This window comes from Xenopus tropicalis, chromosome 2, assembly GCF_000004195.4.
Source record: "Xenopus tropicalis strain Nigerian chromosome 2, UCB_Xtro_10.0, whole genome shotgun sequence".
NCBI classification, from domain to species: Eukaryota; Metazoa; Chordata; class Amphibia; order Anura; family Pipidae; genus Xenopus; species Xenopus tropicalis.
In genome coordinates, this window is record NC_030678.2 from 13,861,434 (window position 1) to 14,005,612 (window position 144,179).

The 144,179-nt window shown below is 43.9% G+C and overlaps 2 protein-coding genes across 4 annotated transcripts in view; one reads left to right on the top strand and one right to left on the bottom strand.

The window, feature by feature from the left end:
• Window positions 1-38,275: 38,275 nt before the first annotated feature.
• runx1 (RUNX family transcription factor 1) lies at window positions 38,276-110,405 on the top strand. Of its 2 annotated transcripts, XM_012957998.3 has the most exons (7): window positions 38,276-39,432; window positions 46,547-46,703; window positions 65,621-65,725; window positions 66,776-66,895; window positions 82,724-82,915; window positions 103,125-103,286; window positions 109,014-110,405. In XM_012957998.3, exons 1-7 carry the CDS (start codon window positions 39,163-39,165, stop codon window positions 109,508-109,510), a joined length of 1,503 nt encoding a protein of 500 aa, XP_012813452.1. In that variant the 5' UTR covers window positions 38,276-39,162; the 3' UTR covers window positions 109,511-110,405. The 2 variants fall into 2 exon arrangements, with proteins under 2 accessions (XP_012813452.1, XP_017946888.1); XM_018091399.2 differs by lacking the exon at window positions 66,776-66,895 and having other exon boundaries at window positions 38,278-39,432.
• Window positions 110,406-127,393: 16,988 nt separating this feature from the next.
• Window positions 127,394-144,179, bottom strand: part of gart (phosphoribosylglycinamide formyltransferase, phosphoribosylglycinamide synthetase, phosphoribosylaminoimidazole synthetase) — a 23,197-nt gene continuing 6,411 nt past the window's right edge. For both annotated transcript variants that reach the window (XM_031896562.1, XM_012958000.3), the window contains exons 3-23: window positions 141,513-141,608; window positions 141,255-141,429; window positions 140,740-140,851; window positions 139,790-139,858; window positions 139,295-139,420; window positions 138,964-139,051; window positions 138,505-138,590; window positions 138,102-138,270; window positions 136,964-137,195; window positions 134,791-134,885; window positions 133,684-133,793; window positions 132,432-132,630; window positions 131,585-131,836; window positions 131,177-131,329; window positions 130,779-130,982; window positions 130,259-130,408; window positions 129,845-129,975; window positions 129,585-129,726; window positions 129,249-129,364; window positions 128,946-129,142; window positions 127,394-128,613 (exon numbers count right to left, since the gene is read on the bottom strand). In XM_031896562.1, the coding sequence (XP_031752422.1) occupies window position 128,613; window positions 128,946-129,142; window positions 129,249-129,364; window positions 129,585-129,726; window positions 129,845-129,975; window positions 130,259-130,408; window positions 130,779-130,982; window positions 131,177-131,329; window positions 131,585-131,836; window positions 132,432-132,630; window positions 133,684-133,793; window positions 134,791-134,885; window positions 136,964-137,195; window positions 138,102-138,270; window positions 138,505-138,590; window positions 138,964-139,051; window positions 139,295-139,420; window positions 139,790-139,858; window positions 140,740-140,851; window positions 141,255-141,429; window positions 141,513-141,608 (2,903 nt within the window). In that variant the 3' untranslated portion in view covers window positions 127,394-128,612. The remainder of the gene's footprint in view (window positions 128,614-128,945; window positions 129,143-129,248; window positions 129,365-129,584; window positions 129,727-129,844; window positions 129,976-130,258; window positions 130,409-130,778; window positions 130,983-131,176; window positions 131,330-131,584; window positions 131,837-132,431; window positions 132,631-133,683; window positions 133,794-134,790; window positions 134,886-136,963; window positions 137,196-138,101; window positions 138,271-138,504; window positions 138,591-138,963; window positions 139,052-139,294; window positions 139,421-139,789; window positions 139,859-140,739; window positions 140,852-141,254; window positions 141,430-141,512; window positions 141,609-144,179) is intronic.

The window sequence follows — 144,179 nt, forward strand, 5'->3', positions numbered from 1 at the left end:
CTATCTATCATCATCTATCCCTTATCATCTATCTATCATCTATCTATCTTGCTATATGTCTATCTGTCTATCTATCTATCTATCTATCTATCTATCTATCATCTATCTATCTTGCTATATGTCTATCTGTCTATCTATCTATCTATCTATCTATCTATCTATCTATCATCATTTATCTATCCATCTCTCTATTATATTTATCTATCTATTTATTTATCTATCTACCTACTATTTATCTATCTATCTATTATGTAGCATCTATCTATCTAATGTAGCATCTGTAATTTGTGACTTTTTTTTTATTTCTAAAAACTTGTATTACAGCAACACCATTTCCCACAGAGCCCTGTATAAACAAAGAATTCCTTATTTGTGCCTGTAATAGCGACCCCCCCTTTGTAAGTAACTATAACTCAATCAGCTATAACAAACACATTAGTTTTACTAAAGGTGCACTGTTAGTTTCATTCTAATTGCCCCACAGTTGCCCCCAACCCAGCCGTACTTACCCCATCCCGACACTGTGATCCTGACATTGACTGGAGTGCGGGGAGGGAAGACTTTACAACTGTAGAGGAAGCAGACTCTGCGGTTCGGGGTCCTCCCATGCAACCAAGACTATGGGGTCTGCTTTCTCTATAGTTACACCACTGCTGTTCATAATTGCACCCCAGACTATCCCATCCCCAGCCCAGCATGAACACAGGAGGTCCTTCTTTCTCCATAGAACTGCCACATTGGGAGGGGGGGTAAGTGCAACTGGGTTGTGGGATCGCTGCCTGATGGTTGGCCAAATCTAGTGTCGGACTCTTGGGTCCATGGGAGGACCTGACCTCAAGGGCCTCCCTTGTTACCGACTGCTGCCTCCGGCAATAACATCCCGTGCCTCCACCTTGACAACATATCCCCTTTCCTCTGCAAACCCTGCCCAACAGACAAACGCCCGCCAACCATGTTCATTAGATCTGGGGCAGCATGCCAACCTGTATCCTGGTGAGACAGTCTTACCCAGGCCCTGTCAGTCTGATTCCATGGTTTGGGGCCACTGATTAGAATCATAGCAGGAGCCCATGCAGACCCTTCAGACACAAGCAATATATTGAATAGATATTAGATAGTGGCTTGGCCAATCCAGATTCAGAAGCTTATTGGCCTTCCCAACTAGTATTTGAAGATGGTTTGAAAATCATGTTTGGCCAGGACCACTTTGGGCCATTAAGGTGGTCTTCTCCTGAGGGTGTTTTTAGCGCCCTTCCATATAATATAGATGTCATCAATATATTGCTTAAATAGGGCATGTTTCACATCCCAGTTAAGCAAACTTATCTCACTACGTTCATCTACAGAAACATGTAATTAATCTCAATTCTTATGGGAGGGATTCACAACATATTGTGAAGATCTTGAATGATTAAATGGAAAAATGATTGTTGGCAGGCAGCTGTAGATGCCCAATCATTGTATACTAATATTCCCATGATCTAGGCCTCATGCTGCCTTTTCTTGATCAAAATCCCTATGTGCCACTTGAACAAAACTAATTTGTTATTGATTCAATTAATTTTATACTATGTACAATTATTTTGAATTTATGGGTATTATCTACCTTAGGGTTTGTGGTACAGCTATGGGGATGAGGTTCGCACCCAGTTACGCAAATTTATTTCTAGGATACTGGGAACATCAATTCATTTGGAATTTGTGTAACTGAGATGTGAACCATGTCCTATTTAAACTCCATATATATATTTAGAATGGCTCTAAAAGCTCCTTCAGGAGAAGACCACATTAATAGCCCAAAGTGGTCCCAGCCCAACATGAGTTTCAAACCTGCCTTCCAGACTAGTTGGGAAGGCCCCATACACCAACCAATAAGCTTCTGAATCTGGATTGGCCAGGCCACTATCTAATATCTACTTAATAGATTGCGTCTCGTTAAGCAGAAGGGCTAAGCCTTGTGGGTCAAGTTCAGTGCCCATAATGACGGTATCTTCCCTGCTCCATCTGCTAATGGAGATTCCTTTTATGATTTTTTGTCCCAATAAAAGCAAAGGAGCAGCAGTATGCGCTGGTTCCATGGCTAATAACGCCCGAGCCTTCCCTCTAACGCTCTCCTGTTCTTCTCCTTGTAGTAGGTCTGATCAGATTTGTCTTCCCCGGCGCTCACCAACAGCCGTACATCTTGAGCCATATTCTTGGGCAGACTCGTTTGATTAATTCAGCTATTTCTTTCCCCATATGCTCAGCTCCTTGGCTTGCAGCGGCCTTGCTGAGAGATATCATATGTTCCGCTGGCACGAGTACAAAGTGGCGCTCGCTGTTTGATCTGCTGTCTTAAAGTCATACACAAAATCTGATAATTGGGGCCGGAAGAAGAAGAGAGTTATTAGAGAAGCAATTTTCATTTCCTTTTCCTATTTGTCCCTTTTTGTTTGTTTCATCTTCTCTCTGTCGTTTGGTTCCGTTTCTCTTTGGGCTGTGATGTCACAGGGAGTGAGGGAAGCGCCGTCTGACATTGGCAGGTCAGGGGATCTGCCCATTGCTCGTATGTTTGGATTGGTTGTTATGGATTATACCTAGAGCAAGGTGGTTCTACATAACCCTCAAATCCAAGCAAGCAGTTTGCATACATAGTGCCTCATATCTGGGTGGGCTTTGACTTTTTTGATGTGCCAGGACCCCAGCAGCAACAATGGCACTGACTCTGAGCCTATCAGCAGTCAGCTTACTGACGTAGGAGCATTTCAGTGTTTTAGAATGCAGTTGGTGCACACAGGGGGGTCAGTCAGTAACCCATGGGGGTCAGTCAGTAACACAGGTGGGTCAGTCAGTAACACAATTACACAGTTCAAACATCAGAAGGGACTAAAAATGGTGAATCAGTCACTAACGCAAGTGAGACAGTCAGTACCACAAGCGGGACAATCCATAGCACAGATGGATCAGTTACTAAAACAAGGGATAGGGAAGCTCAGGTTTAGGTGGGGTAGTCAGTAACCCAGGGGGATCAGTCAGAAACACAGGCAATCTATTGGTAACCCACGACTGACATTCTAGCATCACAGGTGGAACAGTCAGTAGACCAGGTGGAATAGTCAGTAGAACAGGTGGAATAGTCAGTATCACAGATAAAACAGTCAGTATCACAGGTGGAATAGTCAGTATCAGAGGTGGAACAGTCAGTGGAACAGGTGGAACAGTCAGTAGCACAGGTGGAACAGTCAGTGGAACAGGTGGAACAGTCAGTAGCACAGGTGGAACAGTCAGTGGAACAGGTGGAACAGTCAGTAGCACAGGTGGAACAGTCACTAGCCCAGGTGGAACAGTCACTAGCCCAGGTGGAACAGTCAGTAGGACAGGGAATTTTTCTGTAAGACAAGAGTTCATCTAGTTACACAAGTAGCTCAGTGAGTAACACAAGTGCGTCAGTTAGATCAGTTAGTAACACAGGGGGGCAGTTAGTAGCACAGATGGATCAGTTAGTAACACAGGGGGGCAGTTAGTAACACAGGGGGGCAGTTAGTAACACAGGGGGGCAGTTAGTAACACAGGGGGGCAGTCAGTAACACAGGGAATCCCTGAGTGACACAAGGCATCAGTAGTAGCAGGAGCAGGGCCAGGGGTGGGCAGAATAAGAATTCCTGTTGCTGTAATACTGTGTATAACCCATAATCCCTTCCGTGCATTAGTGGGGGTAAAAAGGCAAGTGCGTCTCTAAGGAACAGAATAAAATACTTTATTGCGTGTACAAGTTTGAAAAGTTTAATGCGCCTTAAAAAATCAATCAGAAGAACATGTTAAAAAATGTGTTTTTAAAGGGGGCTTAATGAATAAAAACTTCTAGGTAATTAAAAGTTAAAAAAGAGCCTTCCATAGAGTTCCTTAATGCAATTACTTGGTAGAAGTCATCTCATTTAGCCACCGCTACACGGTTAAGCAATATAAATGTCAATAATTATCCTCCCAGGCCCGGGCTCTGCTGGTCAAAGTCTGACCACATTGTAGCTTGGCCATTAATGCATTTCTATCATAACTTTAATCTGCGCCATGAAGCGCATCCTAGCGGCCCCCGGGGACTCCTTCGCCGCAACAGGGACTTCCAGCGACTCTGTAGCTTGGGAGTTTAGAGATAAACCGACTGTTATGGGGATGTCAGTGCTCAGGCCTCCATTTAACTCACGTTGCGTTGCTCTGAGACTAGAGATGTTCCTAGTAGGCACCTGTAGGGTCTCCAGAATCAGGCCATTCTGTTAATTCAATTAAATACCTTCATTCAATATGAATAGATATTCCCGCAGCTTAGTAAACACCGCGTCAATCTGGGGCGCCTAACACTCAATATTAACTAAGTTTGTCTGCTAGTGTCGAGGGATTATCTCTGGCCAGGCAACTGAACTGAATGATCTAGAGACCTGTTACCCCAATGTTTCTATATATCTGTAACCTTGTTATGGGCTAAGGGGGCCCAGCCTGAAGGCCAGTTAGGGGGGGATTTGGGGTGAGTGCTTATTTGTGCCCTGGGTACCCCTGGAACTATAGCAGGGTGACTGTTACCCCAATGTTTCTATATATCTGTAACCTTGTTATGGGCTAAGGGGGCCCAGCCTGAAGGCCAGTTAGGGGGGGATTTGGGGTGAGTGCTTATTTGTGCCCTGGGTACCCTTGGAACTATAGCAGGGTGACTGTTACCCCAATGTTTCTATATATCTGTAACCTTGTTATGGGCTAAGGGGGCCCAGCCTGAAGGCCAGTTAGGGGGGGATTTGGGGTGAGTGCTTATTTGTGCCCTGGGTACCCCTGGAACTATAGTAGGGTGACTGTTAGTCCAATGTTTCTATATATCTGTAACCTTGTTATGAGCTAAGGGGGCCCAGCCTGAAGGCCAGTTAGGGGGGATTTGGGGTGAGTGCTTATTTGTGCCCTGGGGACCCCTGGAACTATAGCGGGGTGACTGTTACCCCAATGTTTCTATATATCTGTAACCTTGTTATGAGCTAAGGGGGCCCAGTCTGAAGGCCAGTTATGGGGAGATTTGGGGTGAGTGCTTATTTGTGCCCTGGGTACCCCTGGAACTATAGCAGGGTGACTGTTACCCCAATGTTTCTATATATCTGTAACCTTGTTATGAGCTAAGGGGGCCCAGCCTGAAGGCCAGTTAGGGGGGGATTTGGGGTGAGTGCTTATTTGTGCCCTGGGTACCCCTGGAACTATAGCAGGGTGACTGTTACCCCAATGTTTCTATATATCTGTAACCTTGTTATGAGCTAAGGGGGCCCAGTCTGAAGGCCAGTTATGGGGAGATTTGGGGTGAGTGCTTATTTGTGCCCTGGGTACCCCTGGAACTATAGCGGGGTGACTGTTACCCCAATGTTTCTATATATCTGTAACCTTGTTATGAGCTAAGGGGGCCCAGCCTGAAGGCCAGTTAGGGGGGGATTTGGGGTGAGTGCTTATTTGTGCCCTGGGTACCCCTGGAACTATAGCAGGGTGACTGTTACCCCAATGTTTCTATATATCTGTAACCTTGTTATGAGCTAAGGGGGTCCCTGACCAAATATTAAACCTGTTGAATGAGGACTTAAGGAAACAATCTGAAGACTAACAGCCTATAGTAATCAATTTTTATATCATTATTTTAAACTTGATTTTTTTCCTTAAGTACACATATATAAAAATCATGTTGAAAAATATCAGAAAATATATATGATATGTTTTGTAAAGACTTCAGCCTTGATAGCATCACACAGAAACAGAGGTGTCCTTTATATTTATTCCCCATGTTGCGACTAAATGAGCATTTAATGAAATACCAACACTTGCCTGATGTTACTATAAATAGGGAAGACAAAAAGCCCATTTTTAGAAAAAAAAAACTATATATATATTTGGGTCACCGTTGAAAGAGACTGGATGAAAAAACAAACCAAGAGGCTGACATGAAGGAATCTAATTGGCTGACGAGGCTGGAGCTTTGATGTGCGCTGAAGGAGATTAAATATCCACATAAAGCCCAAGATTGGGGTGGTCTGGGCTGTTTCCTTTAGCCGGCACTGCTGTGTGACGACTGCTTTTCAAACAGAAAGAAATTCGCCACATATTTAATGCAGTGATCTAAACAGGCGCACATCAAAGGGGCCGCGCTGGGAAGGGCCCCGCTCCCTCCTACAGTAATGTATGGGAGCCTGTTTCTGCTTCGTCATACTGTCGCAAGAATTCTCTATAATGAAAAATACTGGGGCAGAAATACGTTCAAAGCATTCTATAGGGAAATGTGCAATTAATTCACTTCTGGGGGGGCACAATGATTTCTTAGGGACTCCCCAGTGACTCCAATCCAGTTGTTACCAAACTGTAGGGCTGCCCTCCTAATGGGGCCTAAAGCATTATCAAGGGGGGCTCAGCCCAGAGGTCAGTTAAGGTGAGACATGGGGAGAATGCCTGTTTGCTCTCCTAGGCATCCGTAAAAGCCTATGGAAATGAGATTTGGGGCACACATTTGTTGACATTGAGCTAAGGGGCCCCAACCTGAAGGCCAGTTAGGGGGAGATTTGGGGTGAGTGCTTATTTGTGCCCTGGGTACCCCTGGAACTATAGCAGGGTGACTGTTACCCCAATGTTTCTATATATCTGTAACCTTGTTATGAGCTAAGGGGGCCCAGCCTGAAGGCCAGTTAGGGGGAGATTTGGGGTGAGTGCTTATTTGTGCCCTGGGTACCCCTGGAACTATAGCAGGGTGACTGTTACCCCAATGTTTCTATATATCTGTAACCTTGTTATGGGCTAAGGGGGCCCAGCCTGAAGGCCAGTTAGGGGGGGGATTTGGGGTGAGTGCTTATTTGTGCCCTGGGTACCCCTGGAACTATAGCAGGGTGACTGTTACCCCAATGTTTCTATATATCTGTAACCTTGTTATGGGCTAAAGGGGCCCAGCCTGAAGGCCAGTTAGGGGATGATTTGGGGTGAGTGCTTATTTGTGCCCTGGGTACCCCTGGAACTATAGCGGGGTGACTGTTACCCCAATGTTTCTATATATCTGTAACCTTGTTATGGGCTAAGGGGGCCCAGCCTGAAGGCCAGTTAGGGGATGATTTGGGGTGAGTGCTTATTTGTGCCCTGGGTACCCCTGGAACTATAGCGGGGTGACTGTTACCCCAATGTTTCTATATATCTGTAACCTTGTTATGAGCTAAGGGGGCCCAGCCTGAAGGCCAGTTAGGGGGGGATTTGGGGTGAGTGCTTATTTGTGCCCTGGGTACCCCTGGAACTATAGCAGGGTGACTGTTACCCCAATGTTTCTATATATCTGTAACCTTTTTATGGGCTAAGGGGGCCCAGCCTGAAGGCCAGTTAGGGGGAGATTTGGGGTGAGTGCTTATTTGTGCCCTGGGTACCCCTGGAACTATAGCAGGATGACTGTTACCCCAATGTTTCTATATATCTGTAACCTTGTTATGAGCTAAGGGGGCCCAGCCTGAAGGCCAGTTAGGGGGAGATTTGGGGTGAGTGCTTATTTGTGCCCTGGGTACCCCTGGAAATATAGCAGGGTGACTGTTACCCCAATGTTTCTATATATCTGTAACCTTGTTATGGGCTAAGGGGGCCCAGCCTGAAGGCCAGTTAGGGGGGGATTTGGGGTGAGTGCTTATTGGTGCCCTGGGTACCCCTGGAACTATAGCAGGGTGACTGTTACCCCAATGTTTCTATATATCTGTAACCTTATAAGATGGTCTCTAAATGAACCTGGTCTTCCAAGGGGAAGACCAGGTTCATGAACGAAAAAAAAAACCTGTGACCCTGGGCTGGCTATTCTCTCTCTGAAAGACACAGAGTACTTTCCTAATAGAGCACCATGCTGCCATGATATTGCCAGGAATCCCTTGTGCCACCCTTGGCTGGGGCACTTTCCATATAGTGATCCTTCCAACCTTACTATACTGTTCCCCTAATTTTCCTGCCTTATCAGGGGGCCCGCCGGCCTCTGATGCCTGAGCTGTTAGGAAACCCACAAGGAGACTGTGTCAGGTTCCGCCAGTTGCTAGGGAAGAATACCGGGGCTTCTGCAAATAAAGTGATTATTTGGGTTACATACATGGGCGTCCACAGAAGGGGGCAAGAGGGGGCACTTGCCCCCCCCTGGAAAAGTAGCAAAAAAAACAAAAACCTTACTCCGTTTCTGCACTTTCCCCTCAAGCCCGTTTTTGCTGTGCTCCGATTGGATCTTTCTTCTTGTGGATTCACCAATCAGAGCACAGCTTCCTTGACAGACAGTAAAATTGACCAATCAGAGCACAGATGCACACAGGGATCGGGAGATTTTGCAAACTGGAAACAGAAATAAAGACTGAAAAGATGAATCTGCAGCTGTAACTTTACCTGAGAACCAACTCTCAACTTTTGCTGCAGTTTTCATCCCACAGGTACTATACAGTTCTAAAGAATCACTAGCTGACATTAAATTGTTTAATTTATAATCTATCCCCTACCCTAACACATGGAGGGTAAGTTAACTCTTTCCCTCTGAAAAAGCTCATTGCGAGTTTATATATGTGTTGTTGTTTTTTTTTTTGTCATTGTTTTGTTCATTTATAGTAAGTTACAGTGGGGCCAATGTTGTGTATCAGTGCCAGTGTTATAGTGCCAGGGCCTGAATATCTGCCATCAGTACCCACTGCTCCTCATGGCATATAATGTGCTGGGTTTGTAAATACGGACTGCATCTCACTGTATATAATGGGGAGTCAGTACCCACTGCCTTTCTTGCTATAAAACTAACATAAACACATCTAAAGGGGTGGTTCACTTCCTTTAGTACAGGGGTCTCAAACTCGCGGCCCGCGGGCCATTTGCGGCCCTCAGTACAATATTTTGTGGCCCGCACCAACGCCTTCGCAAAAGCAATGAATGGATCACGATTTTTATTGCGATTCAAGGGATAATGCAAGGCACGGCGGGCGGGAGCTGCTGATTGCGGAAATGATGTTATGTTATGGGAAGACGTTCTGTGTGCACAATTAGCTCCTTAGTTAGCAGCTAATTGTGCACACAGAACGTCTTCCCATAATAACTGTTATGATGGCATAACGTCATTTCCGCAATCAGCAGCTCCCGCCCGCCGTGCCTTGCATTATCCGATAATGCAAGCCTTCATGGACTTTTTTTTGTGAAATCCCTTATGCGGCCCAGCCTCATCCTGACTTTGCCTCCTGCGGCCCCCAGGTAAATTGAGTTTGAGCCCCCTGCTTTAGTATGTTATAAAATGGCCTATTCCTAGCAACTTTGCAATTGGTCTTCCTAATTAATTTTTTTGAATAATTTGCCTTTCTCTTCTGCCTCTATACAGATTTCAAATGGGGGCCAAAAAATATTGCTCTGCGAGGCTACAATTTTATTATTATTATAATTTTGTATTACTTATTTTTCCAAGTAGGCCCCTTAACTATTCATATTCCCATCTCTTGTTTAAATCACTACCTGGTTGCTAGGGTAAATAAGACCCTAGCAACCAGATAGCTGCTGAAATACCAAATGGAGAGCTGCTGAACAAAAAGCTAAATAACTGAAAAACCATTAAAAATAAAAGTGAATTCGAATGCGAACTACCCCTTTAAGCTAACTGATCCCAAACACAAATGTTTGCAGATCCCCTAACAGAAGTGCGCGTATGAATACTTTTACTACTAATACTAAACATTTTAGGGTAAAAAAAAAAAGCACCCCCACCCGCACTTTTGTACAGTATCCCTGGGAGTCAGTGGGAACGGCAAGAGGTAGTTGGGAGGTTAACTTTTTACGTCAGCAGTGAATCCACTAAGTGTCACATTAGCTGTAGGTCAGTCTGTGTATGGGCCATATTTAGCCTCCCCTAGTATCATCCTGCAAAAAAAAAAAAAAAATATATATATATTTATCTGTTGCAGGATGATGCTAGCTTACTTGCCCCCCCTTGGAAAATTTTCTGCGGACGCCCATGGTTACATAACATCGGGAATATGGTTGTTGTTTAAAAAGTGTGTTCTCCATATTGGCCCTACATTAATGTTAATCTCCCCTTCCCAAATAGCCTGGCAATGTGAGCCTCATTGTGTACTTTTATGTCTTCTGCTTTCAATGGAAATCACAACCATCTGCCGGTTTGCTGGCTACCAAAGCACTACCGTTAGATTTCGCGCCAGCGCCATCCATCCCATCATGTGTTTTTGTTTACTCCTTTAAACTATTAATTAGGGGGCGTTTTTTTTAATCTCCTTCCCCCATAAAGTTAAATTTAGCTGAGTTCCCTCCCGAGTGTGAAACATTTCATGAGAACACTATGAATTTCTTATTAATTAAAAGGTAAATGCTTCATAAATATGTGCAAACTGTAACACGAGGGGGTCTGATTCACATGCCCACCCGGGGGGCTTTGTTCTGTTATACTCTATATATAGACTTAAAGGGACAATATACTGGCCAATAATCAGGGCTGGAGCTAGGGGTTAGCAGAAGAGGCACGTGCCTATGGCACAATGGTGGCGGGGGGGGGGCATTAGGCAGGTTCCAAGGGTCAGACTGGGTAACTGCCTAACCGTTCCTCCCCTGACGCATTCAATTTAGGCATGCTTAGGGGAGGACGCCAGGTGGGGGCCCCTGCGGGGGGGTTATGGGATGCGGCCGGTGGGGGCACCTGCATGGCCCCTGGGTACCTTCAGGTCCTACTCCATGCCCTTGTACCCTCGCCACCCACACACGTACCTGCAGGGGCCACGTGACCCCGACCAGTTTGCCTAAGGTGCCTGGCAGGCTCGACCCGGCACTGCCAATAAGGGGGTCAGCCCCCCCCCCATTTTTACATACCTCACCTCTGTAAGAATGCTTGAGATGAAATAATTTTTCCCTTTCTTACAGTACAAAGATATAGTCAGAATAGGGTTGCCACCTGTCCAGTTTTGACCCAGACTACCCAATTTTTGGAAGGGCTGCCCAGGTCAAAACCTCCTGCCCAGTTTTCCAAATTAGTATAACCGGGCAGGACTCACTCGCAATCGCCGCTCGGTGTTCGCCTCTTCCCTGCAACACTGTACTGCCTGTGCTCTCAGACAAGGTGGGGTGCATATGTGATTTGGGGGTGGGTAACAGATGAGGCCTTGGGCCCCCTTTGCTTTTGGCCCTATTTTTATTTCATACACGATGGAAGGCTGCAGGGGATCCACTTTAGCTGGCTGGGGCGGGGGTCAGTAGAGCAGATTATTTGGGCTCCATGGTGGTGCAATTGTTAGCATTGCTGTCTTGCAGCTCTTGAGTCCTAGGTTTGATCCCAGCCAGGGCTGTGTATGTCCCCTGGGGAAGGGACTGATGGAAATTTAAAATCACTGTAAATACAGAGGAATAAGTGGGTGCTATATAGTTAATTGATGATAATTGTCACCTAACTGGCTTAATACTAGCAGCCATGAGGGGCAGTAATTTAACATCTATGTAGAGAGCTGCACAGCAGACTCCCTTGGCCTGCGCACAACTGAGGGAAGAGAAGGCACTGAGTTCCCCTTTAACAATCAAACTGCCGAGGTTGGACGTGAATCAAAGTTACAGCTCTGTGTAATCAGACAAGAGACTTCAGAGACCGGTTCCGCTGATGTTCTGAGCAAACCCTGATATGCTTCCCTTATATTTATGGCTTTGATGTCCTGATAAAAACCTTTCTCAGCTACTCCCCGGCCCACTGGCTTCATGGTTAAGCCAAGCAATTTAGGGCCACTGACACAGGGAATACTGGGTAAGCAGAACAACAAAAGGGACAAAGGGTAAAAACATTTTTTTTAATACACAGCAAAGGTGGCCATACAAGAGTCAATATAAACTGCCCCTCCAGACCAAGTCAGCTGCTTATTGCCTGACCAATATCTGACCAAAGACTTGCTCTATAGTCACTGCCACAACCTGCTGTTCACCCCCTTGACCTACTGTACCTGCAATTGCCCTGTTACCCTAGCAGAACGGCTGCTGTGCGGGGCCCCGGGGCCATTAGCCCCTATTAGCAGCTCTGTGCGGCACACTTCTGTCATTATAAAAGGAAATCCCAGTTCCTATGCTTTAGGTTGGCCTCCCATTGCTAATTTTACAACCTGCCTGCACTGTTAACCCTGACTCGGCGACTTATTTACATGCAATCATTTCCTTATGGCCAGTGTCACAGCCAGGGGTGAGCTGACAGGTTTTTGGCTGGGAGGCAAATGAATGGGAAGATCAGTGGCCCTGGCACTTTCACTGCAGGTTGGGACACTTGTCCCCAGGACACCTTGCGCTCAGCTCGGATCGGTGGCCCTTATACCTAATGATTACATTACAGCCAGGGGAGATTAAAGTCATTATCTAAATCACTGATTTAGAGCAAAGCGAGATAAAGAAAGGTAAAGATCACTGGTGTCCAAATGGCGGCCCGCCAGTTAAAGTTTGCTTGTGTGACTGCTTAGGGCACTGCCACGTGGGGCAGATTCTCAGCTGCACCTGTAGAAATTGCCATTCATAAATGCCAGACAACAACCATATGAATGTTATGTCCTAAAAACACATGTGCTGATTGTATTGTTATCCGTCCAAAATTTTCAATCTGTCCAATCGACTAAATAACTAGAGGTCCCCATACACGGGCCGATTGTAGCTGCTGATATTGGTCCCTTGGACCGATTCTGCAGCTAATCAGCCCGTGTATGGGCAGGAACGAGGGGCCTGCCCGACTGATATCAGGCCTGAAATTGGCCAAATATTGATCGCCAGGTTAGAAAATTCAGTCGGATCGGGGACTGCATCGGCTCGTTGATGCGGTCCCCGAACCGACTGCCCCATTGCCACCAATATAATTCGATCGTTTGGCTAATTGAATTAGCCTACACGTTCCCCCATATCATCTACCCATAGGTGGGGATATCGGGTGAAGATCTGCTCGCCAAGCGAGCGAATCTTAACGTGTATTGGGACCTTAAACATCAAAATTTAGTTTTGTATGATTATATCGGTGTGTTTATACTCAGCTTTACTGAGCCCTATTTACTCCTGGCCCCCTGCCTGTGTGTGCCATACTCTGCCTGCCCTCGGCCCAGGGTCGGACTGGGCCGCCGGGACACCGGGAAAAATCCTGGTGGGCCCCGGAGGCCCAGTCCGACCTTTGCCGGCGCTCCCCCTACTGACTGTTCCTCCCCTGACGCGTTCAATTTATACGCGCTCGGGGAGGACGTCGGGGGGGCCCTACGGGGAGTTAGGGGGGCCCCTGGGGGGGTAGGGGACACGACTGGCGGGGGCACCTGCAGGGCGGGCCCTGCACCCCCAGTCCGACCCTGCCTCGGCCTATGGAGGCTTCTTAGCAAGTCAGGGAATACAGGGTTATGGGAGATAGCTCTTAGTACAAGTTGATCCAGGGACTGGTCCGATTGCCATCTTGGAGTCAGGAAGGAATTTTTTCCCCTCTGCGGCAAATTAGAGAGGCTTTAGATGGGGTTTTTGCCTTCTACTAGCAGTTAGGCAGGTTATATATAGGCATTAAGGTTGCACTTGATGGACGTGTGTCTTTTTTCAACCTAACTTACTATGTTACCACCATTAATATGCATATAGCTTAAAGGAACAGTAACACCAAAAAAATGAAAGAATATAAATATAATAAGTATATTGTATTATTTATAATTTATATTATATTAATATATTATGTTCTAATGCCCTGCACAGGTAAAAGTTGTGTGTTTGCTTCAAATCCCAACTATAGTTTATATAAATAGGCTGCTATGTAGGGGCAGTTTAGAAACAGAGAGTGGCCCACAATGGTTTCCATTATCGGCCCTCCATCACGTAGGCCCTGGTATAAATTTACTATAATCTCTCATATTCTGCACCGTTCTTATGTCAGCGAATCATCAGGCTGCAGGGCTGTGATACAAGGCAAAGGTGGCCATACAAGAGCCAAGTCAGCAGCCTGACCAATATCTGACCAAAGACTTGCTCTATAGTCACAGTCACAACCTGCTCTTCACCCCCTTGACCTACTGTACCTGCAATTGCCCTGTTACCCTAGCGCAGTGATCCCCAACCAGTGGCTCGTGAGCAACATGTTGCTTCCCAACCCCTTGGGTGTTGCTCCCAGTGGCCTCAAAGCAGGTGCTCATTTTTTGATAACTTGGCTTGGAGGCAAGTTTTGGTGGCATAAAACCAAGTGAAAAGACAAACAGAGCCTTCTTTAGGCTGCCATTCCACATAGGGGCTTCCAAATAGACAATCATAGCCCTTATTTGGCACCTTCAGGTACCTTTTTCATGCTTGTGTTGCTCCCCAACTCTTTTTACATTTGAATGTTGCTCACGAGTAAAAAAGGTTGGGGATCCCTGCCCTAGCGGAACGGCTGCTGTGCGGGGCCCTGGGGCCATTAGCCCCTATTAGCAGCTCTGTGCGGCACACTTCTGTCATTATAAAAGGAAATCCCAGTTCCTATGCTTTAGGTTGGCCTCCCATTGCTAATTTTACAACCTGCCTGCACTGTTAACCCTGACTCCGCGACTTATTTACATGCAATCATTTCCTTATGGCCAGTGTCACAGCCAGGGGTGAGCTGACAGGTTTTTGGCTGGGAGGCAAATGAATGGGAAGATCAGTGGCCCTGGCACTTTCACTGCAGGTTGGGACACTTGTCCCCAGGACACCTTGTGCTCAGCCCTGCTGCTTCTTCATATGGACCCTCTGCCAGCCAATGGCTTGTTATAGGGGCACCAAACCAGATGTAATTGGTGCCAGGGTGGTGTTTATTGGTGACACAGAGCAAAATAAATTAATGTATGTATGAAAAGATAAAGGGCATATTATTTCATTGTGAAAATGCTGTTTAATATTCTTGGTACTCATGTTAGGGGTGACTAACCTGCAGCCCCCCAGCGGCCGTTACTGAACTACAAATCTATGCATCCCCACAATAGCCCAAGGCGCCAGGTAGCAGTTACCTCAGGCGACAGCAACCCCAGATACAGTACAAAGTCCATAAATGTGCATGTCCTATAGAGTCAGATTATGTATCTGCTTGGCCGATGTAGTGACATAACTAGGAGTTATTGGGGACCCAAAATTTCAGGAAATCATGAACCCGCTGGCCCTCTGTATTCTTGGGACCTAATAACTGCATGGTTACTACTACCCCTATTGTTATACTCCTGTTGGTATGAAAGATATGACCAGGGCTGCCTCAGTAATTATGGGGCTCATACTGTTATGCTTGCAGGGCCTTCATTATTAGCCCATTGCTTACCTGGACCCCAGTAGAATGGATATGCTGCTGCATTTGTCCATTCTCCCCTATTGGAGTCTTGTAGGGTGATTATAAAGTCATGGGAATGCTGTGGGAAGATAAGGAAGACTCTGGTCAGCCTGCCTGAGAATAGTGGGGAATTGTGTAAGACTCACCCTGGAAGGTAGATCAGTATGGCAAATGCCAAACAGGGCTGATTCTCAGCCTGCGGATAAACACTGGGCAAGAATCAGCCCCTACGCTGGCATCAGCCCCCCCTCATGTGTCTGCACCCAGAGTCTGCGTTGGACCAGGTGCAGACACAGAGGGGATTTTGTCACCGATAATCATGATATGATTTAGGGGCCGAAATCTGCTCCATGCGCCCAGTGTGGCATTAGCCTAACCCCCTAACAGAAACTAGGGATAAATAACACAAAAATACATTCACTTCCTGATGGATCTGATGTTTCCATTAGACAATAGCAATGGATCAAATCAGTCAAATCAGCACTCAGTTGCCCTTAGAACCCTAAAAAGGATCAGTGACAACCAGAACAGGCTAATAACTGGCTATTGGGACGGGAATCCCTTCACCAATAATATTAACTGTATTCCCTCACTGTAAGGTGTAACCTGCCACCAACGACAAAGAAATCCCTTTAACTCCTTTAATGCCAGGGGGCTCAAAAGAGTGAAAACCAACCCAGCTATAAAACAGTGGGTTAACCTGGGAATTCTGGGAAATGACTTTATTGGCCAGTAAAATTGCCATATAACTGCGGTGTGTGAGTTTCTGCCCTGCTTGGGTTTCATGGCGAGCCATAATAAAGGTTCTGGGACTCTGGGCTTGCTGTGCCGAAGCTGTAATGCTCCCCGATCAGAATTACAAAAGGGGTTCCTGGAACTAATTTAATTGCATCTGTTCCAGAGACCACCCAGTTTAACTGCTAATATAGTCAGACTCCTATTCCGCTCTTTCCTCCAGTTGATATTTATATATACAAATAGTCCTATAAGAATTTGGATAATATATATATATATACATATAGTATCTGGTGATGGTCTTTCCCATTAGCCTAGACAGACACGCTGCATTCTGATTGGATCCTTCTGTCATTGTGCTGTTTCTGCAGAAAAATCAATGCGCCCAGCAGAGTGGTGGAAGGGTGCCACCGGCACACCTGGTAATGAAAAGGTTAATAAATTTGGGGGACCACATGAGGTAAACTTGTTTGTTTTTAAATTGGGACCCCATTCTACTTGTTTGAAGGGCCCTCCACCCAGGGGGCACACGTTACCAATGAGCTAATAATTTGTTTTAATACGTAGTATTGCAGTATCCTGTATATTTGCCTTGGTGCCCCTATAATAAGCCACTGGATGGCAGAGGGTCCATAGGAAGAAGCAGCAGGGCTGAGCGCAAGGTGTCCTGGGGACAAGTGTCCCAACCTGCAGTGAAAGTGCCAGGGCCACTGATCTTCCCATTCATTTGCCTCCCAGCCAAAAACCTGTCAGCTCACCCCTGGCTGTGACACTGGCCATAAGGAAATGATTGCATGTAAATAAGTCGCGGAGTCAGGGTTAACAGTGCAGGCAGGTTGTAAAATTAGCAATGGGAGGCCAACCTAAAGCATAGGAACTGGGATTTCCTTTTATAATGACAGAAGTGTGCCGCACAGAGCTGCTAATAGGGGCTAATGGCCCCAGGGCCCCGCACAGCAGCCGTTCTGCTAGGGTAACAGGGCAATTGCAGGTACAGTAGGTCAAGGAGGTGAACAGCAGGTTGTGACTGTGACTGTAAGCCAAGGTGGCATTTTAACCCTTTGCATTAGAGTTGCCCAACCCGCAGCCCTTTAGCTGTTTATGAAGTAAAACTATTGGTGGGTACTAGGTAATGTCATTCAGCAGAAGGGCCACAGGTGGAACAGCTTGAGTTTATGAAAATGAGGGGGCCCTACCCCCAAAATCTCCTCCGTTAGATGCCCCTGATGGGGCAAAAAAGTCAGACAACACCCATGTGTAACATTGTATGCATAAGGGGAGCTATATGTTCCTAGCCAATAAGGCAGGCTTTTCAGCAAAGGGATTGCATGACCTTGACTGTAAATACAGCAGCCAATCACATCAGCCTCTTTGTGGCATCATAAGAAATAGTAGTAGAACCAGTGCCTTACAGGCTTCAGTGCAGAATTGGTACTGGGCAGCCTCTTTCAATGGTGGTGGCCCAAACCTCTGCCTGGGTGGCCAAATCAGGGTAAGATCAGTACATTTATTATTCTTTAGGGCCAGCGCTAGAGAAGGAGGGTCCCCTGGCAGCAATGCAGGAAAGCAAGGGCCATTTCTTTCATAGACCAGGGATGTCTAACCTTTGGCCCTCCAGCTACATATTGTGGCTCTATAGACATATTTGGGCAAGTGACTGTGTTCCTAGATATCCAGAAATGGTCCCTGGTTCTTCATTGGGTGCATTTGGCGCTGGGAGGAGTGTTTCTTGCCATTTCTAACAACCCGCCGGGGCCCCCGGGGGCAGCGCAGTAGTGCGCAGTTCCATTTGGCAGCAGATCGTATGACACCCCGGTCCCCATCGCTGCCTTTCCCTCTTTTCAGTTGTTGTGTCAGAAAATCAATCAGTGAATTGAGCCAAATCTGGATCCTTTTCCCCATCTATCAAGCGCTGTTAATTATTCAGCAGCCGTCGTGCTTTTTATTTAAAGGCACACTTCTCTCGGCATATGCCACCCGGGGGCCACCTTTTGGCATGTAAAGTGGCCCCTTTTCTCTCAATTTGACATGCACACAAAAATCTGCATAATGTGAATTAATGGTGATTTCTGAACTTCTGTTGGCTGAAATGGGCCCCAAGCCATACACTAAGGCTGGGCACTCACCCTGAGGTACAACGTAGATCCCCAGTGTAGTTGGACTACAACTCTCAGGGGCTAGCAGTCTGCTATAGTGTCAGGTTGGGGCCCCAGCTGAGGCTGCTAAGGACTTTCCTGCCTTGTGGTGGAGGGAACTAGGGGGGCATGGGCGTCCACAGAAGGGGGCAAGAGGGGGCACTTGCCCCCCCCTGGAAAAGTAGCAAAAAAAACAAAAACCTTACTCCGTTTCTGCACTTTCCCCTCAAGCCCGTTTTTGCTGTGCTCCGATTGGATCTTTCTTCTTGTGGATTCACCAATCAGAGCACAGCTTCCTTGACAGACAGTAAAATTGACCAATCAGAGCACAGATGCACACAGGGATCGGGAGATTTTGCAAACTGGAAACAGAAATAAAGACTGAAAAGATGAATCTGCAGCTGTAACTTTACCTGAGAACCAACTCTCAACTTTTGCTGCAGTTTTCATCCCACAGGTACTATACAGTTCTAAAGAATCACTAGCTGACATTAAATTGTTTAATTTATAATCTATCCCCTACCCTAACACATGGAGGGTAAGTTAACTCTTTCCCTCTGAAAAAGCTCATTGCGAGTTTATATATGTGTTGTTGTTTTTTTTTTTGTCATTGTTTTGTTCATTTATAGTAAGTTACAGTGGGGCCAATGTTGTGTATCAGTGCCAGTGTTATAGTGCCAGGGCCTGAATATCTGCCATCTGTACCCACTGCTCCTCATGGCATATAATGTGCTGGGTTTGTAAATACGGACTGCATCTCACTGTATATAATGGGGAGTCAGTACCCACTGCCTTTCTTGCTATAAAACTAACATAAACACATCTAAAGGGGTGGTTCACTTCCTTTAGTACAGGGGTCTCAAACTCGCGGCCCGCGGGCCATTTGCGGCCCTCAGTACAATATTTTGTGGCCCGCACCAACGCCTTCGCAAAAGCAATGAATGGATCACGATTTTTATTGCGATTCAAGGGATAATGCAAGGCACGGCGGGCGGGAGCTGCTGATTGCGGAAATGATGTTATGTTATGGGAAGACGTTCTGTGTGCACAATTAGCTCCTTAGTTAGCAGCTAATTGTGCACACAGAACGTCTTCCCATAATAACTGTTATGATGGCATAACGTCATTTCCGCAATCAGCAGCTCCCGCCCGCCGTGCCTTGCATTATCCGATAATGCAAGCCTTCATGGACTTTTTTTTGTGAAATCCCTTATGCGGCCCAGCCTCATCCTGACTTTGCCTCCTGCGGCCCCCAGGTAAATTGAGTTTGAGCCCCCTGCTTTAGTATGTTATAAAATGGCCTATTCCTAGCAACTTTGCAATTGGTCTTCCTAATTAATTTTTTTGAATAATTTGCCTTTCTCTTCTGCCTCTATACAGATTTCAAATGGGGGCCAAAAAATATTGCTCTGCGAGGCTACAATTTTATTATTATTATAATTTTGTATTACTTATTTTTCCAAGTAGGCCCCTTAACTATTCATATTCCCATCTCTTGTTTAAATCACTACCTGGTTGCTAGGGTAAATAAGACCCTAGCAACCAGATAGCTGCTGAAATACCAAATGGAGAGCTGCTGAACAAAAAGCTAAATAACTGAAAAACCATTAAAAATAAAAGTGAATTCGAATGCGAACTACCCCTTTAAGCTAACTGATCCCAAACACAAATGTTTGCAGATCCCCTAACAGAAGTGCGCGTATGAATACTTTTACTACTAATACTAAACATTTTAGGGTAAAAAAAAAAAGCACCCCCACCCGCACTTTTGTACAGTATCCCTGGGAGTCAGTGGGAACGGCAAGAGGTAGTTGGGAGGTTAACTTTTTACGTCAGCAGTGAATCCACTAAGTGTCACATTAGCTGTAGGTCAGTCTGTGTATGGGCCATATTTAGCCTCCCCTAGTATCATCCTGCAAAAAAAAAAAAAAAATATATATATATTTATCTGTTGCAGGATGATGCTAGCTTACTTGCCCCCCCTTGGAAAATTTTCTGCGGACGCCCATGTAGGGGGGATCACCCTGTTTGCCCCCCATTAATAATGCAAATCAGGGCTATTATGTCCAAGTGTTGGAGACCTTTCCTGCAATACCAACTTGCCTTTCTATGCACGCTGTGCCAAGTTTCAGCCCCTTCTCCTGCAACAAACATTTCCAGTGGAAGGCTGGGCAATATGGCAGCTTCACAAATGATTTCTACTATGATAGTTTATTCCTATAGAGCCGGGGGTTATAATCATTACATTCCAGAGATTATTTATCAGTCACATTTATCTGTTCCTGTTGCCCATGAACTTGGGCAGTGAGAGTGGTGGGAGGCCTGATAACTATTATGAATAGGATGAAAGATCAATCCAAGCGTTGCTAGCGGTGCTGATAGCAATAGAGACAGCAGACCTAGGTTGTTGGGGGGCCCATGCAGTGCCGGGTTTCTTTTCTGGGCGCTTATTCGCCCCTCCCCCCCAGATCCATGATTGATAGATAGATAGATAGATAGTTCAGATAGATAGATAGATAGATAGATAGATATTTAGTAGATCAGTAGATAGATAGATTGACAGATAGATGATAGTTAATACAGATAGATAGACAGACAGACAAACAGATATATGATAGATAGTAGATAAATAGATAGATGGATAGATAGATAGATAGATAGATAGATAGATGATAGTTAAGACAGATAGATAGATAGATAGACAGACAGATATTTGATAGATTGTAGATAATTAGATAGATAGATAAATAGATAGATAGATAGATAGATAGATAGATAGATAGATAGACAGACATATATATGATATATAGTAGATCAGTAGATAGATAGATGATAGTTAAGACAGATAGATAGACAGACAGACAGACAGATATATGATAGATAGTAGGTAAACAGATAGATGGATATATAGATGATAGATAGATAGATAGATGATAGATAGATAGATAGATAGATAGATAGATAGATGATAGATAGATAGATAGATAGATGATAGATAGCTAGATAGATAGATGATAGATAGATAGATAGATAGATAGATAGATGATAGATAGATAGATAGATAGATAGATAGATAGATGATAGATAGATAGATAGATAGATAGATAGATAGATCGATAGATAGATCGATAGATAGATAGATAAATAGACAGACAGACAGATATTTGATAGATAGTAGATAAATAGATTGTTAGATAGACAGACAGATAGATGATAGATAAATAGATAGGTATAAATAGAAATAGATAGTGATGTAATATTATTGGATATTAGCTACATTCCTGACCACAAATTCATTAAATTCAGCACCAAAAGGGGACATTGACTACAATTCCCATAATCATTTTATATATAATATGTATCCCAGCAACCTCTGGGGAGCCAAGGTTACAATACGAGACAAGGTCCCTTCTGTATATCCTGAGGGACACTGTCACTATCGGAAATTATGGGGTGCCATGGTACTAATTCAGCAGGACCCTCCCCAACAGTTACTGGTATAGGGAAACCATTTCTGACAACTGGCCCACCCCCTGCCTGGGCCCTTGGGCAGTTATCCCTGCCGACTAAGTACAATGGGAACCAAATAACAGGCAACGAAATCCCCCCAAATTGGCCGACAATCCGCCCAAGCCTGGCACACTCCCACAAGCCTTTGCGTCCTGTCCCTGTTCCCCTTATGATAGCACAATGCCTATCTGCCACAGCTATATGAGCTATATGACACTGAAGTCTGTGAAGCAAACAACATGGCAACTCCCACAACTGTGTATAACTATAAATATGCAGAATCTGTGAGTGCTATTGCCATTACCCTCATACCTCCCTCTCTGCTTACCTATTATTTACTTTCTCTAAGCAGTGAAACCTCCAGTACCCCCCACTGAACTTATATTATTTTGAAGCCCTGGGATACTCAGTAGTGCTATATAAAGATGATAGCTTCTCTGCAGCCCTCTTATAAACCCCATTCAGTAGATAATGACTTCATGCCTCATATTTTTCCCCTGCAAAACAGCAGTAATTCAATAGCAGTGACTGTTTTTGGCAGGGTTTAACCCACGCATTGCCGTGCCCTACTGTTACTGTACAGAGCAGCCCATTCCCTCTCTGAGCCCAAACTCCTAGACTGCATCTTGTTGTCCAACCCAATCAGCGGCAGAATCACAACTTCATGTCACCGGGATACATCGTTAACTGATATGTCAGAAAATCAATTAATTACTTTTAAGCAGCAGTTAAGAGGATCTACACAATTCTTCCATCTGAATTATTAAAGAAAGCGAGGCTGCCTTGCTCCTGCTCCCCAAACTCAGGCCCCGTCTGAGAAAGTGCAAAATGCTGCTTCTGCCCTCGAGCCCAATTAACAATATCGAATGGGCTTTAGGGGCAAAAAAGAAAAAATGCACATTAAAAAAAAAAAAGAAACAAAGAGCTTAAGACGTCCAAGCAATTAGCGGCTTCCAAGGGCAAGTTGGCTCTCTTGGCGTACGAGACTCAAGGTGCAATCTAAGGCTGCTTTTTTTCAGTGTACAGGTATGGGATCCCTTATCCAGAAACCCGATATCCAGAAAGCTCCGAATTACAGAAAGCCTGTCTCCCATAGATTCCATTTTAATCAAATAATTCAGATTTTTTTAATTGATTTCCTTTTTCTCTGTAATAATAAAACAGTACCTGTACTTGATCCCAACTAAGATATAATTACCCCTTATTGGGGCAGAACAGCCCTATTGGGTTTATTTAATGGTTAAATGATTCCCTTTTCTCTGTAATAATAAAACAGTACCTGTACTTGATCCCAACTAAGATATAATTACCCCTTATTGGGGGCAGAACAGCCCTATTGGGTTTATTTAATGGTTAAATGATTCCCTTCTCTCTGTAATAATAAAACAGTACCTGTACTTGATCCCAACTAAGATATAATGAATCCTTACTGGATGCAACATAATCCGATTGGGTTTAATTAATGTTTTATTAATTTTTTAGTAAACTTAAGGTGTGAAGATCCAAATTACAGAAAGACCCCTTATCCAGAATACTCTTGGTCCCGAGCATTCTGGATAACGGGTCCTATACCTGTATTTGGTGCCGCTGGAGTACTAACAATACTAGCACAACTGGCTTTAAAGGAGAACTAAGCCCATGTTGGAGGTAGTGTTTTGTATTAGTGAATCCCAGAAATGTCAGTTAAAGGGGTAGTTTACCTTTAAGTTTTTGAATTATTTGCCTTCTTCTGCTCTGTGAGGCTACATGTTTATTGTTATTGATACTTTTATTACTTACCTTTGCATTCAGACACCCTCCTATTCATATATCAGTCTCTCATTCAAACTACTATACCCCGGTTGCTTAGGTATTCTGGGCCCTAGCAACCATATATATATATATGCACACAATTCCCATTCTGTTTAACCCCACAGGTAGGCTAGCCCACAGTTTGGAAACCATTGACTTACTTAAATTTTAAGCTCACAAGGCAATAGTTTTTGGCTGCTAGGGACAGGGACCCCCATTCAAAAGCTAGAAAGTGTCAAAAGTGGAAGGCAAATAGCCAGGGTCGGACTTGGGGGGTGCAGGGCCCACCAAGGCTGCTGCCCCAGGGGCCCTGCAAGTGCCTCTGCCGGCCGTGTCCCCCGCACCCCCTAACCCCCTTCCCCTGCAGGGGCCCCCCACTGAGCCTCCCTAACCCCCCCAGGGACCCCCCACTTGATCAGCTGGGGGAGCTCCGGCAAGGGCCGGGGACCACCGGATTTTTTCCCGGTGTCTCAGTGGTCCGGTCCGACCCTGCATATAACTTGAAAACTATAAAAAAAATAATGACGACCAATTGCAAAGTTGCTAGAAATAGGCTATTCTATAATATACTAAACGTTAACATAAAGGTGAACTTCCCCTTTAAACCCAATAAGTTGTGCTGCTTTCAACATTATTTTATGGAACTGGGGAGTCAAATCTCCAAAAACATAAAGTGAGGGAGGATCGCAGCTATTCTGATAAGATGAAAAGTGGAAATGTCACAGAGCCGAGCTTTCTTGTGTCCCAATAACGTGATATAAGCACGGGCGGGCCCTTACAGATCCAAGCGTTCGTTATCTGCCCCCCAGCAGAAGGGTGATTGCATCTGCCCCGCAATAGCGTCTGTGCAGCCAGGAAGCACCTTGCCCAAATCTTGCTGAAATAAGGCCTCTCCAGGGCTTTCATGTGTCGCTAGGCAGGAGATTGTGAAATGGTTAAAGCTTCTTGGGTCATATCAGGCACCATCTACACTTGCTCAACTCCAGGCAGAGACGGTTACAAGGAAGGATATGCTAGGGGCCTGTCACCCTGTCACCAGAGTGTATATTTATAAAAACTGCCAGGGGTGCAGAACCGAAAACAGCAACTGGGGATATTATGTTATAAGTTGCACCCACCCAATGCTTTACATTAATACTGGCAGTTTGCATCCCACTGTATATCAAGCACAATGTGCACTGGCATTAATGTGGGGCTGGCATGCTGTGGGCTGGAGCTGCCACACTGTTTGCCATAAAAAAGCATAACCCTATGAAATGTAATATATCACCACTCCCCATGATCATACCTAGATGGTGCTGGCATCTGGTCTCTGGAGAAGAGGTTGTGCCACAGCGTTGCAGGTATTAATAGTAGGGCAGTTATGCACAGCAACAGTGTAGCCTTCTGTTTTACTCTCTATGGGAAATGAGAAAATACACATTGTACTTTTATTTGCTGAAGCACCACTTTGCGGATCAGAGGAGTAGGATGTTGCTAGTTCCCTGTGTGGTGTGGAAAGGCAGAAGAGGAAAAAGAAAGTGCAGATTAAGTTCAATTTTAGGAACTATTTGTGCAGCTGCCAAACATCCTTACAGTATATATATCCTTAGCAGATGCACTGGCAGCCAAAGTGTGTATTGCACTGGCACAGCTGCCACCCTGCCCCTGCCTAGCAGTATTCCAAATGGAGAACCTTTGGCAGAGCTCAGGTAGATGCATGCATGATGGGACCAGTAAGATGTTAACAGTAGATCAACATGGTGAGAGTAGAGCGATATGTTGAGAGTAAATATACATAGGTCAAGATGGTGAGAATAGCTGAACGTGGTAAGAGAAGTACAAGATGGTGACAGTAGGCCAATATGGTGAAGGTAGGACAAAATGGTCACAGTAGGCCAACATGGTAAGAGTAGGGGCCAAGATGGTGACAGTAGGTCAGGATGGTGACAGTAGGTCAGGATGGTGACAGTAGGCCAAGATGGTGAGAGTAGATAAAGATAGTGACAGAAGGCCAACGTGGTGAGAGTAGTTGAACGTGGAGAGAGTAGGGTAAGATGGTGACAGTAGGTTGAGATGGTGATAGGCTAGTTAAAAATGGTGAAAGTAGGCAACATGGTGAGTGTAGAGTGAGATGTTGACAGTAGATCACGATGGTGAGAGTAGGGCAAAATGTTGAGTAAATGAACATGGGTCAAGATGGTGAGAATAGTTGAACATGGTAAGAGTAGAAGAAGATAGAGACAGTAGGTTGAGATGGTGAGATGCTAGATACAAATGGTGAAAGTAGGCAACATGGTGACAGCAGGTCAATATGATAACGGTAGAGCAAAAGTAGCAGTGCAGGAATAGTTTATTCAAGCCCAAAAACAATGCCCCCAAAGTCTTTATTCCCCAGACCCCCAAAGACCAAATTTAGCCCTGCCTCTAACACAAGCAGTATACTGTATGTTCATTGGGTAGATGCCACGCCACCTAATATAAAGCTTCTCAATCCCCAATCTATATGACACCTCCCATGTACCCCCCTCCCCAGGCACCAAACACCTAACTGTTCTCCTGTGCCAGATGCAGAGGCCTCAGTGTACCCGCTGGGTTAGAGAAATATTTGTCTGAAGTGCCACAGGTTCAAGGGCTGTTGCTTTGTATAGGATTCAACTGTTTCAAACAAGGAGAGGTTACAGGGAGTTTATGGTGGGGGGGCGGCTGTATGGGGAGCATTAAAGGCTAATTAAAACTGCCCATACACAGGGAGATGCGCTCGCTTGGGGACATCGCCCCAAAACCTGTGTTTTGGCTGAACCACTTACGTGCAACTTTTCCAATATGATCTATAGAAATAAAGGATAATGATTTTAAAAATGGAACCAAAAACTACAACAATTCTATATAATCCTCTAATAAATCCATAAAGGCAATTTTTTTTAAAAAAAAGATGATTTCCTTTCAAATGTAGAATTCAGAAGCCGACATTTTCATAAAAAAAAAATCATTTAAAAGCTAAGGGGAAGTTTCTGGCCCAAAGATGCCCGAGGCGATATTGAAGTGGAATCTCCAGTGAGTTTGGTTTGTGCAAGAAGGAAATATATTCAGCCCGGCTGCCTCCATCTCTCAATTTGCTGTGATCGGCAGTCACCTCAGGGGCAGATAGAGAGAGGAGTGCGAGGAGAAGCCTGCGAGCCGTGGCAGCTGGGAACATGGAACATTTCGGGATGGCATCGCCACTATCCTGGGCCATGTACCTAATGAGGAAGAATGGAACCCCCATTGGTTTCTTTGGTAATGTTTGCTTTTCTTATTCTGTGCCTGCAAGCACCCTAGGGTGCACCAGTTGGAGCCGGGAGGTGACAGGGGGGCAATTTCAGCATCTTGCTAAATCATCTGAAATTTGCCCCAGTTTCTTGGCAACCTGCAGACTGTTGTTGGCTGTGCTGTTATTTTACTATGCAGATAAGTTTTGTGTAGGATTTCATATACAGGGTGGATCTATGCCTCCATAATGAATTCAGGGGTCACCTGTTAGCAAATAATAACTAGAATGATAGAATGAGGGGTTGTAGCAATATGCAGACTTAATAATAGAGAACAATATTTAATATTGTCCCAATGCTTTCCTCTGTTCCTCCTTTGCTGTAAAGTCATTTCTCACTTATGTATTTCTGTTTATTCTTTATTTGTATAGAGGCCACATATTCCGCAGCGCTTGATGTGCTCTTTTTGTGCATTAATTTTAAATTATATTTGCCAACTTTACTTTCCAGCAAGACAAAGAGTATCTAACCATAGGTTACCCAGCACTACATGTATCAGTTGGCTGATGTTAAGGGGGACAAATACAGGCCTGTTAACCCTCCTGGTCTGTCACCCAAATTTATACCCCTGGTAGAGGGATGTAGCAAGGGCCGTGGTCGGGGGTAACAGGGATTTAGATCCTGGTAGCAGAAATGGACTGGCAATCTGTGGGTTCTGGCAAATGCCAGAGGGGCTGCTGTAAGATGCCATAGACAGTCACTATTTATTGGGATGGTGGGGGGGCCTCTGTGGACTTGAAATGCTGGGGCCTATTTTGAATCCTGGTTGGAAGGTTGATGTTTTTAATGCCAGCCAACAGCTGCTGATTTGCCCATGTATGGGCCATGGGGTGCCCCCCAGCACACTAAAAGCCTCATTTACAACCAGAAGTTGAAGGGCAGAGAGCTAAAATGGATGCAAAATAGCGCAATGCTGTTCATTAAAGGTAGTTGCACCCAATGGAACTCCTAAACTAACTCCTAAACTAACTCCTAAATAAATAGTGTGCAAGTTCCACTATGGTTGTCTTAATATCTTCTCTGGGCTCAGTCAGGCGTTAGTGGGGAAGGCTGGAAAATCCTGTTGGATGTGAAGTCATAGATATGTTTCTCTTCCAATGGTCCAGTGCAAGACCCCGGGTGATCCAACAGGATCATCTTAGTTTGGCCAAATCTGGCAAAAAAATGCTTGTTTGGTGACCTTACCCACCAAACAGATCTACCATAGTTCGCACCTTAGACCTAGAGGTAATACATACGTACTTGGAATGCCAGGGCCTATTTTGACTCCCAGTCCGGGCCTGCAGATTAGGGTGCCCCCAAACACTGGAACTCACTTTATATTTAAATCAGAAAGCTTAAATGTATTTGCAAGGAAGGCTGCAAGCTATGGAGTCACACATGCAAGGACACGAGCTGTCTGTGCAGCACATGCTGCCATCTTCCCAGGGGCACCAATTGGGGTTTGTGGGGTGTCAAAGCTTGAGGGATACACTAGGCCCCCATAAACTGATATAGCTCCTCTTCCAGGAATAAGCCTGTGTCCCTCCTGCCCTCGGCACAGAAATAAAAGATGAAAAACTATGATTTAATTTCTGAACAGAGAAAACAAAAGTCATTGTCCGTATAAATGTCTTTAAATGCATCCAGATGTGCTTTCATCATTTATTGGAAATGGAAATTTGTAATATATTATAATGCAGAAAAAGCTATTGGGAGGAAAGTACCTAGTGTTGTGATTTTAAGGGGGGGGGGACAGAAAATATAGTCACTTTTGTGTATGCAAAGGGAATGGAATAACATTGTTAGCAAAGCAGCAGTCCTGCCGTGCTTTATGGCTGATTCTAGCTATCTGTATAACAGAGCATTCTGTCACAGTGGCACAGATCCTATCTGATCCCCCCATTGTAAGCAGCAGTCCTGCCCTGCTTTATGGCTGAGATTCTAGCTATCTGTATAACAGAGCATTCTGTCACAGTGGCACAGATCCTATCTGATCCCCCCCATTGTAAGCAGCAGTCCTGCCCTGCTTTATGGCTGAGATTCTAGCTATCTGTATAACAGAGCATTCTGTCACAGTGGCACAGATCCTATCTGATCCCCCCATTGTAAGCAGCAGTCCTGCCCTGCTTTATGGCTGAGATTCTAGCTATCTGTATAACAGAGCATTCTGTCACAGTGGCACAGATCCTATCTGATCCCCCCCATTGTAAGCAGCAGTCCTGCCCTGCTTTATGGCTGAGATTCTAGCTATCTGTATAACAGAGCATTCTGTCACAGTGGCACAGATCCTATCTGATCCCCCCATTGTAAGCAGCAGCAGCCCTGCTTTATGGCTGAGATTCTAGCTATCTGTATAACAGAGCATTCTCCCTGTGCGTCTTGCATGAGGAAAAGGGCGATTTCTTACCCTTACATCTTTCTCGCTAATTAGATAAACATTAATGCATCCTGGAGGCCTTCCGTTTGTCCTGGTTTCCAATAAAGCACTTTCAGCACTTATTAGAAACATGTTGCCCCTGTTAAGACTACAAATATGAATTCCCAAGTCCTCCATCTGACGGAAGTGCTGTGTGTGTGGGAGTGGAGGAATGAATAGCAGGGGTTCATAGGCGACTTGAATCAGGGATAATAGAAAGAAGCTGCGGGCTGATATTTTGGCTCCTAGACATTTCTTTCTGAAAACAATTAGCTGCGCCGAGCCAGACCTACAGTGCAGAGAAAGCACGGGGCTAGGGCGGTGCCAGCGGAGCTAGGAATGATACCCCTCTGGGCCGGTGTCACTGGGGTGATATTGGTATTTCATGCAATATGGTTCTAGATGGTTCTATAGAGGGAAAGCTCAGGAATAGTTTAAACATGGTCAGTTTATACATTGATCCAAGGCATAGGGGGCACATAAAACTAATACTGGCCCTGGGCCCGCAAATAGTATTTTTACTGTGGACACACCAGTGCCCTAAAGCAGCCCTGAATAAATGGACCTGGATCTAGGTTTGATTTAATATCAAGGAAGACAGTTTGGTGCAAAACAGCTTCATTCCAAGAGCTCATTCCACAACAGTGGCACAACTATAGCGGAAGCAGACCCTGTGGTTGCTGGGGGGGGGGGGGCTGGGGTACAGGGGGCCTGTTTCTTCAATAGCTTTAGCAAACCCCCCTCCCCACCACTCACCTACCTGAGAGCTAGAAGATTGGGAGGGTAATGTGAGGGAGTTGGGAAGTGAGGGGTGGGTGGGTGCATTGCACACCAGGCCCCTTTGGAAATTTTTTGGGGGCGGGGGCCTGGCATGGTCTAGGAACGCCACTATTTTGGAGTTGGTCTGTTTTAGCCAGGCCCCAACTAGGATTTAACATGGGCCCTGGAATTCCAAACAGCCCCCCCACAGGCTCAATAAATAGTGACTGTCTATGGCACCTTACAGCAGCCCCTCTGGCATTTGCCCGAACCCACCGATTGCCAGTCCGGGCCTGCATTCAGCACAGACCCATAGCAGCCATCGCTCCCTAAGAAACATTAAGCAATTACTTATGAAACATCTTTTTATCACTTTATAAGCCCAGCAGGGTCTGATCTGGCAGCGGGCGGCAATTTTTGGCCCAACTGCAAACATAAACAATCAGGGAAACGTCATTAGCTTGGTAAATGGATCCCCAGATCTATTATTCTGTGTAATTAGATTATTCCCTAATGAGAAGCAATACGTTCCTGTAGACTCCATGCTCTTCTCTGTATTCATTGGGGATGTGATCAATTTCCATTGCATAATGCATGACTATATAGAGCCGAGCTTGGCACAAACAGCACCCTGGGAAGGTGCAAAAGAAAAGGGACCTCTCAGCAGCAACCTGCCCCAAATTCCCTATCCGCAGGTTGGATTTATGGCTTCCTTGGTTATATGAACCAACTGCAGTGCAAGTCTAATGACAGCAGGGTCAGACTGGCCCAGTGGGACACTGGGAAAAAAAACAGTGGGCCCCTTCGACCCAGACCCGATCCCTGCCTGCCTTCCCCCATTAGTCCCCCGACTGCAGCAAAAGGGGCTGCTGATGGGTGAGCGGACAGGTGTTGGGGGTCCCAGAGGGGGTGTGGGAGCCCCTGTGATAGCAACCTTAGTGGGTCCCACACACCCCAGTGGCAGCACCAGATGGGAAATGCTGTTGGCCAGGGTTGGCCCTGTGACATACTACATGAAACTAAATATTTCGTTATAAGGCCCCAGAATTAACAGCGTCCCCTACTGCTGTACCCACTGTACCCCCAATACCTGCCATTCCTGCAGCTGTGGTTCCGCACAGGTTCCCACATGAACTGCATATCTGCTTATTTGATGCCTTATATTCACCAGCAGAGAAATACCCATAATTTCCACTATTGGCTTCCATTGGTTTCAATGAGACGCACAGAAGTTCAGTGGTGAGGGCAGGGTTGGAATGGGCTGCCGGAACATCAGGAGAAATCACAGTGAGCCCCAGTCCTCATTGGCTGTCACCTCAGCCACACTGTCTGCCCAGGCCCACTGGTGGGGGGTCAGTTTGTAGCAAAAGGAGGCAAGTGGGGTGGTGGGCTTGGGGGTAGGTTTTGCAATGGAGGTGACAAGGCTGTCTTGGTAATGGCACCTTATGGGCCCCAAACACTGGGTGAGAGAAACATAACTTGAACAGTGGGCTTGTGGTCTAAAGCTGCCCATACACACACCGATATAATATATATAGATATACTATAAAAACAGTTTTGTGCAATATCCGGACCGTGTGTGCTCTGAATTATCGTCCTGATAATTTTCATATCATGTTGTTTATTGGATCGGACAGGTTAGAAAATTTCAGTCGGATAATGATAAAATCTGCGCATGTATTGTGTATCTGACGATATCCTTGGGGGCCCCACAATGCATTTCTGAGACGTCACTTTCATACGATTGGTGTCTGCCAATTATTTTATTCGTTGTTTTCAGGATTTTATCCTACAATTCCAGGCTGAATGTTAAGGTGGCCATACACGCACCGATAATATCGTACGAAACCTCGTTTTGTACAATATTCGGTGTATGGCAAGTCGGCGAGGCGACTGATATCGCAGGAAGCGCCATTGAAGCCGCCCAAGCAAAATCTATGTTCAGGGCTGAATCGCCAGAAGGAGGTAGAAATCCTATTGTTTCCACCTCCATATCTGACGATTCAGCCCTGAACGTTAGTGGAGGGTTGGAAGCCAGTGGAGGGTTGGAAGATTAAAAATCGCCATGTGTGTGGCCAGCTTTAGTTTTAAATCGTTGCATTTAAATGTACGACCGATACCCGAACATTTTTCAGACTAAAATCTGAACGTGTATGGCCAGCTAAAAGCTTTCTGCAGCCCCCTGGCACCTAAATCCACCACTTAACATGTAATCAAACTGCACTTTTCTGCCTTTTTGACAATAAACTGCTAGTTAGGGGGGAGTCCCTTGTCTGTTTGCACTGAATCCCCCAAACCTACAGCATAATTGTAGCTAAATGTCATTACCCAGCAATCCTAGCACAGATTCCTTTTTATTTTCCTTTGGTCTTAATGTTTTTTTTATCCTTTATACTTATTTGCAGCGGATACATCTCCTGTACTTGCTGGAATAAAATTGAAGGAAAATGCTATTTACAGTATTTCTGAGCATAATCTGCCCAGAATCAGTGGTTAGAAAGGTTGGAATTTGCTAAGTGAAAAGACAGAACAGAACTTATAAGGGGTGGCCAAACTGGATTCAAGCCATACATGTCTACATTTGTTCCAACAGTTTGGCCAGCATTGACCATATTGCCCAGCAATCAGGGGGATGTATGTATAGTCAATGGGTCACTTTTGACACCAATCACCCATGATTCGTCCAGAGCCCTCACTCATAATAACCAACTGTGAATGACCCCCACCTTGCAAAAACCTTCTGTATCAGTCAATATTTATATTAATAGTAAAGCACTGTGGAATATGCTGCAGCTTTATAAATAATATAAAAAATTACTGTTGTTATTATTATTATTGCTGACAGGAGTCTGATGAGCATAGAAAAAAATTCAGATATACATCATTTACCCACTAGATATATATAATTTGCCCAATATATAGTTTGTACATGAATTTGCCAATGACACCAGCAGGTCGTTCTTACAGAGCATGTTATAAATGTAGTCTCCCTATCAGGTAATTTAACACATAAGCTATAATACATAGGCTGTGTCTGAGGGAAATATATGTTTATGGGGAGAGGCATAGCGCAATGTATGTGTATGCGCAAATAGTGCGTATAATTTCATTCTTTAATATACAATTGGATTTCGCACCGTGCTAGGAATTTATTTTATGCGTTGATCTTGTATTTAGTCCGAATATAAATACGAATGCAGTACGAATGCCAGCTCGGACTTAAATTCGCAAACGAATTCGCTTCCCTCCTAATAGGAATAATGTTATCAGCCTGAAATATGTCCCACTTTTACATTGTATCACCCAATTCCTTTCCATTGCTACAAACCCGATCCCGACCCGCAGTTACAATGTATCTCGCAGACCCACCGAAACACAACTGCCGGCTACGCAAATAATTCAGACATATAAACACCCAAACCGGCCGTTTTTTGTTATTCTGGGCAAGACTGGGGCAATTGTTCGTTCTGCTTAAATTATATGGGGAAGATGAACTACAAACACGTTTCTTCCAACGTTATTTCTAAGTATGATATAAAAATGAAATATTACATTCTCTAAAATCGAATACAAATGAGCCAGTATTTGGTTTATCTAGCCTACCAACATTTTGAGAATCCAAAATAATCTGTTATCTTGTATATTTATTTAAAGGACTGGTAAACGGATAGTAAAAGAAAATCATATCTAGTATAAATGAATTGAAATTATTTTTGTTATATATAAATCTATATACGTGTATTTGTTATATATTTTGTAATTTTTTTATATATATATATTACACAGAATATGAAAAATCTAGTTGCAGAAACGATATGAAAAAGATCCACACGTTTTTCCAACAAAGAAAAAAAATACATTTTATTATCTTATTCGTTTAAAATCAGCAGAACACAACGATATTATTTTGTATCCTTGCTGTAAATAGAAAGATACGGGAATATTAAATATAAATCGGTTTGTTCCCTCTAATCATTGGGAATATCTGGACTACAGAAGGCAGTCGCAAATTGCTTTTAAAACGCACAAGACAAGGAGAGAATTAATTACACTAAACCTAATTTTCCCAGCCCTGGTAGAAATGGTTTTGGAACGCAGAGAAATCGTTTAGCGCAGGGAACCAGTAGAGAGTAATTATACCCCGTCTATATATAAATATTGTTAGTTCCGTTAAATGCGCAAACATTTAGCGCAATATGTAAAGGTTGCGGACCCGTGGGTTTAATCATATCTCGCTAAGAAAAATAAATACAGTCCCTAAAAACATCAGCAGATGAGACTGATTTAGCCACTGTGAAACGCAGTCGCAGATTAGCTCGTCGACTTTCGCGTCCGATGAAACGATAGCAGCTACTGCAAAGGAGACGATTAATCTCCTGCGTTTTTATCTGTTTGCGATCCTGATTACTAGTGAAGCAGCGCATATAAACGCAGACTGTGCTGGAGTCGCTAATGAACCCAGGGGACTGCGATTATCTGATCTAAAAGAGTTAACAGATTAGTGTTAGTAAATATGCCCGCTGGGTCTCTCCTGCTGCGTCTGTCCCAAGTGTCAACGACACAGACAGCAGTAAGTACAGGAGCAATGTCTGAGTCTGGCTGTCTGGCAGCAAACTAGTCTGTTGGCGCCCTCTAGTGGCCACAATCGTTCCATGCAACAATTTATTGGGGGATGGGGGAGGCTCAGGCTAATGATTTCAGTGGAGGATTTGTATATATTTTTGTTTTATTTATGTTTTACGGTAGAGCTTTGCTATATGTAACAGGAACAAAGCTTTTCTGCTCCCCCCCCCCCCCAGTATCAGTGTACTGAAAAGGCATTGCAGAACTATATACTGCCAAAGGATGCTGGGAGTTGTAGGGTGACAACAAGAGAGATACTGGGAGTTGTAGTACAACAACAGCAAGATGGTTGCACAAATTAAACGTCGCTGAGAGTTAAGGCAGTCACTGGCCAATACCCCTTAGTATCCAAGCAACTGGCCTGCAGGCTGAGTGTAGAAGGGGCCATAGTGTATTGCTCCACTGGGTCAGGGCAACAGGCTGGTTTTATTGGCCAATGATTTCTTCCATATCCAGTGATAATAAATGTCAGGTACTTGCAGGGCAGTGTGGGGTGAATCCTGTAAAATTAATGTAGTTAAAAGGGGCTTATACTGTCATACATGTATTTATATACAGAGAGAGAGAGTGGGAGAGGGAGAGAGAGAGAGTGGGAGTGGGAGAGAGAGAGAGTGGGAGTGGGAGAGGGAGAGAGAGAGAGAGAGGAAGAGAAATGAATGACAGTAGATTGATAGAAAGATAATCAATACATTTACAGAGAGATAAAGAGAGAGAGAGAAAGAGAGAGCTAATGGGTTAGACAGATGATAATGATAGATAGATGATAGATAGATATATATATTAGCGATATAGTCAGAAAGATGGATAGATAGATAGATAGATAGATAGATAGATAGATAGATAGATGATAGAGAGATAGATAGATAGATAGATAGATGATAGATAGATAGATAGATAGATAGATTATACATAGATAGATAGATAGATGATAGATAGATAGATGATAGATAGAGAGATAGATATAGATAGATAGATAGATAGATAGATAGATAGATAGATAGATAGATAGATTAGCGATATAGTCAGAAAGATGGATAGATAGATAGATGATAGAGAGATAGATGATAGATCGATAGATAGATAGATTATACATAGATAGATAGATAGATAGATAGATGATAGATAGATGATAGATAGAGAGATAGATATAGATGATAGATAGATAGATAGATAGATAGATAGATAGATAGATGATAGATAGATAGACAGAAGGAGACGGACAGACAGACAGATAGATAGATAGAAAGAGACAGAAAGATAGATGATAGATAATGTATAATATGCTCTTACTCAGTCTCCTAGAAGCCCTGATTCAGCAGTGCCCATATAGGTACCATCTGGCTCCACAGTAGAACCCGGGCCCTGGTTCCCTCTCCTGCTCTGACTGAATGAGCCCATATCCCCCCCCACTCACACACACACACTCACACACACTCACACAGTCACACACACACTGCCCCGGGGGCCTGGCACCCTCCCCTCGGCGCTTGCTGTGAGTGAATGGGAGTTGGATACGGTGGCAGGATTCCTGCTGTAACATTTACTGGAAGTTTATTCACCGTATCCTCCAGCTGCTGGGGCTCCAACTGGCCCCTCTCTGTGTGTGTGTGGCTACTGGGGGAATAAGGGCACCTAGCCCCCCCATCACAGGCAGGCGTGGGGGTCATGCTGCATATTGTAAATCTAACGTAGGTTTTTAATGCTCCACTCAGTGTGACTGACCCACACTGGGATTAGGGGCCAGGCCTCGAATGAGAACTATTGTTATAAACAGATTGTCAGCTCTTCTGTAACTGTATGTAGAAAGGCTTGTGAGTAACAGTGCCCCACCCAGTAGTAAGAAGCAAGGCTCAGTTTAACCAGGCACTGAGGAATGAACTATTTATCAGACATAGGAGAACTGACACCCAGCTGGTCTCCCTACCTAGGTGTGCTTTGCCTTTAATAACTTTTATACCATGTGACACAGTTGCATCAAATTGGGCGGAGCCTGACACAAGCAAGGGGTAAAGTTATAAAAGGCTTAACATATGCTACAGGTCTAGTAACCCATAGCAACCAATTAGCAGATGACATTTACTGATCAGCTTTAAGAAAAGAAATGTGGAAAGGTTTGCTGGGTTCACTAGGGTCTCATTGATCCAGTATGAGTGGGCGGGGCCTATAACAGGTAGGTGGTGCCCCTCGTACCTAGATGCTTTACTTTTAGCGATTCAGTTATACCATGTGTCTCATTGATCCAGTATGAGTGGGCGGGGCCTATAACAGGTAGGTGGTGCCCATGGTACCTAGATGCTTTACTTTTAGTGATTCAGTTATACCATGTGATACACTGAGACAGAATGATGCCCCACCCAGGGGTAAGTGGCCAGCTGGTCACACTAATGGCCTGGCACCCTAGGTGGCTCTGTGTCCTGCCCTCAAACTGACCTGCCCTTCTATCACTTTGCAATTCTGTGCCTGGGGGACGAATGTAACATAGGGAACCTGTTTGCATTACAACTGCTCCCATAGTCCCCTGTATAAACTGTGGCCCCTATTGCGGGGCAAGATACACAATCTATTGGGGACCATAGATAAATAGGTGCTTTAGGGGCACTGTATAGAGGCTGGGGTGATGGACAGGCACAATGTACCCCAATACCCCAGAGTGGAGCATAATACCCAAACTATAGGGATAGAGGCTGGGGTGATGGACAGGCACAATGTACCCCAATACCCCAGAGTGGAGCATAATACCCAAACTATAGGGATAGAGGCTGGGGTGATGGACAGGCACAATGTACCCCAATACCCCAGAGTGGAGCATAATACCCAAACTATAGGGATAGAGGCTGGGGTGACAGACAGACACTATATACCCCAATACCCCAGAGTGGAGCATAATACCCAAACTATAGGGATAGAGGCTGGGGTGATGGACAGGCACTATATACCCCAATACCCCGGAGTGGAGCATAATACCCAAACCATGGGGATAGAGGCTGGGGTGATGGACGGGCACTATATACCCCAATACCCCGGAGTGGAGCATAATACCCAAACCATGGGGATAGAGGCTGGGGTGATGGACGGGCACTATATACCCCAATACCCCGGAGTGGAGCATAATACCCAAACCATGGGGTTAGAGGCTGGGGTGATGGACGGGCACTATATACCCCAATACCCCGGAGTGGAGCATAATACCCAGACCACAGTCTGGGGTAATAGAGGCGCACTACAGGGGGCCCTGTGGGGCAATAGAGAGGATGTGCATGGGGGTATAATGGTGCCAGCACTGCCCTGTCCCTTGGCCAAATGATAAACCCATTATAGGCTGCTGCTGCTTTTCCCTCAGTCCCATCACCTGTGGCTGTGGGGATACGGTGGCCGGGCAGGACATTAGTAGCACATAGTATCCCCCCCTCAGACTCCTGCTGATTTGGGGTTAGGGAAAAGCGGACCGGCACTGAGCCTCCCCACGGTACGGACTGTAGTTCACCTGCCATGGGAGAGTGACAGGCAGCTCCCATACACACAGCGCCCCCCCAGTCCCACTCCCCAGGCCGGTAGCTTGAGGCGACCTATTAGCCGGCAGCTCCCATACACACACAGCGCCCCCCCGAGTCCCACTCCCCAGGCCGGTAGCTTGAGGCGACCTATTAGCCGGCAGCTCCCATGACCCGGGCCGCGCCCTGCCTCAGTCCCACGGAGCCGCCTGATTGGCCGGCCGCTTCCCCATATGCAGATGAGCAGGGGATGCCATTCCTCCGCACTGTTACAGTAAAAGGCAATAGATTTGAGGCAGAAGCTCATTCCCACAGCCCGAGAGGGAAGGAGAGAGCGCTCACACGCCGCTTCCCATCCCCACAGCAACTCACCAGCGGGGATACATTACCCTTACTAGCCGAGTCAGGAGTCACAACTCGCACTTCCCACTCTCCGTGACTCTGAGCAACTCTCTGAGCACCATGCGTGGGACCCGGCAGCCTGCAGCAGCTCTAATCTGTCCCTGGGAGGGCAAGAAGCTCCTGTAGGGGCACAAAGGGTTAATCTGAGCACATACCTACCTATGTGAGTCACCCTGCCTGATGCGACTGCCGCTGCTGTGTGTGCCCACAATACAAAGCCACAGGAAGAGAGTGCGGCTAACCGGCCCATGTGACATGCCAAGGAGAGGGGCCCTCAGCTGCCTGGCACCCAGTCCTGCACCCACTAATTCTCACTATTCCTAGGGCACTGGAGGAACCAATGTCTGATTATTGGAGCTAAAATCCACCCCAGCATCTACTATCTGCCCCCTTTACTGCAAAGGAGTTGGGGCAAAGTTCCCTTCAGCCCAGAATCCCCCATAAATACACTCGGACTTAGGATATTAGTTGCTGGGCTGCCCGGTATTGGCTAGACTACCCCTTTGCTCCCAGAAGGCTTGGGCCAAATCGCTGAAACTTTGGAGAACTTCACTTGGCATATATTGAATTATGTTAGTGACCACTGACTCCTGAGTATGATCGCTGTCTCTTTAGCCTGATCGCTGTCTCCTGTGCCATTGACTCCTGAGTGTGCCCACTGACTCCTAGGAGCGATCGCTGCCCCCAGGGAGCGATTACTGGCTGCCAGCGCTGTTGCGACTCTCCATTTAGAAGGTATTTACTCACCAGGCTTGTTGTGATGCGTATCCCCGTAGATACCAGCACCAGCCGCCGCTTCACGCCGCCCTCCACCACTCTGAGTCCGGGGAAGATGAGCGAACCCATCCCGCTAAATGTCACGGACAGCAGCGCCGCCCTGGTGGGCAAGCTGAGAAGCACAGACCGGAATATGGTAGAAGTACTGTCCGATCATCCCGGGGAGCTGGTCCGCACAGACAGCCCAAACTTTCTCTGCTCGGTGCTGCCCACACACTGGAGGTGCAACAAGACCTTGCCCATCGCTTTCAAGGTAAGACCCTGGCACTGTGACTTTATTATCACTCTCCTTGTTCCTAAGAGCTTGCAATCTACTAGCAGGGAGGCAAGAGGAGCTCTAGGAAGCGTGGGTTGGGCGCAGAGTACGTGTGGCACTGTATCATTAAATTATAATAGTTGTAGTTTTAATGGCATTATTATTATTCTCACTATAATTGAGCTGTTGTGCCATAGCGCCAGCCAAGAATTCCCAGCGCCAGTGATACTGGGTGCCTGTGGCACAGCCATTAAGCAGGTATGCTGCTCTCAGGTACTAGCAGTTATTATACAAAGGTTCCCCAGCATCCCCAACAGGCAGAGGTGGTTCTTATTCATGGAATTCAATAGAAGCAAGTGGGTCCCCATAATGAGCAATGTGCCATGAAACCCAACTTATAGAAATATTCCTGCCCTTAGTAGTAGTAGTACGTACTACAGAGCAGATTTGTTCACTGACAACAGCCCCAGCAAGATTGCTGGGAGTTGTAGTCCTGTGGCTTCCTAGAGCCGAGGCAAGCGGCTTGCGTGTCAGACAGGCTGGCATCTGGCGAACAATGGCACGTTTAGTGCCCACAGATAAAAACATGGTTGAAATGCTTAGTACAGCCATATATTAGCATTCATTAACACTCCATGTATCCATTGGTTGAGAGAGGCAAAATATAGGCAAAATGTGGCCTTTCAGATGTTGCTGAACTTCAACTCTCAGAAGCCAACACACTTAGTAGCCCTAAAAAGTACTTCCATGGGCTTCCATAGAGAAAAGTGGCCAACAATCCTATTTTGGGGGTAACAGTCCTTCCTTTAATAGTAATATCAGGGGGAATGTTACCCCCAAAACAGGGAAAATTATTTGAAATAGTTCCCCTAAATGTCTCAATACATTACAGCGATCAAACCAAGGTACAGAATCCAGGGCTTTTACTCTATAATCCCCAGAAGTGTAATTATTATTATTAACACTTATTTATAAAGCGCCAACATATTCTGCAGCGCTGTACAATAAGTGTAATAATATAAATGTAGATGTATTGTGCACGCATGTAAACATGCACTTCCTGTCCTATCCCTCTAGCAAGGGGCAGACGCATGTATGAATAAGATGTAGCTCACCGGCTCTATTTGGAAATGTTGCTAGAGATAATACAAAACATGTTTTTTTTTTTGTGTGTAACTCGTCTCCCAAAAACCTAAACTGCACCCGAGGCTCAGTCTGCACCTTTGAACGTTTCCAGTAAGGAATATATTCCTGTAAAATAATTCACTCGTTAGATCTGACTCACTGTCCTGAAATGTGTCTGGGCTCACTCTTTCAAAGGGGACTGCGAATTTATAGAGCTGCTGTCTCCTTTATTGACAGATACAGGGAGCTCTCTCCAAAACTCACTGGCCCGATGGCGTGAAACTCTCATACACATAATAACAGCTAAATATAGGGGTTTTATATATATATATATATATATATATATATATATTCTAGCACTATGGTCCAAAGCCTCCAGTGTAGGGTGAAAGCCATTCTAATCGGCAGCCATTATACTGATTTCTGTCTGAATTTTGCTTATACTTTCAGATAATAAAGGGCAACTTCACTGTCCCAGGTTTAATAAATATTCCCTATTTATCATGTTTTATATAAGCAAAAGCTGGATTTGATTGGCAGCTGGAGAGTTTGCAGATGGAACAATGTGGTTTTATATATATATATATATATATATATACACACAAAAAATATAGTTATTGAATTAAATGAACATTATAGGATGGTAGTATAGGAACTGGGGACACCTCTCAATGCTAAACTTCTAGCAATGTATTATCAGCAGTATTATTATCTGCTGATAAATAACTGCCAATTATTTGGTTTGAGAATTGATACACTGTGTAATTCAATAAGCAGGGAAAATAATTAGTTCCAAGCCCCCCCCCCCCCCAAGCAATGAAAAATTTAGGTAGCAATAACATATTACCCAGTGTTTTCTGTAGAATTCAGTTCTGGTTCTTCACATAGAAAGTCACATGTTCTTGTGAGAAATAAATTTGAGCCAAATCGTTGTAAATTAGTATTATTCAGAAATGTACGGTGGTAACAATTAATTTTTATAAAACCTATACATATATTAACTAGGGATTTGTAATGTGTTTTTACCATGTTTACTGGTGAAAATAATTTTAATTTAATTAAAATGTGACAGTCTAATTAGTATCTCCCAGTTGTTACAAATAATATAATCTCATAGGAGCCAATTAAACACATCTATCTATTTATCTTATATTATCTATCTTCCTTTATTTATGATCTACTATAATTTACTTTTATCATAGATTATTTCTAACAGTTTATGTTAAGATCTGCTCATTGGCCAAAGAATATAATGTTATTATGGAGAATATAGGTTTTCTGTAATGTGGAATAGCACATATGCACGCTAAGTTCTTTATTAATATTCATGGTATTTAAAAAAAAAATGCTATGTATATATATTGCAGATTATTTGTTTTTAGTCAGAAGTTATATAGTTCCATTCAATGTGGTACCTGTAAGAAAAAATATAATACAAAAAGTATCACTCCCCCCCCCAAATCTTAGCATGGACAGCGGGCACATTAAGGGGCAGATTTATCGAAATGTGAGTTTTGAGCTTAATACCTAAAATCACCCACGTTCTATTCATTCCTATTGTGTATTTATGAAATGGTAAACAAGGGTGAGTTTTTATGTATTTAACTCTAAACATTTTGGCAAATCTGCCCCTTAGGGTTACAGAATAGCACCACATTACAGAAAGAATAGGTACCTTGAAATGCCTTAGCAAAGGTAGTAGGCTAACGGTAAATATATTAAATATATATATGTGTATGTAAGTATAACTTTATATATATACTGTATTCCTAGTAGGATACGCAGGTTTGTGCAGTTTTACTATATAAAAAATACACACAGGGAAGACAAACAGTGTAATAAATATGTACCCTGAGACACAGGACGGAGGTCCCTGCCCTGTAGATCTACTTAAAGCATATTTGATAACATTAGAAACCTACCAGAGCCTACTGTTTAAGTTTAGATATATATATTTACAGAAGAAACACTGTGTTTTAATTGGGAAAGTAGCTGAATTCCTTTAGGGAAATGGGTCACGCTAGCAAATAACATTTTGTGTCCTTTAGAGAAGTTCCAAGCCCAACACTCGGCCGTGCTCAGCCCATACCAACCCTGTAAGTGTATCTGCCCCATGGAATTTATAGGTGATGCACCGTGCAATCCTATCATTATACAGAATGTCAACCACATACCCCACATAACTCCTGCAGAAGGCTAATGGGAAATGCTTAATTACATGTTAATGACTGTGTGTTTATAACAGTAGCTGTAAAAGTGTCGGGGCTTTGCCTTAGCCTGAAAATAAGTGATTTCGGTGCTTGGGATTGATAGTACTTAGCATTGTGACACGTGGGATTAATAGATATTTTTGTTATTAATATAAAGCAGCTGTGCCAGCAAATAAAGAAACTGAGAATTTAGGGCTGCCTTCCGTTTGCCTCTGTTTTAGAGCAGGGAAATTGGGTGCCAAATGGGGCATACGTTTGCCACAACATTCAGCAATGAATTGTGTGTGTTTATTAAGAAACAATGACACTTTTTCCCTTGGAAAACTCTCCTAAAAGGAAATTTTTCTTTTTTGAAAAATACGTAGAAATTTGACAGCAAATTTTTGTTAAGCAGAGGGTGTTCGCTTCAGAGAAAACAGCATATTTGCCCGCCTGGAAGCTGCAAATGGCATTATTTTCAGAGGGGGATATGGAAGATTCTATAGTTATCCTATAGGGAATAACATAAGATATCCCCTATATATCCTACATGCAAAATATGCTGCTTTTACGAGTTTATTACAACTCTTTGCTGCATATCTGCACGTTGGACCCCTATTTTCAAGCCGCAGTTGCAAACCGCTCCTTCATATTGAGTCTGTATAGCACCCAAACTTATTGCCAAACTGAAAATGGTTAAATTGCAACAACATTTCTTGCACTTTTTTAAAACAGACTTTTAATTAGATGAGTAAACCCCTAGTATAATTGTATGTCTCTTACTCATGCATTGAGCTCATCGGCAATAAAGATGTCGGCTGATAAATACAGGTATGGGATCTGTTATCTAGAATGCTTGGGAGCTGGGGGGTTTTGGATATGGATATCAGCAATAGATAATCATGCCTTAAGGCTACTAAAAAGCATTTAAAAATTGAAAGTTTGTTTTGCCGCCCTATGGTATTTGTTACCCTCGAGTACAAGGTACCATCTTATTTTCGCAGAGATAAAGCAAAACAGCCGTAAATTGCCATATTTTGGGGCTTTCTGCATTATAAATCCCATACATTCAATTTGGCAAGGAAACATACCAGCCATTTAAATACAACATAGATATTTCTTTAAAATGTCTTTATTAATATTCTAGTAAATCTTTTTATGCTTTCAATCCTGTATCAAACTAATATCTTCATAACAGAGGACAGGTGGTCAAAGGGTTAAAGCCTTATCTCCTTTATACAGGCATTCAAGTTATAACCCCCAATATAACCCCCCAAAAATATATAACATCTCTCCTTCACCCTATAAAACCCTCAGTGCTTATTCATAGTCAGAACTGCTGAATGGCAGAACTTCCGTAGATAGTATTAATTTATCAAACTTCATAAATGTGAGAATTTGCAGGCATTTACCCTAACCCCCCCCCCCCCTCCCCCAGCCTGTTGGGCAGGCAATACACAGTAGCCTAGAACTGCTAGTTAGATGCTGGTTAATAGCCTAAATGTTTGCTTCAGCCAAAATAAGACTTTGAAATGTTTCCATGTGTTTTTATGTGTCATATGTGTTTGATTAGATTGCAAGCTCTTTGAAACTGGAAGGCTTTAGTCCTTTAATAATTGTCTTCTCTCCTATAAGAAAGTGCTGTGTACACTGCCAGCCAATGAAACTATAACTCTTGTACTTTGTTACAACGGTAGATTCCGTTAAATCCAATTAAAAAACAGTGGCCTTTGTTCAGTCTCTTTTTAACCCTTATTCCTCCCATTGAAGGGGGTTATGGAGGGCACTGCGCAACTTACAGTTAATCCGTTAAGGCTGAGCGGCGAGACAAAACAGTGTGTATTGTGCAAGCCCCTTCATGTCGGTTTAGTCTGTACCTCGCCTGTTTGTCTACTGAGTTTATTTCAACCTTTACAAAGCAAAATACAGTGTAAAAGCATTTTTTCATTGCTTTTTTATGTCTCATTCCTTTTTATTTTTTCAATGTCTGTTTCTTCTGAAAGATGAGGCATTGAGCTGAGCCGCTAAGACTCTGACAAGCAGGCGTCAGTTTACTTTGCCCTATTGAATCCATTGCCTCCTGGAGGGGACTCATTAGCACTGGGCCCTGCCTGTATCAGTGGGTTAATGTAAGATCTTATCCCGCACTCTCTGATAATCACTTTATCTGGCTATTGTATACATGACCTCTATGGATAGTCCCATTACACAGGGCTATTGGGCTGGTGTTAATTATCTGAGTCAGTCTTTCCTGTTTTAGTGGTTGATTGAAGAGTATGTTTTGGCCAAATCTGACTTGTATAGATAAATACATCTTCAATATGTTATAATTTAGCCACAGAGTTGGAGTTACATGGCAATCAAGTTTAGCCCTTGTCTGTTATCAGTAGTTCTGTCAGTCTAGCTCCGTGTCCAGATGTCTGTATGTATGTGTGTGTGTGTGTATATGTATATATTTATGTGTATATGTGTGTGTGTACGTATATATGTGTGTGTATATCTATGTGTGTGTATATGTATGTGTATATGTATGAGTGTGTATGAGTGTATGTATGTGTGGCCATTTGTGCATGCGTGCATGAGAGATTAAAACAGACTTTGTGGCGCCCTGTTATTATTTAAACTGGGACTGTGGCTCTTCAGCTGCTGTGGAAAAGTAACTCCCAATAGCCCTTCCTCTTCAGCTGTCTGTGGATGCTAGGAGTTGTGCTTCAGCCGCAACAGAAGGGCTGCAGGTTGGACAGTACTAACAGCAATGCTTTTTATTTTGCCGTCTCCTGCTTTTCTTTCTATGCTCAGTCTGCCTACCTGTAACTACTGGGCCCCAGTCTGCAATGAGTCCAGGGCTGTCACCCATATATTATCTATCTATCTAACTGTCTGTCTATGTATCTATCTATCTATCTATCTATCTATCTATCTATCTATCTATCTATCTATCTATCTGTCTGTCTGTCTATCTATCTATCATCTGTCTGTCTGTCTATGTATCTATCTATCTATCTATCTATCTATCATCTATCTATCATCTATCTATCTAGCATGCCAGGTCAGATTTTATTTAGTGTAAATGTATATTACACTGACAAAGTTCACATCTTCACCTATATATATGTGACATTATTGGCCCACTTTTATCCCACAATTCTTTATTTTCACCCACAATGCATTGCAAGTACCTGTCATTTTGTTTTCACTGAATATACCAATCACCTATATATCCAGGGCTTATCTATCTATCTATCTATCTATCTATCTATCTATCTATCTATCTATCTATCTAACTATCTATCTATCTATCTATCTATCTATCTATCTATCATCTGTCTGTCTATCTATCTATCTATCATGATTCTATCTATCTATCTATCTATCTATCTATCTATCTATCTATCTATCTAGTTTTCTATATATCATCTATCTATCTTCTCTGTAATGTCAGTATTGTATTTACATGTTTTATTTCATCTGTGTGTTTTTAATTATTTCATTGCTTGCCTATCTTCCTTTACTCTGTATAGAACAGTTCATAGGGTACTAATAGAATATTATCCCTCTATGGTTCCAAGGCTGGCAGGTTGATCTGATAAATGTAGGAACTAATACTGCTACTGAGCTGGCAGCTATATACGCAGTGTGCAGGAATATTAGCAAGACTAAATGCCACTTAGATGGAGGAAGAGTTCCTGGTTCATAATGTTATTATTTTTTTCCTATTGTACAGGGCAGGGACAGATTGGTAAGATTTGGGGATAAAGATTTTTTTACCCACCTCAATATTCCTTCTCTTGCCCCAGGTGGTGGCCTTGGGAGACGTTCCTGATGGGACACTGGTGACAGTGATGGCTGGCAATGATGAGAACTATTCCGCTGAACTAAGGAATGCCACAGCAGCCATGAAGAATCAAGTGGCCCGCTTCAATGACTTGCGATTTGTCGGAAGATCTGGAAGAGGTAACCAAAAATTAAAAAAATATTGCCTCTGTTTGCACGTGGGCCACCAGCCTGTCTGATGCTGTTTCTTTAGAATTCTGAATTCTTTACATAGGGACGAAATAAGGAGAGACAGCAAAGGTCAATGTCATATACCTTGTTGATGTGTAGCTAGAGCTGGAGTCCAAGCAACTCTGTCAAGTCGCATGGTGGGGGAGATAGGGGGTATATCTTGGACTTCCTCAAATATAGCCCTGGCACTACCACCCTGGGAGGACATAGATCATGCCTTACCCAGAGCATAAAAAGTAAAAGTTTATTGTGTACATAGAACATTCCATTTCTTAATTATTTGGCAGTAGAAGCTGCCATACTGCAGCTCTCACCTTTTTAAATACCAGCAGTATTTTAAATACCAGCACCATCTAGTGGTCTTCTGTAATTAGTGCCCTGATACTGAAATCTATGGAGAAAGAACTAACTTTTCATTTCAAACCTTATGTATTGGGCTTGGGTTGAACATTAGCCATTGCTTGCTGGTCCTCAGTACCTGACAAGGCCTGGCTGCGAAGAGACTAGTTGTGGTGTGGCCAATGACAATGTTGTGTTTGACTAGCAATGTGATCGACAGATGTTGCAGTAAAACATGGATTAAAAGAAATAGACAAGCTAGCCTTCTTCTTCTTTTTATTTTAGTTTAGAATCATGACACCCAAGCTGTGAGGCTGCCCCCCCTTAAGTAGATGACTAAGAAGTCCCAGTATAAAGGCCAGTTACAGTGTCATTTGGGGACAATGTGCATTTGCTCATTTAGATTCTCCTTCGAACCCAGCTTGAATATGAGTTTGAATAGGATTTGTGGGCGAACACAGCCGGCTTACAAAATGGAAATATGGCTGAAAGGTTTTATACAGCAATCTTTTCAAGGGTCAGTAAGCTTGTTGTAAACTAAAGGGGCCCTGGTCCCCTTTGGACCTCGGTGGGGGGGCTTGAGGTTTCCACCTGGATGGTATTTTACTACCCTGGCCAGTAGAAATGCTGCTTAATGCCAATGTTATAAGAAGGGAAGAAAGGTGAAAAAGTCAGAAGGCTGGTATTTTTTTCCAGAAAAGGTTGCATGAACTTAAAACGCCCCAAAACACAGGTTTACACTGTATTATACTGACATTATGGAAACAAGCTTGTTAAATAATATATCAATAATCCTGCTCTATTTGTCCTGCAACACTAGTACTCTGATACTGACTGTACTTTTCGGGCCTATAATAACTTAACATTTCCCTAAATCTACACTCTTTACCAAATATTATACATGTTAATGTATCTATAAAGAGTTTTGTATAGTGATGCCAATATCCTTCTAACCCTTCTATGGTATGTGTTGGGATCTGGTGCCCTGCACTAAGGCCGACCCAGTGTGTGGGATAATGTGTGACCTGAACTATTGACTTTCCTTTGAATATTTTGAAATGGAGCAATGTAATTATTCCTGTTTGCATGGGGTCTAGTAACCCATAACAAACAAAAAGCAGTTTACAGTTACTGATATGCAGTAAGAATAATGAAAGCAATTGCTATAAATTATCAGCCTCTGAGCAAACTTTGCACCTGTTATTTTATTGCCCCTTGATATTCATTATCAGGTGCTATGTGTTAAACTAGGAGCTCGCCCAGGGTTAGATATTTTATTGGTCAGGAAGCTCTCTCTCCGTTATAAGGAAAATCCACCCCCTGCAGCTTGCAATGCAAAAGAAAGCAAACTGCTTGTGCATCACCATTTACCTCCATATCTCCCTTTCCATCAGTTCATAGAATATTCTACATCTGCACTTGAAAATATTAAAGTGACACTCAGCAGCCTCTCAGTTTGCGGAATGCAAGCCGAGGGAGTATTTTTACATATGAAACCCATTGGATTCCAGTATTCCCCGGATCTTATTAACTCACCCAGGGGAACCCAAATGACAGCTCTGTAGGTGAAATGTGATACAGGTTAATATAATACAGATATTTATTTTGCCACAGCTCACACTTCTCTGCGGTGCATTAAACTACTGTGTTCTATGTAGGAAATACAGGGGGGCAGCTCCCAGCACTGGAAGAGGGATATCAATATGATATGGGAATTTTCTGCTACTCTGCACACACATTGCTGGATACAGTAGCAAGGCAACTAGTGTATTACAAGGACCATGTTAATGGGGTATTCTGGCTTTAACTTTCCATGATGGTCACACTTGTGAAAGGACGCTGTAAATATGAATTCTGTATTGGGGGCAGTCAGGTACCTGAGTGTCAGTGCTGTGGAATATAGGATCTACATCACTAAAAGTGTTAAATGAACTTTTATTACAGTATAGCTGAACCATTGGTCCACTAAAGCCATTGGTCACGACTGGTGCTTCATCTCTGCAGTATATGTTAAGTGTTATGCAATGGTTAGTTAGTTAGATTAGTGCTGAAAAAGTGACATATATTATTTTCTTTAAATAGTGTAGCCATTAGCCATCTTTTGTTTGCTTATTGGTAAATTACATGGTTGCACATCTCCATCAGGATCAATACAGAAAGGAAAAGACAAGGCTCTTCACACTGTCCCAAGTCCGCTTTGTTTTTGTGGCGCTTCCTCTTTAAATGTATTTAGAGGAGGACACTCCCTAAATCCTATTCTTGAGAAGTCGGTACAATGAGTAGAGAACTGTGCGCTGTAAATCACCAGACAGGCGTAACAAGGAAATTAGGTCTTCATTAGTTCTCTGGAAAGCAACGGGCAAATGCAAACAGTGCTCTTCTCACAAACAGTTTTTCTAAGGACAATGAATAATTCCCAGCCATAACATAACAAAGGGGGTTGCAGAAGATTTATGCTATAAGATTATGTTATAGTATATATAAGTGAAAAGCTGGGCAAATGTGTTGGGGCAGTTTGGCAGATTTTCCTATAATGCCTGATCATCTGGGCATGTATGTATATTATATCAGGCATCAGTTTTAACAGACCATCTTGCAATCCATATTTGTCACAAAACAATAAAAAAATGTATTTATGTTTAAATAGCTTCAATAGTAAAGATAAGGTATGGCCATCCGAATTACGCAAGAATCCCTTATATGGAAAACCCCAGAATCTTCTGATTGAAATGAAGCCATGATAGTCCTGTTGTGCTGCAGGTACAGGTATGGGACCTGTTATCCAGAATGCCCAGGACCTGGGGTTTTACGGATAAGGGATCTTTCCGTAATTTGGATCTCCATACCTTATATCTGCTAAAAAATCATTTAAACATTAAATAAACCCAATAGGGTTGTTTTGCCACCAATAAGGATTCATTATATCTTAGTTAGGATCAAGTACAAGGTATTGTTTTATAATTACAGAGAAAATGGAAATGTTTTTTTAAAAATGTGAATTTTTTTCCCTAAAATGGAGTCTATGGGAGATGGTCTTTTCGTAATTCAGAACATTATGGATAATGGGTTTCCGGATAATGGGTCCGATACCTGTACCAGTTCCCCAAGCCTTTTAGGCTCACAGAGTGATTCAACCATCCATCTTTTAGTTCCATTGTGAAGTGATGGACCCTGGGACAGTATCTGTGCACCAACTCCTAGTAGTAGAGGTAGTACAGAGACTTCACATCCCAAAATCCATAACTTTATAACTGAACAAGATAAGGGAGGGTTTCCCTTTAATCTGTGAAATCAGGTAGGTCTGTATAAAAAATACATTTATTTTTGTAAGTTCAGAAAAGAAAGGGGTTGTATTTTTCATTTATAAACTGCACACATACCAAATCCAGAATTGCCTTTTGGATTTTTATGGGCCCAGTTTTAAAAAGGACAGGTAGCAAGTGGAGAATGGGAAGTTGTGCCATAACTACTGGCACACCTCTAAATGTATGTGTTGTAGATTGTATGCAGGCCCGGGCTGGCAATCTGTGGGTTCAGGCAAATGCCAGAGGGGCTGCTGTAAGATGCCATAGACAGTCACTATTTATTGGGCTGGTAGGGGGGCTGTTTGGGCCTCTGTGTACATGGAATGCCAGGACCTATTTGGAATCCCAGTCCAGACCTGGTGGTGTGAAGAGAATTGTGGGTCACACATTTTGGGATAGGGGGTCATATTATACTCCTGGCGGAGAAGTTTATAGCCTTGTACCCTCTGGTACCCAAGGAGTTACTAGTTATTATTTAATGGCCTGTTGCTCTTTCATAGTCTGAGCTGGTGACTAAGGCATTCTGATGTTTACCTGGACAGTACAGCGTTGTTTTCCTAAGGTGTACGCTGTTTGTCTTTCAGTGCATGAATTGCAATGTTCTGTTACCGTGTTTGCTCAAAACCTGAGCTATGTCTCCTGCGCCTGTTATTCTCATAGGATTCAGTGCTAAAACACAGAGAGATTGTTAAATTCCTGTCTTTTTATAACTTTTGGGAAGAAACCTAAATGAGAGGTTTTTGGTATGTGTGGGTGTTAATAAACCTAAAGCTAAATTCCATTGACAGTGTCAGAAATCATTCAGCAGTTTGTAATGGTGAAATCAGGACCATTCAATACCTTATGCACCCCCAGTGCTTTATGGGTGCTTCTTTACAGAATGGGGCAGTGGGAGCCTGCTAGTGCAGCTACTGAGAGACATACACTTCCTGTGGAACAAACAGGAAGTTGGACTCAGTTGCCATCATACTTGTGCTCTGTCAGAGCTGGCAATATAGCCTGTGGCTCTCTGAGGTATGGTTCTACCCTCTCCCCATTGCAGTAGCACCTCTTGCCAGGAACAGGAGTTCAGAGTGCTATACATATATGAAATGTGCATTTTCCTTTCTGAAATGGTGATGTTTACATTACAATGACATTAACAGCAGCCATATTGGATTTAGGGTGATATAAAACACACGGAAATGTACCCATCATGCTTTGGTGCTAAGTCAGGTGACACAGTGGGCCTAATTTACTGCCTTTTTTTACTAAAAAAAATTTCTATTGATGAAGATTCAAGTTTGGTTTGAATTTTTTTCTCAATTTCCAAGTATGGGATCCGTTATCCGGAAACTCATTATCCAAAAGCACCGAATTACGGAAAGTCTGTCTCCCATAGACTCCATTTGAATCAAATAATTCAGATTTTTTAAACCGATTTCCTTTTTCTCTGTAGTAATAAAACAGTACCTGTACTTGATCCCAATTAAGATATAATTACCCCTTATTGGGGCAGAACAGCCCTATTGGGTTTATTTAATGGTTAAATGATTCCCTTTTCTCTGTAATAATAAAACAGTACCTGTACTTGATCCCAACTAAGATATAATTACCCCTTATTGGGGGCAGAACAGCCCTATTGGGTTTATTTAATGGTTAAATGATTCCCTTTTCTCTGTAATAATAAAACAGTACCTGTACTTGATCCCAACTAAGATATAATTACCCCTTATTGGGGCAGAACAGCCCTATTGGGTTTATTTAATGGTTAAATGATTCCCTTTTCTCTGTAATAATAAAACAGTACCTGTACTTGATCCCAACTAAGATATAAATAATCCTTATTGGATGCAAAAGAATCCTATTGGGTTTATTAATATTTTACTGATTTTTTAGCAGACTTAAGGTATGGAGATCCAAAATACGGAAAGACCCCTTATCCAGAATACCCTTGGTCCCAAGCATTCTGCATAATGAGTCCTATACCTGTTCTACAAAAAAATGTTGGTTCATTTTTCTGTCATTTTTTTTTTTATTTCACACAAAAAAGGGAGGCGACAGCCCCTCAGAGTGTTGTGTACAACATTTTAGGAAAGGAGTAACTGTGAGTATAGGCCGTAAGTGCTCTCCTGCTTTCATTTGTTTCTGTGACACAAGAGACTGTCACATCCTGCAGTTTGCGGTGTGACCATGTGGTAGAAATAGGGAAGGCTGAGATTACCACAAAAGAGCACAATAGTCTATGAGGGTTTGTTTACTCTGTCAGTGTTTATCATTGAATCACGCTGGCTCCCTACCCGTGGTGCACGAGTGCCGGCAATTTATAACCACTAATTTGAATAGGAAGGGTATTTTTTCCCTCTTTTGTAAGCCGCAACTGTGGTCAGTGAAACCACCGATTAAAGTTCAACTTTGTATTACTTTGTTCTACCTTTTCTCAGTCACTGGAACCTGATGCACATTGTAAATAATTACACTCCTTCTCCTCTCAGCAGGGTGGCTACGGGCGTAAAGGCAACATGGCTTATGATAAAGGGCCACTATACATTTATTTCTCTTTTTTCAATGTTCAAATGGTGGTGGAGAATATTCCCTTGTGCCACAGGCCTTTGCCATCAGCTCAGTTTAGCTAGCTCTATTGTTCCTAATCATCTCCTATAACCCTTTTATTGTTTTATAATCTGGAGCTGCCAGTTGCGTTGCCGCAGTTGATTCCAAACTACAAGAATGGTTGCGCACATTATGGGTGTCCCGAAAATCTAGATTTTGCTGGGGGGTCCAGGGCCACACAGTTATACCTCTTACACTAAGCCCAGTTCAGCAGGAACATCATATTAATCTTGTTTAATGCCTGTACAGGGAGGAATTGCTGTATTGCACCTTAGGTTTTTCCCTGTATAAAGCAGAATTTAGCTGCACATATTACCATAAAAATTTATCAGCATAGATATTCCTCTGTACAGACCAGAGTTTAATATGAAAGCCCCCCTGAGATTGTTCATAGCCTGTAGAGAGGTCCTATAAAACCAGTATATAGGTATTCTGCTGTACTAAGCACAATTCTGCAGGAATGGCCCCCTAAGTTTGTTACTAGCTTACACAAATAAATACCATATAAATATTTGTGGGTGAACCAATGTCAGTGATATATTAGCCTAACAGGAAATTAAGGAATAAAGTCATTGTTTAAATAACATCTTTATAAAAAAATGACATCAGAAAATCTGGTGATGTTTTCAAATGCTTATATTTAGGCCCTGCTCTGCATTCGTATAGAGATTTTTTCGATGATTCTAGATGATACTGGTCCTTTAAAGGGAAAACATATGTTATTAGCAAGCAGAGTTTACCTTTAAAAACTTGTGGTAGATAGTGTTATCTAGCGTTTGTGTTTATTCAGATAAATGGCAGCTGGCGTACCCGTTACTCTGACAAGGAGTGTATATGAAATCTCAGCTACAGATTGTAATGAAAAATGCCTTTCCTTGTTTGGAATAATGAAATGGCAGAATGCATGCTTAGCTTTACTGAGCAACATCCAGTGAACTGTGCATTTTTATTAGAAACAGGAGATCAATAATTGAAGTCCCATTTTTTGGGTTTACTTCCCCTTTAAAATAATTCATCTCCCTCTCTTTCTTGTCTAAACTACCTCTAATGTTGAGAGCTCCTGTGGCGGATATTCGCAGGCCGAACATGCGCCTATTTGCATTGTGTCAGTTATTTTAACAAATAACATAAGCCATGCAGGCTGTTCCTGCAGGCCTGGGGTGAAAGGACTCAATTCTCTTGGCTTATTCTTGTTGAATCTTCACTTTGAAGTTCACGTCTAAAAAAAGCAAAGTTCCCCGCTGTTTTATTAATACCAGGTCGGTTGCAGACGGCGTAACCCTGCTGGGAAATGGAGCGCGCTGGAGGTGTGCGCTGTGCATAGTGCTAGACTGCTGGGGGGAAGAGTAGCGACGAAGCTGGCGCTGGATCATCTCCAGATCTACAGCCGTTCATATCAAGTTCAACACCGACTGGCAAAACCTGCTCTTCTTGCTCTCGGGCCCTGTACTGGGACTTAACCTTTTCTGCACTCGCAGAGCCCACAGGGTAGAAACAGAGGATAAGGGACAACAACAAAAAATGAAAAAAAAAAAAATCAAAAAATTCTTCTAAAGACATATATTATCTTTTTGTAGAGGGGGAAAAAATGAATGCTATTACCCAGTATCCTCAGCTAGGTAATAGCAGAACAGACTAATCAAAGAAATAAATAGAAGCTACAGTTGTACTCACAATGGGGCTCATCCCCAATAGGGACCTTGCTCAGAGGTTTTATTGGCTAAAATGTATGCTATTGGGTGTTTTACATCATAGTGGCCCAAGCTGCCTTTAGGGGGTCCAAGCAGGTGTAACTGCTCCGGAAGAACCTTTAAAAGGTGCTTGGAATTGTAGTCCTGTTGAAATTATAAATATCTTGCCCGCCACATTGGGAATTTTACCAATAATGAAGGCGCAATGCTGTGTATAGGGGGCCTCCCAAAATTCCGCAGTGTCATAGATAAAGGGTAAGTAGAAGTTAGAGAAACATAGAGTATATATGCCTTTAAAAGGTTTTTGCCAAGGGGTTTGAGAACGGAGTGTTATGGATGATTATTTATGTGAGAACATGGGACGGCCAAGTAACACCACTATTGTGCGGCTTGTCACAAGGTTAGGAGAGGTGAGCAGAATGGATTGCCGGATCTTACCTGATGGTATAACAGAGCTGGGAATTTTCATACACCAGAAACCCACGCGGGTGCTTATTTATTGGATTCTGATTCTTTTTGTAACGTAATGGACTTGCCTTTGTTTGGAATGGATCGCCTCTGTGTTCCCACCTGTATCACCCCAGTTATGTTTTCTGCCTCTGCCCTTAATATTAAAGGGGAAAGCATGATCATATAATGCTCATCTTTTGAAATATTTAGTCTTAGCTCTGTGCATTGCCTGCAGTACTGTGGTCTTGCTTGTTTTGCTTTTGTTAAATTTGTTATCTAGGACTGTTTTTTCCAAGTTTTCAAGTTTTCTTGCTTGTTCTGGTCTCTCATTTGCTCCAAGCATGTGGAGCCTAAATTAAGTCCTATATCCACCCCAGTGATTGACTTTGTTAGCTGTTTGTGCAGTGATGTAAGGGACATGCATTGATTTTGGTGTTATGCTTACCTGGTACCAAATTAAAGGAGGATACCATTCCTGTTAGTGGAACGGGCAGATAATGAGAGGGAATATAGGGGCAAACATTTTATTACTGATGTTTATAGAAGGATCTCTCCTTGCCTCCTGTAGGCTGCTAGTCCGCATAGGGGCTACCAAATAGCCAATCACAGCCCTTATTTGGCACCCTCATGAACATTTTTCATACTTATGTTGCTCTCCAACTCTTTCTACATTTGAGTGTGGCTTACTGGTAAAAAAAAAGGTTGGGGATCCCTGCCTTAAGGCCTCAGCATACAATGGCATGTATGACAATTCCATGCTTCCTACTTTTTGGCAACAGTTTGGGGCTTTCTCCTGTTTCAGCACAATAATGCCCCTTGGTCCTTGTTTGGCGAGGTTATGGATATACCCTGGTTCTTTCCCCAATATACCCACCTATGTGTGATATCGGATCATATTGATGGAATGCAGGCCATTGGGGCAAGGACCACATCAATAATCCAATGCGGTTTCTATACTCGGCCAGATAAGCTGCCGAATTGTTCTGAAGGGATTGTTTTGTTATTCCAGCAAAGAGAGGACTAACTTCATATTAATCGCCTTGGATGGAGAACGAGATATTGGACAGATATGACTTCCATGAAGTCAGAGACTCAAGCAGTAGGCCAGAATAGAATAGTGTCATGGCGGTTTAGGTATTTAGGTATTTACAGGTATCTGAACTGTCAGTGTTTAATGGCAAATAATTCTAAAGCACGGAAAATATATTTTTTTATAACCTTTTCTCAGTTTGTTCTAAATTAGTGTAGCTGCTAATATACAGGGTTTGTTCTTACAGAGTGTAGTGATTAATACACAGTTCTGACTAAACCTCCGCACTTTTTTCCCCGTCAGTTCAATCTCAGGTGCCGTCAGTGTGACAAGGTGGGTACATATTTGCTGTGAGCATCACGCAGCTGCACAGGTTACATAGCTTCAAAGAGTCTTCTCTTCCTTTGTGCCGTCTCCTGGCCGCCCAGGAAAGCCTTTATTCTTTCATAGCTACAGGGCCCTGCATTTCATTGCTTGGGGAGAAGGTAACGAAAGATGTAAAAAGCACGCAAACATTTGTAGGAAACCACTGATCCTCTAATTATTCATTGATGGGTGCTTCTAGTCAAGGTCAAAGTAACTTTTTTTTTTCCTCCAAAGGAGAAAATATCCGTCTAGCTTTTCCGCTTTGTGTCATTGCCAAAGGGCATATTTAAATGTGAAAGGGAAAGAAGAGTTGAGACTCGAGAGCAACACATAATGTAGCTATGATAGAGCGGTGTCTCTTTTGGTGACACTAGGCCAGGGGTCCCCAAACTTTCTTACTCGTGAGCCACAGTCAAATGTAAAAAGACTTGGAGAGCAACACAACAGTTCATGGAGGTGCCAAATAAGGGCTGTGATTGGCTATTAGGCAGCCTCTATGCACACTATCAGCTTACAGGGGCTTTATTTGGTAGTAATTTGTTTTTATTCAACCAAAACTTGCCCCTAAGTCAGGTATTCAAAAATAACTACCTGGTTTGGGGGCACTGAGAGCAACATCCAAGGGGTTGGGGAGCAATATGTCCCCACCGAGCCACTGGTTGGGGATCACTGCACTAGGCTATAACTTCAGTGGCCTCAGGGAGTCAACTCCTCCAGTGGTGTTTGAAGCCATGTGTTTGAACCTCAAACTTGCCCTGATAAAGATTGGGTAGGCTTGGGAGTTAACCCTGTATTATGGCTTGGGCAGCTCTTCTGACCCAGGATGGTCTTTTTTTCAAGGGTTAATACATACCTCCTAACCCAGGGGACCCCAACCGTTTATACCCATAAGCCACATTCAAATGAAAAATGTTTTGGGGAGCAATGCAAGCATGAAACATGTTCCTGGGGGTGCAAATAAGAGCTATAATTGGCTGTTTGGTAGCCCCTATGTGAACTGGCAGCCTATAGAATGCTCTGTTTGGATTTACACTGGGTTTTATGTAATAAATACTTGCCCCCAATCCAGAAATTCAAAAATAAGCCCCTACTTTGAGGCCCCTGGGAGCAACATCCAAGGGGTTGGTGAGCAACATGTTGCCCCTGCGCCACTGGTTGGGGATCACTGTTCTAATTATACCTTCACCTTAAATTGATTGCTTAAAATGGGACACCCTAAAGTTAACTTTAAGCATGGTGTATACAGTTTGCATTAGCTATTTTCGATTTTTTAAAAATATTTATGCATTTTGTTTTGCAACTTTCAGGCTCGCCATTAAAGACAGCAGTTTGGCAATCAGAATGAAAGATAAATTAAGAGAGGGCCAGCAATAAAAATTGAACCTTCACATTTAATCATTTTTTTTGGTTGCTGGTGTCATTGACCCCCAGCAACCAGTTTCAGGCTGAAAAAATAAGTGCAAAATATACAAAATAAATAATGCAGACCAATTGGAAAATTGCTTAGATCAGTCCCGTCTATAACATATTAAAAGTTCATTTGGATGCATTTCACGGGATTTTTCCTATAAGTCACCCAGGAAGGCACTTGGAAAGTCCTTGTTGATGGTTTATGTACACAAGCCTTTTCACTGGGTATAGACTCTTGCCTCAAGCCAGAATAAATACAGCTGTAGTACAGAGGCTAATGGGCTGGCAAACCAATTCTGGTAAAAGACACGACAGGCAGTAAATCAGCCATGTACTAGTCTGGGTTACTTGACCTTTAATTGCTCTCAGCATGGGTCAATGGGAGAAGATAACACACAGATTAGAGAAAATAGGGGAAGAAAGAACTTTATTTAAAAAGTCATCGTCCGCTTTGCAGAAACTAGAAAGCACATGTTATATTTAGGGATTTAGATAGATAGATAGATAGAAGGATATATAGATAGATAGATAGATAGATAGATAGAAGGATATATAGATAGATAGATAGATGATAGATAGATAGATAGATAGATAGATGATAGATAGATAGATACTGTAGATAGATAGATAGATAGATAGATAGATAGATAGATAGATGATAGATAGATAGATAGATAGATAGAAAGAGAGATAGATAGATAGATAGATGATAGATAGATAGATAGAAAGAGAGATAGATAGATAGAAGATAGATAGATAGATAGATAGATAGATAGAAAGAGAGATAGATAGATAGAAAGACAGATATATAGATAGATAGATGATAGATAGATTGATAGATAGATTATAGATAGATAGATGATAGATAGATACTGTAGATAGATAGATAGATAGATAGATACATAGAGATAGATATATAGATAGATAGATGATGAATAGATAGATAGAGCTTGGGAACATTTTACTGATTCATTTCTGACTTTCAAAAGTCTTTTCATGGCAGGTTAACTTAAAAATGTGTGGCCTTTTGGTGGAGTCTGCTCTAGAAACATGCAGTTCTTAACAAAAAAAAGGCCCAACCCTGTGAGACGTTACATAGAGTTCTGTGGTATTATTACCTTATTTACAGAGCTTTACAGTTACAAATTGATAAATAGCTGACGTCAAAGAAAACAGCAGCAGCTTGGGACCCAGACACTGGGGGACTTGCTTTGTGCAATGGCTGCAGGCAGGGGGACATCTATTACAAAAGCTCTGTGAGAAAGATCTGTCAAAATAACAGGCAGTTGAGAACTACATTACCCAGCTTCCCCCAATAGGCAAAGGCGAGTTAGTTATTATTCATTATACTTGCCATTTACACTAACTGGTAGTGAAATACCTTTACATTGGTGCCTTTTTTACTACTGAGTTCAAGAATATTAACCAACCGTTAGCTCTGATTAGTCAGCAGGACGAATGAAAGCAAAAATCTGATTTGGTTGCTGTGGAATAACATTTTCCCATCTTTTTCCCCAAACTGGCCAAAGGGGCCTTGTGTGATTTACTTATTTGTAAATAGAATTATACATTGTTTTTATAGGGAAATCTAAGCATTTAAATGGTTATACTCGAGAAATGCACATTTTTCCCCTTGTCCCTCCCTTCTCTCTTCTGTGCAAGTGTTTGAAATACCTAAAGTAGATTGTAAGCTCTTTTGGGCAGGGCTCTCTTCACCTCCTGTATCGGTTATTGATTGCTTTATATGTTACTCTGTATGTCCAATGTATGAAACCCACTTATTGTACAGTGCTGCGGAATATGTTGGCGCTTTATAAATAAATATTAATAATAATAATAATAATAAAGCACAATGCGGCTAAAATTGGCCACAGTTCAGTTGAGTTGGGTTGGCATTCCTTCTGATCAATCCCATTGGTCTGAATAAGGTGGTCATTCATTTAAAGGGGACCTGCCACCCTAAAAAATAATTCCAAATCCTTTTCTATTATATTAGTTGAGCAAAATAAACGTTACTTATACCATATAAACTATTTAGTCTTGAAATTTACTGTCACAGCCAGCAGCCGGCGCCATTTTGTGTTTAGTATTATTAAGGCAAGCTTTGTATCACCCCAAAATCTTTGCCATCTAAGTGATATCTAGGAAGTGATGAATGGAAATATTAATTGTAATTAAAAATCTGAGCTGTCAATCATATATTGCCTGCCCCGCCTCTATGCCTGCGGCATAGAGGCGGGGCAGGCAATATATGATTGACAGCTCAGATTTTTAATGCATTTATAACAGGTATGGATGATTTCATTAAAAAAAGGATTTGGGTTTCATGTTTAATTTTACTCTTCCCCTTCCAAGTTGGAAATGTGAAATGTTTTCTTGTTTCCTCGCACCCTAGTCACCAACCAAGGTTTTATTATTTGAATAACAGACCATCAGAGGAATAAATAATGAACAAAAACGCTTCTGTTATCCAGGAATTGCTACTGGAAAAATGCCCATAGGATGATGGGATTTGTAGTTTAACAACAGCTTCAGGCTAGATAGACCCTTACCCATAATGCCAGCTGGTTTTTAGTTTCCAATTAAAGATATTCTGCCTCAGTAAATGGAGTGCTGCTCACTGAGAGGCATTCACAGACTCCCTGGTTAATTGTTACCTGTGCTTTAATACATTTTCCTGTTGATTTATTACAGACGTACATGTAATCGCATCAGAATTCCATTCTGTGTAAATATTACGGGCTGCCTTATATGCTTGCATATTTAAATGAATACAAATATATATGTGAGTTGTCACGCTGCTTACTTTGTGGGGATAAGAAAAAAAGAAAAAAAAGGCCTTTATCATGGTAGAACCCTTGTTTTGCTGAGTACAAAGCATCACGCCTACGTGGGAGTCACCTCCTTTTATTCTGTAAGAATAAGCCACGTTTGTATATGGGTCTGTAACTGGTCAAGATACTGTTTCTTTAAAAAGCTGGTATTTGTATAATTCTTTTTAGCATTGTGCGTATATGCGTTTTTCTGATGTCGCTGACGTCATTAACGGACTTTATTTAGCGATGTACCTCTCCAGCGCTGCTATTGAAATAGAAAAAGGCATTATATTTATAAATAAGGCTTCCTTTCACTTTTTACCTATATAGTGTCAGTGAAGCATATGGACACACACCCCTCTAGAAATGTATTCTGAGCACAGAGCCTTGTTTGTCTGCGTGTTGGTATTTTTTTTTTTTTTTTTTGTGTGTGGGAACTGCCATATTGCTTCATCTGCAGAGTTAAAGAGAAACAAATGTAGTAAGTCGGGACTGTAGCCCAAGCCCGGACTGGCTATCTGTGGGTTCTGGCAAATGCCAGAGGGGCTGCTGTAAGATGCCATAGACAGTCACTATCTATTGGGCTGCTGGGGGGGGCAGTTTGGGCCTCTGTGTAATTGAAATGCCAGGGCCTATTTTGAAGCCCAGTCCAGACCTGCTCTAGTTCAGCTACTACTGTTCAGTATTCTTGAAAGGAACCAATATAACCATACCCACTGCCAAGCAATGTCACAGCTTGAGCCTCTGTATTCACAAGCCATTTTAATTGAATATCAATATAGTCAATATCGCTAGTACCTTGAAAGATCCGCCCATTTGTTGAGGTTCTCCAACAAGATTTTTGCCCAATTTGTCAACCAGGTTTTTGCCTTGGTGCAGATGATCAGAACAGAGGGACAATTTTGACCCACTGGGAGATAATCATATTAAAGTACTATTGTGATCCTAATTTTTTATACCTGCCTAACAAATGCCTACCCAGTGCCCAGCCTGATATCCATGGTTGGACTGACATGCCAGAATAACAGAATATCTCTCGGTGGGCCCAAGTCCCCTTAGCTGGGAAAATCGCATGAACCCATTTCTTATTTCTGCCATAAGCCTATATAACCTCTATACCAATTGGTTCTACCTAAATCTAAAGGTGGCCATACACATTAAGATCCGCTCACTTACGGGTGGACGATATCGGGCGAACTCAGGCTAATTCGAATTAGAACAACGTTAATAGGCCCAGTCGGTTCGGGGGCCGCATCAATGTGCCCATGCAGCCCCCGATCCGACTAAATTTTTTTAACCTGCCCGATCGATATCTGGCCGATTTAATTCCAGATTCAGGTCGGACAGGCCCGTCGTTTGTGCCCCTACATGGGCGATAAGCTGCCAAATCAGTCTAAGGGACCCATATCTGCAGCTAGAATTGGCTCGGGTATGGCCACCTTTATTGTTGCAAGAGTGGGCCCTGAATTTCCTGGTTATTGTTCAGGCACCACTGGTGTTTGGCCCAGTAAGCTGTCAACACTGTCTGGAGTGGCCATTTCAGCAGCTAACATTGGCCCTTGTATGACCACCTACAATCAGTGATCAATATTGGTGCTTGAGGAACCCCTTAGTCTGATATAGAAACAGTCTTACAGGTTCCTGGAATGGGAGAAACTTTGCCAGAGTTACCGCTCCCCCTTGCTGCTCGCGAGTCTCAGGACGGCAGTCTCTCATTAATCGAGTCGTCTGCCTGCAGAGGCACACCAATAATTAGGAGGTGCCACGGGATGATGGATCCTCTTTTATTTCTGAGCATTCCTGTATTTACAGCTCTGCGCCACTATGATCATTATCAGCTTGTTACTGTATTTATGCACGCTTCTCCATTCCTCTCAGCCATGCCATAAGCAGAGCAAACACGCTTTTTATCAGCTGAACTACAACTCCATACAATGCTGCTAGCTGGAGCTCAGTAAAACTGGCGCAGGCTGGATTATAAATATTCCGAACAGGGTATATTGCCACCAAGAGAGCCCTATATCATGCAACACAAACATCTGATCGTATGTGTACACCCAAGAATGTTCTAATATGTAATTTAAGCCTTTTAATTACCCCTTATCTTGGAACAGGTACTCTCTCCTGGGGCCAGGGTGAGTTGTAATGTAAATACATAGAATTAATCCTGCTATCATTTTTTTAATGGAAAATACCCAAATTTTTTTTAAAAAAAAATAGGTGTTATCATTTTAAACTTGTTTTTAAGTTTATAGTGAGATAATTACTGTGTTGTATGTATGTATATTAGTGCATGGGCTGAGGCTTAAACCACAGGCAGCCACACAAGCTATGCCTTTTTAGGCTCACTGAATACTACTTGTAACTAGGCTAAATGACCCTGGCAACAATAAATTGGCTAAGTAGGAGGAAAAAGGTTACCAATTTAAATTTATAACAATAAAGAACCAAGAAGCAGGTAGAATTATTGCAGGAATAAAAGACTAATAAATCAAATGAAGATGACCAACTGCAAAGTTGCTTAGGAACCAGTAATTGGCTCCTGGTTACTGGAAAGCAGATGTTCTCAGGGCAGGCAGTGGAGCAGTGGGTGTGTGCCCTAATGTGTGTGGCAATCCACTCTTTCTTTGGAATCTGTTGCCTAATCAGCCGCTCATAGGGTTGGGCCTAAGGATTTTATAATAGGGCCCAACTTGTTCCGTACGAGGACTTTAATTCCACCTACTGTCCCCTGTTGTTTGTATGGAAAGCAGATTGTGTCAAGTGTAAATGTATTCAATAATTTATCTGACTCGTATACTTTGCATAATAAGGGTAGGTGGTGTAATGTGACTTTCCCTGGCAGTTTGTGGGAATTGGTTTTTTCTTTCCTTCGTTGACAGTCACTTTTCCTGTCATTCTCTCCACTTGGCATGATGTGGAAGTCATTTGTGCCAGATGGATATGCTGTAGGTCAGTCTGTAAAAAGACTGTGTTGCACTGGTTTTAGGAAAGCAAGCTTGGCCCAAGAATTAAAGTGAAAAAAACAAGGCCAGGTCTAGTAACCCTTAGCAACCAATCACCAGTTTGCTCATTCAAGCTATGGGTCTGAGAAAAACAGAGGTATTACGCCATAGCCACACAGTTGCGGATTACAACAAGGTCAACCCAGGCCCAAAGTTTAAAAAGAGCAGAGAGTCATGGAAAGGGGTTGGAGCTTGGGTGGGTGGGGCATCACCCAGGGCCGCCCCTTCAGTTCTGACATTGATAATTACAACTCACCTTCTTGCTTACTTTCCCTTTAATTCCTAGCCATAATTCCAGTGTGTGAAAGTCCCAGCACGTGGGTGAAACCACTTTGTAGTGAAGCACTTCATGGGAAAATGAAATCAATAGTGTGAAAGTCCTTCCAGCCCTTTTATATAAACCTTCCGAAAAGGCAAATATTTATGATTCACACAGATATCCAACCATTTCTTTTTTCAGAGCGGGCATTAGCTTATAATCCATTTGCACTGGCGGCTTGCCACCAAGCAGGGGCATGATACATCTCTGCCGTCTTCATCGCCATTTCTGTCACCTCCACCCAGTGTGCTAGGCAGGGGATCAGGTTACGGACAATATGCCAGGCACCCATGGCTCACTGGGGCATATTAGGCGGTGCTGCTCTGCCTGCTCTTACTGGGAACCCGTTTGGGACGCTGGATTTCTATGTAATTCCTTGTACTACCCCTGGCCGGTATGGTCCTTTGCTAAACTGCAACTTCCAGCAGCCCCTGGCAGCCTCTGCACTTGGAAGTTGTAGTTCAGCAACAGCTGCAGGACCGCTGCAGACTGCAAGGGCTTTTATGCATGCACATATTATATATTTCAATAAACTGCCTGTTGGATTTGGTTGTACAGGGAAACCCATTATCCAAAAAGTTCCGAATTATGGAAAGGCTATGTCCCATAGAGTCAATTTCAGTCTTTAAAAATTATTGTCTTTTTACTGTATTATAATAAGATGGTAGCTTGTACTTGTTCCCAACTAAGATATAAATAATCCTGTTGGGTTTAATTACTTTTTAAAAGAGATCCGAATTATGGAAAGACCCCCTTATCCGGAAAACCCCGGGTCTCGAGCATTCTGGATAACAGGTCCAATACCTGTATACAGTATGTCAGATTTTAAAAAGTTTGAGCTGGCAACCCTATTTAATTTATGGATTTTTTTCTGTTAGGTTGGGGGCCCTCCTGCCTGTACCTCTAACCCCAGCTCTGGAAACAGCACTGAGTACAGTTGTGTTATCTGCATTTCTATAAATGCTTCATTCCCTCCCACCGCGGGCTGTGTTTAACCAGCATAACCTGCTCCCTGACTAATCTGCCGTCTACACGTTAACCCATCCTCTAATAATTCATTGCTCTGCTCAGTTAAGGCGCCACATGTCCGTACTGCTGTGTGCATTTACATCTCTGCAATTAATCCATTAATCAATTTTATTAGGAGGAACATGTTTTACATTAAGAGACTTGGCACCTCATCTGGGTGCAAAGAAAACTGATGCTTCACTCATCTGAACTGGTTTCCAAGCTCAGCCTGCTGGGAGTTGTAGCTGCTGTTCTAGAGTATAAAGTCTAGTAACCCATAGCAATCACTCGGGTGTTATCTTATAGTAATAAGAATAATAAAAAAGAAAGTCTGATTGTTTGCTATGGGATACAACTCTGGAGGGCAACGACATCTAGGGGGTCAGATATATTCTTGGTTTACTTAATTCTGAAAGTGTATTTTATGATTAACTTCCCCTTTATATAGGAAAGAGTGCTTTGCTTTCATAACTGCAAATCAATCTTGTTGAGTCAGACGAGTGGATTAACCTGTTAAATTCTGTTTGTATTTTAGGAAAAAGCTTCACCCTGACTATCACCGTCTTCACCAATCCCCCGCAGGTCGCTACCTACCATCGTGCCATTAAGATCACTGTGGATGGACCTCGAGAGCCAAGACGTAAGTGATATTTCTTTACTCTGCTGATTAAAATCGTATCTATCCCACTTATATATATATATATATATATATATATATATATATATATATATATATATATATATATAAATAATCTTATTTGCAGCTGTCCAGTTTCTGAATTTCATCTCCCAGAATCCCCAGTGGTTCATCCTGCATACACCCCCACCCCAATGACAACTTATTTTACAATGAAGGCTGTATTAATCCTGTAATTCCCCGGGCTCTAATAAATCAAGTTAATGCTTATGCATTATAGGAAGACTCCCTTGATCTCCCTATATACTTTTTTTTTTTATTAAACACATCATTGGCAGAAGGCCACACAGTTCTTCTAATGTCTGTTAATCGCAGTACAGTTATTTAAGTGTATTGTACTGTAACTTGGGTAGGTGGTCTGCTAAGAGCAAGCAATGAGGAGCTTTGATATATACAGTAAATAAATGGTCTCACTAGTTAAATTAACTTTTATGACATTCTTTTGAAAATGCATGGGGTTTGCATGGGGTTTCAAGAACTGTGGTATGCTTACATTAAAACATAGGTACTAAATATACCCCTGTGGTTACTTAAAGCACCCTAACACACCTTTGTTTTCATTTTCTAACTACTGGTAGACAAACTGCTTGCTGCTTGGTTGCTTTTGGGAACTGCGCTGGAGCTACTTAGCACCTATGCAAGTAAAATACCTCAGAATCTTTTATAAAGGAGACTTAGACAAAAATAGAATAGAGACCTAATTAAATATATATTTAATACATGCTTTTACAGTATATATATATATAATAGACTAAAAAAGTTATATTAGACATATACTTTTCCAGGGGGTCTGAATAAAGGTTTCTTAATCTGTTTATATATGGACCAATAAAAGCTGCTGAGTCTGCCCCTCCAGACCGAGTCTGCAATTTATCGGCCCTTATATGGAGCCAGCCAGCCAGATATCTAGCTCAAGAAAATTTAAAAAAAATTCCCACTGCCCAAAGGTTTCATCAGAGTGTTAATGCAGTTTTCGTCACCTGGTCTCTGTAGGCCCGAAGTATGATCCGATTATTGGCCCAGGGCTCGTGGGTGGCCAAATTCAAGCAGAAATCTATTCAATTTACAGTCTTGGCAAATCTGCAGATTCAAGCTGCGTGGGCAGCTTTACAGGTAATGATCTTAAAAAAGTAGGAGACATTTTTGGAAAGAATCATTAAGTAATTACAGTGTAAATAAATACAGTAGAACCCCCTATTTTACATTCTTCAGGAGACTGACAGTTTTAAAGAATAAACAGATACGGTCATTTAGAAGAAATTTGCTATTTGGTTTAATTTAGATCCTTAGGTCTCATCTCTGCCCAAGCCAGGGGGATCGCCAACATCACCTTTAGGTGAGTAAGGTCCTGTCTACATCATTCTGATGTTACCAGCAGGGTGGAGGAAGCACAGGCATTGATTGCTACTGCACCCGTGCCATTCACTTTCATATCCATGATCTGAATCAACCAATTGGATCAGTGAATAGCAGAAACAGCAAGAGAAGGGCCATGCACAGTAATGAGCGTTGCCTGCGCCTCCCTGCGTTGTGAGACCCCTGGCTGCCAGAGCGAAGAGACTTTATGCAGCACTACCTTTGCAGGTAGATATTTTGAAAACAATGCATTTTTCTAAACCAAACTGCAAATATTATTTAAATGACTGGATCTCTTTATTTTTCCAAAGTGTAATAAGGGTGAACAATTTTATGGGAGAAGAAAAGGTTCAGGACAAATAACACTTGTGTAAATTAGAGAAGCGGTCTGTAAGAATGGTGACTGATTGGTATATATACATAAAGATTTGTGAATTTCTTCCAGTGGCATTACGGACAAAGTAAGATATAGTCATCATTACCCGATTGGGTGAGGGAGCGCTAGCAGTTCCCTGCAGGGATTGGGTCTGGGTCAGCGAGGCCCACAAGGGCAGGGGCCCATCGGATTTTTCCAGGTGTCCTGCCAGCCCAGTCCGATCCTGTTAAGTATACGGGCAGCTGAGTTTTAGATTTATAGAATCCCCTATAGAGAGATGAGGCGAAGAGTGTGTCATATAAAATGAGATGGAAAACATAGAGTTAACGATTTGTATTATTTGTATTATTTGATTAAAAAAATGTGACGAATCTATGGATTTATGTTAATGCCAGTGTCGGCGTCAGTCGGGATTCTCTTATATTTACATCAGCTGGAAGATGGGGAATTACTTTCTAATTCACCCCGCTCCCTGAAAAAAAAAATACACTGAAATAAAAACCCACCACAGTATAATTATATAAATAGTTTATTCTTTTGAGCAAAAGTTGAACTTTAAAGCAGAGAATCCGACTGCCAGAGCAGCCTCTTGGAATGTTAATTGCACACTGTACCCAGCAACACAACCTCTAATCTAAAGCAATAACAAACGCTCTTACCCTTCCTTACAGCTGAAATATTTAAATCTGCTGTTGGAGAGATCTGAAAAGTATGTGCTATAATTTTGGAAACAAAAAAAATGACAATTTCACCCCCAAACTAATTTTACTTAAAAAAAAAAAAAAAATACCGTATATACTCGAGTATAAGCCGATCCGAATATAAGCCGAGGTACCTAATTTTACCTAAGAAAACTGGAAAAATTTATTGACTCGAGTATAAGCCTAGGGTGGGAAATGCAACCGCTACTGCTAAGTTTCAGTAATCAAATAAATAACAGATAAATAAATATATAACTTTAGGGAAAGAAAAATGCTACAGCAGCAGACCAAAGCAAGTTTGGGAACACTAAGGAAGCTGCCATACTAATTATCATCAATTATTATAAGTACTTGGACACCAGTGTACAAGTCCCACCACAGTACTACAATAGTAGTTACAAGGGCAAAATAATTCTTGATGCTGGACTTCAAGTAGATTAACAGTTATAGGTTAGGTTAACAGTTATAGGTTAGGTTATATTTAACTAAGCTATGCAGCTTATAAGTTAGAAATAGAAAAACATCTTGTTTTGTTCATTCCTTGATATATTGCACAATAAACAAGAACTCCCTTCAATAAAACTCAATGGAGTGGCAAAATACTTCTATGGTGCTACCGTATAAACTTCTCTGTGTAGTTTTCAGTATCATTATTCATATCCTCCACTGTCACTGGCATCAGTTTGTCTGTGTAACCTTCCAGCTAACTGTGATTCCTGGCATTGGACTCAAATAAAACAGGCAACCCATAGTTGTGACACATGTGCCCTTGAGAAAAGCAATATTATTATTAACTGCCACAGCAGAGGTTTAAAAGCATATTTCCCATTATGCACCCAACATCCTCCATCATTTAACACAAACGTGCTTAGCACTGGGACTATCAAGCCCTATCTGTACCTGTGTAATTTGATTTCAGCTACAGCACAAGGTGACTTGTTCATCACAGCAATAGAAGAAACTTTTAGGAAGCACAGTCTAACTCCGCGACTAGAAGGCAAAGTACAGCGGGGAGGCAGCGCCACTTCCGCCTTCAGTGTGAGTCAGTCAGAACACAGCGAGTGAGCGCACAGCACCAATTGGTTTAAGTAGCGCTGGAGATGTAACGCGCACTCACCCCTTGGACGCAGATGAGCGTGTGCGTGCACAGCACCAATAGAGACAGCAGAAACTGGGGGCCCAGTTGAAGTAGCGCTAGAGATATAACGCACGCTCACCCCGTGGACGCAGGTGAGCGAGTGCGCACACAGCCCCAATTGCTTTTAGTTGCGCTGGATCTGTAACACGCTCGTAACCCACCCCTGTCCGCTCGTAACCCCCCATCGGCAGATCGAGAGTCAGACACAAGTGGAGGGAGGGAGGTTGGGAGAGGTATACTCAAGTATAAGCCGAGGGTTACTTTTTGAGCACATTTTTTGTGCTCAAAAACTCGGCTTATACTCGAGTATATACGGTAAGCAGAAAGGTCATGCTTCATACCATTGTGGACTGCAGCACAATTGTATTTAGATAATGGCTCAAATGTCAAATGCAGCTTCTAAAGCTGGGTTCCAAATGGATTGGGTACTTTTTAAAGGGCATCTGATACATTATTGTTTAATCCCCAGTAATAGAGGGGAATGCATCACAGGCAGTAGAATGATACATTTTGTACCCAGCATACTTTTTTTTTATTATCTGAGAGGTGCAATATGGGGGAATTACCCTTCTAAGCTATAATGGGGCTGTTTTTAGGTTTAGCAGACAAGCCAATTGCATGTGCCCCCAGAACCAGACAAGGGCCCACCTAAGATTTTCCCGGTATGCTGGCAGCCCAGTCTAACACACCAGCACCATTTGTCCAAAACCTCTGTACTGTGCCCACATAGAAAACAACTTGTAACTGTATGATAGATACGTCTCAGTTGGGCTCTTTTATAAACACTGGACAAATTTGCGTCTGGGCATTAACCCATGGCAGCCAATCGCTTTTACCGTTCAACCTGCAGCTGGCTGGAAAAAGTCAGTCACTGATTGGTTGTTATGGGTTACTGCCTTGGTGCAAATTTGCCCAGTGTTTAAAAGGGGCACCAGTATCTCTTTGAGCAGAATGGGCCAGAATATGCTTTTTGCCCCTCTCACATGCGTTAATATTAACACTTAGCCCCAGCCATACCATGCGTTTCATCTGAATCACCAGAGGTCCAAGATGACTACTGCTTTTGCATCATTAAAAATACAGAGTGACTTTCAAAACAAAATTTGCTGTTATGTTTTCCATTGTAAAAAAATGCCTGTGGTTTCAGGGGTTTTGGCCGCTCCACTAGCTTTCCCGTTGTTTTTACACCGGATTTCTGTGTCATAACCTTAACAAACAAATCCGCGTTAAATTTCCCAATTCCAGCAGCGCTGATGAATGCTTGGTGTTTTCCTTTAGCCGCAGTACCGCAGACTGCTCTCCTTAACCCGCTGCACCCATCTGCCCAATCTCGCCGCAAAATAGCTCTGCTTGACCCTACCACTTCCCTCTTGAAAGTTAATACTGTTTGATTCATTCTGGGCCGCGACTGTTCAGCCAAAGAAAACAGTTCAAAGAATAACTTGCTTGTACGTCGCTTGGAACCGTCTCAGAGGCCTTCATTTCATAATACCACACAGTAGCTCACTGTATCTCCACAGCTGTGAGGAAAAATCTAAGGAGGGCTTAAGTGTTGCAAGAGAGGGATAGGCCGAAGCACTTAAAATGGATGAGCTGTCACGTAAAAGTATATTTCTTCTCAAGTCCCGAACAGTGAAGCGACTGTTTTGTGCAAAAGGTGCGAAACCTTTAAGTATAAAATGGGGGGTGAAAAAAAATCTCAGTGTTTAAAGGTCTGTGGGAAAAGAGCGTGAGCATTTGCAAAGGCAGCACATATATATGCTTAGCGAGCAATATGAAATGCGGTTATAGAGATGTTTTTGGCAGTGTTTATTAGTGCAAGCTAAACGCCTCAGTAAAGATTTTTTACCTCACAAGAGAGCTGAATGCGAAAACAGGCCAAGATTTAAAGGAGAACTATACATGCTCTGATTTGAAACTTAGCCAACAAATAATTTATATCCTATTTAGTGCCAATCAAAGGATATTATCAAATTAACATATACATTTATATCTTGAGCCACCATTTTGTGTTGTTCTTTGTGCTCCCTTGCTGATCAACTGACAGGAAATAAGGAGAAAAAATAATAATAACACCTCTGTCCCTCCATTGGCTGTTGTCACCTAGCATGTATGGACAGGTATCGGATCCCTTATCCGGAAACCCATTATCCCGAAAGTCCCAAATTACGGAAAGCCCATCTCCCATAGACTCCATTTTAATCAAATAATTCACATTTTTAAAAATGATTTCCTTTTTCTCAGTAATAATAAAACAGTACCTGTACTTGATCCCAACTAAGATATAATTACCCCTTATTGGGGGCAGAACAGCCCTATTGGGTTTATTTAATGGTTAAATGATTCCCTTTTCTCTGTAATAATAAAAAGTACCTGTACTTGATCCCAACTAAGATATAATTACCCCTTATTGGGGGCAGAACAGCCCTATTGGGTTTATTTAATGGTTAAATGATTCCCTTTTCTCTGTAATAATAAAACAGTACCTGTACTTGATCCCAACTAAGATATAATTACCCCTTATTGGGGGCAGAACAATCCTATTGGGTTTATTTAATGGTTAAATGATTCCCTTTTCTCTGTAATAATAAAACAGTTCCTGTACTTGATCCCAACTAAGATATAATTAATCCTTATTGGAGGCTAAATAATCCTATTGGGTTTAATTACTGTTTAAATAATGTTTTTAGCAGACTTAAGTTAGGAGATCCAAATTACAGAAAGACTCCTTATCCAGAAACCCCCAGGTCCCAAGCATTCTGGATAATGGGTCCCATACCTGTGTAAGCATAGTGCCTCATACGAGCCAAAGGGGTGGACTCAAGTATTGAAAACGGAAGTGTTCGGTATAGAAATATTCAATGGCACACACTATAAGAAAAATCTAGAAAATCATTTTTTTAGCATATGGAAAAGGATTGGATTCAACTAAAGAGCATGTGGGAAACACCACTAAGCATGTTTGCAGCTGCAAATTACAGAAAAGGACCACACACACCTGAGAAGTTTTACCCTCCAGTTCTATTTATGTTGTCAATTCATCCATTTAATACTGGCCCCATATAAATTCCATATGCTGCTTGTTTTTCGTTGGTAGACTGCTTGAATGCATGCTGCAAACTGCACTGATATCTAAGCAGCCAGGTAGCATGGGAATTACGTGTGGCTACTACGGCACATAGACAAACCACTGGAATTTGTTTGGGCCTTTTTTTGATATGAATAGCTGTCATCTAAAACATAGGCTATCTATTTGTCCTTCCCCGTACAAGGTCTGTGCGATCAACTTTTTGTACTGAGAAATGTACTCTGCTTTACAATACAGGAGGGAATTTTTTGTTCAACTCGCTTCAGTGTTTGCATATTGGTTTTGCTGTAGGAGGAACAATATTAGCGGTATACAAATGTCTGAGGTGTGTTATGGTTCCACGCCTCTGTCTTTGTGTATGTTTCAAACAATTATCTCACAAATAGTGTCCAGGAGAAAGTATTTGACTCTGCTGTGTGGGAAGAAGGGCAGAGCAAGGAAGCAACGGGTGGTTCTTGGCATTGTCATCTTACACAAGGGCGCAGCTCTGTATGGCTGCCAGAGACTGATGTGAAAAGGGCACCGCTGGTTGCTACAATAAATCAATCAAGCAGGCCCTTTTCTTAACCTTTGGCACCTTAGAGGTTTCAAAGTAAATCCTTTAAAATTATAGAATGGTCTGTAAAAAAATCTAAATAAAAAAATTGTATTTCAGTATTCTAGAAACTGTGGCTTATTGTTATGGTTGGTAAATACTGGCATGGAGCCTTAGAATGGGATACAGCCTAGTATGATTACTGCCATGCCATGCAGCTCTTCATTTGGCATTCAAGTATGGCAAAACCAGAACACCTTTTGCAGTAAGGTTGATGCGCTTGGCCAAGTGGCAGAGGAACTAGTCTTTCAATGAATTATTATCCCACCACCCATTTGACATAAGCTTTAGTTGGGGATATGAAGGCCCATAAAACGTAACTGGAACTGTTAAAATATAAGTATATAGCTGTTTTTGTTTTTTTAACTCAGATAGACCTGATTCCATAGGTTGAAAGGAAACTATAATAGTCTGGCTCTGCTCAAAGGGATCATTTGTTAACTCCACTTAGGTTCACATTGTAATGCAACCACTCCCTCACTTTGTTTCATTGTGAAGTAATGGATTTTGGAATTCTGCTTTCCATAGTGGGTGGTTCAGAGGGACTTCAAGTGGTAGAACAGGGAGGGGTTTCCGTACACTGTGAGCTTAAGGGGGCGTTGGGGAAATGGTTCTAAAGAGTATCTTGGTTTCCGTACATCTGTGGAATCAGTTATGTCTGTGTAAAAAAATATTATACACCCTTATTAAAATGAGGGTAAAACCTAAGTAATTTGGTTATAGGTTAAATACATGCATATGTATGTAAGCCACCTTAAAAGCTGAGGTTTTCAGTTAATATATTGAGACTTCTAAAAGCGGTTCAGCCAAACTACTTTGCCTGGTTCCCTCCTAGAACCAGCTGATCCAGCCAAGTGGACGTAGGCCAAACAAAATGGACTCATTTCAGAGAGTTTATAGCATAATGTATTTGTTGTATTCTGTCTTCTGTAACTTCTTTTCTTTTAACAAAATGCATTCCATCTGAGGCCGGCACATTAGTACTTTCTGCAGGCGTTTTGTTTTTATCTGCAACGCAAACAGCAACCATCACGCTCTTATGGAAAAGGCACCACAAGCAGCTTCACCTAGAAAGAATATACGGTAATTGTCCTGCCAAGGGGATTTATGGAACTATTTATAACAATTAAACTTCAAACTTGTACATCAAAGTATGAAATGTCTTCTATCATGAATCTGCAGGCGCGTGTGTATAAAACAATCCTACTAGCTCCTTCACTTTGCCAAATTATAAGCAGATGTATCATAAAGAAGATGAATCTGTCTCTCCATCTTCTCTCAGTTATGTCATATCTCTTAGTGGATTTTGTGGAATATAATTTATCATTTTGCCCCGCTGTTCATTAAAGGTTAGTGTGCAAAGGAATAGAGTATACAATCCACCTATTGTTTATAAAACAAATTGTATAGTGAGCCCTAGTCTTCCTGCTCTGTGCTGCCTGTGCTCTCAGGCAAAATAACATTCAGTTTCATGATTTGGAGCTGTCCAGAATCTTGTGTATCAGAATTACTAGAAAAAAAAAAATTATATACTGATTTGTTTTTAATTTCAGCTTAATACATGGTTGTAGCACTTACTCTTCAAAACTGTGGGTATCGTTGAGTTTTGACAGCCAGGAGGCTTTGTTTTCTGTAAAAAAAATGCCTCCTGTCACTCTGCCAAGTTCTACCCACAGGCAGTGCACTAGAGTAAGGAAAAGGTGCAGAGAAGAGAGTGTTAAAAAGTCTCGGTTCTGTCATGAGTTAAATTAATTAACTACAAAACTTAAGAGGAATATTATGTTAGGAATCCATTGCTACATTTAATTTAGAGGCCTTAGTAGCACTTGGCAGCCTGCAAAATAGATTTAATTTACTATAAGGGAATGCAGATGCCAGACATGCTAGTTGGATGATGGGTAGCCTATGACGTTCCCACCATGCTCCTGCAATTTAAAATGTCTGATACTTTGGACTTGTATTTCCCGGCATTGGGAGAGGCACCCATTTCTGTCCCTGTGTCACTGTCTCACATTCTTTTTGGGAATGACCAAGAATGAAGACACAATTGCTATCTTTAGATCACTATATGTAATATCCTTAGCTCAAATAGCTTACCCTCAAATGTCCTACATTAGAGATCTGTGGAGCAGGGCATGGTTGGATAGGCTATAAACCTTTTGGTCCATAGAATAAGGCTGTCTCCATGAAAATCCAAATATTCAAGTATTCAAACTCCTGTCTGTACATAGTAAATTTTTGCTTGGTTTTGACAGATAATTAACACTACAGTTGGCCCCAACTGATGTAAGGCTTTTCATATGTAGGGTTCCTCAAAATTTGGGTCCCCTAGATTGGTTGCCCCTAGGATAGGCCCCAGGGAGGTAACACTTTAGTAGGGGGACACCTTGGGTGGTTTGGCACTATAAGGGTTAACAGGGATTTAGCTTCCCTGCAGTTCAATAGTTAGGCCACAGGGTGCACACAGTATATAAGGCTGTGCAGCCATGTGCCTTCAGGTCTTTCAGCCTGGGACCCCTCTTGGATAAGAGGTGAACAACAGGTTAGAGTTAAACAGTTAGAGATTTGTTATAGACCACTCTAGGAGTGGGAGACAGGCAAACTAGCTGGGCAGCGTGGCCCCGACAGGAGGTGTAATGGATTAAGATCCACCAGCACTCATAGCTGGAGTCAGGGTATAAGTGCTAAGTATAGGAGATTAGCCTAATCCAGGGGTATCTAAGTGGAAGTACCGGGGTGAGGTCTGCTGAGGGGGTGTCCGCTTGGCGGGAGTACCGGGAAGTGCCCTAGAGAGGGGCTTCTGGCGAGAAGTACCGGAGGGAACCCCTAAAGGGAATCATCTGGCGTGTAGTACTGCTAATATCTTGTGGAGAGAGGGTCTCTTAAGGAAGAGGGAGTATACCCTGACTGTCTCATTGCTCCTGTATGCAACCTGCCTGTCTAATACATCTGTACAATAAATAAGTTCCACTGGTTAAACATCCATCCAGTGTCCTGTCTCTGCATATCTGGAGTATCCACCTGCCTGGTAAGCAACTACCCCAGGGAGGGGGCAAGGTGCCAGGAGTGTTGGGAGTCCTCACCCTGCAGTACAGTATTAGGTCCCAGGAGGGGAGTTATAGTTCATTCTATCCCTATTCTGGGTGGAGGCACGCCAAAGTATAAAGTAACAGCTGTTCCCCAAAGTAAGCGGGGCTCAGGATCTCTGAAAGCGCCAAGTATAGTGAAAGATCAGCAGGTAGTGCCACAAATAAAGATAAAGTGGGCTACATTTGGAGGCACTGCTGAGATTTCGAAACAGCAGCAAAAGAACAGCAAGTACAGTGCAGAAAGGCCATAACAGCATTTGGGCCTAGTGTGAAGTGGAAAGCCTGACCTCCGGCTGGATTAAAGTTTGGGCACCCTGAATCTGTATCCAGTGAGGGATAATTGGCGCCAAAAGAGCAGAGGAGTTGCCCTGGGCCAATCAGATTGCAGGCTTGTGGCGCCAAACAGACCCGGGAAATTCCGTGGGAAGCCCCGTGAGGGGGAGGAGGCAGAACATTCCTGATTGTGGGGGCCGCCCCTTAGAGCGTTAGCCAACCGTGTGGCTGAAAAAGTGCGCCAAAGTGAGAAGGGCGCGACTTGGGCGGTGACGTCACCGCGGCCATTTTGGAACTTTGCCAGAGTGTGTCTGACTGAGCTAGAGAGAGGAGCTGCGCACTTTGCCAACAGCAACCGTCAGTATGCCTAATTTGAGCAAGCCGTTGCCACCTGGGCAGGAATTACTAACCCCTGCAGGGGCACGGAGGAGAATGGCAGTGAGGCTACGCGACACTGGCCGAAGATTTATGTGGTCCGGCTGTTTTGCGGAGATGGAGGTGGATGATACCTTACGCTGGATGGTACCCCTGTGCGGGGGCTGCGAGGTGGAGTCATTTGGCTCCATGAAACACCCGGAGGCAATCTGCGCTACCTGCGACCGACCTTTCTGGAGTGGGCCGTTTGGGGCTGGACCCAGAGGAGCCCAAGTAATTGAGGTGGAGGCCCTCGCCGACGCATGTGAGGAACTTTCCCTCAGTGAGGAGGAAGAGGGGCCCCTGGAGCCGTATGCCGCAACTGCGGACCCCAATCTGGAGGGGGATCCGGCGGAGTGTGAGGTCGACCGGGATGAGGCCTGCGCTCCCGCCCCCACCGTACAAGGTACTACGCAGGCGGTGGTAGCAGCGGCCGAAGAGGTGAGTGAACGGGGGGCCCAGAGTGATGTGTGGGTAGCCCCGGAACCACCTGCTGAGGGGGAGGTACGCAGATCCACCTTACCCAGGGCCCGGAGACACCGGGGGAGGCCTAAGAAGAATAAATATCAGGGGGAGCGGGACCAAGCATGGGCTGAGGCAATGGGGCCCCCATCCCCTGTACCATCAGAGTCGGGACTTGATGAGGTTTTGGCACCACCATCTTACCTGCAGAGCCTTAGGGATAAACCGGCCAGCAGGGCACCGCCACCTTATTGTCAGAGGGGGGTCTGCTCCCTCAGTGAATATACAACTGGGGCAGAGGAATCCGCTGATGAGGCTGGGGAGAGTGTAAGGGCCATGGCAGGCTCTCCACGAAGTTTTGTGCCCCCTCCCCGAGTTAGTGCTGAGGAGGAAAAGTACTTTTGGGTTTTACCTGGCCAGGCAGACCCTGCGGTTTTTCGCTCAGTCTCCCGGATACAAAGGGTGTTAAATTTTCGGGTCCACATGCTGTGGGGCTACTTTCTCCCATATGCACCGGTATGGGTCTATGACAAGCTTGAGCACATGATGGAGGAGTGGGTAATAGAAGATATTCAAAGAAAGGAAAAGATGCCCCTCAACATCCTAAATTCTGCTGACAGGGCCAAACGGCAACAGGCCTGGAAACATGTGCGGGCCCGGGAAAAGGAATGGTGGTGGGGCCGCACGGTGCTAAAACACGCCGTTCAAAGTTGTGGGAAGCACAATCCCAAACCGAGGTATTTCAGCATTGAGCACACATTGCCAGATGGGGGGAAGGTAGAGAAGCCTCACCCGCGTTACTACACCTCCTATGATGATGTAAAGAGTAGGTTCACTTACATGGTGTGAGGAGGACTCTCCCAAGGTGAACTATGTTTAAATTTCTGTTAAGTGGAGGTTTGGACTGCCTGCCACTTCTCCCAACAAGGGGAGCTGCTATTCAGTTGGAGGGGTTGTCCCCCCAGAGTTCTGACCCATGGAGGGTGTTGCAGTTGCCGGCTGGAGCTGCCCAAGTTTACAGAGTGCCCACCCGTTGGTGGAAGACCCTGGAGGTGCTGATCACCTGGGGGTATGGACTCCCTCAAGGAGGAGGGGGGAGGTGCAGGAGGAGCTGTTTAATAAAAATTTTTCTGTTTTGAGAGATAATTGTCCTGTGCATTTCTGAGTATGTGTGCAATTTCTTTCAGGAAAAGGACTTTGGGACTTATACCAAGACTTTGGGGGTGGTGGGAAAGGTAAAATTGTATTTACTGTTTCCTTCCCTAGGTATACAGGTTTCTGCGCAGACATCGCGAGGGACTGTGGAAGAAGTGATTTTGGTATAAGAAATGCAATGGTAAAATGTAAATGTTTTGGTTAAAGGTATGTCAGCCGGGAGGTGACATTTTCCTTGTGGGGGGAGAATGTAGGGTTCCTCAAAATTTGGGTCCCCTAGATTGGTTGCCCCTAGGATAGGCCCCAGGGAGGTAACACTTTAGTAGGGGGACACCTTGGGTGGTTTGGCACTATAAGGGTTAACAGGGATTTAGCTTCCCTGCAGTTCAATAGTTAGGCCACAGGGTGCACACAGTATATAAGGCTGTGCAGCCATGTGCCTTCAGGTCTTTCAGCCTGGGACCCCTCTTGGATAAGAGGTGAACAACAGGTTAGAGTTAAACAGTTAGAGATTTGTTATAGACCACTCTAGGAGTGGGAGACAGGCAAACTAGCTGGGCAGCGTGGCCCCGACAGGAGGTGTAATGGATTAAGATCCACCAGCACTCATAGCTGGAGTCAGGGTATAAGTGCTAAGTATAGGAGATTAGCCTAATCCAGGGGTATCTAAGTGGAAGTACCGGGGTGAGGTCTGCTGAGGGGGTGTCCGCTTGGCGGGAGTACCGGGAAGTGCCCTAGAGAGGGGCTTCTGGCGAGAAGTACCGGAGGGAACCCCTAAAGGGAATCATCTGGCGTGTAGTACTGCTAATATCTTGTGGAGAGAGGGTCTCTTAAGGAAGAGGGAGTATACCCTGACTGTCTCATTGCTCCTGTATGCAACCTGCCTGTCTAATACATCTGTACAATAAATAAGTTCCACTGGTTAAACATCCATCCAGTGTCCTGTCTCTGCATATCTGGAGGATCCACCTGCCTGGTAAGCAACTACCCCAGGGAGGGGGCAAGGTGCCAGGAGTGTTGGGAGTCCTCACCCTGCAGTACAGTATTAGGTCCCAGGAGGGGAGTTATAGTTCATTCTATCCCTATTCTGGGTGGAGGCACGCCAAAGTATAAAGTAACAGCTGTTCCCCAAAGTAAGCGGGGCTCAGGATCTCTGAAAGCGCCAAGTATAGTGAAAGATCAGCAGGTAGTGCCACAAATAAAGATAAAGTGGGCTACACATAGAATATCAATTTCATTTTCCATCCCTAAAACGACTCCTGCCCTTTGATATAAAAACGCCCTGGCACTTAACCCTTAGCTGCATACATGTAGGGAGTAACAGTTCAGGCTTACTCTAGTAATTGCAGCATACATGTTCCGGCCACAGTCAGCCAATGAGGAATTCAGGTTATTTTGAGCTATAATGCCACTCTAATTATACCTAGGTATTTAGCCTAACAAATGGCTGCAGAGAAATATACCTGAGATAACTCCTATGCAGGTCTTATACAAACAAGTAACTGTTTACCTGGAATAACTCTGGTTACACACGTAGGTCTTGTACAAACAAGTGACTGCAGACATGTATACCTGGGATAACTCTGGCTACACACAAGTCTCATACAAACAAATCACTATAGGGATTACTACCTAGGATAGTTAGCTACACACACAACAACAGTGGAGATTACCTGATATAACTGAGGCTACACACAAGACTCATACAAACAAGTGACTGCAGAAGTTACCTGGAATAACTCTTGCTACACACAGGTTTATACAGACAAGTGACTGCAGAGACTAATACTTGGGATAACTCACTACAGGCACATATACAGGTATGGGACCCTTTATCCAGAATGCTCGGGACCTGGGGTTTTCTGGATAAGGGATCTTTCTGTAATTCGGATCTCCTAAATTAAGTCAGCTAAAAAAAATATTTAAACAGTAAATAAACCGAATAAGATTGTTTTGGCTCCAATAAGGATTAATTATATCTTAGTTGGGATCAAGTACAAGATACTGTTTTATTATTACAGAGAAAAAGGGAATCATTTTTAAAAATGTGAATTATTTGATTAAAATGGAGTCTATGGGAGATGGGCTTTTCATAATTTGGAACTTTCTGGATAATGGGTTTCCAGATAAGGGGTCCGATACCTGTATTTCAGAGCTTACCTGGCAAACTCTGGCTACACACAAGTCTTATACAAACAAGTGACTGCAGAGGTTACCTGGAATAACTCTGGCTACACACAGGTTGTATACAAACAAGCAACTGCAGCAATAACTACCTAGAATAACTTTGGCTACACACTAAGAGGAAGGTAGCACACATACTACACAAACACATAGCTACTTAGTAGCAGCTACTTGTCACAGCTACTAAATTCCAGATAATACCCTGCCATAGACAATACTAAGAATTTACTCTGCTAAATCATAGAGACGGTTATCAGTAAATGATCAGCATTGTCTGTTTCTGTAGCCGTGACAAGTAGTACTACTAGTAGCTCCATGTGTCTTCACCCTAAAAGTCAAGACCCTGCAGTTAGGATCAATGCTGTTCTAGGGACTGGGTGGCAGTAAATATAACACTGGTGTCTTTGTAAAGCCACTAAAATATTTTATTATAAGGTTCTAGGTGAGTGTATACCGTAGCCAAAGGCCGTCACTGGGATGATGAGTATCACTGGGATGATTGTATTTTAACAACAGCAGTAAATTCTACCCTTCGGTTTGGGCCCTGACCCTGTTAACTAGAATCCTAAGCCAGCAGGTAATGGGATTTTCATCAAAATAATAGCTGATCAGCTCTAAAGGTGGCCATACACGCTGCAATCGTCTCCCGATATGCCCTCCTAAATGTGGGCAATATCAAGCTAATTCAAATTAAAACAGTGGGCATAGGCGCCATCAGACCAAGGACCACATCAACTAGCCAATGTGGCCCCCATCCAACGGAAAAGCAAACCTGCCCAGTCGAGATCTGGCCAATTTTAGGCCAGATGTTGGTGAGGTAGGCCCATTGGGGGTCCCCATACAAGTGCAGATAAGCTGCCCAATCCTTCTAAATGACTCGAATCGGCAGCTGAAATCTGCCCCTGTATGGCCACCTTAAGTCTCCCATTCAAATGAATTAAAGTTTTAACAATCACCTTGCCCCCACCACTGATTTTTCCCTTTTAAAAACCATTTAGCAGTGCCGGAATTTGTGTTGCACTGAAGGTTTAGTAAGGCTCTTTGGCGGCCCAGCCCTTCAGCCGCTCAGTACAGCAGGCCGGAGCTTAAAATAGCGTGTATGTACGAGACAGGCAACATATGTACACAGCTTGCGTGACTCGATGTGTTTGCATTCAAGTCGACTGTCATGAAATGAAGAGCTAAATTGAGGTCTGGGATTTGCATGCTTGACAAATTAAGGAGCGAGAGGCTCTCGTCCTGCCAAAACACCAGCCTTTTGCTATTTCCATTTTTTCTTAAACTGCTGGAGATTTTTTTTTTTTTTTAAAGATCCAATGGCAATAAAGCTGGATCCATTTCTCTGTGCGGTGTGAAATCTGATATACTGCCATACTGTCTGAAGCCACTAGCACGAGAAATGCCAGCCACTCCAATCCCAAACCCTCATAAAAATTTATGCTTACTTTTATTTAACAAAAAAAAAAAATTGTAGCAACTGTAAATTTACTTTGAAATGCCACAGCTGGTAGCAATGATCCGGTGGCTGCAAGAAGGGGAAATATGGTTTTGGGATGTACTGTATGTGGTCTGCTATAAAAGATTAGAGAGAAGCATATTTAGGGGGTCGGTAATCTTAGTGTATTAACGGAGCCCCTCAGAAAGGGACAGAGAAGGAATATCCGCAGCACACAAAGTTGCTTAAAGTTCTTCCATTCACAGCATCAAAAGTAACTGGTGAACTTCCCCTTTACAGCTCATGTTCCGCATACAGCGAAATTGTAAAGAGTCTGGGCTGGTCCCAGTATTTACAAGATTGCATTTCACATTAGAGTAAAATAGTAATAATCAGAGTTAAAAATACTTATAATTAGAGGTTGTTTGTGCCTTAATGTCACATGGCAATCCTGCTCGGGCAGTGAATAATGCTGGTAGGGTAAAATACATGCTTAATGTAGCTTTAAGGGCTATGGCACACAGGTTGAACTTGATGTGTTTTGATGTTCATGTAATTTCTTGCCCAAAATGTTCCAGTGGGCCTCTCAGTAGAATAGACATTCATTGTAATCACACAAAAACTCCAAAAACTGTAAATCAATCCGGGGTATTTCTGATTTCTCTTTTTCCATAGGACATCGTCAGAAACTAGATGAGCAGACAAAGTCGGGCACCTTGTCCTTTTCTGAACGACTCAGTGAACTGGAACATTTGCGCCGAACAGCAATGAGGGTCAGCCCACATCACCCAACTCCCACACCTAACCCACGTGCCACCCTAAATCATTCCACGGCTTTCAACCCTCAGCCACAGAGTCAGATACAAGGTAAGTACCAGACCCCCCTCTCTCTTTCTAGAGCCTTTAATTACATAATAAGCTATAAGGGGCCTTGGCCAAATGTTGGGTCTTAATGGGGACTCAGCCTAAGTCTGAACACCACTGTGCCCATCTTTAATTGTTAGTTAATCCATGTCTGGTAAGTGTGCCATCTTTGTTGGGACAGTCCTGTATATTTTTACAAGGGGTGGGACATGCATTACAGTGGGAGGAGCTTCACTCAGATAAGGGTATGGATTATGTTGCATATAGGCCAAACATGCCTGTAATTTTGGTAGGTATGAATGCCCTTCCTTTATTGTTAGAATTCATTTTAATTAATCCATATCTGATAAGAGGGCCATCTTTTTCGGGATAGTTTTGAATTTGTCAGAAGAGGCGGGACATATATTACAGTGGGTGGAGCTTCACTCTTGCAGACAGGCCAAATATGTCTGGAATTTTGGTAGCCATGAATGCCCATTAGTTATAATTATATATATAATATATATGTGTGCAAGTTACTGTCTCAGAGAGCTAACAGTCTCATTTTTGGTGTCTGATTGTATAATGGAGCTTTTCTAAGGTAATAAAGTGCTGACCTAAGTGCACTACAGAGCAGCACTTGTGTGTTGTACATCAGATATAGTAGGACCAGAAGAGAAGTGGCGCTTTATATGTGTGCTCTCCATAGCTCTCTTTTTGGTAGTAGTTAAAGTACAACACCCAGCACCCACAGCCAAAGGGAGTTGTAGTGCAACAACAGCCGAAGGGTCATCAGTTGGGCAATGCTACTTTGTATAAATAGTGGGCCCCCGACTAAATCTGTTTTTACCCCAGGGCCCTGACTTACATCCTAAGAGTAACTGCCTTTTTCCCCACTCCCTTTTCCATGGTAGGGCTGATTGCACAGTCACCAAGTCACTCTGCTGAATTTAATTAAATTGAATTCATTTTAAATTACATTTAATGACCACTTTAAAAATGGTTCCCACTGCCGAGAAATTGACGGTTACTAAACCTTTCTGTTAACAGATTAAAGCGTTTCTTTCATTTATCATCTGAACCTCCTTTTTAAATTATGAGCTTGCTACACAGAAAGAAATTATATGGGCAAGTTATGTGCATCTGCTGATATATCTATAGGTTTCTCATCTCTGTAGGCTGCGAAACATTCAGGGAGGGTCCCCTCTAATTAGATAGGGTTCCGAGGTGTGAAGGTGGCTTGCCCCAGTTCTAGGAATCCATAGTAACCAGTCAGTATCATGTAACAAACATCTCATTGGTTGCTATGGGTTGTTAGTGGGGCAAACTGTTACCATGCCAGTATAAAAGTGGGATAGTATCATGTCCAATTCCATTATTTTACATTTTATAAATTTTTGATGCTGTGCTTTCTGTTACTAAATAGTGCTGCCATATTTCCCATGTAGACACCGTCTTAACACTACAGTGGCCTCCATGCCTATAATGTGTTATGCAGAGGGCAGGGCTTTAGATCATAGGGACCCCTGTATTTTCCTTTTTTGTACAAAAATGGAGAGTGGTTAAGCTCATGCCCAGTCCACATTACACCCATAATGATGTTGGTACAACATTGCGCCTTTAGTATTACAATGCTTATGCCTAGCAACTGGCGCCAGTGCCGGTTGGCACTGGGCTTGTGGGGAAAATGCTGCATCTGTGTGTGTAACCCTAAAAAAATGTATATTTTTGTGACATATATAGGGCAATTTAGTGACTGTAATGCTCCATTCATGTTTCAAAACAAGTGCTCTGCTGGGAACAATTACTTAACATTTTTTGCAACGGTCTGTAAATCTGATACAGGCTGGATTGGCGCTGCTGTACTGATGGCAAAGGAGACGACAGGTGGCGGCTCCCACACACAGTCACACATGCCGGGCATGCCCCGCTGTATCCGACTTAAATCAAATGGATGTTAAGCCAATGGAGTATTTAGAGAAGAGGGTTTTGGAGAGCATTCTGACTCTCTGTCCCTCTGACTGTAAATTGGCTCTGGAATTTCTTATAGCCCAGGGAAGGAATCATGGAATGGGGCTTATTGAAGCAAATACCAAATAATCCAACATTGGCACGCACTCTCTCTCTCTCTATATATATATAATCATCCAAATATCGGCACTCACCACTCATATAGATAATAGCTGGGTGCTGACCCAAAAATATGCAACAAATCCAAAGAGAGCACACTCAGCACAGAAATCAATGAAAAAGAAGGTCCTTTATTTGGACATCATTTCGAAATGATGATGTCCAAATAAAGGACCTTCTTTGTGTATATATATATTGTAAGTTTAAAGGACAGTGCCGTGACTTCTGTAGGAGAAATGGGAGAACTGTACCTCATTCCACCTCCTATGGGGCCCATAGGATGGTTGGAATGAATGTGCACAGTGGTGGTGGGGTTGAGGCTTTAGTTGTGGTGGTTTAAAAGGGGTGCTGCGTAAGGGCCTTATTTTAGCTAAGCCGGTTTAGTAGAGCCTAGGTACAGGCCCCCATGTTTCCATGCAGTATTTATCAGTAGTAACTGTTTATTAGCTGTACATTTTATGCTTTTTATATGTGGACATTTTTATACTGGTGCAGCGGTAACCCCTTATAATAACTGATTAACTTAGTCTATTGGTTTTAATCAATTAGCATAGTACAGTAAGCCATCTGCATGCACTCTAATCAATTTTTACAACATGCATGCACTCCCGACATAACCCATTAGGGAAGGTCCACCTGCCGGCTTGGGATCATCTAACCAAACACATCCACAGACAAGCAGCGAGGGTGCAGACACACCACATCAAAAAGCTCTGAGGCTGAAAGATTACTCGTTGCGCAGACTGAACATAAATTAGAGAACACAAAGCCGTTTATCTGCAGACGGGCTCTTCGGGCTCTTTGGCCATGCAAAACCCATGCAAAGTGATAGTTTTCCTTTTTGTAGATGAGTCTTTTGTAGTTTCCCAGGTGCAATGATTTTGTCTTTTGCCCCCGAGGCATTTACAGTGTTTCTCTTCTAAAAACATCTTTGGGTATCGGAGTCCCTGTGAAGTTCAGAAGCGATGCTCTTGCATTGAAATGCTCAGCGCTCGGCAGCTCCTGTTTGGTTGGAATATTAATTCGGGGAGCAGATACTAACCTCTCCAGTTTGGGAGATGTGCTGTTAAGTAGTGGCCTCCCTTTCCCTCCCCTTTCTTCCTCTATCCTGAGTTCTAGTGAACACCTGTAGTTTGTCATCAGACATCAGAAATAACTTTATATGACATTTTCTGGAAATAATAGACTAGTGGGCCCTCCGAAACCCAAGTCCCTAGGGTAGTGGTTCCCAAACCTATACCTAAAGTCCAGACCGAAGGTTGGTTATGATGAGATTTGGGGTGACCAAAGCAACTGCTTCCCAAGATATTTGTGGAGCTATGGCAGAATGATTGGCACACCAATGCTCTCCTATAGCTGAAAACTAGGATATGCACTGGCTCCAGAATGTTTGCATCCTCTTAAAGAAGAGAAGATGGGGTGGCACAAATCTAAAAATGTCAGATTGGACCAATTCTTTATTGAGCTTTTCTTTTAATATCATTTCCTGGGAAATATAGTCACATAGTATATGTGTATTATATGTGCACATTACCAAGCACCCAAGGGTGCCCCACCTACGCCTGTTCCTCCCGCTACATTTACACGAATGACTGGCAGTGAGTCTGTTACTTTTCTTTTTTCCACAATCATATTTAGTGATGTATTTAATAAGGTTTATTCTGTGTTGCCAAAGGTCTCTTTGATTATGAAAGTCGGCAGATTTTGGGCACTAGGGGAAGGAACATCAGTCTCTCAGACAAAAGTGTATTCACACATGAAATGCTTAAGGCACCGAGGGGAAAGAGATACAATGGGGTGTTTATCAGAGCGCTGGCAATCAGGCCTGCAGGTAACATGTCTGTACAGCAATGCGAGTGCTTTGAAGACAATAGTGAGTGGCTCTGTACCAACATTTCCCAGTCACAGACCTGCAGTGTGAAAACAAGCTGAGTATATGGCCTGTGTCCTCCATAATGAACACCCAGCTACAAACTGGCTGAATATATGGCCTGTGTCCTCCATAATGAACACCCAGCTACAAACAGTCTGAATATATGGCCTGTGTCCTCCATAATGAACACCCAGCTACAAACAGTCTGAATATATGGCCTGTGTCCTCCATAATGAACACCCAGCTACAAACAGGCTGAATATATGGCCTGTGTCCTCCATAATGAACACCCAGCGAGCAAACAAGCTGAATATATGGCCCGTGTCCTCCATAATGAACACCCAGCTACAAACAGTCTGAAAATATGGCCTGTGTCCTCCATAATGAACACCCAGCTACAAACAGGCTGAATATATGGCCTGTGTCCTCCATAATGAACACCCAGCTACAAACAGGCTGAATATATGGCCTGTGTCCTCCATAATGAACACCCAGCGAGAAAACAAGCTGAATATATGGCCTGTGTCCTCCATAATGAACACCCAGCTACAAACAGGCTGAATATATGGCCTGTGTCCTCCATAATGAACACCCAGTGAGCAAACAAGCTGAATATATGGCCACAAAAAATCGTGTAAAATGGGGGAAAATGTATAATGAGGATATTTAAAATGGAGGTTTCACCATATATAACAGTGAAATATTCCAAATGACCATTAATTCAGGATCTGTATTTTAATTTTCCCTTTAAAGGTAATCCGATGCCTCGCCCACAGGGCCCATTGCCACTGTTTTACATTCACTGCCAGTTTACACTGCTGTTGGTTAGAATCTGGATGGCTTCCAGGATGATAAATAGTTGGACCGGGAAACAAGCCACCACCTGTTGTTATTAGGATGGAATTTCAGCGCTCCTGGCACTTGAAGGGTTAACACCCATATTAACCCCTGGTGGACCTGGAGGGGAGGGTATGCAGGGTATGCTTGCGAAACCCCTGTGTGAATTATTAGTGCCCTGTGTTCCCGTCTGATGCCCGGTGTTCCTTTGCACAGTATAGTCTCTTATAATCTCTTCCTGGCAGAACACTTACTGGAGTGATGCACAGCAAAGAAAATAAAAAGCAAATGATGCATTGTGGGTGAAAAAACATATGCTTCCAGCCAGTGTATAGCCACCTCAACTGTGCAGGGCTGTACCTACAGATTAAGCAAACCCTGTGGCTGAAGGGGGGCCCAGGAGTGTAAAGGGCACAGTGATGCCCTAATTAACTAGAAATTTCAATATATCAAACATTTTGTGGCCCTAAATTAAATTAAATAAAACCTAGTTAGGGCACTCTGTCTCATACCATCACATACCGAGATCACAATACACATTTTCATAGTCGTAAACCAGGACCAGTGCTAATTGTTTTCTAATCTTTTTGGCTGGCTGCAGTTCCAAAATAAGGCCTCTGCCAAATGCTGCCAGAAAATAAAAGGGCCGGCTCCAGCATGCCCCGTGACATAAAAGTATCTTCCAGATCCTATAGTTATATTCTCTGACATCTTCCAAATCTATTCCTTCTCCCCCCCAGCAGCTGATGAAGCCCCGTGGAAATACGAGAGGCATTTGGAATATGGTCACATTCTATTCCACCTTCATAGCTCGACATCATGCTTGGGGATTAGTAGAACATTAGTCATTTCAACTGGGGAATTTCTTGCCGGGATTTTCTGCCAGTACACACTAGATATTTATAATTATATACGACCATCACACTCTCCGGGGCTCCGAGGATCCTCACAAAAAAGATTTTTTGTTTCCTGCAAATATGACTGCCAAGTGGAAATTCCAGAGCATGTGATAACGCCTTATAAATGATCTATAAAGCGCAGAACAGACGCTCCGTTCAATAGGCTGCCGTAATGGATGGAAATATAATCTAAAGATACCATTTCTTCCGCTCTGTTTCCATACAATTAAAAATTCAATGTATTGATTAATGGGGGGGATGATTTATGCACAAAAAGCAAAAGTAATTTTAACACTAAAGGGAAAATACACCCTAATGATAATTCCATTCCATTAGTGTAGGTTTTTTTTACAGACTGAGCCTGATTTATCCAGATATTTCTTTTTAATGATATGGGTAGAATCGGCTGCTTGATATTTTTATCTCTACATTTCTATCTACAGTATCTATCTATCTATCTATCTATCTATCTCTGTCTGTCTGTCTGTCTATCTATCTATATGTTATGCTGTTGAAATAGGAAATAACCAGTCACCCCAAATGGCCAGCCGCACACTTGTATCATATGAATATGGACGACCATAAGAGAAGCCAACAGTTTATGGCAGTGGTGTTGGCTGCAATCTTGTTGGTATTGAAAGAGAAAATATGCCCTAATGATAATTCCATTCCATCAGTAAAGGTTTTTTTTTGTAGACTGAGAACAGGGTCTCCTAAGGGGCCCCACACCCCCCCAAGGTGTCTCTGCCGGCCACGTCCTCCACAGGGGCCCCTGCCGCGCACCCCTAACCCCCCACAGGGGCTCCTGCCTGACGTCCTCCCCTGAACGCACGTATGTGAAACATGTCAGGGGAGGATATGAGCGGACAGGAGATGCAGTGATAGGGTCGCTATCTATCTCTCTATCTATCATCTATCTATCCCTAATTCTATTATTATGGCAGGTGCACAGGGCTCACAGAACTTGCAAATTGACCCCAAATTCATCCCCTATTAGTTAGCTTTTATGGCTGACTCACCTGATAGTTGGAATATTGACATTCTAAACAAGCTATTTGGAGAGAATTTGCAATTCCTATGAAGCTAATGCACCTGCCGGTAAGGTGCATGCTTATTACTTCCTGCACCCTGACCTGGACAGTATGGAAATGGTTAAATCCAATATGCTGGAAATGGTTAAATATGAGCACTGGCTTAGACAATTATATCAAACTTCTTTATTATTAGCTAAAGGGCAATCCCCACTCCCTATCCATAAAGCAATGGCAAAGGATACCCGGCTTGCTGTGGCTTTTATCTGTCTTTGTTTACAAAGCAAAATGCTGTTGCAAAATCTAGGGGTGAAACACAATGGCAGTAATACAGTAGTATCCTGCAGAGTATCCTGCAGAGTAACACAAAAAGTGTGTGTGTGTGTGTATTGCACAATGGATTATCCTCCCTGGGATAAACTAGTAAGGGAGAGCTTGGTGCATTTACTGTAACTGCAGGAAACCAGCCATATCTGATAACAACTTACTTCACCCCAAAATGGAAGGGTATTGGTTTCAGTTAATATACACACTATATCATATTATTTATGGTGTTCACAAAATGAATTATACAGTAAAGGTGGCCACACACATTAAGAACCGCTCCTTTGGTGAGGTTTCCAAGTGTGCGGATCTTCTCCAGCCGTCGGACTGAGGACAGCATCAATAAGCCACTGTGGTCCTCTATCCGACGGGAAAACCAAAACTGCCCAATCGATCAGGGAGTCCTGTCTGGGGCCCCTTACACAGCAGAAAAGCTGCCGAATTGGTCTAAAGGATTTGAATAGTGTATGGCCACCATGGCATAAATATTGATATAAAATATATATCAATACATGTATAAATACTGTATGTTTTTAATTTAAAAGGGGACTTCACCCAAACATAATGAAAGACAACATACTTTCCAATATACATTCATTCAATATTCAGCGGTTTTATTTGTAATTCTTATTTTAGGAGTTGCCTGATTGCTGTGATTTAAAGGGAAATAGTGAAGGGGTTCTGTCAGGATATCAAGTTGATCCCACTCAGAACTGAACCCCTTCAAAGCCCACTGGCAGCTGTGACTCCCACCCGAGCGTAAGGCCAGACAGGTGTGTGTGACAGGGCAATGGCGACAGGCGCGCAGCTGTGCGGCCTCTTGTCTATTATTGGCATGGACAGCTAACAGCCAGTCCCGACTCCTGAGCAAGAGGAAGCTGAGGCAGCCAGTCGATTTTTTCTCAGCAAAAGGGAGACTTAGTCACGGAACAGAAATTTAGATACAAACGAGACAGTTATTTACTGGAAACTATTTTCTAGGGAGAGGTTTCAGCTCGGATTTCTCAGCACACTTTGACTTAAAGGGACAAATAATAAAAATGCAGCTTCTGCTTGAACAAGTGCAGATTTCCTTTGAGAAACAGAAAATTAAATAAAGAGATTGATTTATTTAAAGACAAATTCCATTGCACAACAGAAAATATTAACACTGTCATAGTTTGCCCTTCTACAGCAGTTTGTCAAAGGAGAATACTGCCATGTATTTTGTTATATGGTGTCCCCTTGTCTGCTATTACAGGTATGGGACCTGTTACCCAGAATGCTCGGGACCTGGGGTTTTCCAAAAAAGGGATCTTTCCATAATTTGGATCTCCATAACTTAAGTCTGCTCAAAATCATTTAAATATTGAATAAACCCAATAGGCTTGTTCTGCCCCCAATAAGGGGTAATTATATCTTAGTTGGGATCAAGTACAGGTACTGTTTTATTATTACAGAGAAAAGGGAATCATTTAACCATTAAATAAACCCAATAGGGCTGTTCTGCCCCCAATAAGGGGTAATTATATCTTAGTTGGGATCAAGTACATGTACTGTTTTATTATTACAGAGAAAAGGGAATCATTTAACCATGAAATAAACCCAATAGGGCTGTTCTTCCCCAATAAGGGGTAATTATATCTTAGTTGGGATCAAGTACAGGTACTGTTTTATTATTACAGAGAAAAGGGAATCATTTAACCATTAAATAAACCCAATAGGGCTGTTCTGCCCCAATAAGGGGTAATTATATCTTAGTTGGGATCAAGTACAGGTACTGTTTTATTATTACAGAGAAAAGGGAATCATTTAACCATTAAATAAACCCAATAGGGCTGTTCTGCCCCAATAAGGGGTAATTATATCTTAGTTGGGATCAAGTACAGGTACTGTTTTATTATTACAGAGAAAAGGGAATCATTTAACCATTAAATAAACCCAATAGGGCTGTTCTTCCCCAATAAGGGGTAATTATATCTTAGTTGGGATCAAGTACAGGTACTGTTTTATTATTACAGAGAAAAGGGAATCATTTAACCATTAAATAAACCCAATAGGGCTGTTCTGCCCCCAATAAGGGGTAATTATATCTTAGTTGGGATCAAGTACAGCAAGCTCTGTGCCTATTGCTTGCTGGATCCATGTTCCTGTCAGGAACTTAGCAACAGGCACAGAGCTTGCTGGATCCATGTTCCTGTCAGGAACTTAGCAACAGGCACAGAGCTTGCTGGATCCATGTTCCTGTCAGGAATTTAACAACAGGCACAGAGCTTGCTGGATCCATGTTCCTGTCAGGAACTTGGCAATAGGCACAGAGCTTGCTGGATCCATGTTCCTGTCAGGAACTTAGCAATAGGCACAGAGCTTGCTAAAGCTGTTCATACACCTCACAAAGTGGTTGACCAACACAGCCATTCCGAGCCTGGCATCAGCAAATGTGTCACTACACATTATTCTTCAGGGGTCACACTAATTTTCCATCACCCACATCCAAGTCATCAGAATTAAATTTATGCCTCACCATCAAAAAGGCCTCAGTTACCTCAGAAAACAGGCAGCATAGGGCAGGTCCAGACCTGAGATTCAAACACACAGAGGCCAAACAGTCCCTACAGGCCAAATAATATATATTTTTTCTTAAAATTATCTTAAACTTTCCTAGTTCATGAAATTATTATGCGGCAGCTAAATTCATCTAGTTTTAAAAAAAAAATCCCTGTATAATATTAGGGGCTGCCCGGACAAGATAAGGCAAGGAGAAATATGCCTGTTGGCTGCTCCACCCAGACTAAAAGAGGGTTTCCAATAACCCAAACAGGCAAAGTCTGATGGGCGCAGACAGTCTGCAGGCTTGTGCCCAACTTGCTGACGGTTGGCTGGTACATCCCTGGCTGATTTATGTGTGTGTGTGCGCGCGTTAAGCCTTAAATTGCCGAGTCTCTCTCTGGCTGCAGTGGCATCCCTGAATGGTTGGTGCATGTTTCTGCTCTGGCCGTGCCGTCTTGGCTGGGAATCCCTGCCAGTCTCACACCTGTCTGAGACAATGAGACTCTTGTTAGGAGCCTCTCAAGCACAAGCCGTCTCTGATGGGAGAGGTTTTTTTCACGATTAGGCAACATAACGGAGGCGACTGCCAACAGCTAAAGTCCATGTTAGTTATGCTCAGTATTTCTTTCTCTAATTCCCAAATGAGCAGGGAATGGGAAAGGGGTTTCTTCCTCTCAATTTGGCAGCCCCCCCACTAAGCTCATAACAGGGCCTGAGATACTCTGCTGCTTAAGGATGAAGACACATGGAGCTACTTAGTAGCAGCTACTTGTCACTCCAGAAAATACCCTGCCATAAAGAATACTGAGAATTGCCTCTGCTAAAACACACGTCAGTCAGTTAATGATCAGCATTGTCTACTTTTGTAGTCACTGAAGTAGCTTCTACTAGTAGTCTTCACCCTAACCTGTGGGCTGAATTGTTAAAAAGCCATTCTTACTTTTATCAGTCATATTTTTTGGAGGGGCCACTTTCATGTTGAGGACCCAGAGCAAATGCCCTCTCTTCCCTACCCTATCTTGGCATTCTGGTTGCCCCCCAATGTGCTGCTTCTTCACAGTTCTGCGGCTTCTTCTACATTTTTTTTCAATTGTCAGACATACTGGGGCAGGGTGGGACAGACAGATACATCTTCCAATAGCAGTTACTTTTAAAATGATATAAGAACGAATCTAATGGCTTAATGAATGCTTATTGGAAGTTGCTTAGAAATATATATTCTTTCTCTCTGCAAAATGTTATTTTTGGGTTTACATTCCCTTTAATGCTAATAATGCCACAGTCAGAGTGCTACTAGATCTCCAGTGTCAGCGATACACTCTCACATTTGGTATCTGGTAGCTCATAAGGTTTAATCTCTGGTGCCAGTAACACTTGCTTAATTTTTATTTCACCTGTTTGGCTGATACATACTTGGGATCCTTGGCACCAAGCAAACAGACACTTATTATCCCCACTTCCAGTAATATATCACAAAGCTTTTCTCTCTGGTTTCAGCGGCACTTGAGTTTTATAGATCTGATTTCAGTGGTGCATATTTACGTATGGCTACAACAGAGACATATAGTTTTAAAGCCAATAGGTTTGCAGAGAAAACTGTTTATACATCGCCCAATCTACTGGGCATTTCTATTTGTTTTGTTTCCTTCAACTAAGGGTTTCTTGGATCCTTCTTGCCACTCTACTATGCTGGTATGATATTTGTATCGCTTTGGCGTTGCTGTTAAATGTACACTTTCAGCCATAAGAACCCATGTTGGCTATTGGACTCTTGGAATCCTCTCTGATCAGTTTCCTTTTTACTTGCTCTACATTTGCAGCATGGCTGACTTACGGTTATGGCCGACTTCACTGGTGTAGTCATTAAAACCATTCATGACTTGGTCTTCTGATTTGATATTAGAAACCATTGAAGACCAATAAAGTATTCTTAAAAAGACATTATCAGCCTATACTTTGTCTTCTGCTCTCACAGTCATTGCCTCAAAGGCGATTTGTTGTTCTGTCGCTTTGATTTCGACTCACTAATCCCTTCCCATGCTTGGTCTTAACTCAATGCTGATCCCCCTCATACCCATACATACACACAGTCTTTACTTTGTGTTAAACCCACACCATGACTTGGATTAAGAATAAAGGTGGCCACACACGTGGCGATCTGCGATCTTTCGTGCAACCATCGGTCGCACGAAAGATCGTCAGATCCGCCACTAACCTTCAGGGCTGAAACAGGCAGATAAGGAGGTAGAAACAATAGGATTTCTACCTCCTTCTGCCGACCCAGCCCTGACGGCAGATTTTGCTCAGGCGCCTTCTATGGCGCCCGATCAAAATTTTTTGACCTGGGCGATCGGCGAGTCGACCGATATCAGCAGCCTCCTGCGATACCGGTCGACTCGCCGACTTGCCATACACGCACCGAATATCGTACGAAACGAGGTTTTGTACGATATTATCGGTGCGTGTATGGCCAGCTTAAGAGGTGTTGACTCCATCACTGCACTTTCTCTATAAGATACTGAAAGGGATAGTCCACCTTTAGGTTAACTCTTAGTATAATGTAGGCAGTGATATTCTATGACAATTTGCAGCAGGTCTTCATTTTTTAATTAGTTAATTAGTTATTTACCTATTTTTCAGAATACCAAACTGGAAACAGTTTGGTATTTCAGCAGCTATCTGGTTGCTAGTGTCTTATTTTTACTAGCAGATAGGCAGAGGTTTAAGTGAGAGACTGGAATAAGTATAGGAGGAGCACTGCATAGGATTATAAGTAATAAAAAATAACCATAACAATTAAATCATAGCCTCAAAGAGCAATAGTTTTTTGGCTGTCATTAACCCCCAAATGAAAGCTGGAAAGAGTAATGAAGACCAATTGCAAAGTTGGTAGAAATACGACATTCTATAACATACTAAAAGTTAGTTTGAAGGTGAACACAGTTGATTGCAAGGAACCTAAAAGAATTACTGAAATTGTTCTGAATTCATGCAACATTCATGAGTGAGAAAGCTTTGTCCCTTGGGGGGGCAGTTGTTCATTTGCTCTACTGGCGGTTCAACAAAATGTAAAGCCCCCCCATCAACCTGACCTTAATCTAAGGCCTTACGTGTTCCCAGCACTGCTGTTTCCCTTCAAAAGGGGATGTGAGCCGTTGCTGTACAAGAAAGTGTTGGATACCGTTGCACGAAATCCGGAAACAGAAACAAGAACAAAGAATTGTAACAGAACATCTTTTGTAATAGAGAAAAAGGAAGTAAATATATTTATCTCAACGGAGCCCGGAGCGCTCAGGGGAACTTCACCTCTTGCTTTGCACTTTCTTATTTATTTTATAAACATTTTGTAACATTTTGTTTTGCGTCTCAGTTCCCTGGTAAAGTTATTCAGTCGGCCCTTGATGTGAATGACTATCTTCCCACGGGCCTTTAAGCTTGCCTTTATCTTGCACTACATTTTAATTTGATTATGCCTTAAGGGGCTGTATTAATGGCAGTCAACACCAGTGCTGAGCATAGTGGAAAGGGCTTTGTATTAGAACTGACCAATAATGAAAACTGCTCTCTTGGGTCCAGGGCACTACCAACATGGAGTTTGTGTGCTGCCCCCATGTATGCACGAGTTTCTTCCAACACTTCAGAAACATACAGTCATGTTAATTAAGTCCTGATTAAAACTTACTCTTGCATGTGTGTATATGAATGTGATAGGGACCTTAGATTGTAAGCTCCAGTGGTGCACATGGCAAAAACGTACATTGTCCATGGAAAAGCATAAAGCCTGCAAGTTTAAGACTGACTGTAGAGACTGATTTGATTTAGGGCAAAGACACACAGAGCTACTTAGTAGCAGCTACTTGTCACAGCTACTAAACGCCAGAAAATCCCCTGCCATAGACAGTACTGAGAGTTGCCTCTGCTAAAACACAGGTAGAGACAATTATCAGTAAATGATCAGCATTGTCTATTTCTGTAGTGGTGACAAGTAGCTGCTACTAGTAGCTCTGTGCGTCTTCACACTAAACAAAGTGGGAAAATGCTAAACACAGTTTGTTGTTAGAAACCAAATATTATTTTATAGGGGACATATATCCCACATAAATTAAATACAGAGTTACGCAGAATACCCTTCTAAGTAATCTTAGAATGTAAAATGTTTTTTTTTCTATTTGTTTTTATGATAGTAGCATTTTTACACTACTAATATCATGAATGTGTAACAGGAGCCCCCCTACTATTTTGTCTCACCTGTCAGCCCAGACAGAGCAGCAGGGGGTTCTTCTGTTCAGTGCCAAAATTATACCTGGTTCTGCCTTGGGCAGCCCCTTCCTTTACACTACAGAACAGTCCATTAGCATTTGCTTATTTAGTAGAATAGGGGTGCCCCCTGCCGCTACCCCTCATCTCCACCAGCTGATTTACCAAGTGTCCAGTGCCAGGCTGGGTTGTTTATATGTATATATATATATATATATATATATATATAAACCCAAGGGCCCCACCTGAAGCTGCTGTCTTAGTCACCTGCCCTCAGTGCTTATATAGGAAATACAGCTCTACTCCTGTTACAACAGCAGTGTAAAACTACAATTGTATATGAAGTTGTGTGGGTGAGTATATGTTCTGGTTTAGAAAAAGAATCAAGCAATCCCAAAATCACAGAATAAAAGGCTGCTGCAGACATGTTTATGTCACCTCAGTCTAAAAGACATTGCAATTAATTGTTAGATGAGCCTTAAAGTGACAGCTCAGAGTTATCCATCAACTCCCAACATCTATCAGCAGCAGCACTGGGGAAGTCTGGATACTACAATACACCTTTTCTTTACTTCTTACCCAGACCTCACATCACCTTGTAGATAGATCTAAGCTGCGCCCCGGGGGAAGATTTCGGGACCGTTTTTTTTCCCCCCCATGTTCTTATGTTTCAAGGTGACCTCATCTGTTGTGCCGAGAAGGTTGCATTTGATAAGTCGCTTTCTGTCTCTAATCCAGTAAAATAACCCAGCGTGGCTTTAAATCATCCCACGTCGCCCGCCGCTTTAGCAGAAATCTCTTTTTCTTCTGCCTTCTTTCTCTGTGATGTAAAACAAGCCGGAGCGCTCAAGTTTGCTTTCTTGGGCAGTGATGTCCCCCGGCCGCGCGCTCTCACTGCCTCCGGACCTTTTCCCACTTTATTGGTTTACAAATCCCTTTCTTCTCGGCACAGAGGGATGAGATCATACAGAGTAAAATGGGTGTTCGCTTCAAAGGCCTCTCTCTCCGCTATAGCAAAGACCTGTCCTGCCAACCTGCTTGATTAATCTGTTCCACTTCTAATTAGCGTGCAGCCGTCTCCAGCCGAGACCACCGGCGTTCCTGCCATTCTGGCTGCCAAACTATTTCTTTTATTTTCCTTATTCGTGGAACCCAATACCAAAATCAAAGTGAAGAGGTTTGAAGGTGTCTATTTTCTTTGTATGTTGCCTAATGTGATACTGTCATCCCCAATTTCCCTTTTTTTAATATTCCTTTCATTTTTTGTTACTGAATATACAGTGTTCATAAAATGATGCTGTAAAGTTGTTGCCTCTGTCTTGCTAAGTTTTCTTATATATAAATCACTTTAATAGTTAATGTTGTAAAAATCTGAAATCCTGCAGTAAAATAAAGTTAGAATCTCAGCCATAAAGCACAGCAGGACTGCTGCTTACAATGGGGGGGGGATAGGATCTGTGCCACTGTGACAGAATGCTCTGTTATACAGATAGCTAGAATCTCAGCCATAAAGCAGGGCAGGACTGCTGCTTACAATGGGGGGATCAGATAGGATCTGTGCCACTGTGACAGAATGCTCTGTTATACAGATAGCTAGAATCTCAGCCATAAAGCAGGGCAGGGCTGCTGCTTACAATGGGGGGATCAGATAGGATCTGTGCCACTGTGACAGAATGCTCTGTTATACAGATAGCTAGAATCTCAGCCATAAAGCAGGGCAGGGCTGCTGCTTACAATGGGGAGATCAGATAGGATCTGTGCCACTGTGACAGAATGCTCTGTTATACAGATAGCTAGAATCTCAGCCATAAAGCAGGGCAGGACTGCTGCTTACAATGGGGGGATCAGATAGGATCTGTGCCACTGTGACAGAATGCTCTGTTATACAGATAGCTAGAATCTCAGCCATAAAGCAGGGCAGGACTGCTGCTTACAATGGGGGGATCAGATAGGATCTGTGCCACTGTGACAGAATGCTCTGTTATACAGATAGCTAGAATCTCAGCCATAAAGCAGGGCAGGACTGCTGCTTACAATGGGGGGGATCAGATAGGATCTGTGCCACTGTGACAGAATGCTCTGTTATACAGATAGCTAGAATCTCAGCCATAAAGCAGGGCAGGACTGCTGCTTACAATGGGGGGATCAGATAGGATCTGTGCCACTGTGACAGAATGCTCTGTTATACAGATAGCTAGAATCTCAGCCATAAAGCAGGGCAGGACTGCTGCTTACAATGGGGGGATCAGATAGGATCTGTGCCACTGTGACAGAATGCTCTGTTATACAGATAGCTAGAATCTCAGCCATAAAGCAGGGCAGGACTGCTGCTAAATGCGCTGCTAAGCACATTATATTTATTGTTTAATAATTCTGTTACTTTACATGTAAATGGGTAAAGAGGCATCTCACATACGTAGGATATAGGTCGCCTATAGGCAGGCAGACATGCAGTAAGTACAATAATGGGCAGGTATATATTTAGGACATACTCTGGAAGCCAGTTTTGTTGCCTTTATCTAAATGGGGGTTTTGTACGTAAATAAATATTTTTGAGACACACCAAAGGCCTCTGTCCCGGCACATCTCTGGCAGACAGACTGACTAGCAGCGCTGATTGGGACTTGCTAAAATCCATTTGTTCACTTTTCTAATTGTAGGAATTATAGGGGTTATTAGATCAAAGGGGAACGATTATCCCAAGGTGTCACTTTATTTTAAAATATACCTATTATATTTATAATGTTCTTCTAATGAGTGCTGCGCAGTGTGGTGTTACCGAATAGAGGTGCTATTCAGAAAATTACATCTTCTCCCATTGAGAACTGCTGGGGTGTTGCTTTCCTTGCCTTGCATAACCTTCTTACCTCAGTATGTTATGGGCTCTGGATCCAAAAGTAAAAACTGACTTTCAGATAGGATCCTTGGCCACTGTGGTCTGAATATTCTATAATAAGGGACACCATATTCAGCTCCATACAGACTGTAAGGTCATTTCAGTTCCCCTTTACTGGCCCTGCTCAACCAGATCTGATACTGTGTATGTGCAGATACATATACAGAGATATATAGTACCTAAGATGAGAGATAAACCGAGACAGATACAGAGGGAGATACAGAGACAGATAAACATTAAAAGACAAAATATAGACATACGGACACAGGTATACAGAAAGAGAGACACAGAGAGAAATAAAAGGACAGATAAACAGTTAGAAGCAGATATAGAGAGATAGATACACAGAGAGAGAGATACAGAGACAGAAATACAGAGAGATACAGATATACAGAGACAGATGAACAGAGCGACATACAGAGAGATGTGCAGAGACAAATATAAGGAGGGAGAGATACAGAGTCAGATATACAAAGAGAGACAGATACAGAGTCAATTATACAGAGACAGATACAGAGTCAGATATACTAAGAGAGAGAGAGATATAGAGAGAAAAAGACATACAGAGACAGATATACAAAGAGATAGATAGATATAGAGAGAAAAAGACATACAGAGACAGATAGATATAGAGTAGATATAGAGAGAAAAGGAGATACAGAGACAGATATACAGGGAGAGAGACAGATATACAGGGAGAGAGACAGATATACAAAGAGAAAGATAGATACAGGGGGAAAAAGACAGACAGATATACAGGGAGAGAGACAGATATACAAAGAGAGAGATAGATATAGAGAGAAAAAGACATACAGAGACAGATATACAGGGAGAGAGACAGATATACAAAGAGAGAGAGAGAGATATAGAGAGAAAGAGATACAGAGACAGATATACAGGGAGAGAGACAGATATACAGGGAGAGAGACAGATATACAAAGAGAAAGATAGATACAGGGGGAAAAAGACAGACAGATATACAGGGAGAGAGACAGATATACAAAGAGAGAGATAGATATAGAGAGAAAAAGACATACAGAGACAGATATACAGGGAGAGAGACAGATATACAAAGAGAGAGAGAGAGATATAGAGAGAAAGAGATACAGAGACAGATATACAGGGAGAGAGATAGATATACAGGGAGAGAGACAGATATACAAAGAGAAAGATAGATACAGGGGGAAAAAGACAGACAGAGACAGATATACAAAGAGAAAGATAGATACAGGGGGAAAAAGACAGACAGACAGATATACAGGGAGAGAGACAGATATACAAAGAGAAAGATAGATACAGGAGGGAAAAGACAGACAGAGACAGATATACAGGGAGAGAGACAGATATACAAAGAGAGAGATAGATATAGAGAGAACAAGACATACAGAGACAGATATACAGGGAGAGAGACAGATATACAGGGAGAGAGACAGATATACAGGGAGAGAGACAGATATACAGGGAGAGAGACAAATATACAGAGAGAGAGACAGATATACAGGGAGAGAGACAGATATACAGGGAGAGAGACATATATACAGGGAGAGAGACAGATATACAGGGAGAGAGACAGACAGATATACAAAGAGCAAGATACAGAAAGAGAAACATACAAAGGCGGAAGTTCCATGATAGCAGATTATCGGGGGCCCTTGCCTGTGGGGGGAATGTGCCCCCAAGAGCAGCACAATTGCCTCTGTCTGTTCGGTGTGTCAGACACTCAGGTTCTGTACATGCAGCCACACGTGCTGCCAAGGGTCAAAATAGGTCAGAACATTAAAGGAAACATTTATTTATTTTTTACAAGAAGGGGTTATTTCCATTTTTATAACCTCTTAAACCGCACAGTAGTGCATGTGGGCACAGCGTTACTGCTGACTCAGGCTGTCATACTGCTGCAGGGAGAGCTGACTCATGCCTTGTAAGCCATGCCTCATCCACTTCCTCTACATTGTGTCAGTAGTCACAACCAGCAGTGAGGGCACAGTACAAAAAAAAAGGAAGGCAAATACTGCTTTTCATAGCAATTACATTTAAGTTTAACTTTAAATTGAATAAAAATGTTTTAATTATAGTGCTATATAAAATAACTCTGTGGGTCTGGGGCACTTTCATAGATAGCGCTATAATGGCATGGTAGATAGCAGAGAAAAGAAACTGACGGAACCATACATGTATGTGTATTTGGGTCGTTTAGTATCTGCTGTTTATCTCCCAGTAAGAATGTCTACAAATAGAATAGTATGGGAGAATCCCCTGCCCAAGCTCAGCCCGATTCACTGATTTGTGTTCTTAGCGCCTTTAGATGGGACTTTGGCTATGAAATTTGCTCTCTGCGACCCTCTGCTGCCATCTTGTGGCGGAATGCACCAACTGCATGAGTGCAGTGTGGGAATGTTACTGTGCTGTGCCTCGTCATGAATGGAGGGGAGCAGGGGTACAGGGCTTCACCCTGACACCAGCTTGCCTTACTAGGCTTGTTACCCCAATACTCTCTTGCCTTACTATACACATTGCCCCTTAATTGCTGAATAAAGGGAAAGCGTTCACTTAATGGATCACTATTAAGGTAACAAAATAACCAAAGGAACAGTTCAGTGTAAAAATGAAACTGGATAAAATAAAAAAAATTAATTATAGTTAGGTAAAAATGTAGTCTAGAAAGGCTGGAGTGAGTGGATGTCTAACATAATAGGCAGAACACTACTTCCTGCTTTACAGCTCTCTAAGCTGTTAGCAGTCAGTAACCAATCAGGTCAGATTCAAAAGCAAACTAACTGAACAATTACGTCCCATATGATCCTCCCCCCCCCCCCCCCCACTCAAGTCACTGACTGGTTACTGATTGCTAACAGCTGTAAAGGAGGAAGTAGTGCTCTGACCATTATGTTAGACATCCACTCACTCCATCCTTTATAGATTACATTTTTGCCTAATTATCTATATTTTGCGCAGTCTGTCTAGTTTACCCAGTTTCATTTTTACACTGAACTGTTCCTTTAATGATAACTGTAAGTAGAGGAATACTAAGCAGTGTGCAGTCAGCAATTTGTTCATTCAGGTTTCCAGGTTACAGGATACAGTGACTGGGCATTATATATTCATACTGAAAAATTAGATTGTGAACTCTCTGGGCCAGCACCTTGTTTTACCTAAATAATAGTGTAAATAGTAGTAAATCAGTGCATGTCATTTTTATTTATGTCTTTATTCCATAAGTCAGTTTATTGTTCTGCTCCCCAGCCACTGAGCCAATGTAAGCTCTGTGGGTCAGGAAGTTGAAATTACATTTCTGTGATACCTGATGGGGTGCCCCAGCCCCAAACAAATAGCATTACTTTGCATTGGGCTAAAGAGATCTTGGGGTACATGCAGAAGCACTAATCCCCTTTTTCCTACAATACTGACCATTTTTTGGCTCTAGGAAAACCTATTGACTCAGTCACTTTTGTTGCAGATACAAGACAAGTCCAGGCGTCTCCTCCTTGGTCGTATGACCAGTCCTACCAGTACCTGGGATCCATAGCAACTCAGTCTGTACACCCTGCTACCCCCATATCGCCAGGAAGGGCAAGCAGTATGACGTCTCTCAGCGCCGAACTCTCCAGCCGACTCTCAGGTAAGGGGTTTCAGAGGGCAACAAAGCAGCCTATCCCCCACTCAGTGACCTGCTCACCAGTGGATGGGGGAGAATAGGGACTGATCCTATGGGCAAACTGCACAGCGTGCACCAATGGGAGAGTGCCAATACAGTAGAACATTGCACTAAGATGGGGGCACTTTCATGAAGCTTTGCCCCCTTCTTTAGACAATAAGTACCCCCAAGAAATACCTCTGTATGAAGCATGGAAGTCATCCCGTATAAGATCCAGGCGTGTCCCTTTAAGACGTACCGTAGCATTACTCACTTAGGCTGGGCCGCTCGGTTACAATTGAATGATTGTTCATGGACGACTGGATTTCCCTAGGAAACTGCACTGTGGATTTGCTTCTACACAGAGAGAGCAGCAGCCTCCCGGTGAATGTGATACTACAAAGCTCCCCGGCCCTCCCAGCCAGACGCCGCACCTTGTCTCGCAGGCACTCTCTTTCTTTACCTAGGGGCTTGTTTGCTTTGCACTCATTGTACTGTATGTTTGCTGCCAAACCGTGGTCCGACACACTGCGCCCATGGAATCACCCGGCCACCCTATTAAGTGCACAAGCCTCTTAACCCCTTGTGGTCTGGTATTTTGTCTGCAGCATTGACAGGGTTAATCTTGTTCCTTTTTGGATCAGTCCAAAAGGGAATCTGACACCAACAAGCTTTTAAGTTTTAGCCCCCTGTAAATATACAGTGCCCTAGGCATAACTCCATTTGCAGGGCCATCATCAGTAATCACTGGGGCCCCATACTACTAGGTTAGCAGGAACTCCTCCCCAGGGGGCTACCAGCCATCTAGGTGGTGTAGGTGTACCCTACCAAAAAGTAAAATAGGCCCCCCTATAAAAAAAAATTGCTCTTGCATGTATAGCAGTGCCCCAATCCTCACCAACCATGCACCAATCATGGCAAATAATGGATCCACTTCCCACTCCCCTGCAAGTACCTACAAGGGGGCAAAATAAAACTTTTTTTCATAAAAATAAGGGTGCCCCCTACCAAAACCTGCCCTCCTAGGAAACTTATATATAGAAAAACCAGCCCCACCTAGGAATAGGTTTGTTCTCTAAGGGGCAAGTTGCCTATTTGGTTAATGCCATGGCAGTGGAGAAATGCCCAGTATGCCCTCCCCGGAGAGAATGCCCATTAGAGTATTTTTAGGCAAAAAGCCCCAAACACAAATGGCCAATAACCAGTGCATTGGCAGGGGGCACAGAGAGGTTCCAGGCACCCGTGCCATTAGCCTGTGCCATTGTGCTGCTACCCATCTCTCAGTGTGGCACAAACCTCAGATTAAGGGATTAGAGCCAAGCGCAAAGGCGAGAAACAATCCGGTTAGAATGAAGTTGTTATTGCTTCCCAAATACCCCGACGGCATGTGTATAATCCACCCTTACGGTATCTGACCTCTGAAGCGCCATTTGCGTCTCCGTGTTGATAGAAGCATTGCAAGGCGGCGATGAGAGATGATCATAGGGCTGTGAAGGAAGCGGAGATACAGTGTGTGACTGCTGATCTTATCTCCCCCCTTACTGTAGGCAAAATATCTCTTTGTCTGGGGCACACAAAGTAGCTTTTCTCTTATCCCCACCATCACACACTCTCGCTCCTGAGCGCCTGTACATTTTTATTCCCATACCTCATCAGCACATCCGACATGGATAATTTAGTAAAGGTCAAGTAAAGCTTACATTTCCTTTTGGGCCTGTAATTGCAGGGGCTGTTGTATTCTCTCTGGCACTCAGTAGCCCTATATCATTTGTTTTCTTTTCTACCAGTCAGCAGAAGTATACAGCATAAGCATAGCCCTAATGCCCTGCCCCATGTATGATTTAAGGGACAATTAATCAGGGGATATTTTGTCCAGAAATGTGGACAAACAAATGTTTATATGCACTGTCTAGTAAAAGGTTGACAACATACAAATGATGTACAAATACAGATATATTATTATATAAATATTTACTCATCATCAATGTTGTACTGTCTGTAACCAAGTGCATTGGTTCCTCGGGGGCGGGAAAACAAACCCTCATCTGTTTCCTGCCCCTGAAGAATCACTACACTCAGTTATAGGCAGTACAACATTAATGAAGCTTATAAATCTATTTAAAAAGAGTTCTTCCCCCCCCCCCCCGAAGAACCACTACACTCCTTTACATTAATGAGGACTATAAGAGTTTTGTTTTCTTTTTCTGCCTGTTTCCCGCCCTGAGAAACCACTACAACTTTTAGGCAGTATAACAGTAATAAGGACTATATATTTATGAAATTAGAGCTCTGTTTTCCCGCCCCTGAGGAACCACTACATTCACTTATAGGCAGTATAACAGTAATAAGGACTATATATTTATGAAATAAGAGTTCTATTTTCTTTTTCTGCCTGTTTCCCGCCCCTGAGGAGCCACTACATTCACTTATAGGCAGTATAACAGTAATAAGGACTATATATTTATGAAATAAGAGTTCTATTTTCTTTTTCTGCCTGTTTCCCGCCCCTGAGGAGCCACTACATTCACTTATAGGCAGTATAACAGTAATAAGGACTATATATTTATGAAATAAGAGTTCTATTTTCTTTTTCTGCCTGTTTCCCGCCCCTGAGGAGCCACTACATTCATTTATAGGCAGTATAACAGTAATAAGGACTATATATTTATGAAATAAGAGTTCTATTTTCTTTTTCTGCCTGTTTCCCGCCCCTGAGGAGCCACTACATTCACTTATAGGCAGTATAACAGTAATAAGGACTATACATTTATGAAATAAGAGTCCTATTTCCTTTTTCTGCCTGTTTCTCACCCCTGAGGAACCCCTACACTCTATATATTTATTATTATTATAAAAGCTTTTTTTTATTTTCCCCAAATTAACCTAAACAATGTCTCACTTTTTTACACTGAGAATTTTAGAAGCTGTGGCTTTATTGTAAGAGCAGTATTTTCTCCCCTGTTACACTATATTATATAAGATTTAATGGAACTGATGACTTTCCCTTTAAAACCCTTCATGACAGGGAATGGAGGGGGGAGCAGAAGTACAGTCAGATCACTGTGCCCCCGGTATGAATGAGCTCAGTTACGGTTGGCATGAAACGCTGCCTTGTTATCCCAGGGAGCACAGTCTGGTTTGGGTGCCCCGAGGATTAGAACGCGCTACAGTAAGGACAAGAGGGTTTATTAATTGCAAGAGACACAATGTGGCATCCTTGCACGCCTGGAATCCATATCACATGGCGCTGCTTGTTGTCAGCAGCAGGAAAGGGGGACACCAAGAGCCATGAATGAAAACGCTGGAGCTTCGGCCGCCCCCGCACTCCTACATCTTAGGAATCTGTGGAGCGAAAGGACTGTCTCTTGGCTCTAGTGGGAGGGCCGAGGCCTCTCTCTCCCATTGGAACCGGAGGAACTTGGTCTGTTACAGAGAGAAGCATTTCCTTTCACTCACATCCAATAAATAGGCCGACAATATAGATGTGTCCTTTAATCTGCCTTATTAATACCATATGTTCCCACTCAGCACTGGCTTCTCTTTTCTTTATCTTCCAACAGCTTGCCATCCGCTCATATTTCCATCTTCTCATACTTTCATTTTAATTTGTTTGTGTTGGCAGTTCTCAAGGTTTGGTAGCTCCAGCTCTAGATCCATTTATGGTTCTAGACTGGCTCCATTACCTCCAGCTTTAGACTGACTCCATTACCTCCAGCTCTAGATTGGCTCCATTAGCTTCAGCTCTAGACTGGCTCCATTAGCTCCAGCTCTAGACTGGCTCCATTAGCTCCAGCTTTAGACTGACTCCATTACCTCCAGCTCTAGATTGGCTCCATTAGCTTCAGCTCTAGACTGGCTCCATTAGCTCCAGCTCTAGACTGGCTCCATTAAATTCATTTATGGTTCTAGACTGGCTCCATTCGCTCCAGCTCTAGACTGGCTCCATTAGCTCCAGCTCTAGACTGGCTCCATTAGCTCCAGCTCTACACTGGCTCCATTAACTTAAGCTTTAGATTGGCTCCATTAGCTCCTGATCGACTCCATTAGCTCCAGCTCTAGACTGGCTCAATTAGCTCTAGCTGGTTCTATATGCACTGGCTATTCACTGACTTATTATTTACAGCTCTAGACTAACTCCAGATCTATTCTGACTCCATTAGCTCCAGCTCTAGACTGGCTCCATTAAATTCATTTATGGTTCTAGACTGGCTCCATTCGCTCCAGCTCTAGACTGGCTCCATTAGCTCCAGCTCTACACTGGCTCCATTAACTTAAGCTTTAGATTGGCTCCGTTATCTCCTGATCAGCTCCATTAGCTCCAGCTCTAGACTGGCTCCATTACCTCTAGCTCTACATTGGCTCAATTAGCTCTAGTTCTTAGCTGGTTCTATATGCACCGGCTCTTCACTGACTTATTATTTCCAGCTCTAGACTAGCTCCAGATCTATTCTGACTCCATTAGCTCTAGTTCTCTGCTGGCTCCATTAGCTTCAGCTCTACACTGTCTCCATTAGCTTCACCCATACACTTACTCTGTTAGCTCCAGCTCTATTCTGGCTCCATTAGCTTTAGTTTTCAGTTGGCTCCACATGCACCAGCTCTACATTTGCTTCATGAGCTCCAGCTCTGCCCTGGCTTTATTAGCTTCAGCTTTAGACTGGCTCTATTAGCCTACATTTACGTCTAGACTGGTCTCTTTCACCATCTGTTTTGGCTGCATTAGTCTAACTCCAGAGTGGTTCCATCACCCATGAAAGGTTCTGTGATCATTTTACAGGTTTTGCTCCATTAGCCAAGTTTGGCTCTAAACTCGGTCTTTAAACCTATCTGCACAGAGGGGCTCCTCAGCCAGGACTCTACATAAGATTGTCCCTCTCAGCTCCAGTAGCAGAGTTCTGTAGTTTTGCTGCCATTGTTACTGACGGGTACCCTAAACCTCACCACATCCTTATTTCTCTGTTCTGGTCCAGCGGTCAGACTATAACACTCATTTGGCCATATCCAGGAAACATTGGGTCAGGGTGCACTGTTGGGATATCAGGATGACAGATGATAAGTTCCCCTTTAGATGCAATCATTTCATCAGTCCACAGACCCCAGAATGTAACAGTATGATCAAACGCTAAGGCCTAAATTCCATATTTAAGATAGAGACAAGACAATGAGAAATGGCTGATCTTATCCCCAACAAAGAAGCAAATCCAGCTCTGGCAATTATGTGCCGCACTGTTTGTCTGCAGGCGAGTTGGGACCTGATTCACAAAGAAAACTGATGTTTCCTCAAAGGGAAAATGTCTGCTTTGAAGTGTTTGTACATGGGACATGGGGCCCCGGAAAAGTGTCTTCAACTGCAGATGAATTCAGTTCTGACTGAGTTACTGAGACTGTTATTGAAAGCAAATGGAGCAATGAAAAGCTTTTGTTTTGTGCAGGATAAAGCTTGCCCCCCCCAAACTCACACATAACCATAACCAGGGGCAACCAGGAAGTGGTGTGGATCATACCACTTCCACACAGGGCCATCTTTCTCTCTGCTAAGGAAAGTTGGTCTGGGTCACAAGGTACATTTCCCAGCTAGTTTCCATACACCTTGTGACATGTGTGCTGCCATATTGTATTTGTTTCTATAGTTCTACCACCAATAGTTGTGTTTGTGCAGAAAATGACATTATTTTAGATATTTACAGTGTTCATTATTTTCCTTCTTCTCAGGAGCCTCAGACCTTACTGCTTTCAGTGATCCTCGAGTCGGCATTGACCGTCAGTTCTCCACTCTTCCATCCATCTCGGACCCCCGTATGCACTACCCAGGGGCTTTTACCTACACTCCAACCCCGGTCACTTCAGGTATAGGAATCGGTATGTCAGCCATGACCTCCGCCACCAGGTATCACACCTACCTACCCCCTCCATATCCTGGATCATCCCAGGCACAAAGCAGCCCATTTCAGACCAGTTCCCCATCCTACCATCTCTATTACGGAACATCGGCCGGATCCTACCACCAGTTCTCGATGATGTCGGGAGGAGACCGATCCCCGCCTCGCATCCTCCCACCTTGCACAAACGCTTCCACGGGGTCCACTCTCTTGAACCCTAACCTTCCAAACCAAAACGATGTTGTGGAGGCTGAAGGAAGCCATAGCAACTCTCCTACCAACATGGGAACCACCCCAAGGCTTGAGGAAGCTGTATGGCGGCCATATTGAGATGTTGCTACAGACATGGAACAAATGGAGGACACGTCAGATGGACGAGATATTGGCGAGGTGGAAAAACTGTGAAATCCTCTGGTTTAGCGACGCTGTGAAAAGGCAAAGATCAGAGGAGACATGGAGAGAATACGCAGACAGGCCACTGGCTGTTCCTCCTAGGGATTTACTATTTTCAACATATTTTGGATTACAATTTTTTTTTTTTAAATTATTTTAACCCAGATTTAAAATATATGTGGGGGTTTTTTCTGAACCAGAACCATACGCTAAATTATTGGAACGTTAGAAAGACTGGGCTTTGCGGCTTGTTACGGCCTATGTAATATAATGTCAGTCCCTATGAACAAAAAAAAGGAAAAAAAAAGTTTAAAAAAAAAATGACCCTGCTCTGAAATTTCAACATTTGCAGCCCTGTTAATAGGCACCTTACGGTTTGTTTTTGCTTTTTGCATTTTTAGCTTCCATTTATCATTTTTCCATTTTTTTACCTAAACTTTTGTATATTTTTATTGTAAGATTTCCTGCGCTCAGTGGCGCCGCTCAGTGGCCCGCCGGGTCCCCGCCGCCAAAAGTGTGCGTTGTATTTATACGTTGATGAGAAATTCAGGGTGTCCGTATCCGCTGAAACTTGTACGCTCCAAACGATACAAGGTTATTGTTTACATGTTTATTTTATATCGGAATGAATGACTTTTATTTAAATGCAATTTCTTTTTCCCCAAATTGATTGGACAAGGTTGATAGATCTGATCTGCTCAAAAGAACTTGATATGATGCTCATTTTGCCCTCTCAGTGCTCAAAAGAACTGCTTTTGTTTTGTTGTTTTCGATATATTAGCACTTTTTACACTTTGAAACAACAGTGCCGCCTACTGTTTATTTTTGTTAACTTCAAAAAATGAATTTTGGGAGAAGAGGAAAGTCTCTGCTCAGAAAATGAAGTTAGTGAGCAGAGAAGAGGCATCTGATAGTTATCTGGTTATTTATAAGCCAACAGATATCACAGGACTATCCTTTTCTCACAAAGTTAAGGTGCCCATAGACGTTAAGATCTGCTCACTTGGCGAGGTCGCCAAGCGAGCAGATCTTCTCCCAATATCCCCCCCTTTGGGTGGGCGATATCGGGTGAATTCATGCTAATTCGTTTGGCCCTGGGGCCAAATGATTGAATTAGAACGCGGAATAGGCGCAATCTGTTCGGGGACTGCATCAACGTGCTGATGCGGTCCCCGATCCGACTAAATTTTTTAACCTGCCAATCGATATCTGGCTGATTTCAGGCCAGATATCGGTTGGGCATTGCCGTCATTTCTGCCCCTACACGGGCCGATAAGCAGCCGAATTGGTCTAAGGGACTGATATCGGCAGCTACAATCAGCCTGTGTATGGCCACCTTTAGTTTTCAACCAACTGAAGTTGACCAAAGAGAACAGCAGATGGCGCTGTAGTTTCAAATACTGCTAATATATTGCAAACTAGAAAAGCAGTCCATGAAAATTGCTCAGACAGCCCTCCAGGAATATCACAGTTACAGAGAGTCAGATGTTACAAACTATATTTCCCAGCATTCTTCCAAGGCAGGCGATAATGCTGCCGTTTGTAGTTTCCAGTTGAATAGATTGTTCAGGCAATTTTGACGACTCGTAGCGAATCAGGATTGTTTAGTAGATTCAAATAGCCAACAGCCAATCAGAGTATTGTAGTGTTGATGTTTAGACTAATCTGCAGCCAATCAGATTGAGAAGATCATGGGGTTTCCAAGTCTTTGCCTCTCAGCAGCCTGATTGGCCAAATAACTGACCAGTCAGGTTGCTTAAAGTGTAAAACAGGCCCGTTCATCATAACCTCTCCTCTACTGGGCCCAGCAGAGCAGCCAAAGTAGTGTTTAGGGTGCTGGGCTTGGGGGGAGTCTTGGGTGGGCGGACACATTTTACAGTAAAACCCATTGATGGCGCTAAAGATACATCATGTTGCAGCCAATCACCAATCAACCTGTACCCAATCCGAGCAGTAGATTGTTCACATGACCAGACCAACTTCCAGCCAGTGGTTCATTAGAACCTTTGATACCCTACCTGTAGCCAATCAGAGCATTAGAATAGTCAAAGGGCTCATCCTGCCTTTAGCCAATTGAAGCACTGGAACATGCAGAACACAGACTGCCCCACACAAACACCTATTTATATGCATACATGGGATCTTGCTAATGTTAGCATGTTCCTTACATGTCTGTGTGCTCCGACACGCAGGCAGCTGAGAGCACGTTTAGTTCTATGTATGAAATGGCCAAAGTAGTAAAAAAAAATACAAATTTCAAAGAAAATATTTGCACTGAATTTACGCCTAAATCTTCCAAAAAGATGATCTAATTTTAAAGGCAAACTTAACCTTATTTATACGTCGGGTTTATTCTTTTTTTTTATATAAAATGTTAAATAAAGCCTAGGTTCTGCACAGGGAGCCCTATTTATGTCTATATATTTATTAATGTGTATAGGAGCTGCCATACTGCTTTTCTGCCACGGTAAAATGAACTCTTTTTGCTTCAGCTCCAGCAGCGAGTCAGCGCCCCTCGGTGGCCAAATGAATAAATAACATTTGAGAATGTTTGCTTAGTGCCTCCGAGGGATATTCTGTTATGGATTAGCCTTGTTTGTACTGATACAAAGCTTATGGGCATCAGCGAGGGTTTTGCCAATACCATTTCATACATGGTACTAACTATTCATGTTACGGGGGATCCATGTTTGTCCCATAATGCCCCTGGGCCTTTTATTTATAAGCGTTCCTTCAGTCTGTGTCTGTGCGTTGGGCTCTGTAAGTCCAACTGGATACAACATGGCTACAGGAAGATGTCGGTAGTGGAACCGTTGTTTTTTTCCTTGTTTAAAGGAAACATATACCCACGTAAAATGACTCCTCTGAGCACTTTTGCATTATTGTTTTCTTTTATACTTTATAGTATTAGTAGTTGTTGACTGCTAATATCATGAATGTGTAACAGGAGTGCCCCCTGCTGTTCTATTTGGTTGCTGTTACTGATACAGGAAGCACCTCCTGATGTTCTTCTGCTCACTTCCAGCTCTTGTCTTATTGAGCAGAGTCAATAAAGCTTTCTCTGTTATGTCTCTCTCTTGCCCAGACAGCAGGGGGCACTCCTGTCACACATTTATGATATTAGCAGTCAACAACTGCTAATATAAAGCACAAAAGTGCTCAGATAAGCTATTTTACAGTGTTCTATAGGCGGGTATGTGTCTATATAAAGATAAATATATACATATTGGCCAAACATGGGTTCTGCTGGTAGGGTTCAGCTGCCCAGGAGGTGCCACGTTATCCCAAGCCCCGTGTTCCTCTCTATACCTTCCTCTAAGGACAGAGTCGGAGAGTTCCCTGTGCAGCGCAAGTCCATTTGGGGAAAGATATCCTGTTACTCTCATGGTTCTGAACAAACAATGGTACTGGAATTGGATCTCAGAGGTACTGACCCAGGAACTGCTGATCTTGTACATTTTATTTGCTGTTGCTGAATGTCCCTCTGTACAGAGCCTGTGGGAGCCGGGCTGCACATCAGTGTTGGGGAGAAATAAACCAGAACTAAGGAATGGCTGCGGGCAGCGCATTACTGGGTCCCATTGTGACGTTTCTTATTGTAGAAATATATTTTAGGCCAGGTCCGGTCGCACTTTTTTGGGGGGGATAAAGTGTAAAACAAGTGAAACATTTCATAAAATTCTTAAGTTTGGTCATATGCCAAAAAAAGCCTAGAAGTGCTAGCAGCGAGAACCGGCAGTGCATTCATTTCTCACTAAAATCCAACTGGAACCTTATCGGTCAGACCAAATATATCACATTTCCCTTTATTTGGGGGTGGGTGGCACTGAGTAACTTTATTCATTGGTTAAATAAAAGCGAGTGTATTGCAATTGGCCAACGCCGTGCTGCTGTTTGTAGATTTCCCGGGGCAGTACTGCTTGAAACCACTAGGTGTCAGTAACGTTCCTTCCACTGCCCCAATGCATTTTCCTTATTCTGAAAGCATTTCTGACTCTTTTTGGCAACGACCTACTTATAATTCCTACAAGGCTTATGGAAGAAGCTGCCATGTTTATAACCACAATCCCCGGAGTTGGGTCGGGCCTGACTAAATGCCCTGGTTATATAAAGGTTGTATTTATGGAAATGTAAATAGCTGCTTCCCGGCACCGGGGTCTCAGCGCTTTAAAGAAAAGAGCTTTATGGAATTTTTTTTTTGGGGGGGGGGGGGTGTTTTTGTACTATTTTGTCTCGTCTTACAAACACTGAAGTGTGAGATCTGCTTATTTTTCTGCTCGAGATGCAGTTCTTATTTGTTCACTTTTTTAAACAGCATGGTAATTGCCCTGTCCCACCGGGGGGCGGGGCTTGATATAAGTCCATGGCGTGTCGCTGGTTGGACAAATCACGTATCACTGTGGCTCTGTTTTGGATGTTGAACATTGAATTGTCCCAATAAATAAACTTCCAAACACAAACCGTGTCCTCTCTGTAATATCATTGTGTTGCTTTGCTTTCCTACCCCCAATTTCTATAAAGTTATTGGTTCAATGGGTTCTTCACCTTTAAATTAACTCTTTACATGACATAAACATTGATATACTGTGGTTTTTTCAGTTATTTAGGTTTTTTGTTCAGCAGCTCTCCAGCTATCTGGTTGCTAGGATCGTGTTTACCTTAGCAACCAGGCAGTGGTTTGAATGAGAGACAGGAATATAAATAGGAGAAGGGCTGAATAGAAAGATAAGGAATAAAAAGCAACAACAATAATAACCAATAGTTTTCTGGCTGCCGGGGTCAGTGACCCCCATTTGAAAGCTGGAAAGATGCAGAAGGGGAAGGCAAACATTTCAAAAACTATAAAAAAAAAATAAACAATGAAGACCAATTGCAAAGTTTGCTAGAAATATGATATTCTATAACATAATAAAAGTTAATTTAACGGTGAACCAAAATGGCATTGCTTCCAGCTGGCTGCACGCAGTGTTCATCTCCCATAGGCCTCCTGTTGTGTTATAACCCCCTACCAAGGAGCTAGACAGGGTATTGCCATTCTTAGGGGTGAGGAGGGGAGGCTATGAGTGGGGCAGTTGTACAGGACCCTATACGTTCTCTCATAACAGCATATGGATTCCCGAGGCCATAGACCCTGATTGTATATCTGCCATATTGGGGAGGGTGATGGTTTCAGTCCTATACACAAAGGCTGATGCACAAAAGGGGTTATTCACCGCTAAATAAACTGGGCATGTGGGGTGATGTAGAGATTGATATTCTATGACAGGTTGCAATTGGTCTTCACTTTTTATTTCCTTTGTTCAGCAGCTCTCCAGTTTGGAATTTTAGCAGCTATCTGGTTGCTAGGGTCCACACTGCCCTAGCAACCAGGCAGTGGTTTGAACGAGACACTGGAATATAAATAGGAGAAGGGCTGAATAGACTTATAGGTAATTAAAAGTAACAATAACATTGTAGCCTCACTGAGCTGCTGGGGGTCAGCGCCCCCCTTGGGAATACTGCAGAGAGTCACAGAAGAAAAAGATGGCAAATTATTCAAAAACTGTAAGGAATAAACAATGAAAAACTGCTAAGATTTGGCCATTCTATAGCATACTAATAGTTACCTGAAAGGTGAACTGGCCCCTTAAGGGATCCCGATTCAGTAGTCAGAACCAGCAAAATAGGGGCCTGGCAGGGGAGGGAGAGAGAGATACAGATTCCTGGTCGGTTTCCTGGTACCAGTGACATCATGGCTCTCTGGGCCCCGACGCTGTTTGCTAAACATTGCGTTGCTTGCGGAGGTGATGGGACAAAAGCCCAAGTGAGGGTGACATTCAGCATACAGGGACCCATCTCAGCACTAGCACCCTGACTGCTGCTCACTGGGTACTGACATTCTGTCCAACTGGGTCACTATGTAACATTTGGGCCTGAGAGGCACCGGCCTCAATGCTAATCATCAGAACTAGCCGAGCTTATCCCAACTATAGCTGCACTGTATAACCACATGGGGGCGATGTACCCAACTATAGCTGCACTGTATAACCACATGGGGGCGATGTACCCAACTGTAGCTGCACTGTATAACCACATGGGGGCGATGTACCCAACTGTAGCTGCACTGTATAACCACATGGGGGCGATGTACCCAACTATAGCTGCACTGTATAACCACATGGGGGCGATGTACCCAACTATAGCTGCACTGTATAACCACATGGGGGCGATGTACCCAACTATAGCTGCACTGTATAACCACATGGGGGCGATGTACCCAACTATAGCTGCACTGTATAACCACATGGGGGCGATGTACCCAACTATAGCTGCACTGCATAACCACATGGGGGCGATGTACCCAACTATAGCTGCACTGTATAACCACATGGGGGCGATGTACCCAACTGTAGCTGCACTGTATAACCACATGGGGGCGATGTACACAACTGTAGCTGCACCGTATAACCACACAGGGCAATGTACCCAACTGTAGCTGCACCGTATAACCACATGGGGGCGATGTACCCAACTCTAGCTGCACCATATAACCACACAGGGCAATGTACCCAACTGTAGCTGCACCGTATAACCACATGGGGGCGATGTACCCAACTCTAGCTGCACCATATAACCACATGGGGGCAATGTACCCAACTGTAGCTGCACCATATAACCACATGGGGGCGATGTACCCAACTGTAGCTGCACCATATAACCACATGGGGGCAATGTACCCAACTGTAGCTGCACCATATAACCACACAGGGCGATGTACCCAACTTTAGCTGCACTGTATAACCACATGGGGGCGATGTACCCAACTGTAGCTGCACCGTATAACCACACAGGGCAATGTACCCAACTATAGCTGCACCATATAACCACATGGGGGCGATGTACCCAACTGTAGCTGCACCGTATAACCACACGGGGGCGATGTACCCAACTGTAGCTGCACCATATAACCACACAGGGCAATGTACCCAACTGTAGCTGCACCGTATAACCACACGGGGGCGATGTACCCAACTGTAGCTGCACCATATAACCACACGGGGGCGATGTACCCAACTGTAGCTGCACCGTATAACCACACAGGGCAATGTACCCAACTGTAGCTGCACCGTATAACCACACAGGGCAATGTACCCAACTGTAGCTGCACCGTATAACCACATGGGGGCGATGTACCCAACTGTACCTGCACTGTATAACCACACAGGGGGCGATGTACCCAACTGTAGCTGCACCGTATAACCACAAGGGGCAATGTACCCAACTGTAGCTGCACCGTATAACCACAAGGGGCGATGTACCCAACTGTAGCTGCACCGTATAACCACACAGGGCAATGTACACAACTGTAGCTGCACCGTATAACCACACGGTGGCGATGTACCCACTGTAGCTGCACTGTATAACCACACGGGGGCGATGTACACAACTGTAGCTGCACCGTATAACCACATGGGGGCGATGTACACAACTGTAGCTGCACCGTATAACCACACAGGGCCATGTACCCAACTGTAGCTGCACCATATAACCACACGGGGGCGATGTACCCAACTGTAGCTGCACCGTATAACCACACGGGGCGATGTACCCAACTGTAGCTGCACCATATAACCACACAGGGCAATGTACCCAACTGTAGCTGCACCGTATAACCACACGGGGGCGATGTACCCAACTGTAGCTGCACCATATAACCACACAGGGCCATGTACCCAACTGTAGCTGCACCGTATAACCACACGGGGCGATGTACCCAACTGTAGCTGCACCATATAACCACACAGGGCAATGTACCCAACTGTAGCTGCACCGTATAACCACACGGGGGCGATGTACCCAACTGTAGCTGCACCATATAACCACACGGGGGCGATGTACCCAACTGTAGCTGCACCGTATAACCACACAGGGCAATGTACCCAACTGTAGCTGCACCGTATAACCACACAGGGCAATGTACCCAACTGTAGCTGCACCGTATAACCACACGGGGGCGATGTACACAACTGTAGCTGCACCGGCCTTCTACTTCAGAGGTTCTGGGCAATTATTGTGTTTTCTGGTGGACTGAGGAGCAGGACCCCCCCCCCATCACAAGCTTTGGGGCCCCATACAAGTTATAATATGGCCCCCCCATAAACACAAGTGCGCAGCACTAACATTCTGGCAGCTGATAATAATAATAAGCAGTTCATGAGGAGAGTTTCACTGATTAATGTGCTAATAAACAGTCACCTATAGGGTCGGGTTGCCACCTTTTTCCCTTTAGAATACCAGCCTTCGGATTTAGGGGGCGGGCATAAATGTCACTTGGGGGCCAGGCAATGATGTCACAGGATGGAGAAATGGGCGGGCTGGGGGAATGGGCATATGGGGTAGGGAAATGGGCATATGGGGTAGGAAAATGGGCATATGGGCTGGGGGAATGGGCATATGGGCTGGGGGAATGGGCATATGGGCTGGGGGAATGGGCATATGGGCTGGGGGAATGGGCATATGGGGTAGGGAAATGGGCATATGGGGTAGGGAAATGGGCTTATGGGCTGGGGGAATGGGCATGTGGGCTGGGGGAATGGGCATATGGGCTGGGGGAATGGGCATATGGGGTAGGGAAATGGGCATATGGGCTGGGGGAATGGGCATATGGGCTGGGGGAATGGGCATATGGGCTGGGGGAATGGGCATATGGGCTGGGGGAATGGGCATATGGGGTAGGGAAATGGGCATATGGGCTGGGGGAATGGGCATATGAGCAGGGGGAATGGGCATGTGGGTGGGGGAATGGGCATATGGGGTAGGGAAATGGGCATTTGGGCTGGGGGAATGGGCACGTGGGGTAGGGAACTGGGCATGTGGGTGGGGGAATGGGCATTTGGGCTGGGGGAATGGGCATTTGGGCTGGGGGAATGGGCACATGGGCTGGGGGAATGGGCACATGGGGTAGGGAACTGGGCATATGGGGTAGGAAATGGGCATATGGGCTGGGGGAATGGGCATATGGGCTGGGGGAATGGGCATATGGGGTAGGGAAATGGGCATGTGGGCTGGGGGAATGGGCATATGGGGTAGGGAAATGGGCATGTGGGCTGGGGGAATGGGCATATGGGGTAGGGAAATGGGCATATGGGGTAGGGAAATGGGCTTATGGGCTGGGGGAATGGGCATATGGGCTGGGGGAATGGGCATGTGGGTGGGGGAATGGGCACATGGGGTAGGGAACTGGGCATATGGGCTGGGGGAATGGGCATATGGGCTGGGGGAATGGGCATATGGGGTAGAGAAATGGGCATATGGGGTAGTAAATGGGCATATGGGCTGGGGGAATGGGCATATGGGCTGGGGAATGGGCACATGGGGTAGGGAACTGGGCATATGGGCTGGGGGAATGGGCATATGGGCTGGGGGAATGGGCATATGGGCTGGGGGAATGGGCATATGGGGTAGGGAAATGGACATATGGGCTGGGGAATGGGCATATGGGCTGGGGGAATGGGCATGTGGGCTGGGGAATGGGCACATGGGCTGGGGAATGGGCACATGGGCTGGGGAATGGGCATATGGGCTGGGGGAATGGGCACATGGGGTAGGGAACTGGGCATATGGGCTGGGGGAATGGGCATATGGGGTAGGGAAATGGGCATATGGGCTGGGGGAATGGGCATGTGGGTGGGGGAATGGGCATATGGGGTAGGGAAATGGGCATTTGGGCTGGGGGAATGGGCACATGGGGTAGGGAACTGGGCATGTGGGTGGGGGAATGGGCATTTGGGCTGGGGGAATGGGCATATGGGGTAGGGAAATGGGCTTATGGGGTAGGGAAATGGGCATATGGGCTGGGGGAATGGGCATGTGGATGGGGGAATGGGCACATGGGCTGGGGGAATGGGCACATGGGGTAGGGAACTGGGCATATGGGGTAGGAAATGGGCATATGGGCTGGGGGAATGGGCATATGGGGTAGGGGAATGGGCATATGGGCTGGGGGAATGGGCATATGGGGTAGGGAAATGGGCATGTGGGCTGGGGGAATGGGCATATGGGGTAGGGAAATGGGCTTATGGGCTGGGGGAATGGGCATATGGGCTGGGGGAATGGGCATGTGGGTGGGGGAATGGGCACATGGGGTAGGGAACTGGGCATATGGGCTGGGGGAATGGGCATATGGGCTGGGGGAATGGGCATATGGGGTAGAGAAATGGGCATATGGGGTAGTAAATGGGCATATGGGCTGGGGGAATGGGCATATGGGGTAGGGAAATGGGCATATGGGCTGGGGGAATGGGCATATGAGCAGGGGGAATGGGCATGTGGGTGGGGGAATGGGCATATGGGGTAGGGAAATGGGCATTTGGGCTGGGGGAATGGGCACGTGGGGTAGGGAACTGGGCATGTGGGTGGGGGAATGGGCATTTGGGCTGGGGGAATGGGCATTTGGGCTGGGGGAATGGGCACATGGGCTGGGGGAATGGGCACATGGGGTAGGGAACTGGGCATATGGGGTAGGAAATGGGCATATGGGCTGGGGGAATGGGCATATGGGCTGGGGGAATGGGCATATGGGGTAGGGAAATGGGCATGTGGGCTGGGGGAATGGCATATGGGGTAGGGAAATGGGCATGTGGGCTGGGGGAATGGGCATATGGGGTAGGGAAATGGGCATATGGGGTAGGGAAATGGGCTTATGGGCTGGGGGAATGGGCATATGGGCTGGGGGAATGGGCATGTGGGTGGGGGAATGGGCACATGGGGTAGGGAACTGGGCATATGGGCTGGGGGAATGGGCATATGGGCTGGGGGAATGGGCATATGGGGTAGAGAAATGGGCATATGGGGTAGTAAATGGGCATATGGGCTGGGGGAATGGGCATATGGGCTGGGGGAATGGGCATATGGGCTGGGGGAATGGGCACATGGGGTAGGGAACTGGGCATATGGGCTGGGGAATGGGCATATGGGCTGGGGGAATGGGCATATGGGGTAGGGAAATGGACATATGGGCTGGGGAATGGGCATATGGGCTGGGGGAATGGGCATGTGGGCTGGGGAATGGGCACATGGGCTGGGGAATGGGCACATGGGCTGGGGAATGGGCATATGGGCTGGGGGAATGGGCACATGGGGTAGGGAACTGGGCATATGGGCTGGGGGAATGGGCATATGGGGTAGGGAAATGGGCATATGGGCTGGGGGAATGGGCATGTGGGTGGGGGAATGGGCATATGGGGTAGGGAAATGGGCATTTGGGCTGGGGGAATGGGCACATGGGGTAGGGAACTGGGCATGTGGGTGGGGGAATGGGCATTTGGGCTGGGGGAATGGGCATATGGGGTAGGGAAATGGGCTTATGGGGTAGGGAAATGGGCATATGGGCTGGGGGAATGGGCATGTGGATGGGGGAATGGGCACATGGGCTGGGGGAATGGGCACATGGGGTAGGGAACTGGGCATATGGGGTAGGAAATGGGCATATGGGCTGGGGGAATGGGCATATGGGGTAGGGGAATGGGCATATGGGCTGGGGGAATGGGCATATGGGGTAGGGAAATGGGCATGTGGGCTGGGGGAATGGGCATATGGGGTAGGGAAATGGGCTTATGGGCTGGGGGAATGGGCATATGGGCTGGGGGAATGGGCATGTGGGTGGGGGAATGGGCACATGGGGTAGGGAACTGGGCATATGGGCTGGGGGAATGGGCATATGGGCTGGGGGAATGGGCATATGGGGTAGAGAAATGGGCATATGGGGTAGTAAATGGGCATATGGGCTGGGGGAATGGGCATATGGGCTGGGGGAATGGGCACATGGGGTAGGGAACTGGGCATATGGGCTGGGGGAATGGGCATATGGGCTGGGGGAATGGGCATATGGGGTAGGGAAATGGACATATGAGCTGGGGGAATGGGCATATGAGCTGGGGGAATGGGCATGTGGGCTGGGGAATGGGCACATGGGCTGGGGAATGGGCACATGGGCTGGGGAATGGGCACATGGGCTGGGGGAATGGGCACATGGGGTAGGGAACTGGGCATATGGGCTGGGGGAATGGGCATATGGGGTAGGGAAATGGGCATATGGGCTGGGGGAATGGGCATATGAGCAGGGGGAATGGGCATGTGGGTGGGGGAATGGGCATATGGGGTAGGGAAATGGGCATTTGGGCTGGGGGAATGGGCACATGGGGTAGGGAACTGGGCATGTGGGTGGGGGAATGGGCATTTGGGCTGGGGGAATGGGCATATGGGGTAGGGAAATGGGCTTATGGGGTAGGGAAATGGGCATATGGGCTGGGGGAATAGGCATGTGGATGGGGGAATGGGCACATGGGCTGGGGGAATGGGCATATGGGGTAGGGAACTGGGCATATGGGGTAGGAAATGGGCATATGGGCTGGGGGAATGGGCATATGGGGTAGGGGAATGGGCATATGGGCTGGGGGAATGGGCATATGGGGTAGGGAAATGGGCATGTGGGCTGGGGGAATGGGCATATGGGGTAGGGAAATGGGCATATGGGGTAGGGAAATGGGCTTATGGGCTGGGGGAATGGGCATATGGGCTGGGGGAATGGGCATGTGGGTGGGGGAATGGGCACATGGGGTAGGGAACTGGGCATATGGGCTGGGGGAATGGGCATATGGGCTGGGGGAATGGGCATATGGGCTGGGGGAATGGGCATATGGGGTAGAGAAATGGGTATATGGGGTAGTAAATGGGCATATGGGCTGGGGGAATGGGCATATGGGCTGGGGGAATGGGCATATGGGCTGGGGGAATGGGCACATGGGGTAGGGAACTGGGCATATGGGCTGGGGGAATGGGCATATGGGCTGGGGGAATGGGCATATGGGGTAGGGAAATGGACATATGGGCTGGGGAATGGGCATATGAGCTGGGGGAATGGGCATGTGGGCTGGGGAATGGGCACATGGGCTGGGGAATGGGCACATGGGCTGGGGAATGGGCACATGGGCTGGGGAATGGGCATATGGGGTAGGGAAATGGGCATATGGGCTGGGGGAATGGGCACATGGGGTAGGGAACTGGGCATGTGGGTAGGGGAATGGGCATGTGGGTGGGGGAATGGGCATGTGGGTGGGGGAATGGGCATATGGGCTGGGGAATGGGCATATGGGCTGGGGGAATCTGCACATGGGGTAGGGAACTGGGCATGTGGGTGGGGGAATGGGCATATGGGCTGGGGGAATGGGCATGTGGGTGGGGGAATGGGCATGTGGGTGGGGGAATGGGCATGTGGGTGGGGGAATGGGCATGTGGGTGGGGGAATGGGCATATCGGGTAGGGAAATGGGCATTTGGGGTAGGGAAATGGGCATATGGGGTAGGAAATGGGCATATGGGCTGGGGGAATGGGCATATGGGGTAGGGAAATGGGCATATGGGGTAGGGAAATGGGCATATGGGGTAGGGAAATGGGCATATGGGGTAGGGAAATGGGCATATGGGGTAGGAAATGGACATATGGGCTGGGGAATGGGCATATGGGCTGGGGGAATGGGCATATGAGCTGGGGGAATGGGCATGTGGGCTGGGGAATGGGCACATGGGCTGGGGAATGGGCACATGGGCTGGGGGAATGGGCACATGGGGTAGGGAACTGGGCATATGGGCTGGGGGAATGGGCATATGGGGTAGGGAAATGGGCATATGGGCTGGGGGAATGGGCATATGAGCAGGGGGAATGGGCATGTGGGTGGGGGAATGGGCATATGGGGTAGGGAAATGGGCATTTGGGCTGGGGGAATGGGCACATGGGGTAGGGAACTGGGCATGTGGGTGGGGGAATGGGCATTTGGGCTGGGGGAATGGGCATATGGGGTAGGGAAATGGGCTTATGGGGTAGGGAAATGGGCATATGGGCTGGGGGAATGGGCATGTGGATGGGGGAATGGGCACATGGGCTGGGGGAATGGGCACATGGGGTAGGGAACTGGGCATATGGGGTAGGAAATGGGCATATGGGCTGGGGGAATGGGCATATGGGGTAGGGGAATGGGCATATGGGCTGGGGGAATGGGCATATGGGGTAGGGAAATGGGCATGTGGGCTGGGGGAATGGGCATATGGGGTAGGGAAATGGGCATATGGGGTAGGGAAATGGGCTTATGGGCTGGGGGAATGGGCATATGGGCTGGGGGAATGGGCATGTGGGTGGGGGAATGGGCACATGGGCTGGGGGAATGGGCATATGGGCTGGGGGAATGGGCATATGGGGTAGAGAAATGGGCATATGGGGTAGTAAATGGGCATATGGGCTGGGGGAATGGGCATATGGGCTGGGGGAATGGGCATATGGGCTGGGGGAATGGGCACATGGGGTAGGGAACTGGGCATATGGGCTGGGGGAATGGGCATATGGGCTGGGGGAATGGGCATATGGGCTGGGGAATGGGCATATGGGCTGGGGGAATGGGCATATGAGCTGGGGGAATGGGCATGTGGGCTGGGGAATGGGCACATGGGCTGGGGAATGGGCACATGGGCTGGGGAATGGGCATATGGGCTGGGGAATGGGCATATGGGGTAGGGAAATGGGCATATGGGCTGGGGGAATGGGCATATGGGCTGGGGGAATGGGCACATGGGGTAGGGAACTGGGCATGTGGGTGGGGGAATGGGCATATGGGCTGGGGAATGGGCATATGGGCTGGGGGAATGTGCACATGGGGTAGGGAACTGGGCATGTGGGTGGGGGAATGGGCATATGGGGTAGGGAAATGGGCATGTGGGCTGGGGGAATGGGCATGTGGGTGGGGGAATGGGCATGTGGGTGGGGGAATGGGCATATGGGGTAGGGAAATGGGCATTTGGGGTAGGGAAATGGGCATATGGGGTAGGAAATGGGCATATGGGCTGGGGGAATGGGCATATGGGGTAGGGAAATGGGCATATGGGGTGGGGAAATGGGCATATGGGGTAGGGAATGGGCATATGGGCTGGGGGAATGGGCATATGGGGTAGGGAAATGGGCATATGGGGTAGGGAAATGGGCATATGGGGTAGGGAAATGGGCATATGGGGTAGGAAATGGGCATATGGGGTAGGGAAATGGGCATGTGGGCGGGGGAATGGGCATGTGGGTGGGGGAATGGGCATATGGGGTAGGGAAATGGGCATATGGGCTGGGGGAATGGGCATATGGGGTAGGGAAATGGGCATATGGGCTGGGGGAATGGGCATATGGGGTAGGAAATGGGCATATGGGGTAGGGAAATGGGCATATGGGGTAGGGAAATGGGCATATGGGCTGGGGGAATGGGCATATGGGGTAGGGAAATGGGCATATGGGGTAGGGAAATGGGCATATGGGCTGGGGGAATGGGCATATGGGCTGGGGGAATGGGCATATGGGCTGGGGGAATGGGCACATGGGGATATGGCTGGGGCAGACACTGTTTCTATTTAAAAGCGGCAGATCGGCCAGAGAGAGAGTCATTTATGAGAGATTTATGGGGAGGGTTTCCAGCCTTACAGACGGCAGGTATATTGGCAGTACATTTGTAATTCTTTTAAACCTGTCGTCCTAATAAATAATTCCATATTCTCCTCTATTGTGGCATAAACTTCACTTACACTATATAAATCATTTTAAAACTGAAAATTCATGTATAATAACGGAGCGTACGCTTAGCGCGTTCATGCTCTCCCGACGCACAAATCAGGAGGGGGTATATATAACCCACAGCCCCCCCCCCCATAAGCATTAACCCTTACTAAGACATATATATAAGAAAAAATAATCACATTTACAATGATAAGAAATATAATAAAATAGACACACCATCTTAATCAAAACATGAAGGGCCCCTACCCCGGCCCTGGTGAATCGCACCGGCCCAGACCCGATCCCTGCCGGCACCCCCCCTGGGCCCCCGGTCTCCCTCCCCTGATGCACTAAAAGTAAGATTAATTTACACACGCTTGGGGGGCGTCAGGCAGGTACTGGAGGCACCAGGACACCGGGAAAATACCCAGTGGGCCCCAGCGGCCCACACCCGACCCTGTTGCTGCTTTCCCTGGCTGCCGAAGTCCTCCCCTGACGCGTTTCACATATGTGCATTCAGGGGAGGATGTCGGGCAGGGGCCCCTGTGGGGGGATATTGGGGGTGCGCGGCAAGGGACCCTGCAGGAGATGCATCTGGCAGAGGTACCTTGGGGGGAGCGGGGCCTGCACCCCCCCAGTCCGACCCTGGCTGGGGGTCCTGTTGGGGTAGAAAGTGGGTTTATTATCTAGAACTTGGAACTGGGCCCTGTAACAGAATCCCCAGTACTTACATATACTTTCCTGTATATAGTGAGATCCCTTTCCATATCCTGTGGAGAATCACATCTCAGACTGACATGTCTCACATTTCTCTGGGGCTCAGAACCCCAATCAGCAGCATTACATAGAGATTCAGGCCTGTCACTGGCAACTGCCCCTTCATACGCAGCTCTAATTATCATGGGGTAAAGCCTCTCTATAAAAACCGGTCCCATAATTGCATGACACCCAGGGGCGAGCCAAGCCAACCGGGCGCCCTAGGCAAGCCGCTCGACCACCTCGCCCTGCACCTTCTCCCCCCTCGTGTGTGCTTTGGCGCAAGTGCAGTTTGGGGGGGTGCGATGTGATGGGTCATTGCCCCCACCCCGTAATGACAAGCGGCGGGTCAATGACAATGGAGCGCGGACTAGGAGTAGGAAGGAGAGGCTCCCCCCCCCCGTCGTTGTGCCCTAGGCAGCTGCCCCTTCTGCCTTTCCCCTAATACCTATACAATCGCCAATATAACTATAAGGATTCCAATCTCCATAGACATGGAGCCGCTCAGACCAACCCATAAAAAGACTGGAATCCGTGGGAGGCAAAAGAAGGATCCTGCAGGGAAGGGGCATCTGCCACTAACGCTACATGATCTCGGCAGGATTGAGCTGATTCGGAAAAGTAGCCGTTTGGACGCATAATAAGTCTGGAAAAATCCAAGACCTTTTTTCGGCGCTAAAAAATCAGAAAAAAAATCCAACTGTTTGTAAATGCCCTCCTTAGTGTATGAACCCAACGGGGTATTCAGTGTTGTACTGGGGCCACATGGAACCCAATGGTGAGACTGGGCTACATACACACATGGCAACATAAGCCCAATTCTTTAACCCTTCCTGCACCTTGTGGAGCTAAATAACTTAAGTAGTGGTTCAGCTTTAAGTTAACACCACGGTCCCCAAACTTTTCAGTTGGTCACTAGGGGACTGCAATTTTACTTTTGAAAAGTGGGCGGTGCCATCAACAATCAATCAGATTTCACCTATTGATTTTTATTGGTTTGTTGCCAGGCTTCCCAAACTTTGCATAGTCAGACACTGGGTGACTACGCATTTAAGGTTTTTTGTATTTTTGTAAGTGGGTGGAGCCACCAACAGCCAATCAGATTTTACCTATTGACTCTAAATGGGGAAATCCAACCTGCTGCCATTCTCACAGTATTAACACCAGGGTCCCCAAACTTTGACATGACCTATGTATATTCATATTTTAAAAAGTAGTTTTTTCGTGTCAGTATCACTTTAACTCTTAATATCTTGGAATTTAAAAATTCATCAATTTTACTTCAACTTGTTTTTAAAGTTTACTTATCCTTTAACTGCAGTAAGGTCACAAACTCAAACGTTTATTAAACAGCCGCAATCACAAAGCCACATCCCTTTTCCTTAGAACGGAAGAAATAACATCTTCTCTGGAGCCTCAGTCACTATCACTGACATCTCGGCCTAAAGGCCCACTAACCCGACAACATCAAATGTAGCCTGAAATAAGAGCAAGCACATTGGCTCGTTTACTAAAGAGAACCGTTTATTGTGAAAAAACTGCCATGGTTGGAACAGGTAACAGACTGAATGCAACATTAGGATCAAGAAATTCTGGAACAAAGGATGAAGAGATGCAAGAACATTCCGGAAATAACCTAAGCTTTATGAAAGCCAATAGATACTTTAGATACTAAAGGGGAGCAGGCAGGGATTTTGATTCATGGAGATTTATGGACTTGGTAACAAGGGAGTGCAAATTACTGATGACTGTATGGAATTTTATGTTGTCCTTTATGTCACAGGACAAAGTGTAACACAGAGGGTCTCAGCTCCATCCCAACTTGGCCCTGTGGTTTAATCAAATGAGCAGAACTGTAGCCAATATGGCCACCAATGCACTGGGTTGATTTAGTTGTTTGGCTCCTTGACAAATTACAGTGTATGTTCAGCTTTAGTTAAACTGGGAGCCTTTACTGAGACTTTTGCATATGTTAAGTAGTGTAATTGCCATGGTAAAGAATATATATTTATGAATTGGGGCTATGCTGATAGTAGTTATATCTCATTTATTTCCCTTAGCCCAGGGCTGTCCTCCTGGAGGATCAAAACTGAATGTGGCCCCCACAAAATTTTATAACCCCCATGATTGACCTAGGGCTTCACCTACTTCTTTGTTATCCGTATTTTTACATGCATACATATAGGTGGTGTTGCTACATTGCTTGCCTCTATTAAGACTTTCCACCAAAGCCTCACTAACATTGTGCTGCTGCACTGCTGAGTCCGTATGCAGAAGGCACTTCCATGTAGGCAATAAGACTGGAATAAGACGATAAAAGGGGGAAATAAATGAATAATAAACTCAACTTATCAACAGGAACAAAGTCAATGTACATGTAGTCAAACAAGTAAAATATCTGAAAGTATTGGAATGTGTATTGAATGAGCCAAATGGGGAAAACTGCCCCTACAGGTACCTGGCAAAAGACTGACTGCGTGTATGGGCCATACCACCTAAATGCTATTCTCTAATGTATGCATACAGACTCAGGGAGCCTACTCGGCAACAGCATAGCACTCAGCATATAGCGGATAGGTCTGTTAGGCAGGCTCAGAAACAGCACAAAACATCATCTTCTTAGCAGGCAGCCATCTTGAACATCAGGTTCTTGAACACAAAAGGGTTTTTACAGCAGTTGAAGATTGTCAGTTCACACATAAACCTCGGGCACTGATAAAGCTCTGTGGGAAAAAAGCAGAGAGGATAAGTGAATACTGGGGAACATTTTCTATATATAATGAACTGAAGGAGGCAGAAATGGTATATACATGGAAATGCAGAGCAGCCCTAAGAGGGTCCTAGGGCAAGTTACCCAGTAGAGAGAATCCATACTGAAGGACTAGTCAATAAGCAGGTGATTCTGCAATCAAGCATGGGGGGGGGGGGGGGTGAAGGGCTCCTCTAAAGTGCCAAAAACAAAGCAAGTGAAGAAACGTATGCAAAAGGAATGTCTTTTAAAGTTGGTAACTTCCTACCATACAAGTCAATATGGAAGGTCTGTAGGATCTCTTACCAGCATCTATTTGGTATACTCCAGCTCAGCTTGCCATCCGGTCCTAGTTTAACTGCACCACTAGCCACGAGCTGCAGTGCTGCCGGGAAGGCTCTGTGTTCTGCCTTCTTAACCCTTTCTGACAAGCTCTCCTCTGTGTCACCCAGCTCTACGGGAACAGCCTCCTGGAAGACTATAGCCCCAGCATCTACTTCCTCCTGCAAAATACAAGCTTGAATGAGAGTACAGAAGCACAATATGGAGCACATACTGTCATGGCGTTATCCCGACACCCACTTGGGGAAGCAAAAGATGGACACTTACAGCTACAAAGTGAACTGTGCATCCTGTGAGCCTCACACCGGCTTCCAGTACCAGCTTATGTGCGTTGGCTCCTTTAAACGAGGGCAGCAAAGATGGGTGGACATTTAGAATCTTCCCTACAGGGAAAAAAAAAAAAAGGGTTAAACCATTACACAATGATTTTTTTTAAAGCTTTATAACAGCTGCAACTGGTACATAATAATAATAATACCAATAATAATAACTGGGTAACACGAGCACCATCTAACTGCTATGGTTTCCCACACGGAGTAAACGGAGCACATTATAACATTCCCCTGTACTCGCAGGATAAATGTATTTCTTTATTAAACCTACCCTCCCACTTTCTGACAAAGGGTCCGGATAAAATTCTCATGAATCCCGCCAGGCAGACAAACTGAATGGAATACTCCTGAAGGACTTTATCAACGGCGTTGTCAAACTCAATGCGGTTGCAGTACTGTTTGTGGTCTAAGACCTGGAACAAGAAGCAAATATCAAATTATTTGTAGGTAAAGCCGCTACCCTGTGAAGTTATTTCAAAAAATAATTTCCCCTTTAGAATCACTAATGCAATGAGCAGCAGCACAACTTACCACCGTAGGGATCCCGGCGCTCTCTGCTTTCTTCAGTCCCCCGGCCCCGGCTTTGTTGGAGATGACGAGGGCTATGTAAGCTGCACTATTTGGTGACTTAGTGCTTGCTATTAAGGCCTCCATATTCGTCCCTTTTAAACAAGGAGCATTAGCGTTAATTGACTCGTTGCTCTATGTTCCTGGGTCACAGTGGCCATATTACTACATATAACCCATTATTGCATAAGAAACTATCCTACTGAAGCATCCCAATGTAAATCTAGATTCTAATAAAAAGGAGACACTAAGAACTAAAGAATATTCCTGTTGCAGGTCTTTTAAGGTCTCTATAAAGGCCTTTCTTGATCTGTTGCTAACTCCCTGCTAAAGCCCAGGCTAAAATCCTCCCACTTTCATACAGGAAATAATTCCTACCTGTCCCAGAGATGAGGACAGCCACTCGCACTTTGTCTTTGTTTGCTGCCCCCTGCAGGCTGGAGGGCTGTTCCGGCACATAATGCTTCACCTCAGAGTCGGTTCTGGTAAAAGCCTCCGTTAGGTTTTTGATTTCAACACTGCAAGAGTCTTTCACAAGGCAAGGGATATTCAGTTATGTGTTTGTGTACTTAAAGTGTCACACAGCGCTATACAATAGACAAAGAAGAAGGGGCAAAGGGATATTATAAAGACTGGAAATACTTAGCCTTCTATACCTATACCAGCTTCCCTATGCTCTAAGTGACATTCTAGGAGGCATATTTATTATAGAACGTAAGCCAACATCACTGCCCTGCCCATAGCAACCAATTAGATCATTCCTTTTGTTTTCTAGCATGTAGGTGACCATTTAATTCTAATTGCTAATTGGTTGCTATTGGCAACATCGCTGGTGATTCTGGCTTACACACTATAATAAATATGCCCCTTGGTGTTCATGCTGAACTTGATAACATACCTTTGGCACGTGGGATCACTGCTCCGATGATCCAGGCCTCCTCTTCTCTCTGCACATCTCTCAGGACCTGTCTGGCCAATTGTTTCCCCACTATTAGGACTGCACCTATCCCACAGTTGAATGTCCGGGTCATTTCTTCCTCTGACAGGTTTCCCTCTTTCTGCAGCCAGGAGAAGATCCCTGGAATCTTCCAACAACTTGCATCTGAAAGGCAAGGAGCAACTGAATCACTTTGAACCAATTTTTCTTACCAGGTTCTAGAAGGTGCTTTATGACAAGCAAATATCTGTAATAATAATGATGATAATCTACAATCTCAATATGGTGCCTAATATTTGCCACTGAATAAAACTGACTGATTATCGTCATTAAGTGGTAGCAGTATTGTCGTTCCTTACCCAGTGAGACCCCAACGGATGATGGAAGGACACGAGGGATATTTTCCAGTAGGCCTCCTCCAGTGATATGCGCATAGGCCTTCACGCTCCCGGATTTCAGCACAGCTAGGAGCGTCTTACTGTAAATTTTTGTTGGAGTGAGCAGAGTCTCTCCTGAAAGGGAGGCGAGAGGTAAGATCATATGGACTGCGGCACAATGGAGGCACATAGATGGGGACCAATAAAACACAGCAAATATGCGCAGGGAATACCTTGTAGCTATAGAGTCTGATTAAGGAGGGACCCTCCTACCCAAGGCACAGAGAACATTACCCATTAATATAAAGGCACGGGGCTTACTTCCTATAGAAGAGGAACACAACCAACACAACAAGTCCCCTTGTAACGTGCTGGCATTAGGGCTCTTACCGAGAGTCTGCTCGCCACAGCCTGCTGGTGCTGGGTGGGAGAAATCTAGGGATGACTTCTCTAGAACCTTCCTCACAAGGCTGAAGCCATTGCTGTGAACTCCAGAGGAGGCAATTCCTATAACCAAGTCGCCGGCTTGTATCGAGTCCAACTGGGGGAGCATCCGGCCTCTTTCCACGGCCCCCACAGCGAACCCAGCTAGGTCATACTCTCCTGGAGAATACATTCCCGGCATCTCAGCCGTTTCACCCCCTGCCATGTACACAAGCAGAGAGATAAATATAAAACCGGAAAACAGATTTAGAATTCATAACAATCTTTTTTGCCTAATATACCCATCACTGTAATATGTTCCTTCAAAAAGTATGAACAAATACCATTTGTATATGCTGAAATCCAGCTGCAAAACAGTTCTTCTCTTTCTGCATCATTTTAAATCCTGGCAGGGGAGGAGGGACTAAAACATTGATGTTACAAATTGTAACAAAATTCTCCACAGCTTACAGACAGCATGCAGGAACTACATAACCCACAATGCATTGCACTGTGATGTTCCTTTCCTTATTGACTTCACGTGTGCAGCAGGGAATTGTGGGATTGGGAGGATGCAGGCTGAAGGCAGGCTGAAGGCAGGCGACTACTGTTACATTTTATTTGAGTCACAAAGTAGCCAGCCAGATCAGCAGGGGAACAGGGGGCGGGGCTTAGGAAACTGCTACAAACCATATTATTACATTAAACATCATGAAAAAGCTGCATATTTTAATTGATTTATATTGCAAAGTTGCTTGAAATCATGTTTACTTTTCAAAAAGCTTAAGTTGTTTTTGGGTGGCGTTCCCCTTACCTAGGAGGGCGCAACCAGCCTTTTTGCACGCTGCGGCTATTCCAGAAACGACAGATTGAGCCACTGCCACATCTAGGGACCCACATGCGAAATAATCCAGGAAAAACAGCGGCTCTGCCCCCTGCGCCAGAATATCATTGACACACATGGCTACCAGGTCCTGCCCAATGGTGTCGTGCTTATTGCAGGCCTGTGCAATCTGCCAAAAATGAGACTAAAAATCAGATCATGGGAGAGATTTGTTTTTGAACTATGGGAAAATCTAATCTATTAATACACAGTCACCCAGATATTAAATAGGACACTATATGATAATATATGACTATATTATTTCACATGAACTCATGAAGACTGGGCTGAGCTTGCCTTCCATCAATGATAAACCCATCTGCAAGGTTTTCTAATGGGTGTTTAATGGGAATTAATGGAGCACACAAGCACAGGAAGGCCCAGGTTCCCAGAAGCTCCATAGTTGCCTGCACTCTCAGGTAGAGCCATACATACAAACTGTGCAGTTATCCCAAAGCATTGCTTAGCATAGGGAATAGGTTTGCTATGAACAGACTGATAGCAAACTGCAGCTATGCCTGTAGAATATTATAAACGTATGAAGATTATAACACAATGGGAGGGCAAAGGAGGGTGATAAGGAACATTGTGGCCAGACAGGTAGCAGTGAACAGAAGCCTACACTGAGCCTTTAGCACCCTTATAAAAACTTGGGTGGAACCAAAGCAAGAGGGGAATATTTATATATTTACATCTTAATAACAAGAGTGCAAAGGGATAGTTAAAAATGAAAGTATTAATCTCCTAGTTTGGCCATACACTGACTGCGATGATCCAGCAATGCTTTCAAAACTGCCACCCAACTGGCATTCACACAGAAATTGACAGATCTGGCAATAGGTTTTTATAATGTATAACCTGCAGCTCCTTCAGCACCAGTTCACAGGGCCTGTGTGCCCAGATGATCTCATTAAGACCTTGGTCTAAGTGTAAGAACTGACCAGCATGTAGCCCTCTCTATGTAATGCAGCACCAGGGACCAGACAAGGCTATGAAACTGCTATGGCTTTGGGACAAGGTCACCTTACTCTGTATAAGAAGCAGGATATTACAGGCGAGGTTATATCATTTAGCCCCAGTGACTGGCCTGCAATATGGAGACTTTTCCCAGAAGCACCAACTTTATTTCTAGCTTATTCACTAGATTTTATTTCTGGAGGTGCACATGTAAATCTGGCCTTACCTTCAGTTTTGTGCCAACGCCATCAGTCCCAGAAACCAAGATAGGATCAACGTACCCAGCAGCCTTCAGATCAAACAGGCCAGCAAACCCTCCGAGTTCTGCGTTGCATCCTGCCAGGCGGACATATTGTAACAGTTACCCAAGCACAGCACATATTACTAAAAAAATATCCCCCTGGCAAAGCATTGCCATCTTCACACACACAGAGCATTTGGTGTTGTCAGGATATATTTGGTGTTGAAACAGGGATATATGCCTTTGTGCAGGGCATTACATACACTGTAACACATAGAAGGGGCAGAGCTCAAAAGCTGCAGACCAAATACTAAAAGCTTGAACCAAATAGGCAGGGTTAGGCAACTAACCCAAGGGCCTTCAATTAGGACACCAAAACCTGACCCTTGCATCAGTTCCAGACTCAGTTTGCAGCCTTCGCTAAAGCACAACGTGATCATAAGTAAACTCCAGTACAGATAATACAAAACATGATTTCTCCCCAACCACTTTTATCTGACTGACCCTTGGGCAGGGTTTAGCCCACAAGCAGATCAGGCGAGGGTTGGGTATTAGTAGCTAAAGTAAAGTTTTTTTCAGCTAACAATGTTGGATGACTCCTACAAGGTCATTGATTAATACATGTACCATTCCATTGATGCCTTCCGAGCAATGTAACAGAATAAAGGTCCCTATACACGGATCGATTCTAGCTGCCGATATCGGTCCCTTATTAGACTGATTCGGCAGCTAATCGGCCCGTGTATGGGAACTACTGACGGGCCTGCCCGACCGAAATCTGGCCTGAAATCGGGCAGATATCAATCAGGCAGGTTAAAAAATCTAGTCGGATCGGGGACCGCATTGGCTTGTTGATGCGGTCACCGAACCAACTTTGCCTATGCACGTCGTTCTAATTAGCCTGGATTCTCCCGATATCGCCCACCCGTAGGTGGGGGATATCGGGAGATGTATGGGCATCTTTAGGGAGGAAAAACAACATAACTTTTTTTTATATGGATCCCATAGTTACAGTTATGAAATGTTCTCCAGCAGTGAGTGATTACCCACCTACTATGACCAAGGCAGGACACCAATAATTAGGAGACTTACCTGGTCTGGCAGTGGCTGCAGCCAATGGTTTAATTGCTTTCACTAAACTGTTACCAGCTTCTATATCCACACCACTATCCTTGTATGTCAGGGACCTGGCAGGATAAAGAGGGGAGCATTGTAAGAATGAGGGTGCTGTGAACCCACCCCATGAATAAGACTGATGCAGTGTTCTGAAATGGAAAATAAAAAGATTTCTAGATCTCTATATCAGAGTTATTTAATGTGAAGTAAAGCAGGGGAACTCCCATATCTGATATGCATAGATCATATTAGAGATAGAATGTGATTTAGATATAATGTGACCTAAAAGGCAGATCACTGCTCTACAAAGTCTGAAGCAGAACCTGCGATTAGCAAGGGGTACATTTGCAGCCCAGTGCTGAACCCCAAAGTCGACTGGGAAGAAAACATGCAGAAATCCTATAGCTACATCCCTACAGCAGTGACCAAGCAACTACCTACACATGACTTTGTCACCCCTATTTATTGGTGAGGAATTACATTTGCAGTACTGGGCCTGGTATGACACATCTTCCATGTTATAAACACAGGGGAATAGTACTCTATATAATCATTGCTGGCACTTGGGGGTAGAGATTACACAAGCAGGTGAGTGATATGAAGGATTCAAGGAATTCAGACCTTCCTACTATGCTTGAGACCTACCAAGATCACATACCTAGTAAAGGACATGTAAGCAAGTCTCTAAGTTCTAGTAACCCCAAGAAACCTAATGGCAAGTAACATTAACTGGTTTGCTCTTTGAAAGCATACATCTGATTGGTTAGTAAATGCTGCTGGACCTAACTTTACCCCTATTATTGCATAGTCTTGTTACAGCTTGACGGCAACCACTAGAGATGGGAATTGACTGAAATATGACCAATTCTAGGGCAGGGAATAAAGAGAAGCAAAACAGTCCTGTTCAGTGGCTTCACCTGGCACCAGCAGACTCCATTGAGTGTGTGTGTGTGGGGAGGCCTGGGAAAAAAGGGGTTCCCAGTAAGGGAACTGCCTGTGCCAGTGTTGCTGAAACTTGCATTAGCGGGAAAGGGGCAGTTGGGCAGGTAATGTGGTAACACAATGCAGAGTTGGGGGTGGGGGGGGCAGAAACTGTCATTTACACCACTGGCCCAGCCAAATCACTAGTTCTACAGCTGACTGGTACTGTGTGTTTCCCGACTATGACAAATCCCCCCATTAAAGAGTAATAACCCACGGAGCAAGTTAGTTGCCCGCAATAGATCTCTGCTATCATGCGCGACTAACTGCTCCTAAAAGGCTTTCAAGATATTGACCTTTAATTGAAATTAAGACACATTACACATTTTTTTAGCAAATCAATTTTTTTTTGGTTACAAAGAAATCGTCTTATACACAGCAGGGTGAAAATATGTAACAGACACGAGAGTTGCTGAGACTGAATGACTCAAGGTTACAGCAAATCACACACAGTTCCAGTAACAGGAGACAAAATAAAACAATTATGGGACATTTATCAGCACAGTAAATATAGGAGCCAGTCACAACAATAAGGAAATTACTTTTGGCCTGATTATGGATTGTCATCATTTATCCAAAAACACAAATACCACGACGTGCATTAGATAAGTAACCCATACAATCAGGACATAGTGCCATTTATCTAATGGGGTTTTATAAAAAGACGTCCTCTATTAGGATTTTAACTATTGTTATTTTGTCTCATATTGGGGTTAACATAACCTACAGCTTACTGCAACATGAAAGCTAAATTTGTACAATTAAGAAATGTAAGAGAGTAGAAAGTGTATGTATAGGTATGGGATCCATTATCCAGAAGCCTGTTATCCAGAAAGCACCAGAGAGATGGCAAATAATTCTAATTATTCCTTTCTCCAACTTCCAACTTATAAATTAAAACAATCCTATTGGGTTAATTTAATGTTGCAATCATTTTTAATATATTTAAGGTATGGGGATCCATATTACAAAAATATTCTTTATCCAGAAAACTCCAGTTTGACAGCATTCTGCATAACAGGTCCCATACCTGTACTTGGTTTATGGGCTTGGTGGGTTCTGTGTGCTTTAATTCATTCTATTTAACCTGGTCCAGTTGTATTTCAGACCCAAAGGCTACACAGTTCATGCTACAGACAGTCCTCAGATCAAGTGTTCCGATACACACCTGGATTGATTAAGGTAAGCAATAGCCCGGAAGCCAATGTCCTTTCTATACACAGCTCCTTGAAACTGTATCGCTGCCACCCCCTTGTTAGCCTGGTCTAGAGCCGATACAAGATCCTTCTTGATTGATGTGACAGTTAGAACTCTCCCTCCACTGGTCACCACTTTTCCATCCTTGAGGGCGGTGCCTGCATGGAACACTTCCAGACCCAGCTCTCCAGCCTTTTGGAACCCTGCAGGAAATACACAGATTATTCATCTAATTTCCAAAGAAATTGTAATGTTTAGAACCGGACCTTAACCCCCACAGGTGATAAAAGGGACTACGTTTGCACAGGAGCAATAAGCCATAGCAACCAAAAGTATGTTTGCTTTTAAACAGGTGACCAGTTGATTGGTTGCTGTGGGTTACTGCTCCTGGGCAAACTTAGTGCCTTTTATTTTGTAACCCCAGAAAGAGAGAAGGATATGCAGGGGTTATGTAATAAAAGGCACCAAGTTTGCCCAGGAGCAGCATCCCAAAGAAACCAATCTACAGGAAGTATTTACTGGTCACCTATTTAAAAGCAAACATCTTATTGGCTACTGCTCCTGGGAAAACTTACTGCCTTTTAATACATATGACGGGGACAGAGTGCAGCACCAAAATGCTCTCTGGTAGGTCACAGCCTTCCCCTATGGTACAAGACAAGACAGGGAAAAAGAGGTAGCAGGGGGCTGAATAGATTCCCAGCATTGCCAAGTACTGTACCTTCTTCACCAATCACTGTTTAACATGCGTTCTATGGAGCATAAGGAGCAACCCTAAATTATCTTTTGCACCTTCTAATGCGCTTATAGGGTTGTTACAATAACATGCACAGTCAGTATCTGATTAGATAATTAGTATCTACAGCTCAGTTCAGAATGGAACATAATAAATGTTGTAATGGCTTTTTATTAGTTACAATAAGAGTCAGGCCCTGACTGCCAATCTGTGGGTTCTGGCAAACGCCAGAGGGGCTGCTGTAAGATGCCATAGACACTCACTATTTAATGGGCCTGTGGGGGGGCTGTTTGGGCCTCTGTGTACTTAAAATGCATTGGCCTATTTTGTATCCCAGCCCAGAGCTGACAGACGACACTTATCTAAGACTCACCAGTGATCTCCAACCCCTTGGCATAGTTAGAGGGATAGCCTCCACTGGCCATAACAACTGTAACAGCTGCGTGGTTTTCTAGCCACACTGGCATACAACTGGCCAGTTTGCCATCAATAGTGGCCACAATAACATCATAAAGGTCACTCTGTAGGAGTGGGAGAATCACCTGAATTAAAAAAGAAAAAAAAGAAAAAATTAGAACATGAATAAAGTAATACTGGCAAGAAACAGGAACACAGGAAGAGGCTCCTTATCAGAGAGCACAGTGGGTAATGGATGGAGGGGGGTTAAGGATCTGGCTTCCATATATATTGAGAGACCAGCAAGGAGAGGCTGGATAGGCTCTCCTGATTGTACACATTGTAAATACTTAAAAGAAATAGAACTGTTTAATAATTACCTGGCATTCTGGGTCTCCAAATCTGCAGTTAAACTCAAGTACCTTGGGGCCATCCATAGTGAGCATCAGGCCGGCATAGAGCACACCTGGAAAGAATAAATAATCCCAGTGCTGTCATACTGCTTGCAAACTGGCAATTGTATTATACTGTAAGGATAATAAGGGATATCATCTGTGTGTAACTACTTGTTTCCTATCACACTTTCACTATCACTTCCAGATTGTCAACAAATGAGTTCCCATTTATACCAAGGGCTAATAATATCTTATTGTCAAGGGAAGCAGTATGCATTTAAACAGGAAAAACCTGTTGATGTTATATATAATCGTTGGCCAATTCATTTTGCAGAAAATGTACATATAAGCACTGCCTACTTAACAAGCAATCAGCATTTCTTTATAAACTCCATGACAGCCAATTGCAACTCATGGCACTATTTCAGTTGCACAAACACTTACCGACATACGGTGCACCATCCTGACGGATTCCATTAACGGTTTTCAACAAGACAGTGTCTTGGATTTTCTCCAGAAAATCTTTTGTAATCTAAAAGATAAATATTCTTGTTGTACGGTATTGGTGTAAGCAGAGAAAGGCGTTTGTGGGTCCCAAACTGTGGGGCTAGCCTCCATGGTGGGATCCAATACAGGACGAGGCCTCAGCCTGCAGTAGGATATTAAGTCCTATAAGTAGAGCCTTAAGGAAAACTGGGATGAGTGCTTATTTCCTCTTTGAGGGCTGGACAGAACAACAAACTGACCAATGAGTATAACATCATTTACCACTTACCTGCGGAGCTGGACAATAGGCTCCCATTCCACCCGTGTTAGGGCCAAGGTCACCATCCAACAGTCTTTTATGATCTTGAGCTGGTGGCATTGGAGCAACTGTGACTCCATCTGTGAAACACAAACACTGCAAAAGAAAAACAATATCCCATTGTATCAAGAAAAGTATAAAAGACGGAGGGAACTATATTGCATAATGAAAGAACATATAATTCTAAGCAGTGCAGGGTGGCATTCTTATACATATTTAATATAATTATAAGGCACAGGCACAGCCTGCAGAGCTAAACTCTACAGACCTATCATAGTTCTCTTTTACCAACTGCCCTCACATTGCCGTAACCCAGTGCATATTTAAACAACAATAATATAAGAGAAGCCCTGGCTGGGGCATAAATGGAAGCTGCCTTTTTCATTAGCTGATAAGTGAAAAGTGCAGAAAAAACAACCTAAACAGAATACATATCAGCACAAATGACAAAAACCATCAACCTACAGAGACTTCTTCCCCTTCCAGCAGCTCTTCCACAACCACTGTGTCTCCAGCTTCTCCAAATGCCTTGTCCTGTGATGGAGAATACAAAGGAATTGGGTTTATGGGCAATTGCACATTTATTGAACAGCATGTGTCACCATCTCTCGATTGTGCTTTTACTCTGCTTAGATCTGACTAACAAACTGTATTTTCACACTCTCCTCTGCTGGCTAACTTAATTTTCTGCCAACTTTACCAAACTGAACAACATGTGGTGCTGTTGTTCCATATTCATTATCTTATCTAGTTTACAAAAATACATTGTAAAGTACAAAACTGCAGTGACTAGGACATAGAAAATTCCCAGCAGGCTGTGACCTTCACAATATCACCAATGCTGGCACCAGTGATTGGCCTTAGAATAGTGACCAATAGTTGTTCCCCTTTGAGTATGATGTAGAGAGTAAAATTCTGAGACAATTTTCAATTGGCCTTCATTTCTTTATTATTTTTAGTTTAATTATTTCACTTTTTGTTTAGCAGCTCTCCAGTTTGAAGTTTAGGCGGCTATCTGGTTGCTTGAGTTCAAATTACCTTAGTAACCAGGGAGCGGTCTAAATGAGAGATTGGTATATAAATAGGAAGGGGCCTGGATATAAAAATTAGTTATAAAGATTAACAATAACACTGTAGCCTCACAGAGCAATAGTTTTTGGCTGCTGGGGTCATTTGAAAGCTGCAATGAGTTGGAAGAAGGCGGCAAATAATTTAAAAACTATAAAAAAAAAAAAAAAAATACTGAAGAGCAAATAAAAAGTTGCTTAGAATTGGCCATTCTATAACATGCTACAAGTTAACTTAAAATTACTGAAGTCCAATCCCACATCGTTCCAATGGCGTTTTTGGAATGTTGCGAGTTGCAGGTCCAATGGGTACAGGCCATATTCCCATTGGCCTATTATATAACTCACCTGCATGATCTCATTCACAGCTTTGCAAGCCTCTTCCTTACTGCTGGCCACAATCACTCCCTTGCCCGCTGCCAAGCCACTCGCTTTGACTACCAATGCAGGGAAATCAGCACTACAAAGACAAGATATGAGATGTATTAAATACATCAGAAGTGTGTAGATTAGAAGCTAGACCACTTTAGGAGCAGACAATAGTTGATGGCCTTAGTTTCATAGTGAGAAACCTGGTTCCTTTTTAATTTAATAGAACAAAAGCCCCTTCTGACTGTATGAAGGAAAAAACTGAGCAGCCATTGCCTTTTGCATGCTATGGCCCAGTAGGCAAAATCTGCTCACATCTTCTCTTTATAGATGAGGAATGGCTTCCAATACACATCCATGACCCAAGCACAAACACACAGTTTTGCAAAGGCACCAAGCTTACCATTATTAGCAGTAATTTGAAACTTATTATATACATGCTATGCTCTGAACAGTTTGGGCACCCTCACAGAACACAGTTATCCATAATGTACCTCATAATAAAGCTGCAGGCTTCCTTGGGGTCAGTGAATGATTTCCAGCGGGCAGTTGGGATGTTGTGTCGGTCCATAAATTCTTTGGAAAAACTCTTACTGGCCTCAAGCTGTGCCGCCTTGGCTGTAGGACCGAAACACCTCACTCCGGCTGCAGTCAAATCATCGATAATCCCTGGGGAGAGAGAGAAACAAAGGGGATGAAGGCTTAAATTACTCTCCGAAGGGTGAAGGTGATAATTTGGGCATGTAATTTACCTGCTGCAAGAGGAGCTTCTGGACCAACAACCACTAGGCCAACATGGTTATCTTTGCAGAACTGGGCGAGCTTGGCATGGTCACTGACTGGGGCAGCTGTAACGGAAGAGAAAAAAGAATCAGAAAGCTCCGCAATCAGCAAGTTATTTTAACATGATGCCCACTGATTGAGAACCGACTCCTGTCTGAACATACGGCAATATGAACAAAGTCACTTTAATCTCTAATGCAACAGAACTAACTGTCCCCTCTAGGCAGGGCACTCACCCCAAATCTCCCCCTAACTGGCCTTCAGGCTGGGCCCCCTTAGCCCATAACAAGGTTACAGATATATAGAAACATTGGGGTAACAGTCACCCTGCTATAGTTCCAGGGGTACCCAGGGCACAAATAAGCACTCACCCCAAATCTCCCTCTAACTGGCCTTCAGGCTGGGCCCCCTTAGCCCATAACAAGGTTACAGATATATAGAAACATTGGGGTAACAGCCATTCAACAAAAGTTGTCTCCAGTTGCACTAATAGCTTATCAAATAGGTACTACTTGCTATCCCTCAGCACCCATCCTTCCTGCCCCCTCCCCATAGAAAGCTCTGCTTAGGGCTGCACATTATAAATGTCGGTGCAGTCGGAACTGGTGTCACAAGACAACTTATGAATGAACTTGTGATCAGCACTTCGGGCTCCTGACATGGACCCAATTGCCAATGAGGATGCACGGTAATTGGTGAATATTACTAAGGAAGTGGCAGTAGGAGGACTAAGGGTGTGAGTGAGAGCAAAAGCTCACTACAGATAAAGTCATTGTTCTTATGGAATTTCTAATTCAAAAGAAAACACATCTGCGTTCGGTTTCCAGCTACAATTAACTAACCTAAAATTAGGTGCTCTCCACATGATCAGAATTTGTATTTATGTTTGATGTATAAACACTCTCCTGTGGAATATGTGGCACATGATAAATATTATGGTTATTAATAGTATTATCATTGCAAATGGATGAACAGGGATACAATTACTGAGCTGTCTAATCAGACAGCAGGGTTGGACTGGGGTGTCCAAGGCCCGCCAGAAGTGTGACTTTAAGGGGCCCTTGGTGTGATCTGAAGGGCTCTCCTCCCAAGCTAACTATAAAGTTATCTGCCCTTTTATGGGGCCCTACAGTTGGGACTAACTAACTGATATCTGGCCAACAATCGGGCAGGTTAATTTTTCCACTGGACTGAGGAACACATTGGCTCATTAACTTTGTCCTCTCCCCTATGGCCTGTATCTCTGTCATTATGATCCAATTAAGCCCGATATTGCCCACATCAGGAAAAAGATCTGCTCGTTTTGAAACCTTGCTAAACAAGATCAGCCAGCTTTAGGCAGAGGTTGCATTTGACATCCATAATGCTACAAATGGCTACAGTCAGGGCAACAAAAAGAGCTCAGCCGCTTTACTTCTGCTTGCCCCGTGCCAGTGTTTAGTGGGACTCCATGTCCAGTTCTGCTGCATGTAGGGAAACTGAATGAATGAATAAATAAATACCAGCAGTTCTGGTGAGGATTTGGAAAGCAATGCCACCAAATACTAAATGCATCATGACTGCAGGCAATAATTACAGCTGCACGGAGCACTCAACATGCAGCCCCAGCCAAAAACGTTGGTCTGCTCCTATTGGTACCCTATATAATCTTTATCATAATCAGGGGGCTAATTACTATTACAGTAAACAGAAACAGATTTTACATCTATATCCAGCAACTAACGATTAGGTATTATGCAGTAACATGGGTAAAATTTCCAGTAACCAATAAGCAGTTAGTTTGCACCTGCCGAGTGCTTCAGAATAAAGAAATATAAAATAATGTCGTTACCAGAGGGGCAAACCCTGCCCAAGTTACTTCCTAACCACAAGGCTATTTATACCAGTGACATTAAAGTCTCCATTAGAAATAGGAGTCATGATCAGTAGTGCGGCCAGGCCTGTTTCTTGCAGGATGGCAAGGCAACCTTAATTTCTTTCTGTACTAGGGCTCTTACTACTCATTGGGGGGAATTCACAAAAGTGATGATATTAAGACAAAATAAAAGTGGAGATAGATTTGTTGGATTTACCACCTAATTCACAAACCTATGTCTCCACTTTTGGGAATTTGTCTTTTAAACAGACAGTTTTCAGATTTTTCAGTCATTTTACCGACATATTTTTATGAATTTGCCTTTGGCTCTTGGTAAATCTGTCAGTGCCATTAAATCCAGTCCCAATTTTGGGAATTTGATTAGGATATATGGAAAGAATTTACACTGGGGAGCTGATAGGAGAGTAATGGAGATATTCTCTGAGCCGTATAATAGTGCCCAGCTGGTATAGAATACAGGAGATTACAGCTGTGAGCACTATCTGTTATCCCCTGCTGGTATATGGTACAGGAGATTCAGCCTACTTCTATGCATTATCAGTAACTCTTCAGCCAGTATATAGTTCAGCAGGGGGGTACACTAACCATTTAGCTGTTTTGTCTAGACAACGGGCCCAGTATTGAGTATGTTGCAGACTACACTGATTTCCAACGCTGCTTACTATAGCAATTACATTTCCAAATAACTTTTAAAGCACTAATCATTTTTAATAAATTCACATTGGAAAGTTGCTTGGAATTATGTTTTCTTTTATTAAGC

What these genes read in the sequence shown, in the direction of transcription:
- runx1 (XM_012957998.3), top strand. Translation starts at nt 39,163, where the DNA reads ATGCGTATCCCCGTAGATACCAGCACCAGCCGCCGCTTCACGCCGCCC. An exon ending in CCTTGCCCATCGCTTTCAAG is followed by an intron (nt 39,433 to 46,546) that starts GTAAGACCCTGG and finishes CTCTTGCCCCAG; the next exon opens with GTGGTGGCCTTGGGAGACGT. An exon ending in CTGCGTGGGCAGCTTTACAG is followed by an intron (nt 66,896 to 82,723) that starts GTAATGATCTTA and finishes CTTTTTCCATAG; the next exon opens with GACATCGTCAGAAACTAGAT.